Source organism: Pleurodeles waltl, chromosome 8, assembly GCF_031143425.1.
Source record: "Pleurodeles waltl isolate 20211129_DDA chromosome 8, aPleWal1.hap1.20221129, whole genome shotgun sequence".
Lineage (NCBI taxonomy): Eukaryota > Metazoa > Chordata > Amphibia > Caudata > Salamandridae > Pleurodeles > Pleurodeles waltl.
In genome coordinates this window covers 438,225,700-438,369,878 of record NC_090447.1, presented here as the reverse complement: position 1 = coordinate 438,369,878, position 144,179 = coordinate 438,225,700, and the positions used below count along the sequence as shown (strand labels likewise).

Below are 144,179 nucleotides of genomic sequence, written 5' to 3'. Positions count from 1 at the left end.
CTACAGACACCCTCAAACTGGTTTGCTTTTAACCTCCACCTTTTTTTCTGGATTTGTTTTTGTTGGCCTTAAGGCCGTGCACCTTACCACTGACAACCAGTGTTAAAGTGTTTCTCTCCTCTAAATAAGGTAGAGTTGGCTTACACCTAATTAGAATATTTAATGTTCTTATAAGTACCTACGAAAGCGGTACTACATGTACCCAGGGCCCATAAATGAAATGCTCCTATGGGCCTGCAACATTGATTGAGCCACTCACTTAAGTAGCCCAGTGTCTCAGGCCGGCCACTGCAGCCTGTGTGTGCAGTTTGTAAACTGCCAGTTCAACTTGGCAAAATAAACATTCTGCAAAGCCCAAACCTTCCTTTTTAATACATATAAGTCACCCCTAGGTTAGGCCTTGGACATCCCAGAGGGCAGGGCACAGTCTATTTTAAAAAAGTAGGACTTGTGGGGGGGTGCCAGAGAGCCTGAGGCAAGATGGCAGCACATTCGTATAGCTCTCTGGCCAGACACAGCAATCCTCTCATAATCCTGAAAAAGGATAGCCATCCACCTGCATCAAGAGTAGAATATTGCTGCTGACACTGCTGGCACTTCAATAAGCTGCAGAAGAGACTCCTGGGGCACTATACACGCTAGGCAACATCTAGGGCATAGAGAATGGGCCCAGGCCTCGGAACTGCAACCTGGAGGCAGGAATTGGGTGGTCCCATCCACCATCAGCCGTGCTGCCTGCTGACCTGTGCTGCCGGGCATAACGGAGAAAAGTGAGGAACTGGGGACCTGTGCCACAACACCATCGCACCATGCCAGGAGGTGAGGGGCACTGGCGTGCGAGCTCCAGCTCCATGTGTGGCCAGAGGAGAGGAGCGGATGCAGGCCTGCATTTGGCCTATTGAGGGGACTGCAGCCGTCACTTGGGCAGCAGCACCTGTGAGCGGCGAAATGCTCCCCTCTGACGGGCTGAAGGCTGCCACCAACCTTGCTGACTAATCTCCGTGGGCGGGCCTGCTGCACGGGTGAAGAGAAAGGCTGCCACTGAGGGGAAATGTGACGCATGGTGCAGCCTGATTTCAGTGCCAAGGTCTACTGCCTTCCATGCGGTGAATAAATGAAGACCTCACAGGCCCCCCCCCCCCCCGAGCTGATTAACAGCTGGCGGAACATTTAAATACGGCAATCTGGATCCCTGGTGAGGGAGTGCTGCTGATGAAAGGCTGTAGCAGGGGAACTGCCTAAGCGTAGACATAGACTTAGAATACATTGATATACGCGACTGCTTGGAACAGTAAATAACACCTCTTACAAATCTTGTGTGGCGAGTGCTTGAGGTGCGTGCCAGGGCTTACAGGACTGGATGATTATGTGCTTCACCTGGACTGTGGGGCTTGTGGGCATCAGGCTACATTGTGGAAATTGCTATGAATGTAAGTTATCTACCTGGTGACTGCAAAGAGATAGACTGCCTCCCTCTAGGACATAAGACATTTTTTATTACTACCCATTTGAGGGCCACAACTAACAGCACCCACACCTGAGTACAGCGGGATACGCAAGAAATAATGGGGAAAAGAGACAAACAGCACTCCCGCCTCATGTTTGACACCAAGCGCATGCCCTGATCTCCACAGTCTACTTTATCTGACTCTGAACAGGAACCCCAATTGTAAAGCAATCCGTCCCTAGAAGTCGCACTACTAGCAATGCAATAAAGTCTCTTGTCAATTGATTGGAAGATAGTTACACTGAGCCTGTATATGGACAATATGGCAGCAAAGCTGGAGAAGCTGGTGCTGAAACTGGCAGAAGCGGAACAGTGCTTATGAACAGCTGAAGATGGTTTGCAATCAGACACAACAAAATGCCTCAACATGGAGAAGGTACTAGCGATTATACAAGCAAAAAATAAAAATGTGTAGGCATTCTCTTGCTGCAATAATCTACGAATCATAGGCATTCCTGAGTCCACCAACATCAGGCAAACTAGCACACTACGTTGAGAAATGCTGCAGGAGATATTTGGGGCAGAGCATATGTCCGATGTAATAATAGTGGAAAGAGCGCACTGATCTCCAATGGGTAGACTGCCCCCAGGTACACCCTGTGCCCCATCATTGCCAAACTACTAAATTACTGAGACTGAGATATGGTCCTTCGGCTCTCCAGAGAGAAACAGAATATATATTATCAAGGAAACACCATTGCCTTCTACCCAGATTTCATGGCAGCAGTACAGGTGGCCTGCAAAGAATTCTTACCTGTCAAGAAAAAACTACAGGCAGCAGGAATTCCATATACCATGCTGTACCCAGCGTGTCTTCACATAGAGCACCGTGGCACACAGAAGATCTTCCCTACTCCTAAAGGGGCTATGGACTATGTTAAAACATTGCAGCGACCGCACCGGAGCCCACTGGGACACGAATCAGACGCCTCTGAAAACTGATTGACAGACAAGAGAGGTAGATGACACAATCTGTGTAATGATACAGGTAGCTCCTGAGGAGGTATGTGATGTGATAGCTATCACAGCAGTCGACCTATGAATCTGTGACACCTTATGACAGTAGCCAAAATAGATCTGGTGGGTTGCATCCTATACACAGAATGGATAGCTGCAACAGTTGTGCATATGTATCGCTATACTTCTGGCAAATCCTGGAGGAACTATGGCAGTGTGTGCTATTGAAAATCACCAGCCTCCCAAAATACCAATTGGTCCTATTTGATCACCAGAAGCTGTTTCTGGCGCCCTCTGTTCACCAGGATAAATTTCTGGCCTCTGGATGCCCCACGGTGGTGCACCCCAGCAACGGCTGGTAATATGTGAAAGTGGTAGGGCGAGTGAAGTGCCCCACCACATCACAAAATACAAACAAAAAGCAAGCATGCAAAATAAAAACATTTGCATGCATTATATTAACATGAAAAATAAAATAAATGTACTTACCCAGGCTGTGCCCTCTGTGTCCTTTGCAAGTCTGTGGCTCCAACCGGCACAAGTGAAAGAGGAAGCTTCTCTAAGCAATCCAGGCACCGCTCTCATGCTGTTAACCAGCATAAGAGCAGCACCAGGATTGGATGCTCTTTCAGGCCCTTTAGGTCTGTGCTTGGTCTCGACCAGCTGTCCAAGAAACCTGGGTGGAGAGCTTCAAAGTGTGCATGTCAGTTTGGCTAGGGCAAGTCTGCCAGACAAATTGACTTGCACACTCTGCAGTGCCTGGCCAGCCACTGCTCTAGTCCTCCATTCTGCAGAGGACACGCTCCTCATTTTTCCTGGCTTTGGGGCAGTCTGACAGCTCGGCACGCCTTGTGAAAAATAAAATAGCAATGACATTATTTAATTGCCATCCACAGTGCATGGATCATGGTCAAGATTAGATTATTGGCTGCTAACATACAGGGTCCATGCGTGGGTAGCGCATGCCAAGGACCCTCTTAGACCATGCTCCTGTGCTGATAGTGGCAACAATCCCCACTCACGCTCCGCCACAGTTCCAGTGGAGACTTCAAGCCACAGCTTTGCTAGACCCAGTCTTTCTGTAAGGTGTTTACACTGCGATTGTAGAATATTTTACGACAAACAAGGGCACAGTAGAAGGTGTAGATACTTTATGGAAGGTGTTTAAAGTCACTATTAGTGGAGCATGCATTGGTCTACAGGCGGGCGTTTTGAAAGCTATATGCTCTCAACTTAAGTCAATAGAGACTGAGCTGTGAGAACTGGAACGAGCCTACGACGTCACCCCAAGCTTGGCTACATTGGCTAAGATCAGGGAATGGATCACTGATCATAATGGAACTGCAGCACAAGACATGCAACACCTTTCCAGGAGTCCGACTGCGAGGGCCTATGGAGAAGGGGATCATCTGGACTGTAGCCTTGCCACCAACCTGAAAGAACCCTGGGCATACTCACCCATAGTGGGCATACCCACGTCAGATGGGGCACTTTCCCATGACACAAACTCTATCCTATGGGCATTTGTGGACTTCTACACAAGCCTGCATGCAGCCTGCGACTCCACGTCGGTTGGGGAGGTGGCAAAATACTTAGGTGACGTGGCACTGCCATGGCTCACTCCAGGACAGAGGGAATATCTGGTGCAACCTATCACTATTGAAAAGATAAAGAAGACAATATACACATTCGCAAATGGGAAAGCTCCTGCATTTATGGTCTGACAAGCGAGTTTTATAAAACAAATGTGGACCTGCTAGCGCCATATCTCTGTGACATGTGTCTATGATAAATGGGTGCTTCCTCCCTGTAGGAAAGTACCATCTTGCCTGGCATGTTACCCTCATTTTCACTGTATGTATGTGTGTTTTAGCCCTTGTGTCACTGGGATCCTGCTAGGCAGGACCCCAGTGCTCATAGTATGTGCCCTGTATGTGTTTCCTGTGTGGTGCCTAACTGTACCACTGATGCTCTGCTAACCAGAACCTCAGTGTTTATGCTCTCTCTCTGCTTTTTAAATTTGTCACTGCAGGCTAGTGTCTAAATTTTCATTGGCACACTAGTACACCCACATAATTCCCCTGTATATGGTACTTAGGTACCCAGGGTATTGGGGTTCCAGGAGATCCCTTTGGGCTGCAGCATTTCTTTTGCCACCCATAGGAAGCTCAGACAATTCTTACACAGGCCTGCCACTGCAGCCTGAGTGAAATAACGTCCACGTTAATTCACAGCCATTTTACACTGCACATAAGTAACTTATAAGTCACCTATATGTCTAAACCTCACTTGGTGAAGGTTGGGTGCCAAGTTACTTAGTGTGTGGGCACCCTGGCACTAGCTAAGGTGCCCCCACATTGTTCAGGGCAAATTCCCCGAACTCTGTGAGTGCGGAGACACCATTATACGTGTGCACTATGCATAGAGCGTTACATTGGTAACTCCGAACATGGCCATGTAACATGTCTAAGATCATGGAATTGTCACCCCAATACCATTCTGGTATTGGGGGGACAATTCCATGATCCCGCGGGTCTCTAGCACAGAACCCGGGTACTGCCAAACTGCCTTTCCGGGGTTTCCACTGCAGCTGCTGCTGCTGCCAACCCCTCAGACAGGGTTCTGCCCTCCTGGGGTCTGGGCAACCCCAGCCCAGGAAGGCAGAACAAAGAATTTCCTCTGAGAGAGGGTGTTACACCCTCTCCCTTTGGAAATAGGTGTGAAGGGCTGGGGAGGAGTAGCCTCCCCCAGCCTCTGGAAATGCTTTGATGGGCGCAGATGGCCCTGCTCTGGCGCGAAACTAGACAAAGGAAAGGAGAGTGACCACTCCCCTGAGCAGTACCTCCCAGGGGAGGCGCCCAGAGCTCCTCCAGTGTGTCCCAGACCTCTGCCATCATAAATTCAGTGGTGTAGGGGGCACACTGGACTGCTCTGAGTGGCCAGTGCCAGCAGGCGACGTCAGAGACCCCCTCTGATAGGCTCTTACCTCTCTTGGTAGCCAATCCTCCTTTCTTGGTAGCCAAAGCTCCTCTTCTGGCTATTTAGGGTCTCTCCTCTGGGGTATTCTTCAGATAACGAATGCAAGAGCTCACCAGAGTTTCTCTGCACTTCCCTCTTCGACTTCTGCCAAGGATCGACCACTGACTGCTCCAGGACGCCTGCAACAAAGTAGCAAGACGAATACCAGCAACATTGTAGAGCCTCATCCTGCCGGCTTTCTTGACTGTTTCCTGGTGGTGCATGCTCTGGGGGCTGTCTGCCTTCACCCTGCACTGAAAGCCAAGAAGAAATCTCCTGTGGGTCGACGGAATCTTCCCCCTGCTAACGCAGGCACCAAAAGACTGCATCACCGGTCCTCTGGGTTCCCTCTCATCCTCACGAGCGTGGTCCGTGGAACACAGGAACTCTATCCAAGTGACCCCCACAGTCCAGTGATCCTTCAGTCCAAGTTTGGTGGAGGTAAGTCCTTGCCTCCCCAAGCTAGACTGCAAACCTGTGTACTGCGTTATTTGCAGCTGCTCCCGCTTCTGTGCACTTCTCCAAGGATTCCTTTGTGCACAGCCTAGCCTGGATCCCCAGCACTCTGTCCTGCAGTGCTCAACCCTCTGAGTTGGACTCTGACGTCGTGGGACCCTCCTTTGTGACTCTGAGTCATCTCTGGTTCACAAATCTTCTAAGTGCCTGCTCTGGTACTTCTGCGGGTGCTGCCTGCTTCTGTGGGGGCTCTCTCAGTTGCTGAGTGCCCCCTCTGTCTCCTCCTCTAAGGGGCGACATTCTGGTCCTTTCTGGTCCCCAGCAGCACCCAAAAACCTCTACCACAACCCTTGCAGCTAGCAAGGCTTGTTTGCAGTATTTCTGCGTGGAAACACTTCTGCAACCTCCAGCACGCTGTGGGACATCTTCCATCCAAAGGAGAAGTTCCTAGCTCTCTTCGTTGTTGCAGAATCCTAGGCTTCTTCCATCCAGAGGCAGCCTTCTTGCACCTTCATCCGGGGTTTCCTGGGCTCCTGCCCCCCCGGACACTATTGTGACTCTTGGACCTGGTCCCCTTGCCTTGCAGGTCCTCAGGTCCAGGAATCCGTCTTCAGTGCTTTGCTGGTGTTTGTGGTTCTTGCAGAATCCCCCTATCACGACTATTGTGTCCTTTTGGGGTAGTAGGGGTACTTTACTCCTACTTTTTAGGGTCTTGGGGTGGGGTATCTTGGACACCCTGACTGTTTCCTTACAGTCCCAGCAACCCTCTACAAGCTCCCATAGGTCTGGGGTCCATTTGTGATTCGCATTCCACTTTTGGAGTATATGGTTTGTGTTGCCCCTAGACCTATGTTCACCTATTGCATCCTATTGTAATTCTACACTGTTTGCATTACTTTTCTTACTGTTACTTACCTGTTTTGGGTTTGTGTACATATGACTTGTGTATATTACTTACCTTCTAACTGAGGGTACTCACTGAGATACTTTTGGCATATTGTCATAAAAATAAAGTACCTTTATTTTTAGTAACTGAGTATTGTGTTTTCTTATGATAGTGTGCTATATGATATAAGTGGTATAGTAGGAGCTTTGCATGTCTCCTAGTTCAGCCTAAGCTGCTTTGACATAGCTACCTTCTATCAGCCTAAGCTGCTAGAAACACCTCTATTCTACTAATAAGGGATAACTGGACCTCGCACAAGGTGTAAGTACCACAAGGTACCCACTATAAGCCAGGCCAGCCTCCTACACTCCCTCTCTCCAAGAAGCCCTCATAGTAGCGCTGATAAAGCCTGATTAGCCACCTCAGCGCTGCGAGTCATACTGGCCATTGTCTCTTATTAACACAGATGTTAGAATTTTAGTCAAAATAATATTGACTAGACTCCAACTGCTGTTGACCGTCCTGGTTTTACCGGATCAACTGGGCTTTATTTCCACTGGTTCCACAGCACAAAAAGTGCGTACACTCTTCACAACTCTGCATCAATTGGACCCATCAGTCCAAGCTGCGGCGGTCATCTTGGACGCCGCTAAGGCATTTGATTCTATACAATGGCGGTATATGTTTACGGTATTTCACCACCTGGGCATGCACCAGGATTTCCTGCATTGGATACGTCTATATTACACTGAGCCAATAGCAAGAGTGCCCATCAATGGCCACACATCCCCCACATTGACTACATTTAGAGGCACAGTACAGGGGTGCCCCTTGTCCCCAATATTGTTTGTGCTAGCATTGGAAGCTCTTGAGTGCGTGGTGGGGCAGAGAAGTGTGAGGGCTGAGCTACAGTTTCACCACAGACCTCTGGTCATGTCTCTATATGCAGATGGCATGATCTTGTACACACGGAACCCAGCTATACAACTAGCACCAATACTGCAAGAGTATGTAAGATAAGAGTGGTATTCAGGCCTGAGTATTAACTGGTCAAAATCAACTATTTTCCCCCTAACCCCGAGCACTGCTCCACCCGCTTTGGAGTTCCCATTGGAACAGTGTACTCATCCATTTAAATATTTGGCATTTGGGTACACAGAGATCCAGAGCTGGTCGTTAGATATAACCAGACCCCATTATTGATCTTTATATACCACTACCTCCATGAAGTGGAAAGGACACTATACCCACAGTTCCGAGGTGAGCCACCGACTTTAGGTGCGCTGCAATCCTTGCTCACTAGTAGCACACGACGCAGGCTTATCACTACATTATACACTGCATGACATAGAGACAGGAATGTCAACTTGAAGCCGATTTGGAAAAGTGGAACTCCCTTCTTACAGAATCCCTGAGACAGGTAAATTGGGAATACTGTTGTAGGTTGACATGCTTATTCACATCTAATTGTAATTTAAGGGTCATTCACTTCAGATACCTGCAACAAATGTACTACACTCCTGCTAAACTGTACAGGTTCGGCCTCCGTGCAGATACTGGATGCACATGCTGTGGGGCTTCTGATGCGGACTTCCTGCACCTGGCTTGGGCATGCGCATCTATCCATCAATTTTGGGAACACATGGTGCAGGCGGTATCAGAAATGGTGATAGAGCAGGTAAACTATGCCCCTCAAGTATGCCTACTTGGACTTCTCAAATCCCTACAACCAGCCAACTGCAACGCATTTCAGCGCAGACCCTCACAACATTCAGCAAACCAAGATTTAAGGTACATTGTTCAGTGGACCTAACTGGGTCCCTGCAGCCGACCCGTGCTCCTTCGTGGTCAGCCTGAACATGTAACTCTGTCCCGGTCTAGAATGACCAGATATCTGCAGTTGGTGCTTTGTGCTTTTTGGCACCATTTATCTGCATATCTCCTGTTCTACTGATTGGATTTTTATCGTTTTGGTTTTTCCTTTATTTATAAAAAATTACTAACCTGGTGTGGGCTTCTTTTGTGATGTGTTTTCACTGTGTTACTGTGTGAGGTGTTGCACAAATACTTTAAACATTGCCTCTGAGTTAAGCCTGACTTGTCTATGTCAAGCTACCCGATGGCTGAGCACAGGTTAATTTAGATTTTGCTTGTGACTTCAACTTGACAGTGGTTCCTGCTTGAGTAGGGTTTCATGCCCTCAACCAGTAACCCAATTCCTTACATACACGAAAAAGAAAAAAAGTAGTTCCCCACATATGAGCAGTGGAATTCAGCCAATCAAAAAGATCATAATGAGGAGGAAATTAAGTCATCAAAAAAGAAGTCATCAAATGAGCAGTGACAATAAAACCAATGTAAAGCAATGGGTGGGCTATAACCCAACGGCAAGTTCACTACAGGTCTTTTGCAAACTACTTTCACTGTCTAGTAAGGGAGACCTAAAAAGGAGCAACTCAAAAGTGCATACTCTAGATGCCTCCGAGGCGTCTCATCATCAATGTGTCCAGTAACTAACTGGTCTAGCTCCAGCTAGCATGTGTTGGCCTCAATCTCTCTAGATCAGTTAGTAATGGCATGATAAACTTTTTCTGAAATAATTCAGAATCACACAACTGTAAGGGTGCCCCAGTACGCACTTGTCCTGCTCAGTAAGGACTGTATGACAGTGTAGCGTCAAAAATATCTATATTTACAGTATAGGATAAAACACTTTGGCCCATATTTATACTTTTTTAGCGCCGCATTTGCGGCATTTTTTGATGCAAAATCGGCACAAACTTACAAAATACAATTGTATTTTGAAAGTTTGCGCCGATTTTGCGTCAAAAAGCGGCGCAAATGCGGCGCTAAAAAAGTATAAATATGGGCCTTTGCATTTTGTTGACCAAAGAACTCTTGCTCTCAGGACCAGTGAGTGCTAACAGGTCTGAGTAATTACTCTCATTTTAGTCCTGAAGAAACTGCTCAAAGTCGCTTGGCAGTGAAACATGGTAGCTTTATAAAAATAGTCTTTACATATATCACTTCCTTTTCATCATTGTACTGATGTACACTTATTAAAGGTTTTTGTGTTTACAGATATCTGTTTTTAACATCTCTTCATATTTTGTTCCCCGATTGCCAGACAAGAATACTGCCCTTTCCCATTCTTTGGATGACCATTAGTGTAGGTGCACACCACTGTTATATCCAGAAAACAGGGAGAGCAATAGGGATAGCACATTGTTTCTTTTCTTCAATTTTCCTGGTTCACCCTTATGGCTGATTACTGGACACATCGATGAGAAGTCTGGGAGCTCCAGCACAACTTGTGCCACTCTGAGGGACCCAGCACTAACCTTATTCAGACTGCCATTGCAGGCTGTGACAAGCTGCTTCCAAAATTGAATACACGACATGACACACAGCCTGTGTGCCATGTCCCCAAACACTGCACGCAATGTATGTAAGTCCCCCCTCCAGCAGGCCTTACAGCCCTGAGACAGGGTGCATTATATTACATGTGAGGGCATATATGCATGAGCAGATATGCTCCAGCTATGTCTCTGTTGATTCTGAGACATAGTAAGTGCACAGGGAAGCCATTTAAAGTGCATGTGCTGGACACTGGTCATTACGAGTTCCTCAGCTACATGATAGCTACTCTGAATCTGGGATGTTTGGTATCAAACATCTCAGAATAATAAACCCTCACTGAACCCAGTGATGGATTTATTAATAAATGCACCCAGAGGGCACCTTAGAGGTGCCCCCTGAAAACCTACCAGCTACTATTCTGTTGACTGATTCTTCCTGACCAATTCAGCCACCACAGATGAGTTTCTGCCCCCCCCCCAACCACCCCAAGGTGAGAGCCAGTGCGCTCTCGGGGCCCAGACACAAAAGCCTACACTGGGCAAAGGTGTTACCTCCTCTCTCAGGCAGGATGGACATTCCAGGGAGGGGAGCTTCAAAGGCCTTGCTACCTTTGAAATGCGACTGAGGTCTCTCCAAATGTAGAGATGACTGACCCCCCGTCCTGACCCAACTTTTGGCAGCAGCACAGGTGGGAAAATTAGGTAGATTAGGGTGTGTGCCCACTTCATGCCAGTTCCACCCTTAAAGTGGACGAGCTAAAGTGGCCACTGCTTTGCACATTCCTCCATCTTGGTTTGGAAGGAATAAGGAATAAGGTCACTAGGGTTGGGGCTATGCCCACTTCCAAGAGGAAGTGGTCATAGAAAGGATGTAGTCACCCTGAAGGTAGTCAGCTCATTGGCTTCCACCTGGCACTCCCTCTAACGGCCCTTAATTGAGTATTTAGGTGCACCCCTGAACCCTAGAACTCAGATTCCTGATGACCTAAGAAGAGCCGGACACTACATAGTTGCATCAGCAGCGAAGACTGCAGACGCCAGATGACTTGGTCCCAGCCCTACTGGCCATTCTGCAGCCCTCAACGATCCTGCACCAGAAGACGACCTGTCCTGCAGCCCAACAACCTCTAAAGCTTTGGGAGGACTGCCTGCCTTCGACAAAGATCAAGATCGCCTGAGAACAGCGGACCTGTTCAAGAAGAAACCAACTATAAAAGAAACAGAGCTCTGCCCTGAGTAACTGCGAAACTGCCTCCAGACCAGCCTCTGTACCCAACGCCCACAACCCGAGTCCAAGTGGCCCACCGGTCCTATGAAGGTTCCCCAGCGATTCTGAGTCCGAGTCCACTGTAGGCTGACCCCTGCCGGACTCGGTCATGAAGCCTGAAGCTTCAATCTGAAGACTCCTCCTGACCTGACCTGACTTCTGCCTTTCCCAGCCAAAGTAATAGAGAAGACCGTCAACAAACAGCTGACCACCTTCCTGGAAGACAACAACCTGCTCGACCACTCACAAACCGGATTCCGAACCAACCACAGCACTGAAACCGCCCTCATCTCAGTCACTGACGACATCAGAACCCTGATGGACAATGGTGAAACAGTCGCCCTCATTCTGCTCGACCTCTCGGCTGCCTTTGACACCGTCTGTCACCGCACCCTAATCACCCGCCTCCGCTCCACTGGGATCCAAGGCCAGGCCCTGGACTGGATCGCCTCCTTCCTCTCAAACCGTTCCCAAAGAGTTTACCTCCCTCCGTTTCGCTCAGAACCCACCGAGATCATCTGCGGCGTACCCCAAGGCTCATCACTCAGCCCGACACTCTTCAATGTCTACATGAGCCCCCTCGCCAACATCGTACGCAAGCACGACATCATCATCACCTCCTACGCCGACGACACCCAACTTATACTCTCCCTCACCAAGGACCCCGCCAGCGCCAAGACCAACCTACAAGAGGGTATGAAGGACGTCGCAGATTGGATGAGGCTCAGCAGCCTAAAGCTGAACTCTGAAAAAACGGAAGTCCTCATCCTCGGCAACACCCCGTCCGCCTGCGACGACTCCTGGTGGCCCACGGCCCTCGGCACCGCACCGACCCCCACAGACCACGCCCGCAACCTCGGCTTCATCTTGGACCCTCTTCTCACCATGACCAAGCAAGTCAACGCCGTGTCCTCCGCCTGCTTCCTCACCCTCCGCATGCTCCGCAAGATCTTCCGCTGGATCCCCGCCGACACCAGAAAAACCGTGACCCACGCCCTCGTCACGAGCCGCCTGGACTACGGCAACACCCTCTACGCCGGGACCACAGCCAAACTCCAAAATCGCCTGCAACGCATTCAAAACGCCTCGGCCCGCCTCATCCTCGACATACCCCGCAGCAGCCACATCTCCGCACACCTGAGACACCTGCATTGGCTCCCTGTCAGCAAAAGGATCACCTTCCGACTTCTCACCCACGCACACAAAGCCCTCTACGACAAGGGACCGGAATACCTCAACAGACGCCTCAGCTTCTACGTCCCCACCCGCCTCCTCCGCTCCTCTGGCCTCGCACTCGCTGCTGTCCCTCGCATCCGCCGCTCCACGGCGGGTGGGAGATCTTTCTCCTTCCTGGCGGCCAAGACATGGAACTACCTCCCCACCAGCCTCAGGACCACCCAGGACCACTCCGCTTTCCGGAGACTCCTAAAGACCTGGCTGTTCGAACAGCGATAACCCCCCCTTTTTCCCCTAGCGCCTTGAGACCCGCACGGGTGAGTAGCGCGCTTTATAAATGTTAATGATTTGATTTGACCACACTCTGCGTAGTAAGCAGTTCCCAATGCGAAAGGACACCCCTGCACCCGAAGCCCCTGGCCCTTGGGGACCCGCACCAACAAGTGTTGATTTTTTGAAACTGCACAGAATTTATGCTTAAAAAATCCACTTACCTTATTATGAAGTTCTTGGTTTGAAACATATAGAAAAATAATTTTTATTTTTCTAAATTGGTCTCAGATTTATTCTTTGAGTGTGGGTTTCATTTATTTCCTCTGTGAGCACAACAAATGCTTAGCACTACCCTCTGATAAGCCTAACTGCTTGCCCACACTACCATAAATAGAGCATCACTCCTATCTACGTTTGCCTCTGCAATACCTATTGGGGATCCACTGGACTCTCTGCAGAGTGTACTTCATTTTAGTGCACTAGATAGAGAGCCAGCTTCCTACATTGGTGGCACAGCGGTGGGGTCTGCGACTTTGCATTTGCTGATACTACTTGGTCTATAAGTGACTACACGAGTAAATCCAAAAATTACTTTTAGTTAAATTGCCTTTTTTGAATTGGGAATTTTTCCAAATTCTTAAATGTACTGTTAGGGCCCTGGTTAGGTCCTTGTAGCTTAACGGTAAAAGTCATCAAAACAGGCAGAGTCGTGGGGAGGGGGTTTGCTAGATTGGCATGCAGCATTGAAGTACTTCTTGGGACAGGAGCCTGTCCCCCATTTCCAAGAGTGAGCTAGACCAGGGACATTTCTGATGTGATGGGATGAGATTTCTGTTTTGCCAGAACCTCCCCCTGGAATCATCTGGGAGTTTGAAACCAACATCTCCTGTTGAGGCATCTCCTCTGGCAGCCTATCAGATGAGATAGTCTGTTGTATTTCTCCCTGGGTCTGAGCCTTATGTCTCTGGTTAACTACAGGCTGATTAAAGGTGCTTTCTACCCTCTAGAGTTTTGCCTGGCACATGTGTTTTCATTGATATATCACGTGAGAGTCACTTCATTTGGTGGCTGTGTATTCTGTTTCCGAAACTTCGGGGCTGACGAGGATGCTGGAGGTTCAGGAGAAGGTCGCAAGCCTCATCTATGCTACATAGACAGCTTCTGCAACATCCCCCAAATCTCCTCCACCCGAGAAGGAACCTAATGAAGCCCCCACAAGCTACTTCTACCCATGCCCCAACTTAAGGCATTATCATATGATAGTTGTAGCACCCTGCCCAAGTGCCACAATACAGTTCCCTGAACAGAATGGCCCTCTTCCTTTAATGCCCCTGCCACCTCACAGTTTTCTGCCCTCAACCCACATGAAAAACGAGTGGCCCCCTTGGCTCCCCTTTCAAAGGTTCCAGCAGTTGCAAATATCAATGTTCCTGGACATATTTGTATTTGTATTTATAAAGCGCATTCCAGCCGAGGCATCGAAGCGCTCAGAAGGTAAAGTGAGGTGCCAACAGAGTACAAGATAATACAGAGGAAAACTAGCGTGGAAAAAGCCACATTTTGACTAGCCTCCTAAACGCCAAGAAATTTGTTCCTTCCTGATAAACAGGGTAAGAGAATTCCAGCATTTGGCCGCAGCTACCGTAAATGCTTTGTCACCCCATTTTGCTTTATAGGTGCGGGGGACCTGAATACTGAAAGCTCCTATTGAGCGGAGTTGCCGATTGGGTTTATACCAACGTAGCCGGGAAGCCAAATATTTAGAACCATTTCCATGTACTGCTTTATAGGTCAGACATACGGTCTTAAGAATAATACTTTGAGTCACTGGAAGCCAGTGCAGTTGTTTTAAACTGCTGCTGGCCTAGGCTGAATGGGAAAAATTTAAGATAGCCCAGGCAGCAGTATTCTGAATCAGCTGAAGCTTCTACAGAGATGTCTTATCCAAATTGAGCATCAAAGAATTGCAATAGTCTAATTTAGATATTACCAATGCTAAAGCCACTGTAACTCTCAAATTCTCTTTGAAGAAAAGGGAAGGTCTTTTTCAGCATTTTCAATGTCCAAAAGCTAGTTTTAATAATATAATTGACATGCGATTTAAAGGAGAGACAGTTGTCAAAAGTGACACCTACATTTTTTGTGGCAGTAATAGGAGCCTGGGAGATCCACAGTCTATCGGCCACCAACAACAGTCCCACAATTCCTTTCCAGATGCAAAGCATAATATTTCAGTTTTGTCACCATTTAATTTAAGCCAATTTAAGTTCATCCATCTGTTGACTTCTCGCATACATTCGGTAAATCGATCTGCCACTTCCTACCAGTTCTTATCGACTGGGATAATCAATTGGGTATCATCAGCAAAGGAAGTCAGCCTAAAGCCAAAGGAGTGAATCAGTCTGGCTAAAGGAGCAACATACAGATTAAATAAAGAGGGACTAAGTGATGATCCATGGGGAACACCACAAGGTAAGTGGTATGCAGGGGACTTATAGTCACCACAGCTCACCGTGGTCAATCTATTTTTCAAGAAGGTTTCCAACGTCTTAAGAGCCTCATCTCTACTCCCTGCTTGACATAGGCAGGATATCATAATCTGAAGAGAAATAGTGTCAAATGCCGAGGATAGGTCCAATAGGACTAATATAGCCCCTTGTCCTTCATTCACCATTCTCCGAATCGAAACAGATGAGACATATGCTCCAAATAGACCTGAAAAGGGATATATATATATATATAAATATATATATATATATAAATTTGCAATTTTAAATTCATGACAATGATAAGTATATCTTCATTCACCCTGCAGCCTTCACCATGTGGAATGTTTATGCATTACCATGTTTGTGACAGGGATATATATATATATATATATCCCTTTTCAGGTCTATTTGGAGCATATGTCTCATCTGTTTCGATTCGGAGAATGGTGAATGAAGGACAAGGGGCTATATTAGTCCTATTGGACCTATCCTCGGCATTTGACACTATTTCTCTTCAGATTATGATATATATATATACTGCAGTGATTTGTTAGCAGGTGCAGCCTCGTACCGGGGTGCGGAGTCCAAAACACCTGATCAAGGGGGAGCCCCAATGTACCACGCCTACTGTGTCCTGCTGCGGCAGCATGCCACGGCATTGCGCACATCTGCTGCCAGCCTGGATATGAGGGTCGAAATCCAGTTACAGGAGGCCGGTCGTGCAACACCAGCTGTTAGACTCCCCCATTCCATGGAGCTGGCACCACGACATTCCGGATCCCCATCACGGGCCGAGAGAAACAGAGTCTTGCACTGCGTCCGTTTGTCAGCCATGTTGCTGCACGCCCTTGTCACTCCGAATGCAGATTCAACCACAGAGCATGACGGGAGATCTACGTAGACCAGCATATTCCTTGTTTACTGTCACTTGCCCAAAGGGACCACTGAGAGATAGAGGGATTGCGGATCTGGCTCAAGGACAAGTGGGGCGTCAGAGTGCAGATTTGGTAGCTAATCTCAATCCTTCCAATACTTTAATTCCTCTGACAGCACTGGGAAATATGAACTTAATGGGGGACTCCACAAATGTACCAGCGTACATCCAGTCTCGGGGAGAATACCTTTGCAAGTTTTGTCACTATCCCCAGCGCAGATACCATCAATCGAAGTGATGCTGAATTGGATTCTACGTGAATTTAGAGTGATGAAAATCTCACACAGAAAGACCAATTATCAATTAGGGAAAGATCAATGTTAGCGTTCAACTGCTTACTTCTCGCATGTCCCAGGTGGATCAAAGGGTTGTGAACCTGGAGAATTTAAAAATAAACATGACACTGTGACCTCCAAAATTCAAGCAGAATTAGAGGAACTCCTATTGAAGCTGGAGGAAGCAGAAAATAGATCTCACTGCTCGAACCCAAGATTCAAAGGAATTTCTGAGGGGCGCAAAGCAAGCCAGACAGTTACTAAGCTAATTTCAGATGTCATTAACAAGATGTGTGCCCTGAGAAGACAATGCAGGGCACGGATTTAACACTTACCCAGTTACACCGCGTTCCCACAGTCCAGGCCGCCTATGTCAAATATCCACAAACTTTTTTGGTAAACTTTGGCAACTTCATGATTAAACAACAGATCTTGTCACATTCCATTAAGAGTAAATCATATTGCACTCCAGGTAATTCTTCCTTTAGAATCTTTTCAGACATATCAATAGAGGTAGCACAACATCCTTGAATTTGTAGGATTAATTGACTATTTTAAGGGGTTAAGAGGTTTCTGCATTAAATAAGGTTGGGGGGAGCAATAAGTAGCAAAAAGCAGAAGTAGCACCTTCTAAGGTATAGTGTTTTTTTCCTTTTTTTCTGAACTGAAGAATTTGATTGTAACCAGTGCAACAACACAAGAGATTATAAGGCACTATAATGCTCTGTTTGGTATCAGACTAGGCAGAGGCAATTCGTATGGATCAGCTTGCCCACTGTAACCCTCAATTGTAGGTTCAGGGAGTGCCATTTCAGGGTACTTATCCGGAGGGAGGGTGTTGGGGGGGGGGCAGATATGTGCACATAAGGGTGGTTGAGTTTCTGCCTTGGAGGGAGCCTAGAATGGTTGGGCTTCAGGGTTGTCAATAGCGGGGTGGGGGATTCGGGCCACTTTGGGTTTGCAAAATACAGGTAGAAGGGACACTTTTTTCGACATTCGTGTTAAATGCATGGTCAGAACACGTCAATGCCATAGAAACATCTAAGTGGCTAGGGGATAAGCTAGGGGACAATTAGTCAAGTAGGGAGAAACAAATGTGTAGGGTGAAGTTGGTTGCATATCCATCACCATGAATGTTAAATCTGTTAGAATAGCTTTCTGTAACATTAATGAAGTAAACACCCAAGTTAAGTTTAGATCCATAGTTTAATGGCTTAAGATGTCGCAAGCGCAGATAATTCCGCTTCAAGAAACCCACCTTAAGGCACAATCCAAACTGCCCAAAATGGCAAACTTTATCTCAAGCATTTTTTTTTATCAGCCACTATGGCTGTTTGAGGTGTGGCAGTTTTGATTTTGCGAAATTTTATGGGTGAAGTGCAACAGGTTATTAGGGATCCCAAAGCCAGGTGGATTTTAGTCAGCCTGAAAGGTCAAACCAATTTTTCCACCTGGTCAGGTCCTACGGCCCTATAGAAGACGATATAACCCCCCCTTAATGAAAATGCAACCTCTTTCGCCCACTCTCAGGCGTTTTTTGCGATGGTGGGATTTTAACATTATACAAGACACCAGGTTAGACACATTTCATAGGAACAAATTACAAAACAAACCAAGAGCCGCTCGCTTTTTAGCCAAAGTAATCAGTGATTTAGCCTCAGTAGATCCTTGGCATCAATATTATCCGCAGGCACAAGAATTTACTTGTTTTTCTAAACGGTTTAATTCTGTTTCTAGGATCAACTATTTTTTCATTTCACATCAATTGTTGAGGAGAAATCCCGGCATATTAGCAAATAAGTTTTCTGATCATTATGTCCCCTTGCTTGATGTATTTGAAAACATCAATCGGGCAGATTGACCGCAATGGCTGCTTGATAAGTCACTTCTCGCAGATACAAGTTATGCGCCCCCCCCTTGAAGATTTCCTTGCCAGGACCAAAGGCTCAGCATATACATTTACTGTTTGGTGGGGCATGCAAAGCTTTTATTACGGGTGAAGCAATTTTGCATAAAGCTCAAATATGCAAGCTGACAAAGGTAAAAACATTAGCTTTGCAGCAGGAACTAGACCAAGCAACACTAGCCCATTCAGCACTTTATTCCAAACCCTCTGGGGCCAGAATTATGAAAACAAGTCGGGGTCTGAGGGAGCATTCTATGTCCCAGGAAATTACAAATCAGAAGACATGCTTCCAACAATACTACAAAGAATGTGAACACTCCAGGTGGCTTCTGGCCTGGTCCATTAAGATAAGACGAAATAATGCACCTTTTAAGTCCATTTACATCGAGACTAGGCATCAGATGGTCAACCAACCCGAATATATAAATAGGGCACTCCTAGAGCATTACACCAACTTGTATGCCGCAACGTCCATTACCATCTCAGAACAAATAGATGAGCATCTCGAGGCAATTGAACTGTCAATAGTTTTTTTTTTTGTATATTTATTTATTGATTTTCACATATTTAGTTTCACATAATACAATGCAATATAATGTTTCGTTGTTTCAGATTGTTGAAGTGTAAGTATGATCTTGATATATAAAGAAAACAGAACAATAACTGCTCATTTTGCCGTCGATTTTTTCTCATCTAGTAGTTCAATTATTGCATATATCAACATATGTGTTGTATATTGTCAATTCCGTTAACTGTGTCAGCGACTTGCAGGGTAATCGTTAACGCATATATGAGAAGTAAAGAAAAGGTGAAAAAAGGGGAAAGAAAAAAGATTAACAAAGTTAACAACATTAACAATCACCTTGCGAACATTTAGTTTTGCAGTTATCGTGGAGTGTCATGGGTACAGTGAGGGCCAGACCGTGTTGTGTAAAACGAGTGCTGAGGGTCAGGCTTAAGTGCACTTTCGTACTGGTGTCTTGTCATGTGTGTGAGCTTGTAGTGACTGTGTGTATTTGTCGATGATGACCGTCTGGTTCATGGTGGATGCAGGTCGTTTTTAGCTTCCACCTTTAGTATTAATGACTCCCAGTACTCCGTTCCTGAGTTTACAATGCCCTGTGTTCGGAGCCATCTTAAATGATGGGCTTCTGCTTTAGACCATAACAAAAGGTCTTTCAACCATTGCGATAAGGATGGAGGGGCTTGGGATTTCCATGCCATGGCTATCCTGCGTTTGAATAGTACCAGTGCTAAGTCTATGAATCTGTGGAGGTATTTGTCTCGTTTTGTTTTGGGTCTAATATTTAACAGGCAAGAAGACGGTGTCTCAGGTAGGGTATAGTCCGTTTTTTCCGTGATTGTTGCAATAATTATGTGCCAGACACTACGTAGGGTTGGGCAATCCCATACCATGTGATAAAATCCTGCTGGGGATATAGCACATCTCGGGCAGGCTGGTACATGTGTGGGATACATAGGGTGGACCCATTTTGGGTCTAGGTACGCTTGGTGTATGTAGTTGAATTGAGTAAATCTGAATCTGGCATTACGGAAGACCTCCTTTACTGAGCGCAATGCTGAGTTCCACTCTGATGTTGTCAGTGATTGTGACAACGTGGTGTTCCATTTTTCATGTGTTGTTTGTAGTGGGGCAATGATGGGTGCACAAAGTGCTGTGTATGTAGTGGTAACGATGCGTTTAGTTGTCGTTGCCGATAAATTAGCATGTAAGGCGTGAGATGTTGGTGGCTCGATATTTCCCGGACCTCATATGTGACGCATGCCTTGTATTAAAGTGTAATAGGTGATGAATTGCCCTGGAGCAATATCATATTCAGTTATCATATCTTGGAAAGATTTAAGTACACCGTCAGAAAAGAGGTGTTCTGTTCGTGTAATGCCCTTGTCTGCCCACAGTACTCTTGTTTGGGCTGGTATAGTCTGTGGTACACCAGGTATATCCCATATTGCTATCGCCGGGGAGTATGGTGGGGGTGAACGTTTGGGGTGTAAGTAACGATGCCATGAAGCGTGTGCCGCTTTCATTAGTGGATTCAGTTGAGGACCTCCCTTCTTAGTGTTGGTCAACCAAGTGTACAGTGCTGTATTACCCAGTTGGGCTAGTACCTCGCATGTTTCTGGGTGGAGCGGAGAGGACAACCATGTGGTTGGCCATTGCAGCTGTGCTGCTGCGTAGTAGGATTCAAAGTGAGGGGCACCAAGGCCTCCTTCGTGGGGCGGTCTCTGGACTATAGAAAGTGCCACTCTACGACGTTTATCTCCCCATATTGAATCCAATAATAGACTTTTCAGCGCTCTGAAAAAAGGGGCGTGGTACTGCAATAGGCAGAACTGAGAAATAATACAGCAACCGAGGTAGAATTAACATCTTAGATACTGCTACTCTGCCCATTGGGGATAAAGGTAGTGATTGCCAGAAAGTGAGGGATGTACGAGAGGACGTCAGTGCTCTAGTTAAGTTGCCATCCATGAGGTTGTTGACGAGTGATAGATATGTATTCCTAGGTATTTGAAAGTGTCATATTGCCACTGCAGTTTTGTGTTATTTGCAAGAAGTCGTCTAGCGGGAGGATATAGTACTAGTGGAAACACGCATGATTTAGGCCAATTGACCTGGAGTCCTGATGCTGTCCCAAAAAGTGAGAGTAGGTACTCAAGTTCAGGGAGCGTGGAGTGCACATCTCTGATATATATAAGGGCATCATCCACATAAAGGGACACCACATGGAATCTTCGAGAATCCCATATTCCCCAGGCTTCGGCTTTGGTGCGTACGTAACATTCTAGAGGTTCCATGGCCAAACCAAATAGCAACGGCGATAGTGGGCAGCCCTGACGTGTGTCTCGTTGTATGTTGAAGCAGTTTGATATTACCCTGCTTGTCTTCACTCTAGCTAATGGATCACCGTATAGGTTCTTAACCCAACGCACTAGGCATTGCCCAAATCCCATTTTTCCCAGGCAAGCAAATAAGAAGTCCCATCCTAATGTGTCAAAGGCCTTCTCTATGTCTAAAGAGACCGCTACACAGTGAATATCCTCCGCTGATGTATTGTGTATTAAGTGTAGAAGGCGTCTGATATTTATGTGTGTGGTGCGGCCTGGTATAAAACCTGATTGATCCTGGTGTACTGAGGAGTTCATTACAGGTAGCAGGCGGTTAGCAAGTATCTTACCTTATATTTTGCAATCTAGGTTGAGTAATGATAAGGGACGGTAGGATCTTACATCAGACGGATCACGCCCTGATTTAGGGAGCACTGCAAGAAGAGCCTCCCGCATTGAGAGCTGTAGGGAGCCCTGTTGGAATGCTTCTTGATAGACCTCTAATAGCCGTGGTAAGAGGGTAGTTGGGTATGTAGCATAGTATTCGGTGGAGTCTTGCTGCGCGCCATCTGTTTGACCGCAGTTGCAATTTCGTTCTAGTTGTATGGGTTCCTCTATGATTTTGCGTTGTGTGTCTGATAATTTAGGAAGGGGCACCTCGTCTAAGAAGCTGCATGCTCTCTCTGCGTTTAAATCCACCGGCTGTTCACAGAGTCGTTGGTAGTAAGTGCGGAAAGCATTGTTTATTGCGAGCTATGACGTGGCCATATGTCCATCTGGCAACAGGATGGACATTGCTGGTGTTTTATGGTTCACTTCTCGGAGGAGCCAAGCAAGCACCTTACCCAAACGATCTCCCTGAGCATGTTGTAAGGCCATGCATGTGCGGTAGTCATAGTGGCTTAGAGTAGATTCTGCCTTGTGTCTACTTCGTCTAAGTTGGCGTAGTTGTGTAGGGGATCCGGAGGGTTCCGTGGCATGAATTTCTTCTTGGTGCAGTTCACGTTCAATCTTTATGATATCAAGTGTTAGTTGCTGTCGTATTCCCCAAGTTGTGGCCATACAATGACCCTGGATAACCACTTTATGTGACTCCCACTCTATTGCGCGAGAAGAAGCGGTGTTAGCGTTTGTTAGGAAATATTGTTGTATAGTGTCTAACAATGACTCGCGAAACGGAGGGTCTAATAAGGCCTCCGTTTGTAAACGCCAAGTGGGTATAGCAGGTCGTGGGGTGCCCCAATACAAAAGTGCTGTTAGTGGGTTGTGATCGGAGTGTGTTTTAGCCAGATATTCTGTGTGATTCAGAAGGGGGCCGTTACTGGTGGTACTAAATAGTATATCTATCCTTGTGTAAAGGTCATGTACCGAGGAGTAATATGAATATTCACGTTCTTGTGGGTGACTCGAACGCCACACATCAACCAACCTCATGTGTGTGCTCCAGGTTCGAAGATGACAGGCGTTGCGTAGTCCGGGGGCCGCCGATATTGGGGGATGAGATCGGTCTAGTTGAGGATCGATAATGCAGTTAAAGTCTCCGCCCCAGATCGTTGGGGCAAGTGGATCATGGAATAGTGCAGGCGTGAGGGAATCTAGGAAGGGGATCTGATTAGCGTTTGGGGCATAGACAGCTGCTAGGTTAATTGGTGTGCCATCTAGCTTACCCTCCAATATCACATATCTACCTTCCTTGTCTATTGTCTGGGATGTGAGGGCAAAGGGAGTACCAGGAGCCAGCCATATTAGAACGCCTTTGGCAAATGCTGACGTAACAGTACCATATATTTGACCTTGCCAGCGAGACCTTACCTTCGTTAACTCTACTTTTGTGAGATGCGTTTCCTGGAGCATTGCGATGTGTACACCATATCGCTTAAGATATGAGTGTATTTTATAACGCTTGGTGTATGTTGCCATGCCTCTCACATTCCAGGTCAAGATTCTATATTGTGGGGGTTGGGCCGGTCGTTGTGTATGAGACATCATTCATAATATTTTACGGAAGGTATCGCCGACAGTATATCACAGTTGCACCCTATGTTTTTAAGGATCTGATTATGCATGGGTAGCTGAGGGGTCTTAGCCCTGTTTCGAGCTACGGTGATTTTCAAGACTGCATATCAATAAGCATGGGGAAACGTAAAAAAACAATAAGAAAAAACCCCAACGGCAAAAACATTCCCTCCCGGGCCGCAGCTATATAGTGTGCCACCCAATATATACTAACTATTAACAGGTAACAAGTTTCTCTGTAACTCTGTGAACAACGCATCCAGAGGTACATTGTGGTGGGGTAGTGATAGTTTTTGGTGAGAGTATGCCCCGCTGCGGGGCCCTGAACGATTAATGTGGTAAAGGAAGAAGGATCAGTTCAGACAATATTCGCGGTGATAATCAAGCTTTCTGTGAGGAGGTATATAAGGAGTGGTGTAGTACAACATTTGAATGACCTGCATTGATTGTTAGATAATATCGTCTGCTGTGCGAGGCGTAATATGTGGGTTTATATTGCTGCCAGTTTCTGAAGCCTCGGAACCAGAGTCCGATCCCGATGTTTGTAAGTGCTCCGAGCGAAGATCATTGAAGGGGTTCTTGCAGCAAAGTGTGGCTGCAGCTACTGCACTATAGCATTCGGCTGCCGCCTGTTCCCAATTGGGGCAGGAGTTAGCTGGTTTTCTGCGACGGCGTCTTGGTTTCGGGGTGATCCATGTAGCCGCTTCTTTCTCTTCCTCAATTGCCTCCACCAGGCCCTTGGCAAGTCCATACATCTTCGGGTGTTTGAAAGATGTGTGTTGTTTCTTGGTCTATGATCTTGAGTTTTGCTGGGTAAAGAAGGGCATATATAATCTGTAAGGTGCGGAGGCGTTGTTTAACTGCCATGAATGACCCCCTTTTCCGTTGCACCTCCATTGTGTAATCCGTATATGCCGCTATTGTTGTGTTTTCGAAGTGCCAAGGACCCTTGGTGCGGAACAACTGTAGGATCAAATCTCGATCCCAAAAATTCAGGAGGCAAGCTATGAGTGGGCGTGGAGGGGCACCTGCCTTTGGTGGTCGGCCCGGAAATCGGTGGGCCCTCTCAATGGAGAACAGAGGTGGGGTGTCTTCCTGGAATATCGTGGATCTGAGCCATTTTTCCAAAAATGATTCTGCATTAGGTAGTTCAGAGCGCTCCGGAAATCCAATGAAACGGATGTTATTTCATCTAGAGCGGCCTTCCGCATCTTCGGCTCTGCGGTGGAGGGCATCGAGTTCCTCTTGCATGAATGTGAATCGCATTTGTATAGATTGAAAGGTTGGTGGCACAATCTGTGTGATTTCCTCCGCCTGGGTAACCCGCTCTGTTAGTTTACGATGATCCGCTCTCAGCAGGTTCACTTCTAGTGAGACTGTGTCAATCTTGTTTTCCAGCGAGGTTTTGGTATCCAGTATTGCATGCAGAATTTTTTCAAACTTTGCAGAGTGACTTTGCAGAGAGTTTTCCAGTTGACGGAACTGTTCAGTTTGTGATAGTGGTTCTGAGGAAGTTTTGTCATTTGTAGCCCCGGTGTCACTTATCGCCTTGTTGGGCTGTGGTTTCCTCATGGTAGCAGTGAGAAGGGGTTGTATATCTGCTCGCTGTAACCGTGATTATTGGACCGCTGCGAATGATATTCTCTTTGCGGCACTGATAAATTTGTGGAGTTCTGAGTAGTAGTTTCGCAATTGTACTCGGCACGGTAGAGTATATTTTAGTAAACACACAGCGATTCACTTGCATAGGGGTATTTAAGCGCTGAGTGCCGGGAGTCCCAGGTTGTAAGTGATGGCAGAGATAGTTGTCAATGTGTCTTATAGGCAGGCCATAGAGCTCCAATCATAGGGCACATGAGGTAGTCCTGAGGTTACTTGCAGTTTTCACACAATGGTGTTGCTGCCCGTTTTGTGGATTACAATGTTCCTGGGCAGCAGTCCGGTCAGTTTCCCCTTACCAAGCACCGGGGTACAGTAGGCCTTCACTCGGCCTTGGGATGCACCGTCGGTGAAATAGCAAAAGGAGGGGTGAGCAACCCCTCTTCTTCGCAGTCTTATAAAGCGGGTTGCTCCGCTGTATGCGCGGCTTCTTCGCTGCCGCCGCAGTGCACCTACTGCCTCATTACCGGTGTGATCTTTGAAGAGGTGCGCACTTTCTCCAGCAACTCGCGGCAACGAGCGCCTCTGACTCGTGTCTCCTCAGCGGGGTGCGCGCACACCAGTGCACCCTCGATCCGCTACCGTCCGACACCATTGGCGAGGAGAGTGACCACAGTGTTGCCAGGATCCCGCTCGCCGATCCGGAACACGGAGGCCCGCAGCTCCACCAGTCAGGTCGCCATTTTGCGGCTACCGGTCACGGACGGCGTGCGGAGGCTAGCACGTCGTAGCACACCCTCACTGACCGCATCCGTTTACACCGCTGCATTCGGGCAATGCCACAGGAGCTCACTGCATGTAGAAAGCTCCTTTAAAGTTAGTTTTTGCAGGATGTTGGTCCGGCCCTGCGCAGAGCTCGTTTAGTAGCGTCCTCTGTGGCCGCCATCTTGGACAAGCCCCCTTGAACTGTCAATAGTTAATAGAGAACTTCAGACTTTTGCAACAGCGTCAATTACACTCGCTGAAGTAAAATACACCATTAAAACATCTCCTAATGGGAAAGCCTTTGGGAACGATGGGCTACCACCCGAAATTTATTAAATGTTTGCATCTCAGATCACTGAATTTTTAGTTGTATTATTTAACAAAATACTTGATGGTTGCGAGGTGCCTAGTTCTTTTACAGAGGCAGTAATTGTTAGTTTTCTAAAAAAGCATAAACCATCGGTTAAGCCGGGTTCATATCGCCCCATTAGTCTCTTGAACAGTGAGTATAAGCTATTCCCAAAATTATAGCATCTAGGTAAACCCATTAGCACAAGCTGTGGGCCATACAGATCAATGTGGATTTCTACCAGGAAGAACCATTCCACCAATACCAATTCCTTTTTGCAGGCTATTGAATATTTTTCAAACAATAAGATTAAGGCTACTATTTTCTCACTTGCACACTTGATGCAGAAAATACTTTCGACTTGGTTCAATGGGAGGTCCTATTTGCTATTCTTTATCAGTTTAATTTCCCCCCAAAATTGGTACGTTTGTTGGAAAATCTATACCGCAAAGCAGAAGACAAAGTCATAGTTAGTCGTATAGGGCTGGAACTCTATTAGTCATTTTACACCCCAGGGCTGCCTATGTCCCCGGTTTTATTTGCCCTATTTATCTAGCCCTTAGCTGCTGCTTTGAGTCAAGATCCCGGATTAAGGCCCCTCTGAAACGTGCACCAAAGATCAAGTGGTTTGTGGAAGACATGATCATGTATTTGACCTCAGAGGAGCAGAATATCGGCAGAGCATTCACCAAAATCAAAGTGCTTACAGGGGGGTACAGAGTAAATCATACAAAATCAGAAGCCCTTCTTTTTAACAGCTACGAGTGAGTCTCACCTACTGATATGCAGCCACTCTTCCTAACTTCTTGGCCTATTAGATATCTGGGCATATTCGTGTCTCATAATTTTTCTGAATTATATCAACTTAACTATCAACAAGGTGCAGAGTCTATTGCGGCAATGGCAGTTCTTTCTCCTAACAATCATCGTTCATATAGCTCTAATTAAAATGATGATTCTCCGGTAGTTTCTTTTTATTTTTTCCAACGTTATGATTAAGGTTCCTCAAAAATATTTTAACGAAATCGTTCAGTTGCTGCACCAGTTTGTGGCAAGGGAAGAAAGCTCCCACTAAGTTGATGATATTACAACTGAATATTGAGCACGAGAGCCTAGCGTTAACCCCACTCCAAGAAATATTATAAAGCTGTCTTTTTTAGATTGGATTATTTGGGCAGCAGCACCATGCAACTCACTTAACTTTTATCTTGAGCAAATGGTTCTAGAAGATAATAATCGGCCCTCCAATTTTCTAAACATTCCCAACCTCCCGAAATGCACGAGATACAAGTCTCCACATATATCGTTTTTCAGACAGACTCAACTTAAAGAAGAGTTTAATTTCCCCCAATACCATCCTTCCATGCCAATAAAGGGAATGTGGCCTGCTGGGCTTACAGGTGGAGACTGGAGCCATTAAAGGCGATTCAGTGACTTTACACTGGCAAGGACTATGAAATCCTGGAACCAGTTGGTAACCAGCAATTCTGCGATCCATTTGACATCGTTGTTTTCCTATCTTCAAATCTATCCTTTAATGCAAATTATTCAGCCATCAATTAGCCAAGCATATTTTATGGATGGCTTAACAGGAGTGGGCAACTGGTATTGAATGCTTCAGCAACAAATTTACACAACAGTAGACCCAGTGGTTCTTACTAAGATTGAAGCCACCACTGGGTGCAAGATCGACCCGTGCACTTGGATTCACTACAATCTAATGGCTCATAAAGCCATTAGAAGGGCAAACTTTAAAATAATGGATTTTTTTCCAAAATGCATTCTTTATTTTACACCGGCTCACATACACAAAATGTTTCCTACTACTTCCGGGGAGTGTTTTAGATGCAGGCATAATATAGGATATTAGTTACATGTATGCTTCACCTGCCCCACTCTAGATCATTTGTGGAGGAAGGTATTTCAGTGGATTAGTGCAAAACCTCAGGTGGCTATGACTCCAATTCCCGTTGAAGCCATTTTTGGAACTTGGATAACACAAAACCTACCAGTAAGGCAACAACAGCCTTTGTTTATAGCATCTCTAGTGGCTACATTTTTAAGTTCCTTCTTACGATTTCTGGGTAAACAAGATGGAACACGTGAAAGAAAAACTCTACGTACAAAGAGTGAGGGTGCTAAAGAAATATTTGGATATCTGGGAGTGTGAGCCAAGCCAATGCCTAGATATGGATTGATATTTATTAGAATTGTATATATGAATTCTTGGCAAAGAAGAATCAATGTCAATCTTCTATATGGAATATTTATTTAATTTAAGCAAACGATTTACAGTATTAAGACAGCATATTATTATTGATATTTATTAGAATCGTATATAGGAACTTAGGGCAAAGAAGAATCATTGTCTATTTTCAATAAGTAATGCTTTCGACCTTTTGTACTTGAAGAACTAAATAAAATATATATTTTTTTAAAGTTTTAATGGTATTGGTTTTCACTTTGGTGTACAGAGATGTGTATTTGGAAGTTGATCTGAATAGTGCGAGTTATGTGTGTGAATATAAAACAAGGTCTTGGTCAGCAAGTGTTTTACCTGTGGGGGCTGGTTGCCATGTTATCATCTGGTTCCATGTGACTTTTTGTAAAATTGTGTTAGTAGGTGTTGTGATGTGCAATTGTGCTTGTAGACATGGTTTTGGAAGGTACTTCCATGTTGAAGAAGGATGCTGGATTCCATAGCCTGGGCTGCCATGGGGTTCTGTATCCGTGGCTACTTTTATTTTGTTTATGAGTGTGACATGTTGCGAACATGAGGTAGTACAAGTCCTTATGTCCAATGTGGCTGCAAGGCTTGCGATTCTTGGGCCCTTGCAATAATCGTGATTCACAATTGTTTGCTGTCTTGAGGTTTATGTTTTGACATGAGCTCTGGGAAGCCTCATTGCCATTGTAGCGTTGCAAGGTTTTCCTTGACCCGTTGCAGAGTTTACAGTGACTGCTTTACTGTACTTGTGGTCTGAACAGTTGTGATCCAGAGTGTTAAGATTTGTTGCTGGGTAACTAATATTTGAAGGTAATGTGATATCCAAGCATTGGTGGCTTTGTTGTCCTCTTTTATCTGTTTGGTGCGCATTCGCATTTCCCTTTTTCATGTGTATGAAAAGAGAGGTGTGTGGCATTCTGTCCCTTGCCCTGGCTGAGTTTTCAGGTGCAGCGAATGTTGTCTATGTATAGAATGCTCCCTGACCCCTATTCCGCTGGTTTCTGTTGGAAGGGTCAGAAAAGGGCCTGGAGGATGAGCTGGTAACATCAATAGTTCCTGGTGAGATTTGGGGCCATATTTATACTTTTTGACGCAAAATTGCGCTAACGCAGTTTTGCGTCAAAAAAATTAGCGCCGGCTAACGCCATTCTGAAGCACCATGCGGGCGCCGTATTTAATCAATGACGTTAGCCGGCGTTAGCCGCCGGCGCTGCCTGGTGTGCGTGGAAAAAAACGACGTACACCAGGCAGCGCCGGCGTAGGGGGATATGGGGCTTGGGCGTCAAGAAATGGGGCAAGTCAGGTTGAGGCAATTTTTTCGCCTCAACCCGATTTGCGCCATTTTTTTTCACTCCCAACCCCCATAGAAATGACTCCTGTCTTATCAAAGACAGGAGTCATGCCCCCTTGCCCAATGGCCATGCCCAGGGGACTTCTGTCCCCTGGGCATGGTCATTGGGCATAGTGGCATGTAGGGGGGCACAAATCAGGCCCCCCTATGCCACAATTTTTTTTTTTTTTTAAACTTACCTGAACTTACCTTAATGTCCCTGGGATGGGTCCCTCCAGCCTTGGGTGTCCTCCTGGGGTGGGCAAGGGTGACAGGGGGTGTCCCTGGGGGCATGGGAGGGCACCTCTGGGCTCCTTCAGAGCCCACAGGTCCCTTAACGCCTGCCTTTTGCAGGCGCTAAAAAACGGCGCAAAAGCGGCCGTACGTCATTTTTTTTGACCCGCCCACTCCCGGGCGTGAATTTTGCCCAGGAGTATAAATCCGACGCACATGCCTCGGAGTCGATTTTTTAGATGTTAACGCCTACCTTGCATCTCATTAACGCAAGGTAGGTGTCCACGCTAAAAAAGGACGCAAACTCCATGGACTTTGGCGCTAGACGCGTCTAACGCCAAAGTATAAATATGGAGTTAGTTTTGCATCGAAATTGCGTCAAAAAAAACGACGCAATTCCGGCGCAAACGGAGTATAAATATGCCCCTTGGTGTGACCGAAGTACTTGAACTTTATATGTAATCTTTAAGTACAGACACACTCACGTCATGTTGTACCTGAACGTGTTAAGACTTTTTGTATACAAATGCAATAGACCCCCCAGTGCACTTATTCGATTAACTGTATCATTTCTATGCACGTTATCTACCCTCACTGAGCCAAGACGAAGCAAACCCATTTTTCTGTGTAACAGTCACCCGTATGAGCTTGAGAGGCATCTATACTTTAATCCGTCAGAATGACTCAGTCATGTCACTGGATACACAGATCCCATGTGCCTACATTGTATCATAACGGTGGCACATCCTATTAGTTTCTGAAGACCGTAAGTGATGGTTTTTCAAGCGACACACTCAAACCAAGAGTGGTGTGCATCATTCACTGATTTTAAGTGTAAGAAGAGTTAATGGGGGGTATGGACAACATGGTAGACTTGCTCCTGGACAGCTCCAGCTACAGTACCTACAATTTGGTGACTGAAGGCAAAAGGAATGAACATCTGATCCCAAGGTTTGTCAGCATGTATGGAGGGGGTAGAGGGGCATGCAATTCTGCTCTCCCCAAAGGGACGGCCATATGAGTCTCTGAAACTGTGCTGGAGGCAGCCTCCGTGTTACATATTATAGCATAGCATATTATAGCAAAGACATAGCCAAGGCATTTAAGTTGCATCTTAGTTGTAGGTGTGACTGGGACATCCGAGGGCCCCTTGGACAAAACAGGAGGAATCTATGAAATGGCACTTCCCTGGCCCCTTAGCAGACCACATATGAGAAACCACAGGCATCACTCTAGACCACATGAGAAGACCGGAGGACTCCATGCTGTGGACCTTCAAAAGCATGAAAGGCCACAAAAAACCCCAGAACAGCTGAAACCTTGACCGGCCATGAAAAGTGACAAACTGACCAAAAAAGGAAGTGCCTGAGAAGAAACAATAGAGAGCTTTGGACTAATGTTGGAGAAAGAGGGCAAGGCAGGGTGATATCATCGAAGGACAGAGAAAGGAATGTTCATTAGCTTGCAACAAAAATGTTGAGAGCCGAGTACTGGAGATGGCCTAGGAGATGGAAGTAGGGAGCATAGTGAGATGCATGGAACTGAAGTAACCTTTTGGTACAATCCATATTGCATCTGATACTAGATCTAGGTGGGCATCTCACAGCATGCAACAAAATGGGAACATTTTAACAGAATGTGGAAATCACTGCACATTCAGGTAGCGAGCTAAGTAGAGTGAAGTTTTCCTTACGGTTGGTCTGAGGTAACCTAGGTGGTGGAGGCTGGCAACTTCAAAGGAGGTCAATCAAGATTATTTGAATGGAACATAAGCATGAAAGCATGAAAAGGGATAAAACTGCATTGGAATTTACGAGGAACAAATATATGCTGCTCATACAGAGATGTGGTGCACATCAACATGAGACCTTGGAAGGGTCAGAAAAACACCCCGCGAAAATCAGATAATGGGCAGATCTACATTGGGATAAAATGCCAAGAGGATCATATTGATTTCAGTGTTAAAGAGATGGTATCATCATGGACAGTACTTCCTAAATGTCATCTTGCTTCCCTCGTGAAAAACAGATTACCAGAGCAATCTTGGACCAAATATATCCACAAGTGGTATTATCTATGAGGGATGAGGACTGAGCTTTAAGAGACAGAGGGGAATACCTAAATGACAGGTCCCCAATATTTTCTTTAATAAGAGCTGCTAATGATTTATGACAATCATTCTAAACTACTAATAGCATTAATGTAGTAATAGTGACCATATAAGACATTACATTATTGTAGGAAAGTACCATCTTGCCTGGCATGTTACCCCCATATTTCACTGTATATATTGTTTTAGTGTATGTGTCACTGGGACCCTGCCAGGCAGGGCCCCAGTGCTCATAAGTATGTGTCCCATATGTGTTCCCTGTGTGATGCCTAACTGTCTCACTGAGGCTCTGCTAACCAGAACCTCAGTGGTTATGCTCTCTCTGCTTTCCAGATTTGTCACTAACAGGCCAGTGACTAAATTTACCAATTCACATTGGCATACTGGTACACCCATATAATTCCCTAGTATATGGTACTGAGGTACCCAGGGTATTGGGGTTCCAGGAGATCCCTATGGGCTGCAGCATTTCTTTTGCCACCCATAGGGAGCTCTGACAATTCTTACACAGGTCTGCCAGTGCAGCCTGAGTGAAATAACATCCACGTTACATATGTACAGCGTCACAATGGTAACTCCGAACATGGCCATGTAACATGTCTAAGATCATGGAATTGTCACCCCAATGCCATTCTGGTTCAATGGTAACTCCGAACAGGGCCATGTAACATGTCTAAGATCATTCTGGCATTGGGGAGACAATTCCATGATCCCCCGGGTGTCTAGCACAGAACCCGGTGTAGGAGGCTGGACTGGCTTGTAGTGAGTACCAAGGGGTACTTGCACCTTGCACCAGGCCAGTTATCCCTTATTAGTGTATAGGGTGTCTAGCAGCTTAGGCTGATAGATAATGGTAGCTTAGCAGAGCAGCTTAGGCTGAACTAGGAGACGTGTGAAGCTACTACAGTACCACAAGTGTCACTTGCACAATATCATAAGAAAACACAATACACAGTTATACTAAAAATAAAGGTACTTTATTTTTATGACAATATGCCAAAGTATCTCAGAGTGTACCCTCAGTGAGAGGATAGGAAATATACACAAGATATATATACACAATACCAAAATATGCAGTAATAGTCTTAGAAAACAGTGCAAACAATGTATAGTTACAATAGGATGCAATGGGGACACATAGGGATAGGGGCAACACAAACCATATACTCCAAAAGTGGAATGCGAACCACGAATGGACCCCAAACCTATGTGACCTTGTAGAGGGTCGCTGGGACTATTAGAAAATAGTGAGGGTTAGAAAAATAGCCCACCCCAAGACCCTGAAAAGTGAGTGCAAAGTGCACCAAAGTTCCCCAAAGGACAAAGAAGTCGTGATAGGGGAATAAGGCAGGAAAGACACAAACCAACAATGCAACAACGCTGGATTTCCAATCTGGGGTACCTGTGGAACAAGGGGACCAAGTCCAAAAGTCACAAGCAAGTCGGAGATGGGCAGATGCCCAGGAAATGCCAGCTGCGGGTGCAAAGAAGCTTCTACTGGACAGAAGAAGCTGCGGTTTCTGCAGGAACGCAAAGGGCTAGAGACTTCCCCTTTGGAGGACGGATCCCTCTCGCCTTGTAGAGTTGTGCAGAAGTATTTTCCCGCCGAAAAAACGCCAACAAGCCTTGCTAGCTGCAAATCATGCGGTTAGCGTTTTTGGATGCTGCTGTGGCCCAGGAGGGACCAGGAGGTCACAAATTGGATCAGGAGGTAGAGGGGACGTCGAGCAAGACAAGGAGCCCTCTTAGCAGCAGGTAGCACCCGGAGAAGTGCCAGAAACAGGCACTACGAGGATGCGTGAAACAGTGCTCACCCGAAGTTACACAAAGGAGTCCCACGTCGCCGGAGACCAACTTAGAAAGTCGTGCAATGCAGGTTAGAGTGCCGTGGACCCAGGCTTGGCTGTGCACAAAGGATTTCCGCCGGAAGTGCACAGGGGCCGGAGTAGCTGCAAAAGTCGCGGTTCCCAGCAATGCAGTCTAGCGAGGTGAGGCAAGGACTTACCTCCACCAAACTTGGACTGAAGAGTCACTGGACTGTGGGGGTCACTTGGACAGAGTTGCTGGATTCGAGGGACCTCGCTCGTCGTGCTGAGAGGAGACCCAAGGGACCGGTAATGCAGCTTTTTGGTGCCTGCGGTTGCAGGGGGAAGATTCCGTCGACCCACAGGAGATTTCTTCGGAGCTTCTAGTGCAGAGAGGAGGCAGACTACCCCCACAGCATGCACCACCAGGAAAACAGTCGAGAAGGTGGCAGGATCAGCGTTACAGAGTTGCAGTAGTCGTCTTTGCTACTATGTTGCAGGTTTGCAGGCTTCCAGCGCGGTCAGCAGTCGATTCCTTGGCAGAAGGTGAAGAGAGAGATGCAGAGGAACTCGGATGAGCTCTTGCATTCGTTATCTAAAGTTTCCCCAGAGACAGAGACCCTAAATAGCCAGAAAAGAGGGTTTGGCTACCTAGGAGAGAGGATAGGCTACTAACACCTGAAGGAGCCTATCAGAAGGAGTCTCTGACGTCACCTGGTGGCACTGGCCACTCAGAGCAGTCCAGTGTGCCAGCAGCACCTCTGTTTCCAAGATGGCAGAGGTCTGGAGCACACTGGAGGCGCTCTGGACACCTCCCAGGGGAGGTGCAGGTCAGGGGAGTGGTCACTCCCCTTTCCTTTGTCCAGTTTCGTCCCAGAGCAGGGCTAAGGGGTCCCCTGAACCGGTGTAGACTGGCTTATGCAGAATTGGGCACATCTGTGCCCAAGAAAGCATTTCCAGAGGCTGGGGGAGGCTACTCCTCCCCTGCCTTCACACCATTTTCCAAAGGGAGAGGGTGTAACACCCTCTCTCAGAGGAAGTCCTTTGTTCTGCCATCCTGGGCCAGGCCTGGCTGGACCCCAGGAGGGCAGCTGCCTGTCTGAGGGGTTGGCAGCAGCAGCAGCTGCAGTGAAACCCCAGGAAGGGCAGTTTGGCAGTACCAGGGTCTGTGCTACAGGCCACTGGGATCATGGGATTGTGCCAACTATGCCAGGATGGTATAGAGGGGGCAATTCCATGATCATAGACATGTTACATGGCCATATTCGGAGTTACCATTGTGAAGCTACATATAGGTAGTGACCTATATGTAGTGCACGCGTGTAATGGTGTCCCCGCACTCACAAAGTCCGGGGAATTGGCCCTGAACAATGTGGGGGCACCTTGGCTAGTGCCAGGGTGCCCTCACACTAAGTAACTTTGCACCTAACCTTTACCAGGTAAAGGTTAGACATATAGGTGACTTATAAGTTACTTAAGTGCAGTGTAAAATGGCTGTGAAATAACGTGGACGTTATTTCACTCAGGCTGCAGTGGCAGGCCTGTGTAAGAATTGTCAGAGCTCCCTATGGGTGGCAAAAGAAATGCTGCAACCCATAGGAATCTCCTGGAACCCCAATACCCTGGGTACCTTAGTGTCAAAGCCCAGCTCACCTGAGTCCTTGTTCAGTTCTGATGGAGGTTGAAGACAATCCGACCCCACCCTGAAACTGCTTGTTCCAGCACAGTAGTTTTTAAAACAGTGCACTAAGAACAGAAGCTCAAGGGAAGGGGGGAAGTGGATAAAATAAAATAAAGAGACAACACCGTTCTTGCGTTTCCACTGTTGAAGTGCTGCACAAATCTGCGGCCCTCTCTGACTTTTGTAGAAACTGGTGCCTAATGAAACATAAACAAAGAACAGATAAGTACAACCTATTCCTAACTGGGTTCCTGACTATCCCTTTATTTATTAGAAATTTTCTTCTAAAAGTACCTCTTGGATCCTGGTCTCTAGTTTCCAGGTTTAGAATGTGTTACTGCTCTGGGATGTGCTTTCTATTACTCTAAAGCTTCTAAAACATTAAACAAATACCGTTATCAGAATTACCAATATCAAACATTCATCTTAATATAACTAAAGCCTAAATTCCCAATAGCAGACTCACTTTTCCCATATTTCCAGAATCTTTTATAAAACAAATACTGTACTTTTACGTCAACATACAGCATGTAATTTGTGCAAGTCCTTGATTTACTGTTTGCCTTGCTGTTAATGGTTTCCACGGTTCGATTCTTAAAAGTTCCATAAAAAAAAAAAAATGTTTGCTTCACAAAGTTCCGCAAAGTATTCTTGTAACAAAGAGTTTGAATCACAATGTTCGTGGAAGGTATCTTGTTTCAAATTGTCTATACACGAATCCAGAAATTGTTGTCAAAGTTCTTTCAGGTAATAAAAGTTTTGCACTTACTTGTTTCTGGCAAGAGATACTGATCAGTCTAACCTTGTCTTCTTTCTCTTTTGCAGGTTGCTTGTAGGAGAGAGGCTAAGGCAAGGAGGAACTGGAAACCGGAAGAAGGAAGAGCCAGCAGCTGCGCCCATTGAAGCCAATGAAAGTCTGTAGAGAGCAGGAGTGCCAGCGCCGAGGGATCTGTCCTCAGGTAAGCGGGAGGTAGACGAGCACAAGCACTGGGTGAGGCTCGGGGGCTGCCTTTTATAGACAGGGCTGGGTGTGGTCCTCACATGCTGCACATGTTCTTGAAAGGTGTGCAGAGCTGGGTGTGGTTTGAAGAGCTGGGTGTGGTCCTCACATGCTGCACATGTTCTTGAAAGGTGTGCAGAGTTTCAGTTATTATGCAAATGAGTTAAATTAACACATGGCCTAGAGAGGAGTGTTTTAAAGAAGCCTTGGTAAAAGCAAGGCCCAATGTGTAAACAAATTAGCACATTAAACAACATACACAGAAACCTAGGGGGGGAGGGGGGGAGAAGGTGAGATAACAAGAAAGGCTTTCAATAGTAAGTTTAAAAGGGAGCTATTACAGAACCCACTAGTGCAGTGAGAGGGGACATGCTCTTTGCTGTGCACAAACCCTAACAGTTGCCCCCCTCAAAGGCCCTCCTACAGGACGGGGTTTATCTGGATTTTTTAAATAAAACCGTCTAATCAGCTGTGGGGCATGTACATATGATGCTGGTTCCCATGAATTCTCAGATTCATCATATCCTTTCCATTCTACTAAATAAAACAGACGTCCACTAATTCTTTTTGAGTCTTTTATGCTTTTCACTTCATATTCTAGATTTCCCTTAATTGGTATGGGTGGAGGTGGTGGTTCAGGTCGGGTTTTTGGATTGTACGACTTAAGCAAGGACACATGGAATGTAGTATGTACTGGATATTCTTTTGGTAAATCTAATTTTACTGTTACCGGGTTTACTATGGCAGTTATACTAAAGGGTCCAATGAAACGTGGTTGCAGCTTTCGGGATCCCTCTATGTTTAGGTTCTTTGTGGAGAGCCATACCTTGTCACCGATTTTATACATTGGGGCCTCAGATCTGTGTTTGTCTGCTTGTCTTTTCATGCTTTCCTTGTACTTTAATAAATGTTTCCTGGCTTTGTCTTGTATGTCACCTAACCTCGTTAGTCTATCCGTTACTGTAGGTAACAGAGAATCTTCTAACAAAATGGGTATAGCTCTTGGATGATACCCCTGCAAGAAATAGAATGGTGAGCAAAGTAGAGCTGAATGCTCAGTATTATTATAAACAAACTCCGCTACAGGGAGAGCTTCCAACCATTCACTAGAATAATCAGCCAATAAACAACGTAGCGTTTGAAGTAAGGTTTGGTTCAGTCGTTCAGTCTGTCCATCTGTATCTGGGTGGAAAGCAGTGGATAATGCCACATCTATTTTCAGTTTTTTACATAATTTTTTCCAAAATTTAGAGTTGAACTGGCTCCCTCGGTCTGACACCACTTTGCTTGGCAAACCATGTAAACGCACAATTTCCCTTATAAAAATATCTGCAAATTCTGCCGCCGTGGGTAATTTCCCTAATGGTACAAAATGTGCCATTTTAGATAAAAATTCACTATAACCAACACTGTTGTGAAAGATTATACAGGTGGTAAACCTACAATAAAGTCTACGCTCACAGTGTGCCAAGGTTGTTTGGGTGTTGGCATTGGTATTAACAAGCCGTCAGGGGCCTTATGAGAAGATTTATGTATTGCACAAATTGGACAGGTAGTGACAAATTGCTTAATGTCCTTTCTTATAGTGTCCCACCAAAAGTGTTTTTGCACATTTTCCAGGGTTTTTACACAACCAGGATGACCTGCCAACGGTGAGGCGTGATGCCAAATTATCACCTGTGTTTGTAATTCAGAGGTGGGCACTAACAGCATGTTGTTGTGATACAATAAACCTCGTTGTATTGTGTTATGGGAATCCTTTAACCAATCCTGAGGTGCTATTTGCATGTGTGCATTATATAGATCTGTGATGAAATCCTTCTGTTGTACTGGTGCCAAAAACTTTTGGGGAGGAATAATGGGTTCTCCTATTTTATCTTGTTTCATGTCTGAGGTATGTCCGTATCTAGATAACACATCAGATTTAATTTGTTGTGCAACTGGTCTATAGGTTATTACAAAGTCAAATGTGCTAAAAAAATTTAACCAGCGCATCTGACGTGGTGTTAGTGCTTTAAGTGATCCAAAAAACTGTAGGTTCCTATGGTCAGAAAAGATTGTAACTGGGTACTTGGCTCCCATTAAATGGTGCCTCCATTCTGAAAAGGCTACTTTGATAGCTAGTAGTTCCTTTTCAGCCACAGTGTAATTTTGTACAGCTGGTAATAACTTTTTGGAATAGAAGGCTATAGGATGTAACTGGCCATCTACTGCATCTCGTTGAGAGAGAACTCCTCCTAAAGCTACTTGTGAAGCATCCGCTTCAACAAAAAAAGGCAAGTCAGGATCAGGATGTTTCAGAATTGGGGCTGAAGTGAACTTTTGTTTTAGGAGTTGAAAGGCGTGTGCTGCCTCATCAGTCCAAAGAAATCGTTGCCCTTTCCGCAACAAGGTAGTTATTGGGGCCGCAATGTCTGCAAAATGTGCAATAAACCTCCTATAAAAATTGGCGAAACCCAGAAATTTCTGAATATCTTTTACAGAGGATGGTTCTGGCCAATCAGCAATAGCACTGATTTTCTTTACATCCATAGTTATTCCTTGAGGTGACAGGCAGTATCCTAAAAAGTCCACCTTGCTGACATTAAAAGTACACTTTTCTAACTTAGCAAAAAGATGATTTTCTTTTAACTTTGATAATACTGCACAAACATGTTGGGTATGTTCTTCTGAGTTCTTAGAGTAAATGAGGATGTCGTCTATGTATACTATGACACAAACGTCCAGGAATTCGTGTAGGACCTCATTTATAAAGAACTGAAAGGCCGCAGGGGCATTACATAACCCAAAGGGCATTACTGTGTACTCAAATAAACCAAACTTTGTCTTGAAAGCTGTCTTCCACTCATCCCCCTCTTTTACTCGGACCAGGTGGTAAGCTCCCCGCAGATCTAGTTTAGTGTATACAGTAGAATGTCTTAATTGATCCAACAACACAGGTATTAGAGGAAGAGGATATTTATTCTTTATTGTAGCCTTATTTAGTCCTCTATAATCGATACACGCGTGCAGGGATTTATCCGGCTTCGGGATAAAAAAGAGTGGAGATGACACCGGAGATGTGGAATGACGGATGAACCCAGACTGTAGTAGGTCATCTAGGTAGGTTCTTAAGTATTTGGTTTCTTCGTCAGTCAAAGCATATACTCTGTTATTAGGTAAAGGGGCCCCTGGGATAAGATCTATACGACAGTCATAAGACCTATGTGGGGGCAGCACACTAGTAGTTTACTGGATCAAAGACGTCTTTAAAGTCAGAATATTCAGGAGGGAGACTTGGTTCATCTTGTGTAACACTAGCACAGTGTAATACTGTGCTCTGTTCTGTACCTGCTTCTTGATAGCAATTGGTTCTACAGAAAGAGGAATCCAAAGTAACAGTTCTATTCACCCAATCAATTTTTGGGTTATGAGTTGTTAACCAGGGTACCCCGAGAATCAAACCAAAATTAGGAGTATCTATCAGATCAAAGCTAATCACCTCTGTGTGCCCGTTCTGACAGACCATAACAAGTGGACTTGTTTGTTTTGTGATTAATCCAGAGGTCAATTCTGACCCATCCACTGCACATACTGCTTCTGGACAAGGCTTTAGGCACATAGGAAGTCCTAAGTTTTCAGCTAACTTATTATCCACAAAATTTCCTGTCGCGCCTGAGTCCAGTAGGACAGGGAGAGAATGCCTCACTTGGGTAGTAACAATTAAAACGACCTGAATTATGAAATGTCTAGGTATGTGCGGTACCATGAAGGCTGCAGCATTAGAGGTTTGATTAAGATGTTTTCTCGAACAAGTAACCTCTCCCCTTGTCGAGCTTAATCGTTTCCCGATTCAGTTGAGGAGGTGGAGGAAACAGCACCCTTTCGTGGATTTTTAGGCTTTACTGGACATTCTCTGGCAAAGTGACCTGCCCTTCCACAATATAAACATAATTGAAGTTTTCTCCTTCTTTCTTTTTCCTCTGATGTGAGTGGACCTCTGAGTGTCCCTATTTGCATAGGCTCAGGTTCAGGGAGTTTATTATCTGGGTCTTTCTTCTCGTGTCTTATAAAAGTTAACCGTGATTCCAGTTTGTATTTATCTCCCTTTCTTTCTCCTAGTCTATGTTCTAATTTCACAACTAAATCTACAAAGTCCGAATAGTCTTCTGGCAAATCAACGATATGAGCCAGCGCGTCTTTTAACTCGTCTCTCAAACCTTTATAGAAAGGGAGACACGCTTTTCTTCTGACCACTGTGTCTCGGTGAGTAAACGATTAAAACTAGTGAGATAGGTCAATAAATCCTTGTTACCTTGTTTAAGATTTAAAAGCTCATTATCACTTGCCTGCATGAAAGTGTGTTTTGCAAAAAGGCTGGTCATGGTACGTTTAAATTGATTCCAATTATGGAGGATGGGATCATCTCTCTCCACGAAAGGAATTGACCAATTGGCTGCTCTGCCACCCAAATAAGACAAGACGAATGCCACTTTCGTAGCATCAGTAGGGAACTGTTGTGGCTTACAAACGAAGTGTACTTGACATTGATTGATAAAAACATGGAATTTGTTACTATCTCCATGAAAACGTCCAGGTGCTGCTAAGGGCACAGCATTAGGAACATTAACAGTGACCTCAACTGGGGGAGGCAAAGTTGTATCTTTTGATGGCGCCCCTGTCTCTGAGGAGGTTTTAAACAAAGGCGTAAAAGCTGTGTTCCACTGAGATACCCTAAATTTATACCTGCTTAAATCCTGTTTTAAAGAGGTATTCTCCATCTTTAATCTCTCTATTTCCTCTTGCATATGTTTCAAGATGCCAGACACTGATTCATTATGAGCCAAGTCCTCATTTAGGGCCTGCGCCATATCCGTGACGTCAATGCCCTCTATTTCTTCCCCGATATTCATCGTCCACCAGAATTGAATTTTTTTTTTTTTTAAGGCTTGTGCTTCTGTCAAAGCCCAGCTCACCTCAGTCCTTGTTCAGTTCTGATGGAGGTTGAAGACAATCCGACCCCACCCTGAAACTGCTTGTTCCAGCACACTAGTTTTTAAAACAGTGCACTAAGAACAGAAGCTCAAGGGAAGGGGGGAAGTGGATAAAATAAAATAAAGAGACAACACCGTTCTTGCGTTTCCACTGTTGAAGTGCTGCACAAATCTGCGGCCCTCTCTGACTTTTGTAGAAACTGGTGCCTAATGAAACATAAACAAAGAACAGATAAGTACAACCTATTCCTAACTGGGTTCCTGACTATCCCTTTATTTATTAGAAATTTTCTTCTAAAAGTACCTCTTGGATCCTGGTCTCTAGTTTCCAGGTTTGGAATGTGTTACTGCTCTGGGATGTGCTTTCTATTACTCTAAAGCTTCTAAAACATTAAACAAATACCGTTATCAGAATTACCAATATCAAACATTCATCTTAATATAACTAAAGCCTAAATTCCCAATAGCAGACTCACTTTTCCCATATTTCCAGAATCTTTTATAAAACAAATACTGTACTTTTACGTCAAAATACAGCATGTAATTTGTGCAAGTCCTTGATTTACTGTTTGCCTTGCTGTTAATGGTTTCCACGGTTCGATTCTTAAAAGTTCCATAAAAAAAAAAAAAGGTTTGCTTCACAAAGTTCCGCAAAGTATTCTTGTAACAAAGAGTTTGAATCACAATGTTCGTGGAAGGTATCTTGTTTCAAATTGTCTATACACGAATCCAGAAATTGTTGTCAAAGTTCTTTCAGGTAATAAAAGTTTTGCACTTACTTGTTGCTGGCAAGAGATACTGATCAGTCTAACCTTGTCTTCTTTCTCTTTTGCAGGTTGCTTGTAGGAGAGAGGCTAAGGCAAGGAGGAACCGGAAACCGGAAGAAGGAAGAGCCAGCAGCTGCGCCCATTGAAGCCAATGAAAGTCTGTAGAGAGCAGGAGTGCCAGCGCCGAGGGATCTGTCCTCAGGTAAGCGGGAGGTAGACGAGCACAAGCACTGGGTGAGGCTCGGGGGCTGCCTTTTATAGACAGGGCTGGGTGTGGTCCTCACATGCTGCACATGTTCTTAAAAGGTGTGCAGAGCTGGGTGTGGTTTGAAGAGCTGGGTGTGGTCCTCACATGCTGCACATGTTCTTGAAAGGTGTGCAGAGTTTCAGTTATTATGCAAATGAGTTAAATTAACACATGGCCTAGAGAGGAGTGTTTTAAAGAAGCCTTGGTAAAAGCAAGGCCCAATGTGTAAACAAAACAGCACATTAAACAACATACACAGAAGCCTAGGGGGGGGGGAGAAGGTGAGATAACAAGAAAGGCTTTCAATAGTAAGTTTAAAAGGGAGCTATTACAGAACCCACTAGTGCAGTGAGAGGGGACATGCTCTTTGCTGTGCACAAACCCTAACACTTAGTACCATATACTAGGGAATTATAAGGGTGTTCAAGTAAGCCAATGTAAATTGGTAAAATTGGTCACTAGCCTGTTAGTGACAATTTGGAAAGAAATGAGAGAGCATAACCACTGAGGTTCTGATTAGCAGAGCCTCAGTGAGACAGTTAGTCACTACACAGGTAACACATTCAGGCACACGCATGAGCACTGGGGCCCTGGGTTACCAGGGTCCCAGTGACACGTACAACTAAAACAACATATATACAGTGAAAAATGGGGGTAACATGCCAGGCAAGATGGTACTTTCCTACACCCGGGTACTGCCAAACTGCCTTTCCGTGGTCTCCACTGCAGCTGCTGCTGCTGCCAACCCCTCAGACAGGTTTCTGCCCTCCTGGGGTTCAGGCAGCCCTGGCCCAGGAAGGCAGAACAAAGGACTTCCTCTGTGAGAGGGTGTAACACCCTCTCCCTTTGGAAATAGGTATGAGGGCTGGGGAGGAGTAGCCTCCCCCAGCCTCTGGAAATGCTTTGATGGGCACAGATGGTGCCCATCTCTGCATAAGCCAGTCTACACCGGTTCAGGGATCCCCCAGCCCTGCTCTGGCGCAAAACTGGACAAAGGAAAGGGGAGTGACCACTCCCCTGACCTGCACCTCCCAGGGGAGGTGCCCAGAGCTCCTCCAGTGTGTCCCAGACCGCTGCCATCTTGGAAACAGAGGTGGATCTCACCAGATAACGAATGCAAGAGCTCACCAGAGTTCCTCTGCATCTCCCTCTTCACCTTCTGCCAAAAGGATCGACCGCTGACTGCTCAGGACGCCTGCATAACCGCAACAAAGTAGCAAGACGACTACTAGCAACCTTGTATTGCTTCATCCTGCCAGCTTTCTCAAATGTTTCCAGGTGCATGCTCTGGGGGTAGCCTGCCTCCTCTCTGCACCAGGAGCTCTGAAGAAATCTCCCGTGGGTCGACGGAATCTTCCCCCTGCAACCGAAGGCAACAAAAGACTGCATCACCAGTCCTCTGGGTCCCCTCTCAGCACGACGAGCGTGGTCCCTGGAACTCAGCAAACCTGTCCAAGTAACTCCCACAGCCCAGTGACTCTTCAGTCCAAGTTTGGTGGAGGTAAGTCCTTGCCTCCCCATGCTAGACTGCATTGCTGGGTACCACGTGATTTGCAGCTGCTCCGGCTCCTGTGCACTCTTCCAGGATTTCCTTTGTGCACAGCCAAGCCTGGATCCCCGACACTCTAACCTGCAGTGCACAACCTTCTGAGTTGTCCTCCGGCGTCGTGGGACTCCCTTTTCTGACTTTGGGTGGACTCCAGTTCACTTTTCTTCTAAGTGCCTGTTCTGGTACTTCTGCAGGTGCTGCCTGCTTCTGTGAGTGCTCCCTGAGTTGCTGGGCGCCCCCTCTGTGTCCCCATCAAGTGGCGACATCCTGGTCCCTCCTGGGCCACAGCAGCATCCAAAAACCCTAACCGCGACCCTTGCAACTAGCAAGGCTTGTTTGTACTCTTTCTGCATGGGAAAACCCCTGCAAGCTTCACAGCGACGTGGGACATCCATCTGCCAAAGGAGAAGGTCCTAGTCCTCTTCTTTCTTGCAGAACTCCAAGCTTCTGCCAACAGGTGGCAGCTTCCTTGCACCCTCAGCTGGCATTTCCTGGGCTCTTGCCCACTCTCGACCCTGTTGCGACTATTGGACTTGGTCCCCTTGTCTTACAGGTACTCAGGTCCGGAAATCCACTGTTGTTGCATTGCTGGTGCTTGTTCCTCCTGCAGAATCCCCCTATCACGACTTCTGTGATCTCTGGGGGTTGTAGGTGCACTTTACACCTACCTTTCAGGGTCTTGGGGTAGGATATTTTTCTAACTCTCACTGTTTTCTTACAGTCCCAGCGACCCTCTACAAGCTCACATAGGTTTGGGGTCCATTCGTGGTTCGCATTCCACTTTTGGAGTTGTGGTTTGTGTTGCCCCTATACCTATGTGCTCCTATTGCAATCTACTGTAATTTTACATTGCTTGCATTACTTCGTTTTGCTATTACCTGCATAATTTTGGTTTGTGTACATATATCTTGTGTATATATCTTATCCTCATACTGAGGGTACTCACTGAGATACTTTTGGCATATTGTCATAAAAATAAAGTACCTTTATTTTTAGTACTTATGTGTATTGTGTTTTCTTATGATATTGTGCATATGACACCAATGGTATAGTAGGAGCTTTACATGTCTCCTAGTTCAGCCTAAGCTGCTTTGCCATAGCTACCTTCTATCAGCCTAAGCTGCTAGAAACACCTCTTCTACACTAATAAGGGATAACTGGACCTGGCACAAGGTGTAAGTACCTCTGGTACCCACTACAAGCCAGGTCAGCCTCCTACACAGTGGTAAATGGCTGTGAAATAACGTGGATGTTATTTCACTCAGGCTGCACTGGCAGGCCTGTGTAAGAATTCTCAGAGCTCCCTATGGGTGGCAAAATAAATGATGCAGCCCATAGGGATCTCCCGGAACCCCAATACCCTGCGTATGGGATGGCAGCGGTCTGGGACACACTGGAGGAGCTCTGTGCACCTCCCCTGGGATCCCTGAACCAGTGTAGACTGGCTTATGCAGAGATGGGCACCATCTGTGCCCATCAAAGCATTTCCAGAGGCTGGGGGAGGCTACTCCTCCCCAGCCCTCACACCTACTTCCAAAGGGAGAGGGCGTTACACCCTCTCTCAGAGGAAGTCCTTTGTTCTGCCTTCCTGGGCCAGGGCTGCCTGGACCCCAGGAGGGCAGAAACCTGTCTGAGGGGTTGGCAGCAGCAGCAGCTGCAGTGGAGACCCCGGAAAAGCAGTTTGGCAGTACCCGGGTTCTGTGCTAAAGACCCGGGGGATGGGATGGCAGCGTTGTCCTCCGTCGTCATGGGACTCCCTTTTGTGACTTCGGGTGGACTCCCGTTCACTTTTCTTCTAAGTGCCTGTTCAGGTACTTCTGCGGGTGCTGCCTGCTTCTGTGAGGGCTCCCACACTTGCTGGGCGCCCCCTCTGTCTCTTCATCCAAGTGGTGACATCCTGGTCCCTCCTGGGCCACAGCAGCATCCAAAATTCCTAACCGCGACCCTTGCAGCTAGCAAGGCTTGTTTGCGGTCTTTCTGCGTGGGAACACCTCTGCAAGCTTCATCGCAACGTGGGACATCCATCCTCCAAAGGAGAAGTTCCTAGTCCCCTACTTCCTTGCAGAACTCCAAGCTTCTTCCAACAGGTGGCAGCTTCCTTGCACCCTCAACTGGCATTTCCTGGGCTCCTGCCCACTCTCGACACTGTCGCGACTATTGGACTTGGTCCCCTTGTCTTACAGGTACTCAGGTCCGGAAATCCACTGTTGTTGCATTGCTGGTGTTTGTTCCTCCTGCAGAATCCCCCTATACCAACTTCTGTTCTCTCTGGGGGTAGTAGGTGCACTTTGCACCTACCTTTCAAGGTCTTGGGGTGGGCTATTTTTCTAACCCTGAATGTTTTCTTACAGTCCCAGCGACCCTCTACAAGCTCACATAGGTTTGGGGTCCATTCATGGTTCGCATTCCACTTTTGGAGTATATGGTTTGTGTTGCCCCTATACCTATGTGCTCCTATTGCAATCTACTGTAATTTTACATTGCTTGCATTACTTCTTTTTGCTATTACCTGCATAATTTTGGGTTGTGTACATATATCTTGTGTATATATCTTATCCTCATACTGAGGGTACTCACTGAGATACTTTTGGCATATTGTCATCAAAATAAAGTACCTTTATTTTTAGTACTTCTGTGTATTGTGTTTTCTTATGATATTGTGCATATGACACCAGTGGTATAGTAGGAGCTTTACATGTCTCCTAGTTCAGCCTAAGCTGCTTTGCCATAGCTACCTTCTATCAGCCTAAGCTGCTAGAAACACCTCTTCTACACTAAGGGATAGCTGGACCTGGCACAAGGTGTGAGTACCTCTGGTACCCACTACAAGCCAGGCCAGCCTCCTACAATTATGAGCCACACCATTAAAGATTACTAGCTTTGATCATCTCAATGCACCAGGCACAGTAGCCGACAGTAATGTTAGTCTTTGTCAGGTTGGAATGCCTATACAAAGGAAATACATGATAGTTACAGCTTGAATGCTCCTGGCACCAAAGTAATACTATTAGTAAGCTTCAAATATATTTTGGGAATTGAGCTATTTTTGTTTTTGGTACGATGGGTCCCAGCATGACATACTCTAACTGAGGGTGTCCTCAAAACGGAAACACTCAAGAAGCAACTAAAAATAAGGTTAAAGAAACAAAATCCAAATTATTGCAGGTACAGTTAATTAATCAGATGTGGGGCGTGTAGGGAACTGGCCCTCTATGTAGCGTGCAAAACTAGGCACACTATGCAGGTGATCAAGGCAACCACACAGTTTCCAGAGGCAAAAATCAGACCACCTAATGTTCCAATTTTTGTGGTAGCTGGTGGAGCAGTTAAGGCTGATCCAAGATACGTGCTAAGTATTTGCTATACCCACAACCTGTTTTTGTTCAAGAGCTCGCCCCCCACGTCCGCAGCACCACCTTGCTGTCTCGTGTCCCTGACCTCCGCCCACGCTGCTGCTAGCGTGTTCGAGGCCCTCCTCCACCCGCAGGCATCCTCCTGCGCCTCATACCTGGTGTCTAGTGGGCTTCTGGTAAGCATCGCTAGACCCGTGTGCACTGTGCCGCTTTCGCCGTATCTGTAAGTGTTTTTGCTTTTCAGCGCCTTGCCTCCTTGCGTTCTTGCCCCCATTTGTGCCCCTTTCTGAATTGCTTTATTCCGCTTGTGCTTTGTGCTGTTTACCATATTTGTGACTGTATTCCATATTTTGTGATTGCCTTCTCTGCCTTGTGCTTTTTTCACTTTTGTACCTTTTTTCCGCCTGTTTTTCGCCCCTTGGGCGCTCCCCCTTGCCGCTTTCCCCTGCCGCTGCCTCCCTGCGGCCCGCCCCCCTCGCGCCCCCATTCGCCGCTCCCTCCCGCTTCCCAGCTGCTCTTCCCTCCTTCCTCCCCCCTCCCCCCTCCCTTCTTAATGGCTGGTGCTGCGCGTCAGCGCCACTGGCGCGCCGGAGGCGCGCCTGAGGCAAGCCCGTCTGCACCCGTCCGCGCCCAGCGCCACCCCCCCGGTCCGACTGCCCCCCACAACTCCAGACGTCGCTACTCGGCCAGCGAAATTCTCGCCCTCAACCCCGGCCCCTCCACAGCCTGATTCCAGGCCACCCTGAAGCTCACCAACGGTCCCTTCTCCTGCCGCACCTGCAACTTCACCTGCAACAGAACAAGGAACCCTGCAAGAACCAACACCAACCACCTCCACTGCATACTCCTCAACACACGCTCCGCACGAAAGCATGCCATCGAGCTCTGGGACCTACTCGACTCCACCGCCCCAGACGTAGCCTTCCTGACCGAAACCTGGTGGAACGACTCCTCAGCCCGACATCGCCATAGCCATCCCTGACGGCTACAAGATCACCAGAAGAGATCGCACCTACGGAATCGGAGGAGGAATAGCCATCGCCCACAAATCCACCCTCAAAATCCACACCCACACGGACGACACCCTCAAGACAGCTGAACACCTACACTTCCGGATCCACACGGACCCCAACACCACCCTCAGGGGAACACTCATCTACCGACCACCAGAACCACGAGCCCCCTTCAGCGACACCATTGCCGACCTCACGAGCACCCACGCCCTCGCCTCTACGGACTACATCCTCCTTGGAGACCTCAATTTCCACCTGGAGAACAACAACGACGCCAACACCACATCGCTGACTGACAACCTCGCCAACCTCGGACTCAGACAACTGGTCAACACACCCACCCACATCGCCGGCCACACGCTCGATCCCATCTTCTCCGCAAGCAACCACGTCTCCTTCAGCCACACCACCGAACTCCACTGGACCGACCACCACTGCGTCCACTTCACATTCAAGAAACACACCGAACACCACCGCACCCCACTACCTCCTCACCGCCGCTGGAGCAAAGTCACCGGAGACCAACTGACCAGCACCCTCGTCCAGGACCCGCCTACCGACACTACCGACCGGGACACTGCCGCCATCAACCTTCAACGGTGGATCCTCGACTGCGCTAACACCCTCGCACCACTCAAGAGGCCCACCGCCAACCAAGAAAAGAAAAAAGCAGCCTGGTTCACCGACGCACTCATCACCTCCAAACGCACCTGCCAGAAACTAAAGAAGAAATGGCTCCTCGAACGCACACCGGACAGCCTGGCAACCCACAAGGAAGCCACCCGCAAGCACCACCAACTAATCCGACTCGCCAAACGTTCCCACTTCACAGAACGCCTAAACAACAACGCACACAACAGCAAAGAACTCTTCTGCATCGTGAAAGAGCTCTCCAACCCCAGCGCCAACGTCAACGACATCCCACCATCCCAAGAACTCTGCGACGCCCTGTCCACCTTCTTCTTCCAGAAGATCGCCGACACCCACGACAGCTTTAACACCACGCCTCCGCCTGACCCCACCCCAGATAACTCCACCTATGCCAACCGCCTTACCGCCTGGACCCATGTAGACGATGCCGAAACTTGCAAGACCATTGTAGGAGGCTGGACTGGCTTGTAGTGAGTACCAAGGGGTACTTACACCTTGCACCAGGCCAAGGTATCCCTTATTAGTGTATAGGGGTGTCTAGCAGCTTAGGCTGATAGATAATGGTAGCTTAGCAGAGCAGCTTAGGCTGAACTAGGAGACGAGTGAAGCTCCTACAGTACCACTAGTGTCACTTGCACAATATTATAAGAAAACACAATACACAGATATACTAAAAATAAAGGTACTCAGTGAGTACCCTCAGTATGAGGATAGCAAATATATACAAGATATATGTACACAATACCAAAAATATGCAGTATAACAATAGAAAACAGTGCAAACAATGTATAGTTACAATAGGATGCAATGGGGACACATAGGGATAGGGGCAACACAAACCATATACTCCAAAAGTGGAATGCGAACCACGAATGGACCCTAAACCTATGTGACCTTGTAGAGGGTCGCTGGGACTGTAAGAAAACAGTGAGGGTTAGAAAAATAGCCCACCCCAAGACCCTGAAAAGTGAGTGCAAAGTGCACTAAAGTTCCCCAAAGAGCACAGAAGTCGTGATAGGGGAATTCTGCAGGAAAGACCAAAACCAGCAATGCAACAACGATGGATTTCCAGGCGAGGGTACCTGTGGAACAAGGGGACCAAGTCCAAAAGTCACGATCAAGTCGAGAGTGGGCAGATGCCCAGGAAATGCCAGCTGTGGGTGCAAAGAAGCTGCCACTGGACAGTAGAAGCTGAGGATTATGCAAGAACGACAAGGGCTAGAAACTTCCCCTTTGGAGGATGGATGTCCCACGTCGTGAAGAGTCGTGCAGAAGTGTTTTCCTGCAGAAAGACTGCAAACAAGCCTTGCTAGCTGCAAAGCTCGCGGTTAGGGTTTTTGGATGCTGCTGTGGCCCAGGAGGGACCAGGATGTCACCAATTGCGTGAGGGGACAGAGGGGGTGTCCAGCAAGACAAGGAGCCCTCTCAGAAGCAGGCAGCTCCTGCAGAAGTGCCGGAACAGGCACTACGAAGTGGAGTGAAACGGTGCTCACCCGAAGTTGCAAAAGAGAGTCCCACGCCGCCGGAGGACAACTCAGGAGGTCGTGCAATGCAGGTTAGAGTGTCGTGGACCCAGGCTTGGCGGTGCACAAAGGAAATCCTGGAAAAGTGCACAGGAGCCGGAGTAGCTGCAAAACACGCGGTTCCCAGCAATGCAGTCTAGCGTGGGGAGGCAAGGACTTACCTCCACCAAACTTGGACTGAAGAGTCACTGGACTGTGGGAGTCACTTGGACAGAGTTGCTGAGTTCAAGGGACCTCGCTCGTCGTGCTGAGAGGAGACCCAGAGGACCAGTGATGCAGTTCTTTGGTGCCTGCGGTTGCAGGGGGACGATTCCGTCGACCCACGGGAGATTTCTTCGGAGCTTCTAGTGCAGACAGGAGGAAGACTACCCCCACAGCATGCACTACCAGGAAAACAGTCGAGAAGGCGGCAGGATCAGCGTTACAGTGTCGCAGTAGTCGTCTTTGCTACTTTGTTGCAGTTTTGCAGGCTTTCAGCGCGGTCAGCAGTCGATTCCTTGGCAGAAGGTGAAGAGAGAGATGCAGAGGAACTCTGATGAGCTCTTGCATTCGTTATCTAAGGAATTCCCCAAAGCAGAGACCCTAAATAGCCAGAAAAGAGGGTTTGGCTACTTAGGAGAGAGGATAGGCTAGCAACACCTGAAGGAGCCTATCAGAAGGAGTCTCTGACATCACCTGCTGGCCCTGGCCACTCAGAGCAGTCCAGTGTGCCAGCAGCACCTCTGTTCCCAAGATGGCAGAGGTCTGGAGCACACTGGAGGAGCTCTGGACACCTCCCAGGGGAGGTGCAGGTCAGGGGAGTGGTCACTCCCCTTTCCTTTGTCCAGTTTCGCGCCAGAGCCGGGCTGAGGGGTCCCTGAACCGGTGTAGACTGGCTTATGCAGAAATGGGCACCATCTGTGCCCATGAAAGCATTTCCAGAGGCTGGAGGAGGCTGCTCCTCCCCTGCCTTAACACCTTTTTCCAAAGGGAGAGGGTGTAACACCCTCTCTCTGAGGAAGTCCTTTGTTCTGCCTTCCTGGGCCAAGCCTGGCTGGATCCCAGGAGGGCAGAAACCTGTCTGAGGGGTTGGCAGCAGCTGCAGTGAAACCCCTGAAAAGGCAGTTTGGCAGTACCCGGGTCTGTGCTAGAGACCCGTGGGATCATGGGATTGTGCCAACAATGCCAGGATGGCATTGAGGGGGCAATTCCATGATCATAGACATGTTACATAGCCATATTCGGAGTTACCATTGTGAAGCTACACATACGTTGTGACCTATGTGTAGTGCACGCATGTAATGGTGTCCCCGCACTCACAAAGTCCGGGGAATTTGCCCTGAACAATGTGGGGGCACCTTGGCTAGTTCCAGGGGGCCCACACACTAAGTAACTTAGCACCCAACCTTTACCAGGTAAAGGTTAGACATATAGGTGACTTATAAGTTACTTAAGTGCAGTGGTAAATGGCTGTGAAATAACGTGGACGTTATTTCACTCAGGCTGCAGTGGCAGGCCTGTGTAAGAATTGTCAGAGCTCCCTATGGGTGGCAAAAGAAATGCTGCAGCCTATAGGGATCTCCTGGAACCCCAATACCCTGGGTACTTCAGTACCATATACTAGGGAATTATAAGGGTGTTCCAGTATGCCAATGTAAATTGGTGAAATTGGTCACTAGCCTGTTAGTGACAATTTGGAAAGAAATGAGAGAGCATAACCACTGAGGTTCTGGATAGCAGAGCCTCAGTGAGACAGTTAGTCATAACACAGGTAACACATTCAGGGCACACTTATGAGCACTGGGGCCCTGGCTGGCAGGGTCCCAGTGACACATACAACTAAAACAACATATATACAGTGAAAAATGGGGGTAACATGCCAGGCAAGATGGTACTTTCCTACAACCATGAACACCATCCACTCAGGATCCCCTTCAGACTCTTGCCCACACCACATCTACAAAAAGCCGACTCCACCATCGCCCCCCAACTTCGAAAGGTGATCAACTTATCCTTCGAAACCGCGACTTTCCCAGACAGCTGGAAGGACGCCGAAATCCACGCCCTCCTCAAGAAACCCAAGGCTGACCCCAACGACCTCAAAAACCTCTGTCCGATCTCCCTCCTCCCCTTCCCGGCGAAGGTCATCGAGAAGATCGTCAACGCTCAGCTCACCCACCACATCGAGGACAACTCCATCCTGGACCCCTCCCAGTCCGGTTTCAGATGCAACCACAGCACCGAGACTGCGCTCCTCGCCGCCACAGATGACATCAGACTACAAATGGACAACGGCGAAACTTCTGCCCTCATCCTCCGGGATCTTTCCGCTGCCTTCGACACGGTCTGTCACTGCACCCTACTAACACGCCTCCACGAAGCCGGAATACAAGAAAAAGCCCTCAAATAGATCTCCTCATTCCTCTCTGGCAGAACCCAGAGAGTCCGACTCTCCCCCTTCCGCTCTGAAGCCACCAACATCATCTGCGGCGTACCCCAAGGCTCCTCTCTGAGCCCAACGCTGTTCAACGTCTACATGCCCCCCCTCGCACAACTGGCCCGTCAGCACAACCTCACCATTCTCTCCTACGCCGACGACACCCAGCTCATCCTCTCCCTCACTAAAGACCCACACACCGCCAAAGCCAACCTCCACGAGGGACTGAAGTCCATTGCCGAGTGGATGAGAAACAGCCGCCTGAAATTGAACTCCGACAAGACGGAGGTCCTCATCCTCGGACGCACCCCCTCGGCCTGGGACGACTCCTGGTGGCCCACCGCGCTGGGACCCCCTCCAACGCCATCCAACCACTCACGCAACCTCGGTTTCGTCCTCGACTCCGCCATCACCATGTCCAAACAGGTCAACGCAGTTTCCTCCTCCTGCTACAACACCCTCCGCATGCTCTGTAGAATCTACAAATGGATCCCAATGGAAACCAGAAAAACAATGACTCAGGCCCTCGTCAGTAGCAGACTAGACTACGGCAACGCACTCTACACAGGCATCCCAGCAAAAGACATCCGACGACTCCAACGCATCCAAAACGCCTCCGCCCGACTGGTCCTCGACATACCCCGCCAATGCCACATCTCCCACCACCTGAAGGACCTCCACTGGCTCCCCGTGGACAAGAGGATCACCTTCAAGCTCCTCACCCACGTTCACAAGGCACTCTACAACGCCGGACCCACCTACCTGAACAACAGACTCAACTTCTACGTCCCCTCCCGCCAACTCCGCTCTGCCAGCCTCTCCCTCGCCATCGTTCCCCGCTTCCAACGCAAGACATCCGGCGGCAGATCCTTCTCTTACCTCGCCGCCAAAACCTGGAACTCCCTCCCGACCCCTCTACTACGACAGACCCAGGACCTTCTCACCTTCAGGAGACTCCTCAAGACCTGGCTCTTCGACCAATAGCAGCAACCCCCCCCCCCCACAGCGCCTTGAAACCCTTACGGGTACGTAGCGCGCTTTATAAATATTGTGATTGATTGATTGATTGAATATCAATCATGCACCACACACTCAATGAATAACTCGAGACCAGATTTTACAAAAATACTTCAGACTTTTATATCATTTTTAAGAGCAAGATGGTTCAGATAGGTGAAGTACTTTTTTAGTTATGAGTTTTAATAAAGTTAGTCTTTCTGTGCATAATTATGCACCATAGGAATTAATGAAAGGCAATCTGTAACAATGCATATAAAATCACAGGATTGTGTTACAAGTCTCTTCTTTTGCAGGATGGTCGGTGTGGATGGTGGGCACACTGTGCCAGATGGAGAGCCTCAGGTGGCTCCCAGTTCCGCCGGGAGCGGTGCTGGAAAGTCTCTTGGCAGAGGCAAAGGGCCACTTGGACGGGCCACCTGGAAAAGGAGCTGGCTTGCAGGTTAAAGGTGGTGCCTTTGGGTCCCCTTGGGTTGTCGAGATCACAACGGGTCAGGGACCCATGACACACAGCAGGTTCTGCGATGCAGGGCTCAGGGCGGCCGGATTCAGGGCGAGTTGGAGGTCTTGGAAGCTGTAAACAATGAAACCCTTTGGAGCTGGAGGTAGGTCTTCTTCTGGGGGTCTTGCAGGTCAACGAGGGAGCTTTGGTGGGAGGTCCAGGGTGTACCTGAACTCCCTCAACTGGAGCTTCCTCCAGGTCCAGTTGCAGCCACGGGTGAGCTGTTTTTGCTATTGTCCGACGTGCACTGATCAGTACTTGAGGTATTGGCACAACTCGGCCATGGGAGGGTGCAGTGCCGCCAAAGTTGGCACACTTGTAGGTCTTGTCTGGGCTGTCGGTGTGTTCTCAGGTCCAGCTGTGACTTCTGGTTGACGAGGTATCGTCGGATCACTGGAGTGACCCTCAACGGTTTGCCCGGATCTTTGCAGTTTTCTTTGGTTTCTTCAGTGGTGCCTCTACTCAGGAGGGAGATCTCGGGCTATTTGCGAAGCCTGGCGGTCGTCTGGGTCTTTTGAGGTCAGTCCAGTGGTCAGCTCCTCTGGAGCAGCGATTGTCGGGGCGCTGGTGCAGCAAGCAGGGTGTTGGAGCCTCTTCTGGTGCAGCAGGTCCTCTGTTCTCGTGCTGTGGTGTTCTTTGGTGCTGTCTTCTTTTCTTCCTGATGAATCTGGTTTCTTGGTCTAGGGCAGCCACTAAATACTGAATTTAGTGGGCGTTTCAGGGGGAACCTGGTAGTGTCCAATGGGACACTTACCCTTGGGTGGCTACACCCATTACAGTGACCACTTCCTGTGGGAAGGGTCGCTTCCCTAAACCTCATTGGTTATTTTCCTGCCATCCAACATGGAGGAAAATAAAATGGAGGGTCCACTTCGCCTGCAAGACCCTTGGGGTGGTGCATGCTCAGTGAGACCACTCCTCCTACCCTTTGGCTGGTTTTCCACCTTTGCTCCCGCCAAAAGTGGGGGTTTGAAAAGGGGGAAGCCATCTGCTGCTAGCAGCAGGCATGGGGGCTTGAGTTTCAGGGGAAGTAGCCCTTTGAAGTTCACCACCAGGGTGTTGCACATTCCTGTGGGAGGGGGTGTTAAGCTCCCTCACCCAGGAAGGGCATTGTTTCACAAACCAAAGAGCCTGGGCTCTCCCCCAAGGTTTGTGTATTGTCTGTCTGGAGGTGGCAGGCTGTAGGGAACCAGTCAGCAACCATGCCAGTTAGGTTAGCTTTTGCAGGGGGCACCTCTAAGGTGAACCCTGGGTACATTTAGAGATAAATCCAATACTGGTACCAGTTTGGATTTATCATTCCGAGTTGTTGGATTCCAAACAACTGAGGGTGCAAAGAAGCCATCATGTAACTGGGGAACTCGTGTATGACCAGTGTCCAGTACATGCATTTAAGATGTCTGCTCTGTTCACTCACTATGTCCCAGGTTTTGCAGGGACACAGTGGGGGCATATTGCTCATGCATTGATGCCCTCACATATACTACAGTGCAACCTGCCTTAGGGCTGAAAGGTCTGCAAAAGGGGTGACTTACCCATAACATATGCAGTGTGGGGTGGACAGGGCACACAGGGACTCTGCCATGTCGACTTTGTCTTTTTAGGTTTGCCCCAGAGCACCCAACCTGCAATAGCAGTGCTGGGTGTATCTGGATGCAGGGCCCTAGAGGGTGGCACAATCAGTGGGCTGCCCTTAGGGCCTTACCCATAGTACCCCAAGCCCTGGGTACCTAAGTACCTTTTACTAGGGACTTATAGTGGTATCTGTAGGAAAGTACCATCTTGCCTGGCATGTTACCCCCATGTTTCACTGTATGTATGTTGTTTTAGTCCTTGTGTCACTGGGACCCTGCCAGGCAGGGCCTCAGTGCTCATAGTATGTGCCCTGTATGTGTTCCCTGTGTGGTGCCTAACTGTATCACTGAGACTCTGCTAACCAGACCCTCAGTGTTTATCTCTCTGCTTTCTAAATTTGTCACTGCAGGCTAGTGACTAAATTTACCAATTCTCATTGGCACACTGGTACACCCATATAATTCCCTTGTATATGGTACTGAGGTACCCAGGGTATTGGGGTTCCAGGAGATCCCTATGGGCTGCAGCATTTCTTTTGCCACCCATAGGGAGCTCAGACAATTCTTACACAGGCCTGCCACTGCAGCCTGGGTGAAATACCGTCCACTTTATTTCACAGCCATTTACCACTGCACATAAGTAACTTATAAGTCACCTATATGTCTAACCTTCACTTAGTGAAGGTTGGGTGCAAAGTTACTTAGTGTGTGGGCACCCTGGCACTAGCCAAGGTGCCCCCACATTGTCCAGGGCAAATTCCCCGGACTTTGTGAGTGCGGGGACACCATTACACGTGTGCACTATACATAGGTCACTACCTATGTATAGCGTCACAATGGTAACTCCGAACATGGCCATGTAACATGTCTAAGATCATGGAATTGTCCCCCCAATACCATTCTGGTATTGGGGGGACAATTCCATGATCCCCCGGGTCTCTAGCACAGAACCCGGGTACTGCCAAACTGACTTTCCGGGGTTTCCACTGCAGCTGCTGCCAACCCCTCAGACAGGTTTCTGCCCTCTTGGGGTCCAAGCAGCCCTGGCCCAGGAAGGCAGAACAAAGGATTTCCTCTGAGAGAGGGTGTTACACCCTCTCCCTTTGGAAATAGGTGTGAAGGGCTGGGGAGGAGTAGCCTACCCCAGCCTCTGGAAATGCTTTGATGGGCACAGATGGTGCCCATCTCTGCATAAGCCAGTCTACACTGGTTCAGGGATCCCCCAGCCCTGCTCTGGCGTGAAACTGGACAAAGGAAAGGGGAGTGACCACTCCCCTGACCAGTACCTCCCAGGGGAGGTGCCCAGAGCTCCTCCAGTGTGTCCCAGACCTCTGCCATCTTGGAAACAGAGGTGTTGGGGGCACACTGGACTGCTCTGAGTGGCCAGTGCCAGCAGGTGACGTCAGAGACTCCTTCTTATAGGCTCTTACCTTTCTTGGTAGCCAATCCTCCTTTCTTGGTAGCCAGAGCTCTTTTTCTGGCTATTTAGGGTCTCTGCTTTGGGGAATTCTTCAGATAACGAATGCAAGAACTCACCAGAGTTCCTCTGCATCTCCCTCTTTGACTTCTACCAAGGATCGACCGCTGAGTGCTCCAGGACGCCTGCAAAACCGCAACAAAGTAGCAAAAACACTGCCAGCAACATTGTAGCGCCTCATCCTGACGGTTTTCTCGACTGTTTCCTGGTGGTGCATGCTTTGGGGGTCGCCTGCCTTCACCCTGCACCAGAAGCTCAGAAGAAATCTCCCATGGGTCGACGGAATCTTCCCCCTGCTAACGCAGGCACCAAAAGACTGCATCACTGGTCCTCTGGGTCCCCTCTCATCCTGACGAGCATGGTCCCTGGAACACAGGAACTCTACCCAAGTGACTCCCACAGTGCAGTGTCCCTTCAGTCCAAGTTTGGTGGAGGTAAGTCCTTGCCTCCCCACGCTAGACTGCAAACCTGTGTACTGCGTGATTTGCAGCTGCTCCGGCTTCTGTGCAGTCTTCCAGGATTTCCTTTGTGCTCAGCCTAGCCTGGGTCCCCAGCACTCCATCCTGCAGTGCTCAAAACACTGAGTTGGGCTCCGACGTTGTGGGACCCTCTTTTGTAACTCTGCATGGACTCTGGTTCACAAATCTTCCAAGTGCCTGTTCAGGTACTTCTGCAGGTGCTGCCTGCTTCTGTGAGGGCTCTCTGGGTTGCTGAGCGCCCCCTCTGTTTCCTCCTCCAAGGGGCAACATCCTGGTCCTTCCTGGTCCTCAGCAGCACCCAAAAACCTCTAACACGACCCTTGCAGCTAGCAAGGCTTGTTTGCGGTATTTCTGCGTGGGAACACTTCTGCAACCTTCATCGCGACATGGGACATCTTCCACCCAAAGGAGAAGTTCCTAGTCCTCTTCGTTCTTGCGGAAATCCAAGCTTCTTCCATCCGGAGGCAGCTTCCTTGCACCTTCATCCGGGGTTTCCTGGGCTCCTGCCCCCCTAGACACTGTCGCGACTATTGGACTTGGTCCCCTTGCTTTGCAGGTCCTCAGGTCCAGGAATCCGTTTTCAGTGCACTGCTGGTGTTTGTTGTTCTTGCAGAATCCCCCTATCACGACTATTGTGCTCTTTTGGGGTAGTAGGTGTACTTTACTCCTACTTTTCAGGGTCTTGGGGTGGGGTATCTTGGACACCCTGACTGTTTTCTTACAGTCCCAGCGACCCTCTACAAGCTCCCATAGGTCTGGGGTCCATTTGTGATTCGCATTCCACTTTCGGAGTATATGGTTTGTGTTGCCCCTAGACCTATGCTTGCCTATTGCAACCTATTGTAATTCTACACTGTTTGCATTACTTTTCTGACTCTTACTTACCTAATTGTGGTTTGTGTACATATAACTTGTGTATATTACTTACCTTCTAACTGAGGGTACTCAATGAGATACTTGTGGCATATTGTCATAAAAATAAAGTACCTTTATTTTTAGTAACTCTGTGTAGTATGTTTTCTTATGATGTTGTGCATATGATATAAGTGGTATAGTAGGAGCTTTGCATGTCTCCTAGTTCAGCCCTAAGCTGCTTTGCCATAGCTACCTTCTATAAGCCTAAGATGCTAGAAACACATCTATTCTACTAATAAGGGATAACTGGCCCTGGCACAATGTGTAAGTACCTTCTGGTACCCACTACAAGCCAGGCAAGCCTCCTACAGTGTCTAAAGGTGTATCCAATTACTTTTACATGTTTTAAGGAAAGAACGCTGGGACTGGGAACCTGGTTAGCAGGATCCCAGGGTACTCCAGTCCAAGTTGCATTCAGAAACCAGGCAAAAAGTGGGGGGGGTGGTTGTGCAACAAGGTGCCAGTTTCTCACAGGGAACTGTTGCTTTTGGGCAGCCTCTTGGTGGAATGGTGGTGTTCATTTGAGTTCTCAGGTTCCGTCAGGTGCAGTTTATATGTGCCCAACACCATTGTGATCAATAGTAGTGTTTTACACACTATGAAAACTATTAAAGATAAAGAAGAGAGACGAGTGAAAGGCCCCAGCTGAGGCAGTGGCAGCCTGCACTCGATTTACGGAACACATGAGTGGGCTCTACCATGATGCACCCCTGAGATTGCAGATGATATGCATGTCAGCACAAGAACCAAGACTTATTAATTAGCAGTAGTGGCCAGACAATACAACCTGCCATTCTGGACCTATGCCAAAGTGCCAAGGACAGCCTGCTCTGCACAGTTAATCATCATGGATTAAGCAGCACCTTGAGCAAAGTTACTAGCCACAGACCCAAATGTGAATCCATATTGGAGGCACTTTTCTGACACTTCACTATGAGTACTTGAGCAACTTCCTCAGCAACTCCAAGTAATTGTTTCTCTTCATATCTTTATGGTTCATGTAGCTCATTGACCCTGATGCTCTACGGCTGCCCTTCATCAGTATCTGACACAGGTAAACAGCCATTACAATGTGGTCATTACCACGCATATGCCTTTACCATGCATGCCTTTACCATGAATATGCCTTTACAACAAATTTCGTTGTAAAGGCATGAATGGTAAAGGCATATGCGTGGTAAAGGTTTTAAAGGTATTATTTTTTTAATCTTGTAAAGGCATGAACGGTGAAGGTGTATGCATGGTAAAGGTTTTGCAAGTTAGAACAGGCAAGTATTAAGGGCCTCATTTACAATAAACTGTTGCATCGATCACAATGCCCCAGCTTGCTTGCGACGCCCCCCTAACAACACCAGGGTAGTGCTGTATTTACAAAACATGGTGCTCGTTAGTACAGCTGCATCAGAATTTCTGAAGCAGTTGTGGCACTTTGCTGGTCTAGAGTAAAAAATGTTGACGCTCGTCCAGCAAAGGTCGTGGAGCCCCATTTAAAACAGCTGTGCATCCCCTTAACTCCTGTCCTTGAAGCTAGAATGACGCAGTGAAATCTTGTAGACTGCGGGCCTTCTAGTGGGGGGGAACGCCTCCCTTGCATACATTATACCTGGTGCAGGTATAATGTGGCACAAGGGTTTACAAACTGGAGCAATGGTCTCACTGCGCCAGTTTGGAAATATGGCGCGGGGTGGGAGACTGTTCTGCGCTGCTGTAGCCTGAAAAAATGGCACTACAGTGGTGCAAGGGGCTCGTAACTGAGCCCCAACGTGATTTAAGTGTTTTGTTTTATATATACATATATATAAGGGTTTTTAGGGTTTAGGGTGTGTATGGGTTTTTGGGTGGTAAGGGCATTTTTAGGTTTCAGGGTGGGTATGGGATTTTTGGTGGTAGGGGCATTTTTAGGTTTTAAGGTGGATATGGGTTTTTTGGGGGGGTAAGGGGTTTTTAGGTTTTAGGTTGGGTATGGGTTTTTGGGTGGTAAGGGCATTTTTAGGTGGGTATGGGTTTTTCCGTGGGAAGGGGTTTTAGGTTTTAGGATGGGTATAGGTTTTTGGGCAGTAAAGAAATTTTTAGGTTTTAGGGTGGGTATGGCTTTTGGGCTGGTAAGGGCATTTTTAGGTTTTAGGGAAGATATGGGTTTTTGGGTGGTAAGGGCATGTTTAGGTTTTAGGTTGGAGGGTGGTGTTTTTGGGTGGTAAGCACATTTTTAGGTTTTAGGGTGGGTATGGGTTTTCAGTGATGAGGGCATTTTTAGGTTTCAGGGTGGGTATGGGATTTTTGGTGGTAAGGGTATTTTTAGGTTTTAGGTTGGGTATTGGTTTTTGGGTGGTAAGGGCATTTTTAGGTTTTAGGTGGGTATGGGTTTTTGCGTGGGAAGGGGTTTTAGGGTTTAGGATGGGTATAGGTTTTTGGGAAGTAAAGGCATTTTTAGGTTTTAGGGTGGGTATGGTTTTTGGGGCGGTAAGGGCATTTTTAGGTTTTAGGAAGGATATGGGTTTTTGGGTGGTAAGGGAATATTTAGGTTTTAGGGTGTGTATGAGTTTTTGGGTAGTAAGGGCATACTTAGGTTTTAGGGTGGGTATGAGTTTTTGGGTGGTAAGTGCATTCTTAGGTTTTAGGGTGGGTATGTTTTTTTCAGAGAAAAGGGCATTTTTAGTTTTTAGGTGGGTATGGGTTTTTGGGTGGTAAGGGTTTTTGGGGTTTAGGGTGGGTATGGGTGTAAGGGGCGGTAAGGGTATTTTTAGGGTATGTATGGGTTTTTGGGTGATAAGGGCATTTTTAGGTTTTAAGGTGGGTATGGGTTTTTGGGTGGTAAGGGCATTTTTATTTTTAAGGGTTTGTATGGGTTTTGGGGTGGTAGCAGCATTTCTAGGTTTTAGGGTGGCTATGCATTTTTGGTTGGTAAGGGTTCTTTAGGTTTCAGGGTGGGCACAGGTTTTTGGTGGTAAGGGTTTTAGGTTGGGTATGGACTTTTGGGTGATAAGGGAACTTTTAGGTTTTAGGTGGGTATGGGTTTTTGGGTGGAAAGCGGTTTTTAGGTTTTAGGGTGAGTATGGTTTCTGGGTGGTAGGGACATTTTTAGGTTTTAGGGTGTGTATGGGTTTTTGAGTGCTAAGGGGATTTTTTATTTTTAAGGGTGGGTATGGTTTTTAGGGTGGTAAGAGGTTTTAGGTTGGATACAGGTTTTTGGTGGTAAGAGAGTTTTAGGGTTTAGAGTGGGTATGGGTTTTTGGGTGGTAAGGGTATTTTTAGGGTGGGTATGGGTTTTAGGGTGGTAAGGGCATTTTTAGGTTTTACGGTGGGTATGGGTTTATGGATGGTAAGGGCATTTTTAGGTTTTAGGGTGGGTATGGGTTTTGGGGTGGTAAGGTTTTTTAGGGTTTAGGGTGTGTATGGGTTTTTGGGTGGTCAGGGTATTTTTAAGTTTTAGGGTGGATATGTTTTTTTGGGTGGTATGGGGTGTTTAGGGTGGGTATTTATTTTTTAAGAGTACGCAGTAGTCCATGGGACCACTGCCTGCTAATAAAAATTATATTTTTTCATGCATTCACAAAGGTGAAGGGGTCCCTTAGGGACCTCTTTCCATTTGCGAATTGGTTAAAACCAACTTGAAGTAAGTGATAAATTGCAAATGTCTTCTGACCACATTTCGGTCACAAAACATTCCTACATACCACTGCGATTCAGTATCAAGAAAGGACGCCCTTGAAACGCCCCTTCCTAATACCGAATCGGTATGTAGTCGCAATTCCAATTTGCGATTCAGTAATAAGCTACCTAATCGCAAATTGGGATCAATACATACCAAAATGCATTTTTGCGATCACAAACGGCGATCGCAAAAATGCATGATGCATCTGGCCCTATGTTCCTACCTATGTAGCACTCATGTCAATGCCAAATTGTTCTGCGACCTGCAGTTGATGGTTGCATGCCGAGATGTCAGATTATGAGACAGCCTGGGGTTCAAACATGAGCAGGTGCAGGCTTTCTTAAGAAATTCGAAAAAATTTGGGGTCCCTGGATGAAGTGCAGCATTATGTTATAGAAAGGGTTTAAAATGCTGTGTCCATGAGGAGGTGGTATGAAAAGTCACCCAACTAACACAGTAGTACTTATTGGAGGCAAATAACTTATAAATCAAGAAGTTTTCTGGACATGTAGTGTAATACAGACTTCGTCCTTAGAAATGCAGGTGGTATTGCTGCTATCGGGCCTCAGGCTTGTCTTGTTTTCTTTCTGCTTGTTGAAGCTTTCCGAAAAAATATTAAGCCAAGATTACAATAAAAGCAACTAAATTCCTCTATTCATCTACAATACTGAGCGCTGCCAATCTTGTACTAAAGTGGCTTAACACTGGGAAATACGCTGAGGACACCCATCCCTGAGGGTGTAATCCGTAGAGGTTGTCCGTCCCTGTGGAACTGACTCGCTGCTATAGAAAATTCAGCACATTCAACCTTTGTTAAAGCTGCTCCACGCTGGATGCTTTTTCACATTCGGGGGTCGACCACTGTAACAGACAAATAGGCGAAAGTTGTTTTACACTCGAATAATGGCATTTATGCTAGCAATTTAAGAATTAAAGAGATGTCACCAGTACTGTAAGAAATATAGAAATATAAATAAATACAAAGCTTTGGTGCGAATGTCAAAATAGATACTTCATATTTAAAATGGCATTCCCAAAGTACACCATGGGAACTGATAGAATTGTAGGAAATCCTTTACCACGTGCTTCTGCTATTAATCTAGGTCTTGCCAGTACTACCTGCCAGGCATTTCTTCCTCTAAAGTTTACTCCCGTTATTACATGTTGCTTTTGTTTCAAGCGGGACACTTGACTACTACACATACTACAAGACTGATGTTACTACTTGTTGTAATACTAGATAGAATGTAGATAGAATGTAGAATGTAGAATTCTGTGTGGGAGATCGGTGTCAGTTGGGAGAGGAGGCTTTGCCGATCGGACGCTGTCGGTGAGCCTTTATTATTGATGCATCTTGAAATAAAAGAAACACATAGAAGTACATCTGCAAGTGTGTAGATCTTTACTTACAACAATTTGGGACGAGCGTTGTTTGGGCTCATCGACTTTTCTGTATTGTGGATCCAGTGGAGGAAAGTTTTGGCAACCGTTAACACGGCGTTCTTATCTTCAAAGTACTCACCGCTGTTCAAAAAGGTACTGTAGCGGTGTGATTTTGAATTTTTTCTTTCCTTATTAATTTATTGCTGCTCCTCGCGCTCTTTATTTATCGCCGCTCCATGCACTCATTAAAGAAGTGTACTAGTTTCCTAGCAACGGTTGCTAGTCACGCTGGAGTGCTGCTCATGCTATTTTTATTGTGCCCAATTTCCAACGAAAACAGATATAACGCGGAGACATAAACGACGGCCATTTTGGATTGGGCAAATTGAGCGAAACAAGGGCAAATCCCTACTAAAAGTACTTATCAACGGCGGCCATTTTGTATGTCGATTTGGATTGCCTTCAATTGACCAAGGAGTATACAGTAGCCATTTTAATTTTGCCGGAGAGTTTCAGATATTTGAAGAACATTTTGGAAACTGTGGAATACGTATAAAAAAATATATATAAATAAATAATTAAAGAAATAAATAAACTATGGCTCATAATAATTTTATTAATTTTATAAATCAACCTGCGTTGTTTTTTAAATAATCCTGGCAAACCTGCAATGAAATGGAGAAATTGGCATAGAGCATTGAAAATTACTGGGTGGCTATTGACGGTAAAAAATTTGATCCAGAACGGAAAAAAGCATTGATGTTTGGCCTATTAGGCAATACATGTCAAGAAATCTTTGATAATCTACCGACGTATGAATCGCCTCATTGAATGAGTATGAGGAAGCAGTTAAACATATGGAAAAACAATTCACGGAGGAACCCAATGTAATGGTGGAGAGGCACAGTTTCTTCAAACAGAAGCAATTGGAGAATTAAACCGTTTTGGAGTTCATCGCTTCTTTGAGAGTCTTAGCTTCTTCATGCAAATTTAATGAGATGAGAGATACCTATATTCGAGATCAATTTGTATTTCAATGTTATTAAAAAAAAAATACAAGAAAGGTTGTTGGCATGCAGAAATCCAACATTACAAGAGGTTGTTGACATAGCCAAAGGAACTGAGAGATCGTTACTGTCTACTAAAGCTTTAACATCTGTAGATGTTTCTAATACAGATGTATATATGGTACAGGATCAAAAGACTAAAGACATTAAAGACAAGGATAGCAAGTACTATGGAAGGAAAAGTGTACAATGTTACAGATGTGGGTCAAAATCACATTTGGGTAATAATCCCAAATGTCCTGCGTTTGGAAAAAAATGTATTAAATGTAAAAAAAAGTCAGTCATTTTGCTGTTGTATGTAGAAGTACAAAAGAGGGCAACCAAATTAGAATTAATACAGTTGATAATTTTGATGAAGAAATGTGTGCAAATATTGTGCTAACTGTAGAAGATAATGGCTGGAGAAAGATGATGAACAGATATAAAGCACCACTTAGTTGTGTTAGTATTGGAGGAAAAGAATTGGAGGTCAGGCAGATTCAGGTTCTCCCTTTACTATATTAGATAAGGACAAATTTGAGAAAGTTTGGAAAAACATGAAATTAAAAAAGAGTGATGTAAACCCAAAGGCGTTTGGAGAGTTTGATATTAACATGGTGGGATATTTTTGTGACACTTTGCAATTTAAAAGTCGCAGCATCAATACTAAGATATATGTTGCTGAAAATCGCAGGAACATTGTTGGTTGGCAGGATTTGGGTAGACTGGGAATAATTTTGAAACCAGGATCAACTAATCCAATCATTTTAGGTGATATACCATGTTCAGATGTCAATAGCGTTGAGGATACTGATATGTATTTGACTCTTGAAAAGGTGTTGACTGATAATCAGGATGTATTTGCGAATCATATTGGATGTGTGAAGGGGTTTGAACACGAAATTAAGTTGAAAGCAACAGCTACACCTGTCATTCATAAAGTGCGTCCTGTTCCACTGTCAGTTAGAAGGGAGTTAAAAGATTTATTAAAGAAATTGTGTGATGAGGGTGTGATTGAACGCACAGATTCTTCTGAGTGGGTCTCGGCTATTGTAGTTACAAAAAAGAAAACTGGTGATATACGGTTATGTGCCGACAGGAGATCCTTGAACAGGAATATTGTAGTAGATTGTCACCCATTGCCCAGGATACAACAAATTCTAGCAGCTAGTAATGGTTCAAGATATTTTTCGTTGATTGACCTTAAGTCAGCATATCATCAAGTCAAATGGTGTGAATCATCAAAAGATTATACCACTTTTGTAACACCATTTGGAGCGTACAGATATGTACGCTTACCTTTTGGACTTGCATCAGCGGCTAGTGTATTTCAAAAGCTGATGGATTTCCTTTTTAAAGATATGGATGGTATTGAGAAATTTCAGGATGATATTTTGGTGAATGCGAAAACTTCTTCTGAACACAATGTCATTTTGAATAAAGTGTTAAGTAATTTAAAAGAAAGAGGGATGACAGTGAGTAGAACAAAATGTTAGTTCTTATGTACAGAAATAGGGTATTTGGGACACACTTTATCGGCTGATGGTATAAAACTAAAGGAGGATTTACTTAAAGCGATTCGTGAAGTGCCCAGACCTAAGGATAAGGATACTCTTAAATCTTTTCTTGGGTTAAGTTAGTACTATTCTAGGTTCATTATGGATTATGCTGGCATAGTTGAACCTCTTAGAAAACTTCTAAGAAAGAAAGTGAAATTTGAATGGTCACATGAGCAAGAAACTGCATTTATAAATGTAACAAATGCCATATTGAAAGCACCAGCTTTGCAACCTTATGATACTAAAGGTCGCAACAGAATCACGGTTGATGCTAGTGCAACAGGTATAGGTGCTGTGTTCACTCAAATAGTGTCTGGAAAGGAAGTTACAGTAGCTTTTGTTTCTATAATGCTTTGGAAATCGGAATGTTTTTACAGTACCATCGAAAGAGAGGCATTGGCTTGCGTTTGGGCTGTGGAGAAATTGAAGACATATCTTTGGGGCAATGAGTTTGAGTTAGTAACTGATCATAAACCATTGAAATACATGATGGATGGGAGGAGTAATACGAAGGCATCTTCTAGGTTGATCAGATTATTATCTAAGTTACAAGAATATAACTTTGTGATAAAACACATTTCTGGTGGTTTGAATAGACGTGCGGATTGTCTATCCAGGTTACCTTTGGAAGATGATGATCACAGAAAGATTTTGGATGATGAATGTGTAGTGGCTTATATGGATGTTGTAGAACATTGTGATGGTGCGATTTCTGCTGAGGAGTGGTGCAAAGCTTCTGAAAGTGATTCAGTATTACAACAAGTAATGAAATATGTCACTGAAAGGTGGCCTCCTAGCAGAAATGTAGGTAATGTATTGAAGAATTTTTCACAAGTAGCTGATGAATTGAGTATTGAATGTGGAATTTTAATGAGACATGATTTGTCTGTTCCACCACAAACTTTAAAGAAAAGGTTGATTGATTTGGCCCATATAGGACATCCTGGTACTAGTCTCACAAAGAAAGCTCTAAGATCATATTATTGGTAGCCTGGGCTTGACAATGATGTTAATATGTATCTTGATAACTGTGTGGAGTGTATTAGATCTGACAAACATTGGAAACTGAGCAAAAAGGAGTTACAACCCGTTTTGATACCTGATGCACCATGGGAGAAAATAGCTATAGATATTTCAGGACCATTTACTTTACTTGAATCAGATATGCGTTACTTAATTGTCATCACAGATTATTATTCTAAATGGATTCACTGGGAATTTTTAAGAAATGTTAGTACTGAAACGGTTAATGAATTTTTAAGAAAAATATTTGCAATTGAAGGTTTAACCAGAATTTTGGTATCTGACAATGGTACACAATTAATGTGAGAAAGTAGCCTCTTTCTAGCCTTGTTACCCCCACTTTTTGCCTGTTTGTGAGTGTATGTCAGGGTGTTTTCACTGTCTCACTGGGATCCTGTTAGCCAGGGCCCAGTGCTCATAGTGAAAACACTATGTTTTCAGTATGTTTGTTATGTGTCACTGGGACCCTGCTAGCCAGGACCCCAATGCTCATACGTTTGTGACCTATATGTATGTGTTCCCTGTGTGATGCCTAACTGTCTCACTGAGGCTCTGCTAACCAGAACCTCAGTGGTTATGCTCTCTCTGTACAAATTGTCACTAACAGGCTAGTGACCAATTTCACCAATTCCTTTTGGCATACTGGAACACCCTTATAATTCCCTAGTATATGGTACTGAGGTACCCAGGGTATTGGGGTTCCAGGAGATCCCTATGGCCTGCAGCATTTCTTTTGCCACCCATAGGGAGCTCTGACAATTCTTACACAGGCCTGCCATTGCAGCCTGAGTGAAATAACGTCTACGTTATTTCACAGCCATTTACCACTGCACTTAGGTAACTTATAAGTCACCTATATGTCTAACCTTTACCTGGTAAAGGTTGGGTGCTAAGTTACTTAGTGTGTGGGCACCCTGGCACTAGCCAAGGTGCCCCCACATTGTTCAGGGCAAATTCCCCGGACTGTGTGATTGCGGGGACACCATTACACGCGTGCACTATACATAGTTCACGACATATGTATAGCGTCACAATGGTAACTCCGAACATGGCCATGTAACATGTCTAAGATCATGGAATTGTCACCCCAATGCCATTCTGGCATTGGGGAGACAATTCCATGATCCCTCGAGTCTCAAGCTCAGACCCCGGTACCTTTGGAAAAAGGGGTCAGGGCTGGGGAGGAGTAGCCTCCCCCAGCCTCTGGAAATGCTTTGATGGGCACAGATGGTGCCCATCTCTGCATAAGCCAGTCTACACTGGTTCAGGGATCCCCCAGCCCTGCTCTGGCGCGAAACTGGACAAAGGAAAGGGGAGTGACCACTCCCCTGACCTGCACCTCCCCTGGGAGGTGCCCAGAGCTCCTCCAGTGTGCTCCAGACCTCTGCCATCTTGGAAACAGAGGTGCTGCTGGCACACTGGACTGCTCTGAGTGGCCAGGGCCAGCAGGTGACGTCAGAGACTCCTTCTGATAGGCTCTTACCTGTGTTGCTAGCCTATCCTCCTTCCTAAGTAGCCAAACCTCCTTTTATGGCTATTTAGGGACTCTGCTTTGGGGAATTCTTTAGATAACGAATGCAAGAGCTCATCAGAGTTGCTCTGCATCTCTCTCTTCACCTTCTGCCAAGGAATCGACCGCTGACTGCTCTGGAAGCCTGCAAAACTGCAACAAAGTAGCGAAGACGACTACTGCGACCTTGTAACACTGATCCGGCCGCCTTCTCAACTGTTTTCCTGGTGGTGCATGCTGTGGGGGTAGTCTGCCTCCTCTCTGCACTAGAAGCTCCGAAGTAATCTCCCGTGGGTCGACGGAATCTTCCCCCTGCAACCGCAGGCACCAAAAGACTGCATCACTGGTCCTCTGGGGCCCTCTCAGCACGACGACATGGTCCCTGGAACTCAGCAACTCTGTCCAAGTGACTCCCACAGTCCAGTGACTCTTCAGTCCAAGTTTGGTGGAGGTAAGTCCTTGCCTCCCCACGCTTGACTGCATTGCTGGGTACCGCATGATTTGCAGCTGCTCCGGCTCCTGTACACTCTTCCAGGATTTCCTTTGTGCACAGCCAAGCCTGGGTCCCCGACACTCTAACCTGCAGTGCACGACCTCCTGAGTTGTCCTCCGGCGTCGTGGGACCTTCCTTTGTGACTTCGGGTGAGCTCCGGTTCACTCTTCTTCGTAGTGCCTGTTCCGGCACTTCTGCGGGTGCTGCTTGCTTCTGAGTGGGCTCTTTGTCTTGCTGGACACCCCCTCTGTCTCCTCACGCAATTGGCGACATCCTGGTCCCTACTGGGCCACAGCAGCATCCAAAAACCCTAACAGCGCCCATGCAGCTAGCAAGACTTGTTTGCGGTCTTTCTGCGTGGGAACACCTCTGCAAGCTTCTTCACGACGTGGGACATCCATCCTCCAAAGGGAAAGTTCCTAGTCCTCTTCGTTCTTGCAAAACACCAAGCTTCTTCCATCCGGTGGCAGCTCCTTTGCACCCTCAGCTGGCATTTCCTGGGCATCTGCCCACTCTCGACACTGTTGTGACTCTTGGACTTGGTCCCCTTGTTTCACAGGTACTCAGGTCCGGAAATCCACTGTTGTTGCTTTGCTGATGTTGGTTTTCCTTGCGGAATCCCCCTATCACGACTTCTGTGCTCTCTGGGCGTTGTAGGTTGTAGGTGCACTTTACACATACCTTACAAGGTCTTGGGGTGGGCTATTTTGCTAACCCTCACTGTTTTCTTACAGTCCCAGCGACCCTCTACAAGGTCACATAGGTTTGGGGTCCATTCGCGGTTCGCATTCCACTTCTAGAGTATATGGTTTGTGTTGACCCTATCCCTGTGTGCTCTCATTGCAATTTATTGTGACTGTACATTGTTTACATTGCTTTCTATTGCTATTACTGCATATTTTTGGTATTGTGTACATATATCTTGTGTATATTTGCTATCCTCCTACTGAGGGTACTCACTGAGATACTTTTGGCATATTGTCATAAAAATAAAGTACCTTTATTTTTAGTATATCTGTGTATTGTGTTTTCTTATGATATTGTGCATATGACACCAGTGGTATAGTAGGAGCTTTACACGCCTCCTAGTTCAGCCTAAGCTGCTCTGCTAAGCTACCTTTTCTATCAGCCTATGCTGCTAGACACCTCTTCTACACTAATAAGGGGTAACTGGACCTGGTGCAGAGTGTAAGTACCCCTTGGTACCACTACAAACCAGGCCAGCCTCCTACATTGGTTGTGCAGCGGTGGGATAAGTACTTGCAACTACTTACCACTTTGTCATTTTGTACTTTTCATAAGAGAAAAATATACAAAACAAGTTCAGTGTATGTACACCTAACCAAAAAGTTTTGCTTTTCTTCTCTTACTCTTTTGCTAAGTGCTGAAAAGTACCTCTAAAAGTTTCAAAACGTTCTTAAAAAGTTGTAAAAGTTTTTTTTCTGTTCCTTAAAAAGTTCTGAAACATTTTCTTTCTTTTTCTGTCCCTTAAACCTTTTCTATCATGTCTGGTACAGGTCAAACTCTGGATCTGTCCAGAACTGCTTATGACCACCTTAGCTGGAAAGGAGCAAGGAGTCTCTGCATTGAAAGAGGTTTAGGGGTAGGGAAGAATCCCTCAAGAGAACTGTTAGTTAATATGCTCATTGAACAAGATAAGACCATAGTTGGCACATCTGGTGAGAGATTAGCTGATGGTTCACACTCTGATTCTGGGGTAGCCCCAGTAAAAGGATTAGAAGGGAACCTTCCCAACCTGCCCCTTAGCAGGCCACCTAGCAGGGCTGGCACTGATGTGAGTTCTCATCATAGCATAGAGGTTACTCCTTTAGGCCAGGTTGTTAGAGTGCCATCTGTTAGGGACAGTTCTCCCTCTGTTCATTCACACCATTCTTCTGTGTCAAAGCATGCCCAACCCACCCTCCCTGAAGACAGAATGTTAGAAAGGGAACTCAATAGATTGAGAGTGGAAGAATCCAGACTGAAGCTCAAGAAGCAACAGCTGGATCTAGACAGACAAGCATTTGACTTAGAAAAAGAAAGACAGAGGTTGGGGTTTGGACCCCATGGTGGCAGCAGCAGTATTACAGATAGTAATCTTGTAAAATAGAATGATTCTAGGAATCTGCACAAGATAGTTCCCCCTTACAAGGAGGGGGATGACATTAACAAGTGGTTTGCTGCACTTGAGAGGGCCTGTGTTGTACAGGTGGTCCCTCAAAGGCAATGGGCTGCTATCCTATGGCTATCTTTCAGTGGAAAGGGCAGGGATAGGCTCCTTACTGTTAAAGAAAGTGAAGCCAATGATTTTACAGTTCTTAAGAATGCACTCCTAGATGGTTATGGCTTAACCACTGAACAGTACAGGATCAAGTTCAGAGAAACCAAAAAGGAGTCTTCACAAGACTGGGTAGACTTTGTTGACCATTCAGTGAAGGCCTTGGAGGGGTGGTTACATGGCAGTAAAGTTTCTGACTATGAAAGCCTGTATAACTTAATCCTGGGAGAGCATATTCTTAATAATTGTGTGTCTGATTTGTTGCACCAGTATCTAGTGGACTCAGATCTGACCTCTCCCCAAGAACTGGGAAAGAAGGCAGACAAATGGGTCAGAACAAGAGTGAACAGAAAAGTTCATACAGGTGGTGACAATGATGGCAAGAAGAAAGATGGTGAGAAATCTCAGGATAAGCATGGGGATAAGGGTAAAACCAAAGATCCTTCTTCAAATCCTAAACACTCTTCAGGGGGTGGGGATACAACAAATTCTTCCTCTTCTTCTCAACCCACACACATTAAAAAGCCTTGGTGCTTTGTGTGTAAAAACAGAGGCCATAGGTCAGGGGATAAGGCCTGTCCAGGTAAACCCCCTGAGCCTACCACCACTAATACATCAAGCTCTAGTGCCCCTAGCAGTAGTGGTACTAGTGGTGGAACTGCTGGCAACAGTCAAGTTAAGGGTGTAGTTGGGTTCACTTATGGGTCCATCATAGAAACTGGGGTAGTCAGTCCCAAGACAGTTTCTGTCACACCTAGTGGAATTGGCCTTGCCACACTGGCTGCTTGTCCCCTTACAATGGATAAGTACAGGCAGACAGTTTCAATAAATGGTGTTGAGGCCCAGGCCTACAGGGACACAGGTGCCAGTATCACTTTTGTGACTGAAAACCTTGTGGCTCCTGAACAACACATCATTGGACAACAGTATAAGATTATTGATGTCCATAACTCCACTAAGTTTCTTCCCTTAGCTATAGTTCAGCTTAGTTGGGGTGGAGTTACTGGCCTTAAGCAGGTAGTAGTATCACCTAGCTTACCTGTAGATTGTCTCTTAGGTTATGACCTAGAGGCCTCAGGTTGGGCTGATGTAGAGTTTTATACCCATGCAGCCATGCTGGGTATCCCTGAGGAATTGTTCCCTCTCATTTCTACTGAAATGAAAAAGCAAAGGAGAGAAGGCCTGAAAACTCAGGATCCCTCTCCAACAACAGGTAAAAAGGGTATCACAGTATCCCCTAACCACCCTGCCATTCAGGATACCATTCCTGTGGTGGGAGAAACCTCTCCTGGGGTGGCACCTGTTCCAAGGGAATCATCAGCTAGCATAGCTGTACTCCCTGAGGTGGAAGTACCTCTCTGTGGGATAACTAACATTGGTGAGAAAAAGAGCACCATTTTAGTTAACATGGAGCATCCCTCCAACCCTCCCAGAGAAACTTTAGTGCAGAAACCCTGCACTGCCTCACAACACTTAGGACAGCATCCCTGCCCTAGTGTGGAGCTCATAGGACAGCATCCCTGCCCTGCTCCAACTCAAGAGAAACAGCATCCCTGTGATCTCTTCCAGCCATATGGACAAAGTTTTTGCCCAATTATGGCTTTACTGAGACAGCATCCCTGTCTGGCATTTTCATCACTACAAATAGGTTCAGTGGACAATTCCCACTGCTCTAAACTAAAACTTACTGATAGAAACTCTGAAAATATATCTTCACATTGTTGCTTAGCTAAAAAACTTCAAACAGGGTGGTTTACATCCCCACAGGGAAGTAACCATATAGTGGATGATAAAGGGAGTAACCAGTCTATTGCAGAGCTACTCTCTACTTATCACCACTTAGACAATAAAGTCTCAACTGGCCAAGGTTAGCCTTATTGTCCTTCGTTGGGGGGGGGGGGTTGTGTGAGAAAGTAGCCTCTTTCTAGCCTTGTTACCCCCACTTTTAGCCTGTTTGTGAGTGTATGTCAGGGTGTTTTCACTGTCTCACTGGGATCCTGCTAGCCAGGGCCCAGTGCTCATAGTGAAAACACTATGTTTTCAGTATGTTTGTTATGTGTCACTGGGACCCTGCTAGCCAGGACCCCAATGCTCATGAGTTTGTGACCTATATGTATGTGTTCCCTGTGTGATGCCTAACTGTCTCACTGAGGCTCTGCTAACCAGAACCTCAGTGGTTATGCTCTCTCTGTACAAATTGTCACTAACAGGCTAGTGACCAATTTCACCAATTCATTTTGGCATACTGGAACACCCTTATAATTCCCTAGTATATGGTACTGAGGTACCCAGGGTATTGGGGTTTCAGGAGATCCCTATGGGCTGCAGCATTTCTTTTGCCACCCATAGGGAGCTCTGACAATTCTTACACAGGCCTGCCATTGCAGCCTGAGTGAAATAACGTCCACGTTATTTCACAGCCATTTACCACTGCACTTAGGTAACTTATAAGTCACCTATATGTCTAACCTTTACCTGGTGAAGGTTGGGTGCTAAGTTACTTAGTGTGTGGGCACCCTGGCACTAGCCAAGGTGCCCCCACATTGTTCAGGGCAAATTCCCCGGACTGTGTGTGTGCGGGGACACCATTACACGTGTGCACTATACATAGGTCACAACATATGTATAGCGTCACAATGGTAACTCCGAACATGGCCATGTAACATGTCTAAGATCATGGAATTGTCACCCCAATGCCATTCTGGCATTAGGGAGACAATTCCATGATCCCCCGAGTCTCTAGCTCAGACCCGGGTACTGCCAAACTACCTTTCCCGGGGTTTCACTGCAGCTGCTGCCAACCCCTCAGACAGGTTTCTGCCCTCCTGGGGTCCAGCCAGGCTTGGCCCAGGAAGGCAGAACAAAGGACTTCGTCAAAGAGAGGGTGTTACACCCTCTCCCTTTGGAAAAAGGTGTCAGGGCTGGGGAGGAGTAGCCTCCCCCAGCCTCTGGAAATGCTTTGATGGGCACAGATGGTGCCCATCTCTGCATAAGCCAGTCTACACCGGTTCAGGGATCCCCGAGCCCTGCTCTGGTGTGAAACTGGACAAAGGAAAGGGGAGTGACCACTCCCCTGACCTGCACCTCCCCTGGGAGGTGCCCAGAGCTCCTCCAGTGTGCTCCAGACCTCTGCCATCTTGGAAACAGAGGTGCTGCTGGCACACTGGACTGCTCTGAATGGCCAGGACCAGCAGGTGACGTCAGAGACTCCTTCTGATAGGCTCTTACCTGTGTTGCTAGCCTATCCTCCTTCCTAAGTAGCCAAACCTCCTTTTCTGGCTATTTAGGGACTCTGCTTTGGGGAATACTTTAGATAACGAATGCAAGAGCTCATCAGAGTTCCTCTGCATCTCTCTCTTCACCTTCTGCCAAGGAATCGACCGCTGACTGCTCCGGAAGCCTGCAAAACTGCAACAAAGTAGCGAAGACGACTACTGCGACCTTGTAACGCTGATCCGGCCGCCTTCTCGACTGTTTTCCTGGTGGTGCATGCTGTGGGGGTAGTCTGCCTCCTCTCTGCACTAGAAGCTCCGAAGAAATCTCCCGTGGGTCGACGGAATCTTCTCCCTGCAACCACAGGCACCAAAAGACTGCATCACCGGTCCTCTGGGTCCCCTCTCAGCACGACGAGCGTGGTCTTTGGAACTCAGCAACTCTGTCCAAGTGACTCCCACAGTCCAGTGACTCTTCAGTCCAAGTTTGGTGGAGGTAAGTCCTTGCCTCCCCACACTAGACTGCATTGCTGGGTACCGCGTGATTTGCAGCTGCTCCGGCTCCTGTGCACTCTTCCAGGATTTCCTTTGTGCACAGCCAAGCCTGGGTCCCCGACACTCTAACCTGCAGTGCACGACCTCCTGAGTTGTCCTCCGGCGTCGTGGGACCTTCCTTTGTGACTTCGGGTGAGCTCAGGTTCACTCTTCTTCGTAGTGCCTGTTCTGGCACTTCTGCGGGTGCTGGTTGCTTGTGAGTGGGCTCTTTGTCTTGCTGGACGCCCCCTCTGTCTCCTCACGCAATTGGCGACATCCTGGTCCCTCCTGGGCCACAGCAGCATCCAAAAACCCTAACCGCGACCCTTGCAGCTAGCAAGGCTTGTTTGCGGTCTTTCTGCACGGAAACACCTCTGCAAGCTTCTTCACGACGTGGGACATCCATCCTCCAAAGGGGAAGTTCCTAGTCCTCTCCGTTCTTGCAGAATCCACAGCTTCTACCATCCGGTGGCAGCTTCTTTGCACCCACAGCTGGCATTTCCTGGGCATCTGCCCACTCCCGACTTGATCGTGACTCTTGGACTTGGTCCCCTTGTTCCACAGGTACTCTCGTCCGGAAATCCATTGTTGTTGCATTGCTTGTGTTGGTCTTCCTTGCAGAATTCCCCTATCACGACTTCTGTGCTCTCTGGGGAACTTAGGTGCACTTTGCACCCACTTTTCAGGGTCTTGGGATGGGCTATTTTTCTAACCCTCACTGTTTTCTTACAGTCCCAGCGACCCTCTACAAGGTCACATAGGTTTGGGGTCCTTTCGCGGTTCGCATTCCAGTTCTAGAGTATATGATTTGTGTTTCCCCTATCCCTATGTGCTCTCATTGCAACCTATTGTGACTGTACATTGCTTGCATTGCTTTCTATTGCTATTACTGCATATTTTTGGTATTGTGTACATATATCTTGTGTATATTTGCTATCCTCCTACTGAGGGTACTCACTGAGATACTTTTGGCATATTGTCATAAAAATAAAGTACCTTTATTTTTAGTATGTCTGTGTATTGTGTTTTCTTATGATATTGTGCATATGACACCAGTGGTATAGTAGGAGCTTTACACGCCTCCTAGTTCAGCCTAAGCTGCTCTGCTAAGCTACCTTTTCTATCAGCCTAAGCTGCTAGACACCTCTTCTACACTAATAAGGGATAACTGGACCTGGTGCAGAGTGTAAGTACCCCTTGGTACCACTACAAACCAGGCCAGCCTCCTACAATTAACTTCACAGAAAATGTGTGAATTTTTGGAATGTCATGGTATTCGACAAGAAAAAAGTCCTCTTTACAATCCTTCATCAAATGGTCAAATGGAACGCATGAATAGGTTTATGAAAGAAGGTATTCAATTGGCATTAGCATCAAAATTAGATGTATATGAATTTTTACGGGAGAAAGTGTATGGGTATAATTGTACTACAAATTCTACAACTGGATTTTCACCTTTCCTCTTGATGAGAGGCAGGAAGGAGAAAATGTTACTCACTCCTAAATTTGGCAAGGTGGTGAATAATGGTAATATGGTCAAAATTGTGGATGATAATGAACTTCAAGTTAAACAACAAATTGTCGACAAACAAGTAAAAACTAAACATTATTATGACAAAATAAATAGAGTGAGATCTGGAGTATTCAATGTAGGTGATTGGGTACTTGTAAGAAAACCCTGTAAAGTACTTAAAGGGGAGTCGGTATACACTTCTCCAACGCAAGTTTTGAAAGTGTCTAATGGTTCTGTTCTTTTGAAAGATAAGGGGTGGTGGAGTAAAAATGCTGTGATCTTGTTAAAACCACATCAAGAGGGCATTTTGAAAAATGTAGGAAACAGAGATGATGTTCATTTGGAAACTATAGATTATTATGATTGTGGAGATTTAACTAGTGATGGAATGGAGGGAAAATCAAATTGCAGAATTGATGGAAACAGTAGCAGGTGTAATAGTAGTATTTGTGACAATGAAATGCATAATTTAGAAATGGCACAGAGTTACAGAGAATGAATTAACTGATGTAACTGATGTTAATTTGAGGACTAGAAGGAAAAGACAAGTTCCAAATAAGTATTCTGAATTTGTAATGTATTAATGTTTATGTGATGTAGTAATTTATTATTATTATTATTATTATTTTTTATGTTTTTTTAGGGGGAAAAAAAGAGATGTTGTAATACTAGATAGAATGTAGAATGTAGAATTCTGTGTGGGAGATCGGTGTCAGTTGGGAGAGGAGGCTTTGCCGATCAGACCCTGTCGGTGAGCCTTTATTATTGATGCATTTTGAAATAAAAGAAACACGAAGTACATCTGCAAGTGTGTACATCTTTACTTACATCTTTACTTACAACACTACTGGTGCTTTAAAAAAAATCTTTAGTATCAACTTGCCCTGCCTTTCCAAATGTTTGCAAAATGCAGTAATTTATCAATAACAAACTCATTTACTATGGCATCTGTTTCCATTGGGTAACTGTGGTTGCACAAATCTGTGTTTGTACCTGTGTGCTGATGTAATGTCATGTTACTTTGTTGAGTCCCCAAGATCTGGTCTAGTTCAACGTTCAGATGACTTACTTCTTTTGACCTAGACTTTTTGTAGCCTGTGGCTTATATGTGGCCAATATCCCCCCTTCCCCCCCGCCCACTCCCTTGCAGCATTAAAATCGGCTATTCTGTATCTGTACTTAAAAGAGCAGAACTGACTGCAAGTGGAAGACAGATAGGACTGCTGCACCTCTAACTTTAGGCGGTGTCCAGCTCTCATATCCATGCTAAGGTACTTGGGATTTCAGAATGACAGGGCATGGCATTCATCCTAAAAGTAAACAATCAGTAAGACTTGTTAGTTTTTCCCTATTTTTGTGTGTTTTAACCAATGAAAACAACTCATACAGTCAACTTTTTAAAATATAGATTATTTTTTCAAAATCACATGACAGACATTATTTTTTCACATAAAACATTCCAATTACTGTGCAGGTCAGAATCTTGAGGACACGTCCTTAGGAGAGCACTTGTTAGCAACGTGGTTTCATTTGGGCAAAATCTACTACCAATGAGATTGTTCTGCAGAACAAAACACACATCAGCAGGTAGAAAATACTCTGGCACATCAATGCCGCAGGCTTCGATTCTACCACTTTTTACATCCAGGTTTAGTTTCACTTCCAGAGAAGTTTGCTTATGAACTACATCAAAATTGGTGCTAACACTAAATCTCGGTGTTTTCCCATAAATCCAATCCCATGTCTGAAGCTCCTTAGTTTTTTTACTAATTCCAGGGAACAACTCCTCATCTTTTGGATCTATTAGTTTAACATCAAGGTTGGTATGATGATGCACAGCATATTCTCCAGCCACGGAATCCATGATCTCTTGGCAGGATAAAGTTGGATCCACTTCCCAGAGACATTTTACCATAGCAGGAACACTAGGAGTAGCATTACTATGTATACCCTGAAAAGGACTTTTCAGGATAATGGGTATCAGATGTCTGTCTGCATTGCAAAGAAGTGTGCAATGATGATAAGCCACAGTCCTTCCAAGTTTTGCTGCAGTTCCGGATATTTTAAATTTTCCTTCTAGCAGAAGATCGTATCTTTTAGTGGCCTCCACATTTAGGTGGGGTCTTGACCTTTTCAATGCTCTAATAATTAGTTTAAGGTTTTCTATTCGATCATATTGCCTCTTAGATGTGAAAAACGTAAAGTTAATATTGCCTTGGTCATGATAAACGGTTCCACCTCCACTTCTCCTTCTGGCTAGACAAACCCCTTTTTCTCTCAACAGGTTGAGATTACACTCTTTCCATGGATTTTGGTGCCGGCCAATTACAACAGCTGGGTTATTTATCCACAAGAAAAGGATGTGTCTGTCCTCTAAATTCATGTTATCATGAATCCAATCTTCCACTGCCAGGTTTCTATACACGTCATTGGATACAGACTGCAGAACAAGACCACTTTTAGTGGTGCTCCAGAAAGAAGACGCTGGAACTCTGTGTGCCGAAAGGAATTGGAAGCAATTCATCAATGATGATCGGCGGAACATCCTGTAGAGACAAATAAGAAAAAAAGAAACAATCCGTCTAATGTCAATTTACCAACAAGAAATCAACATTTTTTTCATAATTTCTAGATTTCAGCATGAGCTCCAAACAAGTGGCAAAAATACTTGAAATTAATGCGTGTCTATAGCAAAGAACTAAGCACAGTGATCAGTTCAAATTGCGTCAAAGAGCAGCTAAGTTTAAATAATGTACAACTGAAAAAATAAATGTCCTTTTCATATTTCCGATTTACAGTCCTGTTTAGCAACAGATTGTTTACAGCATCGAACGGGTCATCTAATCCCCTTTAAAAAATGTATATGACTTCTCTATTAAGAGGAATTGCTGCTCACTTGTGTGACTGACCAAGTTCATAGCAACAAAAAAGGCAATTTTCAGACTGACAGTTTATGTCACTAATCACTATTGGTTCAAACAAGTTTTTGTTAACAAAAACAAAATATAAAATGCCAAACTGCAGGGTTTGAGCACATTCTGGTCTTAAGATAAAGTTAGAATACTCTATACCAAATATTCTGACAAATGGGGTATAGACTGTAACCTCAACAAATCCAGACATACCAGAAAGGTATAATAAAATTGCTTTCCCTCTTCGACACTGGCCCTTGCTTGGTAGGGTAATGGGAGGGATATTGTGAAAGATAAAGCTTGACAGAAAAGAACACATCTCTGCTGGAGGGGAGATTTGCCAGTTCTCGGCTCCGACTCAAAGGTAGTAGAACAAGAGTGTGCTTGAAGTGGGCGGTCAAATGAAAACTGTCAGAGTATGACTGTGTCTAAGATCGGTCACCATTGCAGAGGGCAGGAGAGCAACTACAGAGGAATATTTTGAAAATAGATACACCAGAGTTTATGGCATGCGCACAAGCCATCAACTATATGAAAAGCAGAGGAATCCTCCTCACAATCTATAACAATGAAAAGTACAACAGCTTACCAAGCCTTCTCTTGCCTGGCATCTAGACTTTGGTCTAGGAGTGTGTCTAATCATCCATCACTGCTGATATGATAAACAGCCCCCGTGCATTCTGTTCTCATCCTGAGTTCGGCTTCCCTCACCGAGTCCCTTGTTAACTAAGACTTGTTATCTGTAATTCCACCTTGCTACATGTAAAAGGCTCCCTTTGCCTTGAACTTTGGTTTCGGTTAAAAAAATACCTAAAATAAGTAAGTAAAAAATAACCCATTCCTTGGAGGAAATGAGCTCCACTGACTTTAGAAAAAGGTAAAATATCAGATGACAAGACAGGGCATCAATATTGAAAAGGAGGACCGGATGGATGGTAAGAAACAATGCAGAGTGCAAATGCATGTGGATTGCCACAATGAAATTAGAGAGTATGGTACTAATCCAATTTCTTTGCAATCAGTTTGATGTAAAAGAACAGTTAGAAACTAAGTACTTAAAGATTTGGTCAGGATTGAAACAATCCCTGGCAAAGCCAATAGGTATCCTCTTTTGGCTGCCAATGCAGACCTACTGGCTTTGACAACGCTATTCAGCAATAGCAAGAACTAAAAGAACGTTTTGCCATTGTTATGCATGTATCAGAATGTGCACGAGCATATCATGATGTTATGGCAGCCCTACGTTATGACCTATACACTCACAGGCATCACGATCCATGAGTGCGCATATGGCATGGCACAGCTGCTATTTCTTTTCCAATTTATTATTTTAGAGAACCCTGTAATCACAGTTGATCTTTCCAATGGGATGTTGCCTTTAGCTAAGATGCTCTCCCACTCCCGAGTGGCACCATTAATGTCTGTGTCTATTTGTGAACTGCCCCTAAGTAGATCCACTGACTAGAACCTTCAACCATGTCACTGCAACTCAAGACAAGGCTTTCCAATTCTTTCACGTGTGTTCTGTCTTCTGAAAAGCCAGTTATGCAGGATTTAGACAAATAAGAGGCAGATAGGCAATCTTTGTAATAACTATTAATGCGGATCCTGGAAATGCCGATAACAGACAATACTGCAACCTCACTGACATGCTAAAAGCCTTCTTTTTAGGCTTTGACGTTCAGGGTGCGGGGGGAGGGGGGGGAAGCAGTCAAGGATTACTCCTGGAGGGCAGTAGAATAGAACAGACTGCACCTGTATTACTCAAATCAAACAGATTTTCCAAGCAGTGTTATTCTTTTTTAAAAAGATAAGACTTATTGCACTGCGTTGGCTTGCAAATGTTTCATTATCTAACAGTCTTTGACCTTTGCAGAGGGTGGGGGTGATTGCACTCTAGGACCACGATATAATCCTTGATCCTACAATCCTTAGACCACATTTGTCTCTGTCTCTGGGTGGGCTACAGAGGGACAGGAGGCAGCTATATGAGACCAGTCTGTACAGTTGGCTTTTTGTTGGGAGTAGCATCGGCTGCAGCGTAGTGAGATGTAAAAGTCGCACAAGTTTATACGTTGCTTGAAGCAGGGAATTGATAGAGAAAGGTAAGGCATATGAGTCACACGTGTGATCAATCACTTTAAGAAATCATGTGGCAAGGCAGGATTCAGGGGCATTGACTCAAAATCACTGGGCACAGGATATAATGTATCAATGCAGAGTACAGGCACCCAGGTCCTCTCATCACCATCATGTGTAGAATTGGGTACGTTGATGTAGGATTCTGGCACATGGACCTCTCTTGAAGACTGGGTACTGAATAGAACAAAGTAAACTGACTTCGGAGACTGCAAGCAAGCAAAGCAGGCGTCAGCTGTGCAGCAATTAAAAATTCCTGGACCTGTATGGCCTTGTGGGGCAAGATGGTGGCCATGCCATGCCATTGTAAACCTCTAGGCAATATCCCCATACAGACCTATCAAATATCCTGAAACATGTACCTAATGTTGACTAAATACACCTGAAGGGCTAGATCTGCTTGGCCCACGCCTATTTACAAAAACAGAATGGGAGAAGGCAAGTACAGGAGTGATGAAGGCAGACTGGTGAAGACGAGTCCTGACGCCTTGGATTGGGGCCTACAAAGACCCAAATGGTTGGCCCAGGCAGGCAGCCACAGTGAAGGAGGACAAGTTGCAATCCTGAGAACAAAGTAGGAAGGAGGAGGTGGGGCTAGGAAGGCCTACCCTTACCCCCAAAAGTCACATTTCAGAATTGGAAGACAGTACAAAACTTTACACAAGAGTCAATCAACTTATTACAACATGCCACTGTAGGGAAATGCCTCTTTTGTATGGTCACCCCCAAGTTTTTCGACTGATGCTGCTGGTTTTCCAACTCTGAGGGTGCACTGAGGCCTGCTAACCAGACCTCAGTTCTAGTGAGGCTGAACCTAAAGTGTATGTTGAATTGGCTCTATCCAACTGGAAATGGCAAACTTACCTGTAGGTCACTAGTATATAGTACCCAGGGCATGTACATTAGAGGGCCAGGGCTGCAGCACTGCTTGTGTCACCCTAGCGGCAGGAAGAAAAACAAGTCTCCCCAGTCTGCCACTGCAGACTGGTAGAGCAGTTCAGCACTGTTAGTCTGATTCTGCCATTGAAAGAAATGGCAAAGAGACCACTTCCCTGCACATCTGTCTAAGTCACCCCTCTGGCGGGCCTACTAAGTCCTAAAGGCAGGGTGCAACATATTACACAGACAGGACATGTACTTTACATGTCCTGAAAGTAAACACTCGAAAACACTATTTTTACTGTGGAAAGACTTGGTCACCCAATTGTGTTGTACAGAGTTACATGCTGACCCTTTACCTGTGCTAACTCCTGAACGGTGCAACCAAAGCAGGCACTCCAAGGTATGAAACAATTTGTTACATTAAGCCCGACTTGCATCGCAAGTCAACATCTATGTAACTTGTTGCAGTGTGCAGCTCTGGCAAGGCTACCACGTTGCTGCCTTTAAAACTCCTGTGCCCTTCTGGGCACACATGGGGCCTGTTCCAAGAGACAGCTTTCTGCCCTCCTGGAGAGATGTGTCAACAGCTCTCAAGAAGGAGAACAATGGAGGATTGCCGGCAAGGAAGGTGTCACCTCCCTCCCGCAGGAAGCCAATTAGGTGTTAGCCTCAAAAGGCAGGCTTCAAAGGGAAAACCGCCTTCGAAGGGCAGATATATCACATTAGGGAGGAGGGTTGCCCCATTGTTTAGGCTGACAGACCTGCACTGGGAACAGAAAGGGGAAATGAGTTTCCACAGGGGCGTGTAGCCCTGAGGTAGCCACACCCTGGGGGTGGGCTAGTGAGGTCTGAACACCAAGAGAAGGGTCTCACCATCTTGGGAGTTGGCAGAATAGTGCATCTTGGGATAGCTAGATGCCACACTTCACAGTAAGTGGTCACCAGGGGGAAGGGAACCTGGTAGCCGAATGGCTACCATCTGCATCCAGACCGAAGGGCACTTTCCAAGAAGAAAGGGGGTACCCTGGCACGTAGACCTTGGATCTTGACTGACTAGGAAGAAGGTCAGAAGAACTGTCCTGCTGCACCGAGGGAAAAACAAAGAGGGGTGCATTAACAAAGTCTGCACTTGTTGCACCTGGTGGGTAGCAAAAAAAACAGACTGTGCCTGCTGTGTCCTGCTCATGGAGATGGTGTCTAAAGAGCCCAATCAAGGCAAGAGAACTCCAAGGGCCAGCTGACTGGCCTCCTTTTCGCAGACCAGGGACACAGCAGCTAAAGAAGACTGCAGGGGAACGTTGGTAGCCTAAAGTCTGTGAGTCTCTATCATCGCCACCGTGAAGCACCAAGGACCAAGACCCGATGTACAGAGTTGCATCCGAGATCTCTGAGCCCAGGTGTGCTGTCAGAGTTGCTGGGACCCTCCAAGGGCAAGTTATTGACCCAGGAAGGATTCAGCTGTGACCACAACACTGGACAACTGGTAGTTCAGTTGTGACTGCACTTTGGCTGGAGTGAACCTCGTAGAACATCGACCCTTCAATCAGGACCCCCTTACCATCTTTGTTGACCCAGGAATCCCTGCAGGAGGACCTCCTTTGACTGCACTGCATCCACAGCATCCTTAAACCATCTTCAGCATCTTTCATCCCTTGCATCAGGGCAACTCCATAGAAATCCACTGCAGTGCCTGGAACTGCTGGAGGAATGCTTCTTCTGTGAAGGCAACTATTTTTGAGGACCTTGCTGTCCCCAACTAGCTCCCTGCCGGAGTTGGTCACCCCAAGTACTTCTAACCAACTGCATTTTCCTTGAAAACGTTTAAAAATTTTCAATTTGTTTACTTTGCCAAGGTTTGTTCACAGTTGAGTGAAACTGCTTTGATTTATTATTGCTTGTAAAATCTTTATCTCTGAACCCTCAGTGGATCTTTTTCATTTTAGTGTCTAAATTCTTCTTAAAATACAGTCTGTTTTTATAAATCGGAGTCGGATTTGTTGAGTGTTGTGTTGATTTCTTGTTCAATTGATTTGGCACTGTTTAAATGCTTTACACTTGTTCCTATGTTTAAGCCTTGTTGCTCAGTGCCACAGCTACCCCCACTTGAGCTGACGGTTTGACTGACTATAGGAAAGTACCATCTTGCCTGGCATGTTACCCCCATTTTTACATGTATGTCAGTTTGTTTTTGTCTGGCTCACTGGGATCCTGCTAGCCAGTGTAGGAGGCTGGTCTGGCTTATAGTGGGTACCTTGTGGTACTTACACCTTGTGCCGGTCCAGTTATCCCTTATTAGTAGAATAGAGGTGTTTCTAGCAGCTTAGGCTGTTAGAGGTAGCTATGGCACAGCAGCTTAGGCTGAACTAGGAGACATGCAAAGCTCCTACTATACCACTTATATCATATAGCACAATATCACAAGAAAACACAATAATCAGAGTTACTAAAAATAAAGGTACTTTATTTTAGTGACAATATGCCAAAAGTATCTCAGAGGATACCCTCACTTAGGAGGTAAGTAATATACGCAAATTATATGTACACAAACCCAAAACAGGTAACAGTAAGAAAAGTAGTGCAAACAATGTAAAATTACAATAGGATGCAATAGGTAGAAATAGGCCTAGGGGCAACACAAACCATAAACTCCAAAAGTGGAATGCAAATCACGAATGGACCACAGGCCTATGGGGAGTTGTAGACCGTCGCTGGGACTGTGAGAAAACAGTAAGGGTGTCCAAAATACCCCACCCCAAGACCCTGAAAAGTAGGAGTAAAGTTACCCTACTACCCCAGAAAGACAGTATAGTCATGATAGGGGATTCTGCAAGAACCACAACTGCTACCAAAGCACTGAAGATGGATTCCTGGACCTGAGGACCTGTAAAAGAAGGGGACCAATTCCAAGAGTCAAGCAAGTGTCCGGGGGGGCAGGAGCCCACTAAACCCCGGACGAAGGCGCAAAAGGGCTGCCTCCAGGTGGAAGAAGCCAAAGATTCTGCAACAACAGATGGTGCCAGGAACTTCCCTTTTGGTGAGAAGATGTCCCACGGCATGCTGGAGGTTGCAGAATTTTGCATTTTGCACAACTCCCTAGTATATGGTACCTAGGTACCCAGGGTATTGGGGTTCCAGGAGATCCCTATAGGCTGCAGCATTTATTTAGCCACCCATAGGGAGCTCAGACAAACCTTTACACAGGACTGCCACTGCAGCCTGAGTGAAATAACGCACACGTTATTTCACAGCCATTTGCTCTGCACATAAGTTATTTATAAGTCACCTATATGTCCAACCTTCACTTGTTGAAGGTTAGGTGCAAAGTTACAAAGTGTGAGGGCACCCTTGCACTAGCAAAGGTGCCCCCACATAGTTCAGGGCCATTTCCCCAGACTTTGTGAGTGCAGGGACACCATTACACCTGTGCACTACATATAGGTCAATACCTATATGTAGCTTCACAATGGTAACTCCGAACATGGCCATGTAACATGTCTAAGATCATAGAATTGTCCCCCCATGCCAAATCTGGTATTTAGGGAGCCAATTCTAAGCATCCCCGGGGCTTCACTATGGACCCCGGGTACTGCCAAACCAGCTCTCTGGGGTTTTCTCTGTAGCTACTGCTGCACCCCACAGACAGGGTTCTGCCCTCCTGGGGTGTGGGCAGCCCAGTCCCAGTAAGGCAGAACAAAGGATCTCCACTGAGAGAGGGTGTTACACCCTCTCCCTTTGGAAATAGGTGTTAAAGGCTGGGGAGGGGTAGCCTCTCCCAGCCTCTGGAAATGATGTGTAGGGCACAGATGGTGCCCTCCTTGCATAAGCCAGTCTACACTGGTTTAGGGAACTCCCAGTCCCTGCTCTGGCACAAAACTGGGCAAAGGAAAGGGGAGTGACCACTCCCCTGTCCATCACCACCCCAGGGGTGGTGCACAGAGCTCCTCCAGTGTGTCTCAGACCTCTGCCATCTTCTTTCCAGAGGTGTGACGGCACTCTGGAGTCCTCTGAGTGGCCAGTGCCAGCAGGTGACGTCAGAGACCCATCCTGATAGGTGCTTACCTGACTAGGTAGCCAATCCTCCTCTGAGGGCTATTTAGGGTGCCTCCAGTGGGCTTTTCCTCAAATAACGACTTGCAAGAATTTACCAGAGTTCCTTGGTGTCTCTCTCTTCGACTTCTGCCAAGGGTCGACCGGTGACTGCTCCAGGACGCCTGCAAAACTGCAACAAAGTAGCAATCAGACTACCAGCGACATTGTAGCGCCTAATCCTGCCGGCTTTCTCGACTGTTTCCTAGTGGTGCATGCTCTGGGGGCTGCCTGCCATCACTCTGCACTGGAAGCCACAAAGAAATCCCCTGTGGGTCGACGGAATCTTCTCCCTGCTTCAGCAGGCAGCAAACTTCAGCTTCACAATACTCTGAGACCCCTCTCCTCCTGACGAGCATGGCCCCTGGAACACAGGTGGTGGAACCACGTGACGCAGACTGTCCAGTGGTCTAACTGTCCAAATTTGGAGGAGGTAAGTCCTTGCCTCCCCTCTCCAGACAGTAATTCTGAGCACCACGTGAACTGCAGCTGTAAGGGCTTCTGTGCACATTTCCAAGAAATCCTGCATGCAAAGCCGAGCCTAGGTCCTCAGCACTCTGTCCTGCGGTGCTCAGCTCCCTGAGTTGATCGCCGGTGTTGTGGGACCTCCTTTTGCTGTGTTGAGATGCCGCTGTGTTCAGACTTCTTGAACCCGTGTTCAAGGACTTCTGCTGGTGCCATCTTCTTGTGCGTGGGCTCTCTACATTGCTGAGGGCCTCCTCTGACTCCTCTCCCAAGTGGCGACATTCTGGTCCTTCCTGGGCCCGGGCAGCACCCTTTTTCTCCAACTGTGACTCTTGCAGCTAGCAATGCTTGTTTGCAGTATTTTGCTAAGGAAACAACTCTGCATCCTCCAGCATGCCGTGGGACATCTTCGGCAAAAGAAGAAGTTCCTAGCTCCTTCCGTTGTTGCAGAATCTTCAGCTTCTTCCATCCGGAGGCAGCCATTTTGCACCTTCATCCGGGGTTTAGTGGGCTCCTGCACACGGACACTTGCATGACTCTTGGACTTGGTTCCCTTCCTTTGCAGGTCCTCAGGTCCAGGAATCTGTCTTCAGTGCTTTGTAGTCTGTTGTGGTCTTTGCAAAATCCTATATCACGACTTTAATGTGTTTCTGGGGAAATAGTAGTACTTTACTCCAACTTTCCAGGGTCTTGGGGCGGGGTATCTTGGACACCCTTAGTGTTTTCTTACACTCCCAGCGACCCTCTACACACTACACTAGCCCAGGGGTCCATTTGTGGTTCGGATTCCACTTTCTTAGTCCTAGGGGCAACACAAACCATATACTATTGCATCATATTGTGTTCTACAGTGTTTGCACTACTTTCTGACTGTTTTACTTACCTGATTTGGTTTTCTGTGTATATTTTGTGTATTTTACTTACCTCCTAAGGGAGTATATCCTCTGAGATATTTTTGGCACATTGTCACTAAAATAAAGTACCTTTATTTTTAGTAACGCTGAGTATTGTCTTTCTTTTGATATAGTACCAATATGATTCAAGTGGTATTGCATGAGCTTTGCATGTCTCATAGTTCAGCCTTGGCTGCTCTGCTATTGCTACCTCTGGGGTGGGGTAATTTACTTACCTTTGCTGTATTCTTACTCTCCCAGCGATTCTCTACACACTACACTTGTTTAGGGGGGAATTTGTGATGCGCATTGCGCTTTCTTAGGATATGGTTTGTGTTTTTTTCTCCAATTGCATTCTATAGCATTTCCTATTGTTTGCACTATCCTATGTCTAATTACTTACCTTATTTTGGTGTCTAGTGTATATATTGTGTATAATACTTAGCTCCAGAAGGAGTATTGCCTCTAAGATGTTTTTGGCCTTGTGTCACCCAAATAAACTACCTTTATTTTTAGTAACACTGAGTATTGTCTTTCTTATGATATAGTACCTATATGAGATAAGTGGTATTGCATGACCTTTGCATGTCTCCTAGTTCCGCCTTGGCTGCTCTGCTATAGCTACCTCTATCAGCCTAAGCTGCTAGAACACTACTACTCTACTAATAAGGGATAACTGGACCTGACACAAGGTGTAAGTACCATTGATACCCACTATAACCCATGCCAGCCTCCTACACTGACGAATCCCAAGGGACATAAAGGGTTTGGCAACTGTATTACATGGTGAGGTTGCACAACCACACCATATAATACACCCCATTTCCTCGCAACCACCTACTGGGATAAAGGGTGGGAGATGCAGAAGGTTGGTCACAGAGCAACAACTTCCAAATTGTGGGTATGCCAGAGGAGGCAGAGGGCCGACAACCAGAAGAATTCTTGAAGAAATGGATGTGTACCATAACACCAGTGAATGAACTGTAAACATGCTTTGTGACTGAAAAGATCCATAAGGTGCTGGTAAACAGCCCTCCATCCAAAGCACTGCCACAGCCAAAATTAACTAACTTCTCAATTATAAAGAGAGAGACACCACAGTGAAGATGCTCACAAGGACAGGACATGTAATATACAAGGTATTGCATATCATGTTTTTCTGATGGACACATTTACATGCAAATTCCTCACCTTTTGAATATCACATGTGCCAGACTGGATCCAGAAACTTTTCTCCAGCAGCTCTCCCATGCCTATGGAGGTCACTGGCTCAAAAGCCAATGGAGCCATAAAGTGCCCCTGTCACAGTGCTGACGACAGATCCCTCTTTTTTCCAAGCCATCAATGTATTCCGAACTAACTCTCCACAGGAAAAGTGAATTGTTATTCAACAATTTTTCTGTCTTTTTTCACATTTAGGTGCAGTTCTTTTTGAAATGTCTTAACAGAAAAGATCTGGTTTCAAACCATGCAGAGATTGTGAGGGCCAAATGTCTGTCAGAGACCTTCATGAAATCTGCTCCTGGTGCCTGGGTTCAGACTATAATGTCAAAAATTGTGGATCCTGTCAAAAAATACACCCAAAGGCCCTTAACGAAAGAAAGGCCAAGATGTTTATGGCCAGGACTGAGGAAGACAGAGTTGCAGGAAGCCACGCCATAGGTCAAGATGTCCATCTCCTCTATCGTCAAAGTCATCTCGGAGGAAACACAAGAAGAAGAAAAGACATGTGCCCTGACAATGATCTTCTAAAAGCAGATCAGCATCTCCTAGAACTGCAACTTCACCTCATCCAGAATCGGACGTTGAACAACAACAGCAAGAATAACATAGATTAGTGCCAAATCGGACAGACCTGGCTCCTGCGGTTCCATTGGACACAAAGCTAGCGTTGAATTCAGATTCACCTATGGCACCATCTCCAAGCCTCCAGCCAGGAGCTCAATACCCCAAATTCCTGGCTCGGGGAACAGATCTGTCAGCCTTTATGAGCACTATGTTTAATAGGGCCATAATCCCTACTGGTGCCTGTTGGCCACATGGTTACTCTGACCTATAACATAGGAGGAATTCTGATGTAATTTCAACCCACACCATTCACAGTTTTTTACCCACTGTCACAGGTATCTGGGGGAATATCCTCTCCCGGCGTCAGAATCTACAGGATTGGTGACCTCTCTTGGCATCAAGCCTGACTCCATCGGCGCCCGAGCCTAACATCCCTCTGGCATCACAATCAACACCTTTATCGCCGCAAGGCATTCAACCGCCATTGAGGGCAGTAGATCCACAACCTATGTCTCTCCCACCTCAACCTTTCTCGCTACCTCCTTTAAAGTCTGTGAGGAAATGGGTCAAATTCACCCAGATTTTGTGCTTTTTGACCACCTGTTTTTTTACCTTTTTACTGTGGGTGAGCCTCACAACCGGTAACTCACCCACAGTAAACTCATGGTAAATGGATTGCACATGTTTACCACCAGTGTTCGCCTTTTAAGATAAGGCCACTGCGACGCTGCAAGGATAAGGGGCACTTGGCTGGTTACACGTGAACACGTGTACACGTGTGAGTGCTGGACTTGGGAGACTCCTGTCATATGCAGTCCAGTAACTGCGCACAGGTAGCCTGGAGAAGAGGGGACTCTGCATTATACAATCATGGGGAAGGCTGCCTTGGAGTACAACTTTGTTTCCCTTTGACTTGAGACAACTGACATATTGAACTGGGGCGTAAGTTGTGCAGAAAACCAATTCTGAAAGTTACAGCTTATGGGTCAACCAGGTTTGTCATAGATCTCTGGCCCAGTTCGGGATCAGAGCCCAGGCCTTTTGGCCCCTGCTGTGCCAAGTTAATTGCATTTCTCTCTAGCAGAAGGAACAAAGGCCTCCCCACTCAAAGGGAGCAATTAACAGTGCTTCACTCAGCTCCTGAAAAGGAAAGGGGTGGGGCGGAATGGTCTGCATCAACCAATCGACTGTCATACAGGATTGGGCCTGCCCAAACCCACTAAACAAAGGAAGGAGCCCAGACTTCTGGAGCCAACACAGTAGGGAGCTGCTTTTGAAGATTTAGTGGGAAAAGGCCCTAACAGTGATGTCAGTGACGAGCATAGCTGAGGCCCCCAGAGCAGATGTGAGTAGTGATTCCTGAGTGACAAAATTTTGAAATGTCCAAGCAGGCTGTGCAAGAAAGTTGGGGCAGGAGCAGAGAGGTGATGTGGCACCTCAGGGAAGGACAGAGGTGCTTGCTTATGGAACCTTCTGCCCCACTTAAAAGATATTTTGCAAGGAGGATAGCTCTAACTTGGTTGGGTATTTCTGGTGGACACTGGGACTGGAGGCAGCAGCCATGGACAACTGGAAGGAGGAACCCCTGATGCCATCTTGACTAAGGAGTCTAACTTCAGTTGATGACAGGAACGGTGGGGCTCTCCCCAGGACCAGGGAAACTGGCCCCTTTTCACCCCCTGAGTACTAGTTGGGGGAAAGATTGGGCTTCTGCACCGAGGAGGACAGAAGCTCCAGCGGTATAACAGGAGAAAGCTTGACGCAGGAAGACAGTGGAACCAGTTCCCTGCAAAGACTAAAACTGGTCTGCACTAACGAGTATGCACAGCGAGATTTGGAGATGTGGGGAGATATGTTGGATGGCTTGGAAAGGGGAGAGCCACAAATCGCTACCCCTCCCTAGAGACCCATGGGCTTTGAGTGTTGGCACACCCTCAGTCCCTGCCAGAGGAGTCGACCCAGCCCTCTAAAACTGTACATGTGAGGGGAGGTGGGCGAGGTCACATGTGAGAGCGCATGGCTAGATATATATGTATGAATGCCAGAATGGGAGAGCTGGTGAGAGGACGTGAGATACACAACTTGCTGGCAGCCCCGTGTCATGCCCATGCAATCCTCTGAGAGCATTTCTGGGCCACACAAATGGAACCAGAGCCTCCATGCTGCCAAGGATCATTGAGGAGATATTTATACTAAACGAATGAGACCTCAATATTCTGACTACATATACAGTACTCCAGCAGGGACCCCCCATTTACAAAGGAGAGGGTTGATTGCTGGTAGATTTTACCTCCCTGATCCCACACATTCCCCCAACATCCATATATGATACATGGGATTGAATACACACTAACCTGCTGCTGCCACAATTGTTAATTTTTACCTGTTCAGTAGTATTTGAAATGTTTGAATATTTCCTTAAAAACCCTGATGATCATTTGTTTGATGGTATTATATAGCTACATTCCAGTGGGTGCGACATGTGGGAAAACAATGACGGAGGCCAATGAGCCCCCCTATAGACTCGTACTAATGAAATAAGACGCTGTATACTTGACATGACTGGATGCTTTCAAAGAGCTCTGCTATTCTAATTCCGATGCAATTCCACTGTAACCACTGAATTGGCTGTAATGTAATGTACGATCACTGAATAAAAACAAGTTAAAAAATGAATTTTCCATTTGAGAACCTCCATAATCTTCCTTCAAGATTACTGTCCTTCAAGATGATTTTCCTGATTGCCATTACATCAGCAAGATGAGTTGGTGAACTACAGACCCCGAGTGTAAAGCCAGCCTTCACTACTTTCTTTCTAGATAAGCTAGCATTACCAATCAGGACTGCCTTCCCTTGTAAAGTTGTTACTCCCTTCCAGTTGGGTCAGTCCATCACTCTTTCCACCTTCTATTCTATTTAAGCTTTACCTACCAGAGCCAAATCCTCTACTTCTGTTCTAGCTAAAGGGGTTCCTATAGCAGATAAATGCAAAACAACCACTTGGTCCTCCCTTCACACTTTTGCAAAGAACTACTGTTTAGATTCAGAAGTGAGATGGGATGGGATGGTCACTTTGCCGGGTCAGTTTGGTCAGGACTTATTGGTCTAGTAAGCCATGCTCCCACCTTTGGGTGTGGTAGTTCTTAAGGAATATATTCAAAAGGTGAGGATGTATCCATTAGAAGAACAAGTTACCTACCTTCGGTAATGCTTTTTCTGGTGGATACATCTCCTGGCATATTCCTCACCGACCCACCCTTGTCCCTGTCACATGATTTTTATATACCAAGGGTTCTCTTTTATTTTGTGCTTAGAACAGTTTATATTTATTTAGCTATGTATGTGTGTATATGTATGTATATGTATATATATATATATATATATATATATATACATATATATATATATATATATTCACTAAAAAACAAAGGTTACTGGGACGCTATACTTAGGAAATAGAATTAAAAACATCTTAAAGATACACTAAAAAGCTAAAGGTTTGTGATGTTAAAGTTAGGTTCATATATTACACATACAAAATCTTAGAACTTCAGCAGTTATAGTTATACTTACAAGCCATTGTAACTCGTGCTCTAAGGTAACTATAACTCGCGCCCTTGCCATGCACAGTTTTCTCATCAATAATTTTGATGCAAATGTTGCAGTGATATTATCAATGATGTCATAGAAGATGTCATTACTGATGTAATATGTGGGTTAAGTAGCAGTGCATGCGAAGGCATGAGTTATAGTTACCTAAGAGCATGAGTTATAGAGTCTTGAGAAAAGTATAACTATTGAATTTCAATGGTTTTGTACATGGCAAATCTGAACCCAAGTAAAACTTTCCTCTAACCTTTTGTTTTTTTAGTGAATATCTAAGGTTTTTTGTTCAATTCTACTTCCTAACTGTTACGTCCCTATAATCTTTGTTTTTTAAGAGAATTTCTAAGCTTTCTTCATGTTAAGTAATAATAAATTACCATATGTTAATCCAACCCTTGCCGTGCATGGCCAAATGCCGAAGGGCCTGGTCTACAGTCAACTCCTGTAGACACCCAACCCTGGGACACGCAAGGCCTTAGGCAGGGCCTGCGCTCACACCCCTGTAGGCAACCAACCCCACACAAAGCACAGCCTTCGGCTCTCTGGGGTGAGGGCTGGCTGCAGGGCCAACCCCAATTGGCACCCAACTCTGTGCCATGCAAGGCCGTTCACCTTGAGTGGCCGGGGTTGGCTGCAGGCATTGTTCACCATGGAATTCCACAAAAAACACCCTTTGTTTGGCTTGGCTAGGTTCAATAGATTGGGAGGGTTTGTCATTTACAAAAGCAGAAAATCAACTGGGGCACCTGCTATGTTTTTATTTGTAAGTGCCTCCCGCTGAGGTTTAATTTCTGCCAAATGAGCATCAGTGCCAGAATGGATCATCACCTGCTTATTTATCCAAGAAAAGTCCACAGTTTTGCACAAAATGTCTAACTAACTGGAAGACTTTCTACTGCCTAATTAGTAAGTGCTACTTCTTTGAATAAATGTATAGTGCATATTCTACTCTACCACTGCGTAAAGGACCACAAGGTAATGCCTTGGCAATGTGACTGTTCCTCATGTGTCTTCCTACTAAAATATGGGCTAACATGAATCCTCTTATACAGAATATGGTGAGATTACAAGGAGCTGAATCTCCACCAAACAAGCATAAATGCTCTTAGTTATATTAAGTAAGTTCTTCGTTGTTTGTTGGCGATGTGCTCAAATTCCTCTGCATCAGGAATGCTAAGGGGCTTTTTGCTAAGCTGTCCATCAAGTTGGAAAAAGGCAGGAAGACCGATGTATACCACTAACCTATAGAGGCAGGGCCAAATGGCTGGAGCTTTGAGGCCATTTTGTCATTTGCATACTTGCAGTAATTGTAGGAAGGTAGCCTCTTTCTAGCCTTGTTACCCCCACTTTTGGCCTGTTTGTGAGTATATGTCAGGGTGTTTTTACTGTCTCACTGGGATCCTGCTAGCCAGGGCCCAGTGCTCATAGTGAAGACCCTATGTTGTCAGTATGTTTGATATGTGTCACTGGGATCCTGCTAGCCAGGACCCCAGTGCTCATACGTTTGTGGCCTATATGTGTTCCCTGTGTGGTGCCTAACTGTATCACTGAGGCTCTGCTAACCAGAATCTCAGTGTTTATGCTCTCTCTGGCTTTTAAAATTGTCACTACAGGCTAGTGACTAATTTTACCAATTCTGATTGGCACACTGGAACACCCTTATAATCCCCAAGTATATGGTACCTAGGTACCATATAATATGGTACCTAGGTACCCAGGGTATTGGGGTTCCAGGAGATCCCTATGGGCTGCAGCATTTCTTTTGCCACCCATAGGGAGCTCAGACAATTCTTACACAGGACTGCCACTGCAGCCTGAGTGAAATAACGTCCATGTTATTTCACAGCCATTTTACACTGCACTTAAGTAACTTATAAGTCACCTATATTGTCTAACCCTCAGTTGGTGAAGGTTAGGTGCAAAGTTACTTAGTGTGAGGGCACCCTGGCAGTAGCCATGGTGCCCCCACATCGTTCAGGGCAATTTCCCCGGACTTTTGTGAGTGAGGGGACACCATTACACGCGTGCACTACATATAGGTCAATACCTATATGTAGCGTCACCATGGTAACTCCGACATGGCCATGTCACATGTCTAGGATCATGGAATTGTCACCCCAATACCATTCTGGTAGGGGGGCGACAATTCCATGCATCCCCGGGGCTCCAGCATAAAGCCCGGGTACTGCCAAACTAACTCTCTGGGGTTTTCTCTGCAGCTACCGCTGCTGCCAACCCTCAGACAGGTTTCTGTCCCCCTGGGGCCTGGGCAGCCCAGTCACAGGAAGGCAGAACAAAGGATTTTCACTGAGAGAGGGTGTTACACCCTCTCCCTTTGGAAATAGGTGTGAAGGGCCTAGGAGGAGTAGCCTCTCCTGGCCTCTGGAAATGCTTTGAAGGGCAAAGATGATGCCCTCCTTGCATAAGCCAGTCTACACCGGTTCAGGGATTCCCCCCAGCCCTGCTCTGGCGCGAAACTGGACAAAGGAAAGGGGAGTGACCACTCCCCTGACCAGCACCTCCCGGGGAGGTGCCCAGAGCTCCTCCAGTGTGTCCCAGACCTCTGCCATTTTGGATGCAGAGGTGTGCAGGCACAATGGACAGCTCTGATTGGCCAGTGCCAGCAGGTGATGTCAGAGACCCCTCCTGATAGGTGCTTACCTTTCTCTGTAGCCAATCCTGCTCTGTGGGCTATTTAGGGTCTCTCCTGTGGGCATCTCACCAGATAACGAATGCAAGAACTCACCAGAGTTCCTCTGCACTACCCTCTTCAACTTCTGCCAAGGATCGACCGCTGACTGCGCCAGGACGCCTGCATAACCGCAACAAAGTAGCAAGAAGACCACCAGGAACATTGTAGCGCCTCATCCTGCCGGCTTTCTCAACTGGTTCCTGGTGGTGCATGCTGTCTGCCTTCACCCTGCACTGGAAGCCAAGAAGAAATCTCCTGTGGGTCGACGAAATCTTCCCCCTGCCAACGCAGGCACCAAACTTCTGCATCACCGGTCCTCTGGGTCCCCTCTCATCCTGATGAGCGTGGTCCCTGGAACACAGGAGCTGGGTCCAAGTGTCTTCGACAGCCCAGTGGCCCTTCTGTTCAAATTTGGTGGAGGTAAGTCCTTGCCTCCCCAGCCAGACAGTAATCCTGTGTACTGCGTGAATTGCAGCTGCTCGGGCTTCTGTGCACTTTTGCAAGATTTTCTTTGTGCACAGCCTAGACCAGGTCCCCAGCACTCTGTCCTGCATTGCCCAACTCGCTGAGTTGGGCTCCGACGCCGTGGGACCCTCCTTTGTGACTCTGAGTCGACGGCTGTCCTCAGATCTTCCAAGTGCCTGTTTAGGTACTTCTGCGGGTGCTGCCTGCTTCTGCGTGGGCTCTCTGTGTTGCTGAGCACCCCCTCTGTCTCCTCCTCCAAGGGGTGACCTCCTGGTGCTTCCTGGGCCCTGGCAGCAGCCAAAATCCCCAACTGTAACTCTTGCAGCTAGCAAGGCTTGTTTGTGGTCTTTCTGCGTGGAAACAACTCTGCATCCTCCAGCATGGCATGGGACATCTTCTGACCAAAAGGGAAGTTCCTGGCACCTTCCGTTGTTGCAGAATCTTCGGCTTCTTCCACCCAGAGGCAGCCCTTTTGCACCTTCATCCAGGTTTAGTGGGCTCCTGCCCCCCCGGACACTTGCGTGACTCTTGGACTTGGTCCCCTTCTTTTACAGGTCCTCAGGTCCAGGAATCCGTCTTCAGTGTTTTGCAGTCAGTTGTTGTCCTTCCAGAATCCCTTATCTCGACTTTACTGTCTTTCTGGGGTAGTAGGGTAACTTTACTCCTACTTTTCAGGGTCTTGGGGTGGGGTATCTTGGACACACTTAGTGTTTTCTTAAACTCCCAGCAACCCTCTACACACTACACTAGACCTGGGGTCCCTTTGTGGTTCGCATTCCACTTTTGGAGTATATGGTTTGTGTTGCCCCTAGGCATGTTTCTCCCTATTGCATTCTATTGTGATTCTACATTGTTTGCACTACTTTTCTATCTGTTACTTACTTGATTTTGGTTTGTGTGCAATAATTTGTGTATGTTACTTACCTCCTAAGGGAGTATATCCTCTGAGATACTTTTGGCATATTGTCACTAAAATAAAGTTCCTTTATTTTTAGTAACTCTGAGTATTGTGTTTTGTTATGATATAGTGCTATATGATATAAGTGGTATAGTAGGAGCTTTGCATGTCTCCTAGTTCAGCCTTAGCTGCTCTGCTATAGCTACCTCTATCAGCCTAAGCTGCTAGAACACCTATATTCTACTAATAAGGGATAACTGGATCTGGCACAAGGTGTATGTACCACAAGGTACCCACTATAAGCCAGACCAGCCTCCTACAGTAATTACTAGGATGAAGGATGGGCTTCACTCTTACCTGGAGAGCACTTGGAAGATTCAGCTCGTCACAGTCACCACAGAAAAGTTCGTGCTCCAATTCCGAACTGATGCAGAAGCACTGGTACCAGACTGGATCTAGACCGTGGGGAAGCCTCAATTCCTCTGTGGTCCCATTGCCCCTGCATGCAGGGAGCAGCAAGAAATGTTTTTTTCTGAGTGTGGGAGCACATGTACCCCCCACCCATATCATACATTTAATTATGCCCCCAGGACCTGGCCCACCGGGAGCTATAATACAAACAAGCGTAGGAGACTGTGCTTGTTTTTTTATTTTTATTTTTTTGCATATTTGCGATTCCTCCACAAATTTCACCTCAAATTCTTTTTACAAAAATGCTTTTTTGGGGTCCCTAGGGGACCCCAGCACCAGGCCCAGGGGGTTAGGATATTCCTACCCTGCCCCCTTTTCTTTATGTTTAACTTTAATTTTGTGACTCAGCTAAGTCTGACACCCAAAATGGCTGCCAACACTTCCAGGTCGAAGTGTTAGCAGCCAATCATATATCAGCACGAGGACTGTCGGATCTGCAGAGGATCCGCGTCTCTAGATATCTATATTTTTTTTAACTTTAAATATCTTAGAAACTACGAAACAGATTTACACCAAATCACAAAAAGCAGGCTTTCTGAAGCAAGAGCTAGCTTTCTGACAAATTTGGTTTTATTCCATCAAGTGGTTTGGGCTGCAGTCGTGTCTAAAAATCCCTACGGAAATTGCATGCAGAAAAAGAAAAGAAAAAGCATTTTGGGACCCTCCCCACTTTTTCTCACCCCAAGTTTAGGCGGAGAGCAGCTCCAGTATGGAGCACCCTGCAACACCAGCAACACTAGATTTGCTCACCTCAAATATCTCTGTTTCTAGCAACGTTTTTAAGCATAGGATTGGTACAGTGCCATCCACACAGAGCTACAAAGCGACAAAGTCTTTTGCCATTTGTACAGCAAAATCTTTAAGCACAGGATTGGCCCAGTGCCAACCTTGCAGAGATGTAAAATCACAAAATCTTTTCACCACTCCAGGTACAGTATTACAGCTTTGGACTGGTAAAATACCATCCAAGCCAACATGGAATGAGAAATATCAACCCCTGATATGTGTTTCGATATCATTACATCTTAGCTTTGTCCAGACACAAAGAAGCACCCAGTATAAGTCAAAACAAACCTCTTTCAGAGTTAGAGTGACACATAAGTTATGCAAAACAGAAGCGAGAATGCTGGGTAATTCCAGAGTTTAGGTGGAGAGCAGCTCCAGGAAGGAGCTCTCTGCAACACCAGTGACACTCTAGATTTGTTCACCTCAAATGTCTGTTTTTGTAGCACACTTTTTAAACATAGGATTGGCACAGTGCCTTCCAAGCCGAGCTAGAAAGCGACAGTCCTTTGCCATTTGTACAACAAAATCTTTAAGCATAGATTGTCCCAGTGCTATCCTTCCCAATCTGTAAAAATGACGAAGGCCTTTCACCACTCCAGGAACAGTATTACAGCTTTGGACTGGAAAAATACCATCCAAGCCAACCTGGAATGAGCAAAAACCCCTGACACATGCTTCACTGTCATTACATCTCTCCAGAGAGTTTTAGCTTTGTTCGGACACAAGGGAGCACCCAGTTCTCTCTTCTGATTCACTGAAAAAAACAAAGGTTACAGAGACATAATAGATAGGAAATAGAATATAAAAAAAACACATAGGAATTCTCTTAAAAAAATAAATGTATAAATTGTGCCCTAAGGTAACCATAACACGTTCCCTCGCCATGCACTGCTAATTACACCAGATATTACAGCACTCATGAAATCTTTTATAACATCATTGATATCATTGTAAGATTTTCTGTAAAGTTATTCCTGAGAAAACTGTGCATGGCAGGGGCGTGAGTTATAGTTATCTTTAGTGCACGAGTTATAGTTAGTTAAAGTAACTCTAACATCTGAATTTCTACGATTTTGTGTGTTTAAGTATGAGCCTAACTATAACGTCACTGCAGTCTTTGCTTTTTTAAGTGAATATATATATGTATGGCAGAAAATAGCGTGAAATAAGATCACAATTTGACTGAAGGTGTGGTCTATGCCTGGATTCTTTATTGACAGCTCGACAGGAGTAGTGACTTTTATATATGTATATATTTAAATTCACTGAAAAAACAAAGGTTACAGAGATGTGATAGTTAGGCTCACATTTTAAACATACAAGACCATAGAAATTCACCTGTTATAATTAGAGTTATCTCAAGTAACTATAACTCATGCCCTAAGGCAACTATAACTCACGCACCCCAGCACCAGAGCTAAGGGGTCAGGGTGACTTAACCCTGGACTCTTGTCTTTTTTTTTTTAATTTATTTGTTTGTTTTTTTTACTTTTTTGAGGGACTCGGTTGAAGCAGAGTCCCAAGATAGTTGCCAACACTTCCTGGTTTGACGTGTTGGCAGCCAATCAGAGCTGTGCATTCTCCGGCACAAGCTCGTCATTATTTGCAAAGTCCACGCGGCCAGAGATAAACAAATGTACTTACCCTTTAATATCTCCAAAACTACTGGATAGATTTACACCAAATAAGTGTAAGCACAATCTGCTTACCAAAAGCTAGCTTCCTGCCAAATTTGGTGTAATTCCGTCCAGTGGTTCGGACTGTAGTCGTGTTCATAGGTCCAAAGGGAATTAACAAGGGATCCAAAATTTTCCGGGCACAACAAGAATCACTGGGGCACTTTTTTTTCTAAAAGTTTGTGAATAGTCATCAAACGGCGCCAAAGATATAGCAAGTCAAAAAACACTTTTTCGAAGGAAACATGGTCCTAACTACCTAGTGGCGACTATATATATACGCCAAGGTTAACGATAAGTTATAGTTAGAAAGACTATTTTTTTTTATACAAACACACATGCGGGCAATTACTAATGTGGACCAGACATATCCAGTGGTTAGGCACTGTGCAGAATATCATAGTAGTATTGTGATGCAGATGAGCTATTTTGTGATTGAGTCTGTTCCACCAAATGGATTGGGGTGGCGATCATGAGACTGCATTGAGGAGGCTTGAGACCAGGTATATCCTGAATCTCGATTCTAAGTCCCCAAATGAGCTCAACACAGTATATGGTTTAGTTATGATCATCTTATTTGCATTCTTACTTCAGTATGAAATCATGGTATCAAATCATGGGAACATGTAATATCTGAATCATGTCAGCTGCAGGATGCCTACTTGGGCTTAAGTGAGCAGTGTAATCATGCATACATTACATAATTATTTTGCTCATGAGTGCAAAACATTTTTTGAAAAAAAGATAATGTTTTATCATCTGATTTATTCAGTTTAGTATGCAGATCATATTTGCCTTATGCGTATGATTACAGAAATAATAATTGCCTACTTGGGCTCAATTGTGTGAGTAATTGTGTTCAGTAATGAATGTCGGGGGACGTGGCCGGCAAGATGGCAAAGTGAGCGTGTTCGAGCTGAGCTCCAGTGTGGCCTATCTAAATCCTTTTTAAATCCTGCACTATGATGCTACAGTTTCCTGCTTCCCTACTAGGGCGACAAGTGGCAAGGGCACAAATCAACCCCATGGCGAGTGAATTCAACCCTCTGAGGCAATCAGAGGGACAGCGGTGAACCAATGAGACAAGCGGCCTTCTGACCTTAGAAATGGCAGCGGCTGTGACCAACTCCCAGCACGGCAAAAAACATGGGGAGCCGACGGCAGGGCAACAGGGTGGCGCAACGGGCAGTGGTGGAGGGTGCTTTCTTCCCCCTCCGTGCTCCCGTAATCAAGTCCCCTCCTGCAGACCAATGGGACAATAAGAGGAGGAATGGCAGATGCCAACGGGGACCTGAGGTGGTGTCCAAGCCCAGGAGATGTGGAGATCAGGACCCATGTGACGCTTCTGCCTGAGGAGTGGCGATGCTCAGTGGGAGCCTGGAACATCCAGGTGGCACCGGAGGACGGAGCAGCCCATGAGCCTTCAGTGAATTAGACAGTGCGGGAGCCCAGCCCGCGTGCCCTGGGTGCACACTAATGGCGGGGGACCACAATAGGACTGGGTCAGAAACACTATAAACACGACTGCGTGGATGCTGGAGACATAAAGGAATGCACCCCCCAAGACCGCGGTAAGCCTAAGACATGGCCAGGGGGTGAACGGAGAGGCATGGAGGGCCTGGGAAGAGGGGCCAGGTGCCTGCAGGCAGAAGGCGCAACAGTAAAGGCTGCATAGTTGCTGACGTGAGACGCCGGCTGCTTCCCCATGCGGCCCTGACGCATCGTGAAGCTGTTGTCCCACAGGGGTGGGCCTAGGCCCTAGCACCTCCACTGGCTGTCTCGCAGGCCTTGACACCTGTGAATACATAACAGTGGAGTGAAAAAGATGGTGCGTAGCCATTGGGAATGCTGCCCTCACAGGGCCCAGAAGCCGCCAGTAATACACCTGAAACAGTCCCAGGGCCTGCTGAGAGAGAGGGGTCCTCTGGTGGAGGTGGGGGTCTGGTAAGTGGTGGTGCCTGTGGACCTGAGACACACCCGAGACCTTTCAGTGGGGACATCGAGATGGAGCCCCAAAGGTGCTTAAAGGCCTCAAGCCAACGCGCCACACAGTAACAACTACCCACACTTGTAGGAGGCTGGCCTGGCTTGTAGTGGGTACCAAGGGGTACTTACACTCTGTACCAGGTCCAGTTATCCCTTATTAGTGTAGAAGAGGTGTTTCTAGCAGCTTAGGCTGATAGAAGGTAGCTATAGCAGAGCAGCTTAGGCTGAACTAGGAGACATGCAAAGCTCCTACTATACCACTGGTGTCATATGCACAATATCATAAGAAAACACAATACACTAAAAATAAAGGTACTTTATTTTTATGACAATATGCCAAAAGTATCTCCGTGAGTACCCTCAGTATGAGAATGCCAAATAGACACAAGATATATGTACACAATACCACAAATATGCAGTAATAGCAAAAGGAAGTAATGCAAGCAATGTAAAGTTACAGTAGATTGCAATAGGAGCACATAGGTATAGGGGCAACACAAACCATATACTCCAAAAGTGGAATGCGAACCACGAATGGACCCCAAACCTATGTGAGCTTGTAGAGGGTTGCTGGGACTGTAAGAAAACAGTGAGGGTTAGAAAAATAGCCCACCCCAAGACCCTGAAAAGTAGGTGTAAAGTGCACCTATAACCCCCCAGAGAGCACAAAAGTCGTGATAGGGGGATTCTGCAAGGAAGACCAACACCAGCAATGCAACAACAGTGGATTTCCAGACTTGAGTACCTGTGAAACAAGGGGACCAAGTCCAAGAGTCGAGACAAAGTCAAGAGTGGGCAGATGCCCAGGAAATGCCAGCTGAGGGTGCAAAGAAGCTACCACCGGATGGTAGAAGCTGTGGATTCTACAAGAACGAAGAGGGCTAGAAACTTCCCCTTTGGAGAATGGATGTCCCACGTCGTGAAGAAGCTTGCAGAGGTGTTCCCACGCAGAACGACTGCAAACAAGCCTTGCTAGCTGCAAGGGTCGCGGTTAGGGTTTTTGGATGCTGCTGTGGCCCAGGAGGGACCAGGATGTCGCCACTTGAGTGAGGAGACAGAGGGGCACCCAGCAAGTCAGGGAGCCCTCACAGAAGCAGGCAGCACCCGCAGAAGTACCGGAACAGGCACTTAGAAGAGGAGTGAACCGGAGTCCACCCAAAGTCACAAAAGGGAGTCCCACGACGCCGGAGGACAACTCAGAAGGTTGTGCACTGCAGGTTAGAGTGTCGGGCACCCAGGCTTGGCTGTGCACAAAGGAAATCCTGGAAGAGTGCACAGGAGCCGGAGCAGCTACAAATCATGCGGTACCCAGCAATGCAGTCTAGCGTGGGGAGGCAAGGACTTACCTCCACCAAACTTGGACTGAAGAGTCACTGGACTGTGGGAGTCACTTGGACAGAGTTGCTGAGTTCCAGGGACCACGCTTGTCGTGCTGAGAGGGGACCCAGAGGACCGGTGATGCAGTCTTTTGTTGCCTGCGGTTGCAGGGGGAAGATTCCGTCGTCCCATGGGAGATTTCTTCAGAGCTCCTGGTGCAAGAAGGAGGCAGCCTACCCCCAGAGCATGCACCACCAGGAAACAGGCGAGAAAGCCAGCAGGATGAAGCGATACAAGGTTGCAGTAGTCGTCTTTGCTACTTTGTTGTGGTTTTGCAGGTGTCCTGAGCAGTCAGCAGTCAACCCTTTGGCAGAAGGTGAAGAGAGAAGTGCAGAGGAACTGTGGTGAGCTCTTGCATTCGGTATCTGAAGAATTCCACAAAGGAGAGACCCTAAATAGCCAGAAAAGGAGGTTTGGCTACCTAGGAAGGAGGATAGGCTAGTAAGAAAGGTAAGAGCCTATAAGAAGGAGTCTCTGATGTCACCTGATGGCACTGGCCACTCAGAGCAGTCCAGTGTGCCAGCAACACCTCTGTTTACAAGATGGCAGAGGTCTGGGGCACACTGGAGGAGCTCTGGGCACCTCCCCTGAGAGGTGCAGGTCAGGGGAGTGGTCACTCCCCTTTCCTTTGTCCAGTTTCGCGCCAGAGCAGGGCTGGGTGATCCCTAAACCGGTGTAGACTGGCTTATGCAGAAATGGGCAGCATCTGTGCCCATCAAAGCATTTCCAGAGGCTGGGGGAGGCTACTCCTCCCCAGCCTTCACACCTATTTCCAAAGGGAGAGGGTGTCACACCCTCTCTCAGAGGAAATCCTGTGTTCTGCCTTCCTGGGCCAGGGCTGCCTGGACCCCAGGGGGCCTGAAACCTGTCTGAGGGGTTGGCAGCAGCAGCAGCTGCAGTGCAAACCCTGAAAAGGCAGTTTGGCGGTACCCGGGTTCTGTGCTAGAGACCCGGGGGATCATGGAATTGTCTCCCCAATGCCAGAATGGCATTGGGGTGACAATTCCATGATCTTAGACATGTTACATGGCCATGTTCGGAGTTACCATTGTGACGCTATACATAGGTGACCTATGTATAGTGCACGTGTGTAATGGTGTCCCCGCACTCACAAAGTCCGGGGAATTTGCCCTGAACGATGTGGGGGCACCTTGGCTAGTGCCAGGGTGCCCATACACTAAGTAACTTTGCACCCAACCTTCACCAGGTGAAGGTTAGACATATAGGTGACTTATAAGTTACTTAAGTGCAGTGGTAAATGGCTGTGAAGTAACGTGGACGTTATTTCACTCAGGCTGTAGTGGCAGGCCTGTGTAAGAATTGTCAGATCTCCCTATGGGTGGCAAAAGAAATGCTGCAGCCCATAGGGATCTCCTGGAACCCCAAAACCCTGGGTACCTCAGTACCATATACTAGGGAATTATATGGGTGTACCAGTATGCCAATGTGAATTGGTGAAATTGGTCACTAGCCTGTTAGTGACAATTTGGAAAGCAGAGAGAGCATAACCACTGAGGTTCTGGTTAGCAGAGCCTCAGTGAGACAGTCAGGCATCACACAGGGAACACATACATATAGGCCACAAACTTATGAGCACTGGGGTCCTGGCTAGCAGGGTCCCAGTGACACATAACAAACATACTGACAACATAGGGTTTTCACTATGAGCACTGGGCCCTGGCTAGCAGGATCCCAGTGAGACAGTGAAAACACCCTGACATACACTCACAAACAGGCCAAAAGTGGGGGTAACAAGGCTAGAAAGAGGCTACTTTCTCACAGCACTGTACCGGCAAACTCATACAGCAGAGCGCACCAATACAAGGACAGCAAGAGACCATATACCAACAGCCACAGTGTGTCCTAATCCCAGCACGGGGGAATATGAGGGGCTGGGGTGGAGGTGGGGATCTCCTTTGCTGTGACCCCCCCCACTCTTGGGACTCACCTAAGGCCCCCTACCTCCTCTTATCACTCACCTGCCAGGCCGGATCCAGTTATGATTGCAAACCTACTGAAAGGAAGACACAGACTGCCTCTTCAGGGGACCCTATTGACATATGAAACATCAGACCCATGGGCGACGACTGGAGGGCGGAGAAGAGGACAATTAATTGTGAGAACGTAGCACATACCCCTACCTCCACATCAGTTGCAATAGTGAAGGTGTTGGCTCCCTCCCGGACACCTATAAGCAGAACGGGTAGTGAGTTTCAACGTTGTGGCTGGAACACACGGCCTTTATATGGTCAAAGTAATAAGGGGAGAACACCAATGAGCCGGCGAGAGAACCCCCTGCTCATGACATCTGTTCAGATGGCAAAAGAAAAGGAACAGAAAGAAGCCCATCAGGAAAAGATCAATACATACACTAGACAGGAGCATCAGTAGGAAGGGCAGATGATACACACCCAGACAACGTGGAACTGCTGGTAGCAATCCACCAGTCTAGATCAATGTTGGAGACTAAGATTAAGTAGGTGGGCACAGAAGTCTCCCTTCTGAGACAGAACCTCAAGAAGGTCGCAGACAGTTACAGCAGCAGAAGGAAGAATATCAGAAGTAGAAGATGCGATAGACTGCCATGGGAAAGACATAGCCCCATTGAAAGCACTCACCAAAGACCTATTATGGAGGGTGGACGATGCTGAGAATCTTGCAAGGTGGAACAATCTTAGGTTTGTAGGATTTCTGGAAAGAGAGGAGGGTAAAAACAGACTGGCCTTTCTTGAACAATGGCTCTGAGACACTTTTACAGCCAGTAATTTCTCATACTTTTTTGTGATTAAACGCACTCAGAGGGCCTTAGCAGCAAGGCTGATGCCGGGCACCCCTCCAATGGGCAATTTTTTTGCGGTTCCTAAACTTTCATGGCCCCGATGTGATCCTAAGAGAGGCAAGACAACTTGGAACTCTTAAATACGATTCCTCCACTGTGATGCGGTTTCCAGATTACTCCAGGGAAGTGCAAAAACAGCAGCGCTCTTTTGATGCGGTCAAGGCCAAACTCAAATCGATGAAGTCCCAATACATGCTACTTTTCCCTGCTACACTTAAAGTAATCTTTCTCGACAAGACGTACTAGACTGAAGGAGAGAGAAGATGGGAGTGGATCACCGGAAGATCGATTTTCAAATCCTGAGTTGATGGACATTTGTCACCACAAACAACAGCAAGATAGAGCGAGGCTGGAGGGTTCACCACTATTGTCACTGGATGAAGACCCGGAAGACATCTTGGATGACCAAATACCAAACAATGGGACTGAACTGTGCTAACTACCTGACTTCCTTAAGTATGGCCCAGTACTAGAAACAGATCACTTCATATGGGATAGACATGGAACTTGGATGGCAGGGGAAAGAGTGGGGCCCACTGGTGGACTGGGCTGGGCCACATAGGCATTTTGTTGATTAGCCTTTATCGACACCAGTTTCCGTTTCTTGCTCTTATTCATTTTATAATTTGTTTATACTGGGGTTTGGAGTGCCTGTACAAATGAGTGAGTGAGAAGGAGAGATGATATTTGAGGTAAGGGTGACGAGTGCGTTGAGAGACTGACTATTGTGAGGAGGATGACGGATGTGAGGGACGAATCGGGTGCCTTGCCTCAACCCTTGCCCAAATAGCGAGTGGGTGTGTCCATGTGGGTTTAGAATGATTGGTTGAATCCATAATTTATGGGATCCAAGGAGGTGGGCTACAGACCTCTCAAAAGTCCTGAGGTGCGCTGACCTATGGGTGAGGAATGACTGTACATGTGTTGGGGTGGGAGGCTGGGAGGGGCAAGGGGAATTAATTATTCGGACTATAGGGGAAGACCTAGACCTAATGTTGTTGTTGTTCTTTTTTAACACATTGCAGGTTAACCCTTAACATTGAGACAGTGTTTGCTACATGGAGGGGACACACAAATATTTCTGCAGGGAAGGACATGGGTCAGGTTCCCTTCCCTAAACAAACCGATTATTCCGTACTTACCTGGAAGGTCAATGGGTAGTGAAACAAGATGGTCACCACCTACATAAAATGCCACAGACCGGACATTGGCATGTTAAAAGAGACTCACTTGAGAGGAACCCAATGTCGGTGGCCGGCTCAAGGTGCATACAGTACATGCTCATGCGGGCTTCACCAATGGGTCGCGGGGTGTGGCGATTTTAATCCAGAAATCCCCCCCTTCAGTGTACAAAGATCACGATTAGATCCCAACGGGACATATGTAGCACTGCAAGGTATATCGGGTTAGCGGTGGGCGTAGTGATAAAGACACACAAGACAACTCAGGGTTTTAGGTCCGTGAAAGTTGTGTATTTTATTGGTAATTCACAAGTCCTCTCTATCAGTCCACGAGTCTCTCTCTCTCTCTCTCTCTCTCTCTCTCTCAGTGTAATAATCTTTCATTTCTTCTCTCTTTCAGGTCTTCTGGAGTCCCACCGAAGGTCTCGTGGTGGAATGGCATCGTCGGGGAAGCCGGGAAAAGAAGAAGGTAATGTAAGTCGTAACTCTGGGTTTTGTTACTTGGACTGTTTTAGTATGGTGAGAGGGTTTGGAGAGAGTGTGCTGTGAAACAGTAAGAAAAAGGGTGTATTGGGGGAAAGGGGGGGGTGAACCAAGTAGTGCAACCACCTTAGTGAGCTAGATCCCAATGGAGGACACATCAAACTCACATCCCCCGCACCGTGTCTTAAAGGTAAGTGTGGGTATTAGTGAAAGGAAAAGTAAAAAAAAAAAAAAGACACGCTTAGCAAATAGGTCTCTTATTCTTCAAACAGCCAGCTGTTCCCTTTCAGTCCCTTCCTCCCTCTTCCTCCTTCACCCTTCTTCCTCTCTCTCTCTCCCTCAACAAGACTTCTGTGACATCCACAGTGACTCTGTGGGAGGCTTATAAAATAGTGCTCTATGACTATGACTGGACACAAAAGATTATTTCAAATAAACAAAAAAAAGAATGTGCAAGAAGTTGAGACGCTAGAAGCTCAGCTTAAGCATATGGAAACGACAGCCTCAGTCCCCTTTGATCCCCTCCAATGGAGACAGGTAGAAAATATGCAAGCCAAATATAAGGCATTGCTCCACAATGAAGCACACATTAAATTTATAGCTGTCCAGCACAGACTACATGATGCGGGTGACAAAACCGGGAAACTCTTGGCTTGGTTAGCCCGCCAAGAGATTAAGACAAGATGGGTGCACTCTATAGAAGGGATGGATGGTCACACATACACCAACAATAAGAACATAGCGGAGGCTTTTGCTGCCTTCTACTTGACCCTATACTCTATACATGCCCAAACAATGGAGTCGGAAATAGAGATGTACCTGCAAGAGATGCCGCTTCCAACCTTGATATGCGAAGACCACAATGCCCTAGAGGAGGACCTCTCCCTTGCTGAGAATCATCTGGCCATTGCTAAATTGAAATTGGGGAAAACTCTGGGACCCATTGGTATCCCGGTGTAGTTCTTCAGGAATAATGCCACTATACTTGCCCCCCCACCTACTCTAAATGTACTTGAGGACCCGACGTGACGGAATTCTACCACTAGATCTGCTTAATGCAACAATTGTGGCTATACCTAAAGTTGGGAAACCAGCCTCACAATGTGGCTCCTATCGTCCAATTTCATTATTAAATATACAAGCTGAAATTTTGGCCACGGTACTGGTCACTGGGCTAATTAATATTACAACCACCCCTTATTCATAGAGACCAATCCGGCTTTATGCCAGGAAGATCTATGTAGACTCCATAACTGGTTGAAAGAAACCCAACTGTACCCGGACTCATAAGCAGTCATCTCTCTCAATGCTGAAAAAGCATTTAACTCCATCCACTGGCCCTTGTTAACCCAAACTCTTCGGAAAATGGGGTTTGGTCCCAACTTTTTAAACTGGGTAAGGCTCTTATACCACGGTGCCATGTCAGCGGTGCGCATGAACAGATCCATGTCGACAGAGTTCCCCATACAGAGAAGAAACTAGACAGGGATGCTTCTGCTGTTTGCCCTGATGGTGGAACCTCTAGCATGCCTTGTTCAAGCAAATCAGAATAATAGAGGATTTCGAGCGACAGGATCACCGATAGCAGAAGAGAAGATTTTGCTATACGCAGACGACATCCTCCTATATATTTCCAACCTGGAAGAGTCAATTCCAGCGGCATTCCAGGCATTCAATAGATATGGCTGTCATTCAGGCTACCACATAAACTGGGATAAGTCAGTCCTCTTCCCCACAGGTGACCACATCAAACCCTTACTACTCCCCTGTAGTCTATGCATAGACCAAGAGGGTTTCAAATACCTGGGAATATATGTGACTCTAAACCGTGAGAAAGCTTTAGAATGTAACCTTCTCAAGATACAGGCGACATTAATGGTAGATGCGGTACACTGGGAGAAACTCCCTCTAATGCTGCTGGTAGGTGCAGCTATGTTTAAGATGTTTACACTCCCAAAATATTTGTATACACTACAAAATATGTACTACACAATACCAGAGGAGCTCTTTGTCAGAATTGACAAAGAACTCCGGAAACTATTATGGGACGAAGGTAACCTAGGACAGCACTTCAGACACTACAAAGGAATTGTTACAATGGAGGAATTGCTTTACCTGACATATTACTGGGCCTAACACCTCCAGGTTGTGAACGACTGGTGCCATGCCCTGAGAGATCACCCAACTTATGCACTGGAGCGACTATAATTTCATGAGCATCCTTCCATCGCTACCTTTAAAGTGGGGGGGGGGGGTCAAGAGACCTTCTCCCCACAACTTGGGTGGTTCTTGAGTCCTGGACCAAGACAAACAGATATATTGGAAGGGATCGTAGAATCACTCAGATGACTCTGCTGTGGATGGGAACATATCCTGAAGAACTGAGGAAGCTACTGGTGTTCTGGACCTGGGACCTAATCAGCATTTTCACAGTAGGAGACCTCATTGACAATAGGGTCTTTGTCTCCTTTCAAATGCTCCAGAGAGACTATCAACTTCGCAACGCACAATATTACCAATATTACCGATATGTACAGCTCTGTCATGCATGGAGCAAGGAGGGCATTGACCTGGACATGCCTGAATATGCCCCCCTAGAAGGTAGACGCCTAACTCGTGAGTTTGGGGAAAAAGCAGTCTCTTGGATACATAAAAACATCAATAACAATGCCTCATGTATATATATAAAAGCAAAGATTAAAGCTAAAGATAAGTTATATTTAGGAAATCTTTATTTCTTTTTTTTTGTATATAACCCCAACTTAAATTACACAAACATTAGGAATTCAAAAGTTAGTTATCTCTTTAATTTATGATTTACGTACCACTTTCACATTACTATAAGTGATAGTAAAAACTCACATTTATAGTTATATACCACCTTTAAATTATTATAACCTGCACACCTCCGTACACAGTCTTGTCACCTCACTTGCTACACTATAGAAACTATAATTTGCCACTGTACCATACAGTGTGTTGTGGCAAATCATGTGATTTGAGATGTCATTAGTGTTGTTATTAAAGCAATAATTGTAATTGTATTTCTATATCGCTTACTACCCCTGACAAGGCTTTGAAGCGCTGTTCAGCGAGTAGCGCGCTACTCTGGAACTTAAAAGGATTAGTGGTGAATTAGTATAGTACAGTGGCAAATTATAGTTCTTTTGCTCAGCATGCCACCCCAACTTGGACCCAACCATATGCAAATCAGTCTTGACCCAGTTCCCAATGGGAACAGTCCAGTCTGAACTGCCATATCAGGTCCATCCTGGACTGGAAACAAGCATTCTGGGACTGGTTTGAGGGTATCACCCTTCATCAGCCAGGCTAGGTTGAATCCAGTGGCACAGTGAGCACGGGACCCACGTCTGGGCATACCCTTCCCACTTAGGGCAACTTTAGCAACAAAAAAGGATGATGGGTGGAGTGCTGAAACTTTTCAAACACTCACCCCTAGTCACAGATCTGGGTTTAATACATTGTTCTTTTGCTCACCATGCCACCCCAGTTTGGACCCAACCATATGCAACTCAGTCTTGAACCAGTTCCCCATGGGAACAGTCCAGCCCGAGTTGGATGTGGGTGATACAAAGTAGCTTGAAGTTGGATCTTCTGACAACCGGTAACCAATGTAGGGACCTCAAGGCAGGGGAGATTATTGGCTAGTGGCTTTACATGTAGGAGTAGTCTGTCAGCGGAGTTCTGAATGTGTTGTCGTGTTTCATATTGTATACAGAGATGATCCATGGTACAGGCCATTGGTGTAATCCAGTTTAGATAGTACAAGAAAGATAGTAGCGTGCACCTTGTGTGGAAATCTGAGGTGGGAGAAGATGCATCACAGAGTTTCCATGGTGATGAAGCTTGATCTTGCTAATTTGTCCACTTGAGCATTCATTGTTTATGCGGAGTCCATTGTAATTCCAAGGTTTCTTACTTCCTTAAATAGTTTAGGAGGTGGCCCCATCATTATGTAATAGGCAAGGGTATAGCTACAATGAAGGGGTGAGTTATAGTTCATGTAGGGTGGCGAGTGAGGGAATGACTGTGTATGGAGGCACACGAGTTATCATCATTTGACGGTGGTGCCAACTATAAATGCGAGTTATAACAATCTCTTATAGTAATATGAAAGTGGTGCCTAAGTCATAAATTATAGACTGTTGAATTTCTAATGTTCATGTAGTTTAAGTTTCTATACAAAAAAGAAAACGTTTCCCTAACAAAAACGTATCTTTAACCGTTGCTTTTTTCTTGGAGTTTCAATGGTTTGTATATTTTCAATAATTGGACAGATGTGACGGGACATGTAGCCACAGGTTCCTTACTTTAGAATATTCCCCAGACGCGAGCCTGTATCCGGAAACTTTTTTCCCATAGCACGTCTGTGCGTCTGAAGAGGGCATTCTGTGACTCCTTCTCAGCGTCGTTCACTGGATGTGACATAGTGGAGTCCATATAACCTCCTCGTTGACGTCAATTCCTTCTTTTCCGTGCTTGCAGCATGGATCCAGTGATGGTTAGTCAGGTAGTTTTTGGCCTACTTCGACGTTTTTGATGCTGGAACAGTGTGCTTTTTCCTGTCCATGTCCCGGGGTTCATACCCTGTGGATGACACATGTTAGCTATGAACCCCCACTCGATTTGCATGTGGTGCCTTGGTGAGCACCATGACTCCAAAGAGTGTGACTCCTGTCATCAACTTTGGCCAAAAGCTCTGCTAGAGTGTCATTTGAAGCTTGTGGAGGCACAGATGTTGGAGCTGTCCCGAATTTCCCATCGACCAAGGTCTCCTTTTATCACTGATGTCCGTTCGCGGGTCCATTCAAGGAGTCGTTCTCGCAAGTGCCATTCTCCATCGACGTTAGGAGATAGTCTTGATGAAAGCAGTAAAAGTCATAGAAGTTGATGACTTCACTGCATACAGCGTCCCACCATTCTTCAGTTGAGGAGTCAAGGTCAGAGTCTACTGCGTGTCTCCCTCCTTTTCCAGGGCCCGGGGCAACTCTAAACCAGATGTGTGACTATTAAATTTCCCTTCACGCTCTCCTTGGTGAATCACCTCCCTCTGGAGCACCTGTGGGTCCCAAGGTAGTGCAAAGTGCCTTGATTGTGTCCACACCGGCAGGTTTGGCCTCAGCTTCAGTTAGGCCGTCAGAATCAGTTGACGAAGCTGAAATGGCCCAGTGCACAGTTCTTCGGGGTTTCCACCTTCAGAGTCTGTATCCGATCAGCCAGCTCCATTAGTGGCACCAATTAAAGTTGAATCCCGTCAAGGAATTGCCGTCTTTATGCTGGCTCTCCCTGATCTTCCTCCACATTCTGGAGAGTACCCTTGTGTGTATTCTTCTGAGGAACATGTTGGAGAGGCGGTAGAGGAGTTGGATATTCATCAACCAAATATCGAGGACTGCTGGCTAGCTGACTTAGCTGCAGCTAGTGGCTTGGATTCTTCCCCAGCCTCAGGACTACTTTCCCATCCTGTACTTGCTACGGAGGCGAGTACCTCCTCTGCCTGCGGAGAGTATAGGTCTATTTTCAAATCTTCTCACCACATACATAGTAAGAAGGAGGGCACTTCTCCTTCTGCTTGTTTGGCAGCTGATATCATCTCACCACTTGTCTCTGATACTTGGTCTCTCTTGTCCACTTATCATCAATCTCGGTGTGTGTCACGGTTTACACCATAATCCAGTCTGTCAACAATCCATTTACATTTTCTGTTATTCATACGTCTTACTTTGTATGTTTTTACAGCCTTGAGGAAGTCCAGTTGGACGAAACATGTGTCGGCTGTTTTCTTTCAACCACCAGAAAATTGTATTGGCTTACTATTTACTTACCTAGTGTACCTTTGTTGGACCTAGGTCACCTACTTTTTGGTAACAATACCAAGGAAGAAATGAACATTAATCGCTCATTATAAGCAGACACTTTGGAAGTGCGCACCATTTGGACACAGCCACAATTGTTGCATTTTTGTAACAGTAGGGGTGGAAAAGTAAAGTAGCTTGGTTCCTCTCTACCCTTTCGTCTAGTTGATAATTTCTGTATTGGCTGGTAGTGGATTATTTGTCTTTACTTTTTCACGGATGAGCCATGCTTCAGCAGGGTCGTGAGCCTTTTTCATTTCTATGTCTCTTCCACCTAATGGTGGGTGTTTCTGCTTTTGGCAGGTGTTATTTTTCCTTAAATTGTTATTGGGACTATAGTGCCCTGGAACCGTATGGTACTTTTAATGCCTGATGTTTTGAGCCTACTTTCACTATTGTCATCACTTGGTGTAGAGTGATGGCTTTCCACTTCAAGTCTGTCAATAACATCCTCTTAGAGGGTTATCACTTTTTAATACACCTGATATAAAGGTGATATTGTTTGCTTTACTAGGAAGAAGAGTTGTTACCTTCATGGTATATACCATACTCTAAGTGGAGTATTCGCTTGTATGATGGTGGACATTCATATTTATGGCACAGTCAGGATTTCTTAACTTGTGGGCTTTTACACCTTCATTTGGAGGAACGGAGTTGCTCCCTCTGCAGTGAGTTAGTTTTCTAACTTGTGAGATTATGGAATTATACTAGTATCCCTCATAGGGAACTTGTAATATTAACAGCTCATTGGGAGTGTCAGTAGTGTCAGTATATATTGTTTAATCTCTGTTTAAAGAGGTGTCTTTATGTAAGGATTCTACCGCACTAAAGGTGTCTGTTTACTAACTCCTTCTTGTACTGTCAAACAAGTAGCTGTTGATCTATACTAATTGTGGTGTACGTTCTACTTTTATCTATGAGATGGTAGTGTCAGTTTTTCTACTTTTGGTAGATTGGAAAATTTAGAAGCCTGAAAGATTCACCTAGGGGACATCAAAGTTTGATAGATTTTCTACACTTTGGTGTAGACATTTGTATGGTGTCGACATGTTCTTTGAACATTATTCTTTTCTTGGCTTATGTCAGTTTATCATAGGTCTTCAGTGAGATGTCTCTCTCTCTGTATATTCTGTTCTGTCTCTTGTATAGAATAGTTAATATTATTGACTCTTTAGGAGTTGTTTTGCGCTTTTGTGTTTGCAATCAACACTTACTTCCTTTCAGAAGGATTTTACCATCTTCAGGGGTATTTTTTCTTCTCTATGAAGATATTTGTATTTATTTTTTATTTTATTTTATTTTTAAGAGTTTTCTATAGCGCTGGCAAGACCGAGAGGGTATCAGAGCTCTTAACAACAGAATAGAAAATAAACATAAGAAACACACATGAGTCAAGAGTCACATTACAGAACGAAAATACAGAGGGGCTCTCATGAATAGAAGGGTGGCGATCCGAGGATGGAGGGGTGGGGAGTGAGAGACCCTTATTGATGAGAGGGTTGGTTTAGTTGGTATTCTTTCAGTAGCTTCTTGAAGGTCAGATGGGAAGGGTTAGATCTGATGTGAATGGGTGAGGAGTTCCTTGTTCTCGTAGCGTTGTTTGAGAAGGAGCATGACTGAGTTTTTTGCTTGTTTTCGGTAGGAGGAGGAGTGAGTTTGTGCTTCTCAGAGATCTGGTTTGACCAACTTTCACTAGCTTGTTAGCGAGGTATTCAGGTTTCCCAGTGTGAAGGGCTTTGTGTGTTAGGCAAGCAGTGCGGAACAGGCAACGGGCCTCAATCGGGAGCCATTTCAGACTCCTCAAGGCTCGGGAGATGTGGTCAAATTTTTTAATTCCTGTCACTAGTCTGGCAGCTGCATGAAGAGTGGACCTCATAGGGGCGAGTCGGGTTTTGGCCGTGCCAGTGAGGATGGAGATCCCATAGTCTAGTCTTGAGAGTGCCAGTGCTTGAGTGGCCTGTTTAAGGTCATCCTGGGGAATGAAGGATTTGATTTTGTGAAGAAGTTTAAGGCTGAGGAAGGCATTATTAGCGTTTGTCTTGATGTGGTCCTGCATGGTCAGGTTGGAGTCCAGAGAAATTCCCCGGGATTTGACCGTGGTAGACGGTGAGAGAGTACATTTGAGTGCGTCGATAGATTTTAACCATTCTTGCAGTTGAGGAAGCTGGTTAGATTTTGAGAGGAGGAGTATTTCTGTCTTGTCGTGATTGAGTTTGAGATGGTTATGAAAGAGCCAACATAGGGCTTCTTTAAGGGTATTGTTCAGACAGTGGATGTCTTCTAAGGAGGATAGTTCAATATAGAGTTGCGTGTCATCTGCATATAGATGGAAGGGGATATTGGCTCGAGTTAGGATAGTGGTAAGAGGTTCCATGTAGATGTTGAAGAGAGTTGGAGAAAGGACAGAACCTTGGGGGACCCCTCTGGTAATTAGGGAGGTGGGTGAGGTCGAGTTGAGATGATTTACTTGTTGCGTTCGGTTTTGTAAGAAGGAGGAAAACCAGCGGAGGACAGTACCTTCAATGCCTACTCTCTTTTGGAGGGAGTCGAGAAGGAGTTTGTGGTCGACAGTGTCAAAGGCCGCTGTAAGATCAAGGAGAATCAATAGGCAGGGTCGGTCAGAGTCAAGAGAGTTGTGGAGGTCATCCACTATGTTAAGGATGGCTGACTCAGTGCTGCAGCCTTTCTGGAAGCCTGATTGAAGAGGATTGAGGAGGTTGTTGGTATCGATATGTTGGGCTAGTTGTTGGAGAGCACATTTTTCAAGAACTTTGGCCAGGAAGGGAAGGTTGGAGACGGGTCTGTAGTTGTGGAGGTTGTTCGGGTCTGCTCCTGGTTTCTTTAAAATTGGCATGATTTGGCCTAGTTTTAGGCAGTCCGGGAACACGCCAGTCTGAAGGGAGCTATTGATGATTATAGTCCATGTAGGGGAGAGGGACTGGTGGAGTTTTTTGCCAGGGAGGAAGGGAGGGGGTCGGATAGGTGGGAGGAGGTTTTGGAAGAGGACATAAGTTTGGAGATGTCAGATACCAGGAGGGGTTGGAAAGAACTCCAGCTAGCGGGGGCCGGCAGCTGCGTCTGGATGGGGAGAGTGATTTCAGTTTTGGGGGGCGGGTTGTCAGAGAGGTATGGAGCAGGGATAAAATTGTTAGTGGAAGGAAGGCGGGACACAATTTTGGGGGGGGGGGTGTCCAGTGCTGGGTAAAGTTCAATCTCAGTGATTTTATCGTTGAAGAATTTGGCAAAGTTAACGCAAGTGACCGTGGTAGTGGGTAAGGGGTTGGGAGCAGGTTTGGTAGTTTGTTGTTTAATGATGTTAAAGAGTTCCTTCGGGCGGTTTATGGCTCTGTCAAGGGTATTCTGGAAAAAGGATCTTTTTTCATTATATATGTGTTTTTTGTAACTTCTCCGTGCACTTTTGAGCTGCTCCAAGTGGGTGGAGGAGGGGTCGGATCTCCAAAGTCTTTCAGTAGCTCTGAGTTGTCTTCTCTCTGAATTGAGGTAATTGTTGAACCAAGCCCTAGATGGGATGTTTCGCAGTCTTTTCAGTTTTAGAGGGGCAAGCTGATCAAGTATGGTAGCTATAGTCGGTTGTTTATTACACTCCTGTGTCAGTAGGTATATATACTGAGAATATCTTGAAGATGTTTTTAGCATCTTAAGCTACTTTTCATGAGGAAAAATAAAGAGTTATATGCCAAATGGTTGCTATTTTCATGTTCAACTTCTTTGGAATAAATAAATAAATTGTATGTTTTTTCTGCAAGAGATAAACATTCTATGAATGTCTTATAGTGTAGCTCTGGTTAGGATACCCCTTTACATTGTTCAAGGTACTGTTCAATGGCATGTTATGTTGCTCTGTGTTCCAATAGGGTAGAACATGCAGTTTCGGTCTACGTATATGGACAAATAGATTTATCTTCATTATCCCATTTGGCAATACTGTCTTACGGTCATGGGTAGGGTTTCTTACCCATGTTTCGTCTATATGACTTTCATTGCGGTGATCCTTTCCACAGTACTTTTGGGGTACCCATGCATGGGTTCTGATCACATTAAGGGAGAAAGTAGTTTTATATTCATTTTGTTAGTTTGTCTGTAACACCGATTGGTCATATTAACATGGATTTTCTTTATTCAGTTTTTCAAATGCTTATGACTCTTTATCTAGGGTTCCTCCCACACGTTTTACACCGTGATATATGTTAGGGCTCACCTACATTCTTATTAATGCCCAGTCTTTTTTAAATATTCTAGACAAGTTTTGTTCTAAGGACATATTTTTAATGGTCTCAATCATAGGTGATGCTATCTCCATGCTCTTAACGTTTTTATAACTTTTTCTTGCTGTGGTCCTTTACACAGTTCTGTTCGTAAAGAGGATCTGTTTCCTCATAGGTATTATTAGGAATACAATGTCTTGTTCTCTTGTACTGAAGCAGTTTTCTTCTGATTAAGAGACTCTCAATATTGACATGCTAACATGGATGAATTTATTGCCATGTTTTTCATGTCTTATGGTTTTATTTACCTGTGGTTCCTTCCACAGGCTTTGATGTTGTAGACTGTATTATTACTCACCTTGCTTATTATCATTGTCCGGTCTTTTTCCCTTGTTCTACACTGGTTTTGTTATACTTGGAGACGTTTTTTTTTTTAAAGGTCTCAGTTTGCATTCCCTCCTCCATGTTACTAAGACTATGGTATCTGATTTTAAAAGTAAGTAATCTGTGGCTAGATGTCTCTTCAGTAACACATTATCTGGTAGAGACAGGATCCATCCGCAGATTCCTTAACAACCCTCCAATCCTCCTTGCTTTGTGAACTGAGCCCTCTTTGGTCTCAGAAGATTTTGTTAAGGAAATCTACAATTTGAATTAAGAATTCAGTGATTATTTGACAAAGGGGTGCCTTTTGTGCTAGCACACTGTTTCAATGGGCAGTTTTTATATGTGGCTCCACGTTTTGAGCGCGGAAAATAGCCAAGAAAGAAACTGATTTCGGCGAGGGGGTTATATGGACTCTGCTGAAAACACATCCAGTGGATGGCATCCAGATGCAGTTGCGCGATGCGCAGACATGCCATGGGGAAAGATTCTAAAAAGGGTGCAAAGTTATTAAGGAACAAATATCCGAGAAATCCCTATCTCTTGTGACCATAACTATAACTACAGAGAGGCTACCACAACTCTGTTATATAATATGTAATGTATTCTTCTGTAGAAAATATTGAGAACTGCACCTATCTTATTAAGTCAGGATCATCTGTTAGCTTAGAAGGTGCAATAAAAATGGAAGGCAACTGACGTCAGTAAACCGATGGGGAACTTTTAAGGCTCCAGTGACCACACAATGTGCCACATGTGAAGCTGACTTGGAGGCAGCACTCCCTAGTGGTGTGAGAGATCTACTGGAAAATGTTTCTTGGTTCAATTTATCGCCTGGACTATTCAAAAGGTGAGGAGTGTGTAGGTAGATATTGCATCCATTAGGAAAAGTTTTACCGAAGTTAGGTCCCTTGTTCCTTGTTCCTTCCACATTACATAAGAACGGTGCAGAAACAGTAAATCATCTAATGAAATTAAAAAGAAAATACTGATAATGGGCCTGGAACACAAGCTACTGTACCCAGCTAGGCTAAAGGCCATAGACAGCTCTAAGTTTCACTTCTTTGAAACATCAGCGGAAGCATGGGATTGAGTGGCTGAACAGAGGGAATTGGAGAGACCAACAGCAGCAGAAAAGTATGCTACGAGTGGACTACAGATCAGATCTCAGCAAAGAGGCATGGAAGAAGACAAATGAGGAAAACTCTCAGCCTGGCACTCAAGCTTACGACAACTGGATTCAAAGGAGAGGAGGAAACAGTAAGCAGCACAGACTTAGAAACTGAACTGGAACAGGAAGCAGCTCAAATCAAAGACCTTTCCGCAGATTACTGACTTTGTCAACAACAGGTATTGGAAGACACAGGTGAAGGAATGAGGTGTTTGCAGAGTAGTTACATATACAGAGAAACACCATACATGTTTTTTTGACAGGAGCTAAAAAGATCACAAGAAGAAGGCAATATTAATATGGTTGTAGGACTGTACAGGCTCTTTGGGTAAGCAACAGACCCTTACACATTTGGGGTGGCAAGATGTTTGCAGCCTTTGGTGTGGTGGAGCTGGGGGGAAGGGGAGGTCCTGTTCAAATTTAGCAGTAAAGGTTATTTGACACAATGTGTGAGGTTTTTTTAGTATTATAAACCAGGATGCAGTCACACTAATAGGTGTAACAAGAGTAATACAAAGGGACAGATGTTGAAGCCCTTGAGCCCTTCACCATGGACTCGGGGTAGGGGGGAAGAATAGGCAACACACTCAGATGGTGCTGACATGTAACGTAAGTCTAATTTCAGAAGGGATAGGTGCTCTCAGGACATCGACTTGGACTATTAATGCAATGGGAATACAATAAAGATTGGGAAGATAGCACAATCCTTTAAGAGACAGGGCCCCGACCTGATCCTCCTGCAAGAGACACACCTCATGGGATCAAACTTCACAGTCCGTGGGCAAAACAGATATGTCTCGCTAGCACATGTGGATTTCACCCAGGGGGTAACAGGAATGGCAATTCTGGTTAAGACCATTTCAAGTGATCAAGACATGGTCGGATCTAAATGGAGTAAATGGGAAACAGGGTGGATTAACATACTCTATATTTAGTATGTGATTTTAAAGAGGTGATATCTGCAATGATGGATGGTTCCTCTAACACACACCTACTGAGTGAATATACACCCACAAACTAGGCACATTTCACAATAACTCTAAGGATACACGGTGCACTAAACATTGGACTGATGGGCCCTATTATTACTTGTCGGGCCACACAGGTCATTTTCTGGAATAGATTACATCTTCAGTACTGCACTAGAGGAATATGAGACCAGTGCTATTGATTATATGGTTGGGGGAAAGGCACGAGAGGGCTAGCTGGAGAATAAATACTTAAGTGCAGCTAAATCATGAACCATATTTACACTGGTAGAATCCATCAAAATTACTTCCAGGACAAAACAGAGCCAGTACATTTTCACATTACAAATTGAAGTAGACAAGACAGTGATGAGAAGGAGGATTCAGGCCACTGCTCAGGGGAAAAGAAAAGAAGAGGGAAGAGGACAGGGAAGTTGGAAGACTTTTGTCTTGGGAAGAAGCAAAATAGGGGGAAGCCTACAATGCATACAAAAGTCAGACTGCTTGATCGGGCCCAGACAGAATTTAAAGATGAACTGAAAGAAGTGTTAAACTCTATTATATTACTATTATTGCTATACTAGTACCCACATGAGGCTGAATGAGGTGGGAGACAAGTCAAGGAGACAGTTAGCATGGCTTAGTCAAAGGCAGGAGCAGGTGGGAGGAAAATATAGTGGATGAAGAAGGGAGGTCCGTGACCACAGATAGGGAGATTTTACAGGTATCTACAGAATGCTTTTTAGATTTTAACCAGGGTACAGTATGCAAGACAGCAAGAGATGTTTCAATACATGTCTGCAGTGGATGTCCCAAGACTGACAGAGGAAGCGGGCAAGGGCCTTGAAGAAGAGATATTCCTGGGGGAATTTGCAGGGGCAATCATACTTTTTCAGCGGGAGACCCAGACCAAACGGCATCCAAGGAGGACTCTTTAAATGCTTTGTGGCACACACAGGGCCATGTTGCCTAGTATACAGCATGCAATAATAAAGGTGATACCTAAGGAAGGAAAGTCAGCTTTGAAATGCTCATATTACTAATGGATCTTGCTGCTGAACACTAAGGCCAAAATATTATCAGAAGTGCTGTTGATTCATAGCCTCGCTGATTTCACACAACTGAACATATGGTGGCTGCATGGCCAGATTCATGTAACCAAAGAGATAGAGGACCTATTGGCAATCCTTTTCTTTGATGCCGAGAAGGTATGCAGCTCCATGGATTGGAGATTTAGGTCCCAGCCCTTTGGACTTAGACCAAAGTTTTAGGTCTGTGTAAAATTAATATACACGAGACCCACCACTGTAGTTCAAGTCAATGTGGCAATGTCAGAATAGCCTAAAATGGGGAGGGGTATGAGGCAAGGATACACCCATTCCTCTAATCGATAATGCATTTTCCATCTTCTACTATGTGGTCCATTAGTGCCAGCACTGTTTCTGTAAGGAACAAAAATGCTTTTAAATGTATCACTGGGTTAAAAAAAAAAAATTGCTTAATACAAGCAAATATATTTGTGCATGCCTGTGTTTGCATGTGCTAACAAATAAAACCCAGGCCGATTGGATTTTCCAATGTTTTATTTTAATTTGTTTTAACTGTCTTCAGTATGTATAAGTGGCTGATTCCTATGGTTGGTTTTAAGTCCTGCCATTCTTGCCCAGTATACATATTCAGATCATGTTGGTATTTGGAGGGAATACACTGTACTGCAGTTGGTCACAAACTAGTGCCTCAATGGCACATCTCAACATCATTCTTTTTCTTGTACTGCATATTGTTCACAATTGAAGGAAGTAATGCTTAAACAAGACATTATTCACATAGTCATTTGTAGAAGAAACTGTGTTTGTTTCCAAATTCAGTGCATTTGATCCAAATATCTTGGGAGGTGACAAGCTTCGGCAAGTGACAGTGGACATTGAAATTCTCAAAGAAAACATGTCCTGGGAGACCTGGGTGAAAGTAGATTACGAGATTCCTACAAAGAGTTTAATGCAGTACTGGTGGATCCCTCACCGAAACAAGCCACAGTGGACAAGAAACAATTATACTAAAGCTAGCAGATCTAATGCTCCTAAAAGCAGTGCGTAATTTGAGTTGTTGGTTCCCAGTGAGGACTACTGGCACTCATTTTTGGGGACTAGCAATTATTTGTCTGCATCTGACTCGAATTCAGGCTCGAACTGCCCAAACATGGAGCAGAATGCTTTGAGGGAGCGGTCCCTAAGGCTGCTTGCAACTCAGCAGTCAACGCCACATAGTGCGACTCCCAGAAGGTCTCAGTCCAGATCGAGTAGAAGGTCGGGAGACTGTTCCAGAAGCCCCAAGTCCTCTTCATCCCACTCGAGGTCCTTGGAACACTTGGGGAAGAGGCTCAAGAGGATGAAAGTCTAAACAGACTTTGACTTCACCTCGTCCAGTGGTTGAGGAGACAAGTGAGGAACATCAGCATTCCAAGCAGGGTTCAGCTGAGCTGCTGCCAGGAACAAATCTGCGCCTCCCTTCATTTCCAGGAGAAGGTGAAACCCCCACTCAGATGAAAGAATTTTACGAGGCCATGCGCCGCGTAGCCTTTTGGGCCAACCCCTCCTGAGTGCCCATTAGGTTCTGACATTACCAGAGCAAGAGATGGAAAACAAACAAAGCAGAAAGACAAAGGAAAAAAAGAAGGAAAGTGGTCATAAAGGGAGAAAGTAGGAACTTGCAAGAGTGAGATAAAGGGTCAACATGTATATGCTAATAGAATGAAAGAGGCATGAGGTAGATTCAAGACCACACAGTCTTGGTAATGAGCAAGTCGACATGTAATTACAAGGGATACAGGCTTTCAGAGCAGAGTTTTGGGCACCAGCACTCATTATTTTACAAACTGAGCACAGCACAAAAGTGGTGGAGGGCCATTATCTGATCACTGCTGACATTTCATTTTTTGTCAAAACAACAAAATTCAACTTGAATCATTTTAAAAATGAAAAAGGGCTCTGATAGTATGCAAAGAAAGTGTCACTCATATTTCAAAAAGTGAGCTCCAATGATGAAAAAATATTCACACAAAAAAAGCTTGATTTTTAGGATGGTGAGGGCGAAGATGAATTGCTCCTATTTTAGGGCTAGTTCTGGTGGTATTCACACTAGGAGATAAAGCGGTCAAACTACATTACATATGGATCCAATAAATGGACCAATTTTGTTGGCCTGTGACCAGTCTCAGGGAGCACTTGGTAAGACGTCACAAACATAGGGGGCATTTGACAAGTTGAAATAAAGTCCCTACAACTCTGGATAAAAGTGGTACACCACAAGAAGCATCGAAGTCCAACTGCCACTGCCCTTAAAAATATGTTCTCAGAGGTGGTATTACTTGCCAGTGATGACAAGCATTGGAAAGGCCAATGGGTCTGGCCTTTGCCACAGAGAGCTTGACTTTGCCAATACTTGTTTCCTTTGCAATGGTTTAATATTAGTTTACTGTTCCAAAAAACACACAACGTCTATATTTGACTGGTAAAGTAATAATAAATTATAAAAAGCATTCCAGGATAACACCTGTGAATGCATAAGTCCAAATGTGTGCAGCTGTCCAGGCAGCCACCTTGGAATGTTTTGTGTTATGTTTCATGGTGAAGGAAAACAAACAAGCGTTGCCAAACCCAACCGCTCTGTGACAAGGCCCAACCTGTGACTTTTGTCTGTGCTGGGTTCTACATGTTATCGTAATATGTTCTCAACATTTTTAACATATGCCCCTTTGTTCCACAGTGGCTACATCACTGTGAAAGGTGTCTCTTATATCTACCTCTTTGTAGTCCCAGAACCTCATAAACAGAAATAGGAGGCCTGGTTTTTAAGGAAACCGGCTGCAGACCCAATTTCTGCCCCCGTTTTTGACTCCTGGGTACTAGCGTAATGTCTCTGAAATGCACAGCACTGCTAACCAGGACTCAGTGCATGTGTTCTAACCCTTGCTACGTTATGTTATGCTATGTACCCTTAACATGAATTATGTTTAATTGACTTATAGCCAGTTGGCATAGCCTAACTTACTTGTAAGTCTCTAGTATATGTTGCCAGGGGTACCCGGGGCCTTGTACGTTAGAGTGTCTACATGGGGGCTCCAACACTCGTTTTGCCATCCTGACTGAGACAAGGTAAACATGTCTCACTGCAGATTGGAAGGCCAGTTTTAAACTGCTAACTCAACTTTGCCATTTAAAATAATGACAAAGCACACATGGAAGATGAAGCTGTATTGTGTAGGCAGGCAGGGCAACACTGGGGACAGAGATGAGAAAACAGCTGCCAAATCGGTTTTTCAGGGACATGTAGCCCCCTGGGGAGCCAAACCTCTGGTTTGGGTTAGGTGAGCTTCTTACATGCACAAGATGGGTCCTGCCATCTTGAGAGTGAGCATAATTTTGCATCTTGGGAAACCAAGATACCATATTTCACAGAAAGTAGTCATGAGGAGGGAGGAAACCTAACCTACTGGCCACCAACCACATCCAACCCAGAGGGAATTTTCTGAGCATAAAAGTGCAGCCCTGGCACCCAGAGCTCAGATCTCACTGGACCAGAGAGGAAGGACTGCCTTGCTACACCAAGGACCCAGAGACGATAGCCTGCAGCAACAAAGACTGCACCAGCTGAACTTGCTGGCTAGTAAAGGAGAAGGGACAGTGCCTGTTCTGTTCTGCTCAAGGATAAGTCATTTCCTGAGTCAAGCCAAAGCAAGAGATTCCAAGGTTAATTGGATGACCTCCTGCTCACAGAATGGAGTCACAACAGCTGAAGAAGCTTACAGGGGCAATCTGGTAGCCCAGATCTTCAAATTGTCACCACTCATCGCGATGCAGCACCAAAGTCCAGGGCCCAATGCTCAAAGTTGCACCCGAGTCTGCTGGATCCTGAAGAGTCGTCTGAGTGGAGTTTGGTCACCCAGAGGGCAATTTCTTGCCCAGGAGAGGATATGGCTATAACTATGATACCAGGTGACTGATAGCCCAGTGGCCACTGGACTTCTAACAGGATCAAGAGGACTACAATGGACATCGACCCCTGGCCGGGACCGCCTCATGCTTCTGTGGACCGAGGAGTATCCAAAGAAAGACATATGTTGACTGCGTCACATCCACAGCATCTTTGAGCATATTCAAAACCCTGTATCCCTTGCATATTCATTATACCTAGTAGAATCTAGCTCTCCAAGACCCTCCAGTAGATCTTTTTAATTTTGGAGTCTAAAGATATATAACAGGCATTTGCAACGCAATAGGTCTTGTATTTACTTGAGATGGAGCTATTGGCATTGTAAATTTATAACTGGACTTCTTTCACCACATTAACTGGTCGAAACCGGCTGCATAGTTTGGTCCAATCTGCCACAGAATTCCAGTATGGTCACGTAACCATAGAGAGCATAACCACATGAAAACAGAATGACAGAAAATAATGCAGTGCTACCATATATTTTGCCCCTAAAGTGTGTAATGCATTACACATTTTCAAGGCTAGAAGGCCTACTATTATCATATTACGAAGAAGTCCCTTAAAACACAAACTACTCTCAGCTGTAAAACAAAAGTTCCAGCCCTGAGAGAGCTTAGAAAGACACTGAATGGTGTGAGAGGTTACTATTTTGGAGGCCCCACTAACCTAGTGTGGGGACTCAAAGTTGACCTAGACTGAAAGAGTGTGTCGTGATGCAGGTGTTGGTGGTGGTCCTATTGTCCTAGAACCACCACAGGCTGAGTTATGGGCAAAAGCGTTTTGAAAAAAGAATGCCCTACAAAGCATTATGGGGTGAGTTTACGAGTGCTGCAAATATTGTAGCATGTTGACTGTAATGCTCAGAACAGCTCCTTGAGGAAACCACAATAGAAATAGCATATATAAGAAACATGGTCGCATAACCATATAGTTAGCCCCTAGAAGGCATAACCACATGAAAACAGAATGACAGAAAATAATGCAGTGCTAGCATATATTTAGCCTCTAGAGGGCATAGTACATTACACATTTTCAGTGCTGGGAGACCTACTGCAACAATATTATCAACAAGGGTCTTAAAACATTAACTACTCTCAGCTGTAAAACAAAAGTTCCAGCCATGAGAGAGATAAAAAAGACACTCAATGGTGGGAGGGATTATTATTTTGGGGTCCCCACTAACCTAGTGTGGAGACCCAGAGATGACCTAGACAGAAAGCGTGTGTCATGCTGAACGTTTTGGTGGTGGTCCCATTGTCCTAGGACCACCAGTGAGTTATGGGCAAAAATGTTTTGTAAAAGGAATGCCCAGCAAAGCATTATGGGGTGAGATTCCTGGGTTCAGTGAATATTGTAGTATTGGCTCTCCCACTGTGAACGGGAGAGCAGCTTTGAGGATTTCTGTGTTTTTTACATAAACCATTTACCAATTACAAGTGCTTTTGTAAAAGCTATGGAGAGTGAAGGGGAGAACCAAAAGAAGTGACTGTGATTAGTTAACAGTGTGAACAATGTGACCAGCACTTCAATACTGTCAATGAAGTTCATGCTGTTCTCTGCTGTGAGCGCCACGGAGCATGAAGGGGACAGACATCAGAAAAAATAGTTCACACATGCTGAAGTATATCGACAATCGTGTTATAAATCATGTAACAGGATCAGTCTGCAAAGCAGTAACAAAACCACCCAAAGGCAGGACAAACATTTACCAATGACATCAAGAGATTTTTGAAAGGCAAGCCCACGAAGGAGTGAAAGTGATGGGTGTGAGATGAGCAATGTTAAAAGCCCACAGAATATTTACAACAGATTGAAATGTGCTTGCACTAGACTTAAAAATACGGTTTATTTTTATTAAATGGTGTTGGATTTCTTCAGTGTCTCATTTATTTCTTCTTCAATTGTTTTGGTGCTGTTTAAACGCTGAACACATGTTCCTTCGAATAAGCCTGACTTCACAGAGACACAGGTACACAGAGTCGATCTAAAGATTTGACAAACAAAACCTACTTGTCCTAAAGGGGTTGGGTAAGCCCATTACACATTAGGCCACACAACCACACCACATAATACACCTAATTTCCCTACAATGCTCGGAAACAGATTCAATATTGCTAGACATCTCATTCTTTCTGTATCAACACCTATGTTTGCACATGGTATACAGAATTAACTATCTCATTCAGGTTTCATTCAAGTCTGCAGAACAACTATCCTTTTAGTTTCTTCACACACAAATATTTATTCAAGCACCACATGATTTCAACCTTGCAAAATTAAACAGGATATTTCTGCACAATAGAAAGCTCCTGGTAGTGGAACAATGTGCAAACATGAGCTTTTTACGTGGCACTGTAAAACCCTCTCAAGCCTCAAAAAATCATAAAAATGTTACTAGACCTGCAGGTCAAGTAACTTTTCTTCACTCACACATATGATTGCACTTTCAAATATGTGAGCTCAGCATTTCTGCATTACAAAAAAACTTGTTTGCTTGATTAAGTAAACTAAAGTTTGCTCCATGTATCTCAAGCATCTGGCTCACATACACGGGATACATGATCAATGACTTGCTTATAGTTTACTAATAGCATTGCCATCAGGGCAGGAGTGTTTCTCAGTTTGTTTAAACACTCACTTTTAATACATAGATTACTAAACCATGATGTGGTGGCATACTGTAATCTAGACACAGTAAATTTCCAAGCAATGTCAAAAAAACCTTTCCAATAATTTGCAGCTTTATTCATAAAACTATATAGTGTATTAACAATCTGTGAAAATTGGGTTTCAGAAAACATATCCTTTGCACATCAACACATTCTATTCTGATTTGTTTTCATCCTATTCAAATATTTTTTAGTCACAAAAGTACCAAAAATGGTTTTCACAACTACTGAAATAGATTTTGAAATGTGTGTAAAGTTGGCTTAGGGGGTTATTACAACCTTGGAGGAAGTGTTAATCCGTCCCAAAAGTGACGGTAAAGTGACGGATATACCACCAGCCGTATTACGAGTCCATTATATCCTATGGAACTCGTAATACGGCTGGTGGTATATCCGTCACGTTTGGGACGGATTAACACCTCCTCCAAAGTTGTAATAACCCCCTTAGTCCTTTAAATGTTATGTGTTAGGAAAAACACGACACCCTATAGCCTTTTATTTCACACGTTAAACAGCAGGCCGGATACTTCACCTTACAAAATACTGGAACTCTGGAGTCAGAAGGAAAATTAATTGTAAGACAAACTGACTTTTGACCTCTGACAAAGAGCAAATGTGACATACAAAAACAATATTTAAAAGCATATTTTATTGCTTCTCCACTTTCTGACTGAACAGAACACCTGTTCTTTGTCAACTAGCCAGAAGGGGCAAGTAAGTACTAAAAATAGCTAGACATGATAAAAAATGACTCTCCATACCAAGTGGTTGAGTAGATTTTTTGAGCCCTGCATCTCACCAACTGGTGTAACCTACGGCTAAAGTATAGTTTGCCACAGCATATATAAGGAAAGTGCCTAAGCTCTTAGATACAGAGGCTTCTTTTACCCCACTGCTGAGCCCTTTTTTGATATTTGGGGCACTTTGCCCAAAAGCCTTCATAATATTTTTCCACAAAACGTACTATAGCCAAATCTGTGCCCTTTTCCCCACACATATTGGGGATCCTAAAGATTACACAGGGTCTGTGGATTCCCCTGAAAAACATAAAAAAATATGTATTTTGGGGCAAACAAGTGCTGTGCAAAGAAGCATATGTGTTTCCCTAAAGTAGCATTGACAATAGTTTTGCTAAGATCACCATGTTCCCAACTTTCAGAAACAAGGATAATTGTGAAAATAGAATTGCATTTTTCCAAGTGATAGTCTGTTTTTCCTATTTTTTTATTGTTTCAACCTACTTGGCATTTGTGGTGGAAGAAAGTGTGAAACCCATGGAAAATCCAGGAAAATCATACATTTCTGAAAACTAGACAAACTGCTAAAATCATACATATATCACTCAGGGTTTACCCAAAGAATATAACAGTTGAATTAAAAAATAATGTAAAATTTTTAAACCTCTCTCCTGTTGGGTCAGTCACTCGTTGACTGTATAGTATGTCTTTGGGGGTGACCATCCACAGGGCCTTTCAGTTCTGGGCGGAGACTGGAACGATGTCATGGACATTTGGTTGAACAGGTGTCACATGCGGGGGGCACTTATGCACACTATATCTAAGCTTTCTGTCTTGACGACTGCAATGGGGTTAGGCGACGTCTGGAGGTACCACAATCCATCTGAGATAGGCTACACTTATCTCTTCACAACACATAACTCCCTCTCCAGCTTGTATTACTTCTTTGTACCAGTAGTATACTAGCATAGAATTTCACATATTGAAGTGCTGGCCAGAGGCTTATCAGACCATTCCCCAGTGGACGTGGGACTAAGCACAGGACCTGAGAAACCTCCCTTCAGATGGCGCGTATCGCCATAGAAGTTACACCTACCCACATACAGAACACTCCCCACTCGACACCTTAATGAATACTTCACTCTCAACACGGGCTCTGTAACATTGGCCACAACACTATGGCAGGCATTAAATACATTCCTTCGGGTCATTGACATTAGTTATTGCTCAAGTAAAAAACACAGCTTAAGTTACAAGACATAGCCGATCTTGAGTCACAAATTTATGAGCTGGAAGAGTGTGGCAGCCACTCGCTCAGACAACTGGGAATGACCCAGCAGCAATATCATCAGTTGTTAATGGATGAGGCCAAACATGTTGCATTTATCAACAGGGAGATAATATGAGTAAAGTACTCCACAGGCTCTGTCAGGGCACAGATCAGACACCTCCTCTGCCATTAATTCAGGATGCACTCAGGATGCACAGGGAGCTCTGATCTCTAAGAGGTTGTGCATAACTTTGCAACATATTTTCAGACGTTATATGCTCGATGGGAAATACTGACATTAGACCAAATTTTAGAATTTGTTGACGATCTGCCCCTCCGGATGCTCTCCGATGATGCCCGGGCTCCCTTAGATGAGGAGCTCACAGAGGCCGAAATAGCCCGGGAACTCCAGCCCAGGAAGGCCACTGGCTCAAATGGACTCCCAGCTGAATTCTTTCAAATCTTCACTCCCCAACTAGGGAAACAACATGCAAGTGATTCAGACCAACAACAACACCGTGCTTCTCCCAATGGAGTAGTGTCACACCGAGATAGTGGTCTTCCCCGCACCGGGACGCCCTCTCAATGTCCTATTATCTTATCGCCTGATCTCCCTTCTAAATATCGAAGCCAAACTTCTAGCTAAAGCTCTTTCCAGCAGACTACTCCTGTACCTTGCTGACCTGATCCATCCGGACAAGGCTAGTTTCATGTCTGACCATGTGACGCACCACAACATTCGCTGAGTCTCCAATGCCCTCTCGCGCTGGCCGGCCGTCTGGAGCAGCCAGCAGCGATACTCCTGGCCGATATGGACAAAGTGTTTGACTCATGTGGTAGGATTTTCTGTTTGCTCTACTTCACGGACTAAACTTTGGCCCTAGATTCATCTTGTACATCTATGTATGTCTATATGATACAGATCTGAAGGCCACCATGAAGGTAGCAGGCTACTCATCTGAAGAATTCACTATACAGAGGGTAACTCGTAAGGGCTGTCCGCCTTCTCCGTCGCTGTAGTGGTTGAACCGCTGGCAGTCTGGGTCTGGATGGACACTCAAATGCAAGGGTTTGAATGGAGCCTGTGTTGTTCAGATCGTATTGCGCTTAACGCTGACAACATCCTATCCTTCCTGATTGAACCTGACACGTCTGGCCCACACATCCTTCAAATCATGTGCATATTTGGCAAAAAACATCTGGTTTCGGTAGGAACACTTCCAAGTCAGTGAACTTTCCACGCAATGGATGCAGTGGGCCTATGTTCTGGGGATCGGACGTGATCACCCTGATCCTGGTTCAAGAAGATAAACTCCCTCTTGTCAGGATTTCTCTGGAAAAGTGGCACCTCTCGCATTGCATTAGCCACATGCTTTCAATCCACAAATCTAGGGGGGTATAGCGGCAGCAGACGTATAGTCCCACTATTCAGCCTCACACATATGGGTTGGTGGGGTAGATTAACGGCGAGGACACCACTATGGCAGGGCTTAGCGCTATTTCAGGTAGCCCGTCTGGAGGGCTTAGGATGACAAACCGACTGGCGAGCATCCTTTGGTAAGTAGAGTTATGAGTAGCATTCGCTTAGTCCTGCTCTCCTGAAATACTCCAAACTATCGGATGTCAGCATCATTCTAAAATTCCTCTAAAGGTGGCCTCCCAATTCAGACTTGTCTAGGAAATAACTGTTAGCCAAACTGATTATTTTACTGTGTTTAGTGTCATGTAGGGGGGTGTCAGATGTCAAAGCCCTAGATATTTCAGGCATTGTGTTTACTCCTGATGGCGTCACTTTTTCCATATCTAGAAAAACTAAGACCCTTTCTAGGCAAATTACTTATAATTGTTTAAAAGAATATGAACATCAAACCAGGAAACTCCGCCATTCTATTGGGGGTCAGCTTCTGATTGCTCTCCAGAAACCGTTTCACCCAGTGCTCATCTGCCACTGTGTGAAATGGATTTTCTCAGGGACTGGCATAGACACCTCTAAGTTCAAAGCCCATTCAGTGAGAGATGCCATGGCATCAAGTCCTTTAGTCTAAGGTCCCATCTGAGTGCAGCAGATTGGTCCCCAGATTCTACCTTTAAACCCTTTTATTACAAAGTGATTCTAGTAGTTGCTTCTATAGTGCTACAAAAACTTTTAACAAGCATAACCCAAAGCTTCCAGTCCTGACACAGAATAAAAAATGTTCTATTTTACTCATCAAGGATTTTCAATTCTGTTAAGGACACGGGGTGAGGATTATCTCACCTATCACTTCACTACATACAAATCCTATATGATTATACTTTATATGATTATATGTTGATGTTACCATATCCCCTTTTTCTCTATCTTTTTTCAGACTCTGATCAGAAGAATGGATAACTGATGCATGAGCCTTTTCACATCTTCCAGTTCTTGACTCAGTAGGTCCTTTGATGTTTTCAAGTTCAAGTTTCGCCTGGTTCTGCAGTGGTTTCTACAGAAGGCATTGGTTGATCGTTTCAACAAGGATTCCAAAGTTGCTCACAGGTGGGCAAAGAAAGAGGACGCATTATGGTGCTAAGTTTATATACATGGCTATGTGTCATGATGCAGGGCATTCTGTGTAGAAAATATAGTGGGATCCTTGCAGGTCATATCACCCCGGACTCCTCTTAGGTCTGCTTTCCAAAAATGTCTGGGTTTAGAAGATTTCCCTGGATTGTGGCTGAGCCACATACTGCTGTTACCCAGATTGCCCAAATAAGTGGAATTTGCTGAAGAACACTTGGTGTCTCCACATTGCGCTGTGTTGCCTTTCCTAGGCAAGCACTAGACCCAGCCACACAATTGTGGTACAGTTTATATTGGGATGTATGAGAACGTTGGGTAGTATGAATGTTGTAGATCCCTGAAGTTTCCAGAACCTTTCCTCACAGAAATGAGGAAAATACATATTTTTATCCAAAGTTTAAGGGTTTTCAGGGAATTCTCTGCAAGATAGTGTAGTAGGATCTGTGCAGGTCACATGGCCCTGGACTCCTGTGGCTGTCTAGTTTTCAGAGATCTTTGGGTTTAGTCATTTTTTGTGGGTGACCGTTGAGCCCAGGCCCAAATACAGCTGCTATCTGCAATAAGAGGATAGGACAGGCCAGCTAGATCTATAAGGAGATCTGGGATTGGAGGAATTTGAACCAGAAAGCCTTGAGACATCTCCAACAGAACTGGGAACCAGGGCTAAGCTCTCCACAGGGGAATAATCAGGATGAGTTCTGCTTGTTGACACAGGCTGAGAGGCAACCCTTGGAATCATCAGGAAAGGAGGAAAGGCATAATGCAGAGGACCCCTCCAATGTTGGAGAAAATCATCTGTGGTGAGACACTGGATCCAGTCTCCAAGAGAAAAAAAACTTCAGCTGGTAAGACAAACTTGGCGCAAAAATATCTGTTTGACATCGGCCCCTCCGATTCTGAAGAGCTTGAAAGACTGCATGATGGAGCTTCCACTCCCTGGCATCCCTGCGATACCTCGAGTTCCAATCGGCGACTACATTGCATTGGCCCTGCGGGTATTCCGCTGTCACTGAAATGTGGCTTTGGAGGCAATAGTGCCAAAAGGTCTTTGCGATCTTTATTAGAACATGGAACTTTGTTCCCTTTAACTTGTTTATAGCGAAAACTGCCAAATGTTGTCCATTTGCAGCAGTATGCAACAACTGGATTGGGGGTGGGCTAGGGTTCTTATTGTGAAAGAACCTGCTAAGAGGTCTAAGCAGTTTATGTGTAATCGAGCTTCTTCTTGTGACCATCGATCTCCATTGGAAATTGCACCCCTTCTCAACTGACTGGCGTCGGATTCTAACACCACATCCAGATGACAGCCACCACTGAAGTCCTTTCTTGGTCTCTGGAGTGAGAGCGACTGACTGAGTATGCTACACCCTTGTGGAGCTGGTGGATTTTTGGCGCTGAAGGGCTCTGTAGTATAAGGGACCCAGAAAGATTGCCTAAATACAGGAAGGCAACAGGCCCACTATCCTGGCGAGAACGCTCAACAATTGCATTTTCTTGAGAAAAGTAGACTGGATCATTTTCAGGATTGAGCATCATTTCTGGGCAGGAAGGGACAGGAGAGAAGTAGTAGAGTTGATCTGGAATCTTAGAAATTCCATACCATGGGAGGGAGAAAGTGCAGATTTCTTCATATTGATGAGGAAGCCTAGGTCTTGTAGGAGATGGATGGTCCAGTACAGACGTTGAGGGAGGCTTTGTACGTCTTGGGCCAAGAGAAGAATGTTGCCTAGGTAGATGATCAGACATACTCCTCTGGAGTGGAGATTCTCCACTACCAGGTGCTTGACTTTGGTGAAGCGCCATGGGCCAGAGAAGAGTCTGAAGGGGCGTCCTTTGAAATGGAACCATTGGTTGTTCCAAAAAAACTGAAGAAATTTCCGATGGGATAGGAAATATCAGGCTAGAAAGATAAGCATCTTTCAAGTCGAGGTGAACCATTCAGTCACCTTCTCAAAGGATGTCTCGGAGGAGGTGAACCCTCTCCATGCTGAAATGCTGCTAAATGATCCAGTTGTTGAATTCCTTCAGATTGATTACTAAGCAGAAACCATCCTATCTTTAGGTTACCACAAAGATGTTGCTGCAGAAACTCGAAGGATCTGGTCGACAAGGACTGATTTAATTCTTGGCCAGGAGTTGGACTATTTCTTATTGAATAAAAGACCAGTCGAGTTGGGGAAAATGGACCGAAGGAAGAGGAAGGGTTTTCCAATACCCAATGATCGGAAGTCAAGGAGGACCAATCAGTCAGAAAAAATTAAGTCCTACCCCACGGAGCACAACCGAGGAAGGTTGAATCATTCTTACCTTGTGCATTAGGTTCTGAGGTGTAAGTACTCTGGGAGCAGAAAAATCCTCTGCCGTCCCGGCCTCGGCCACCATGTGCCCTGGCTGGGTAGAAGGTGTCCCTGGTTTGCGAGGAATATCCTGTGCTCCTGGCAGCTGAAGTGGACTGGGGACTGCGGGAAGAGATTCTTCCGGATGAGCACCCTCGATACCAGCAGGCCCTGGAAAAATGCACTGATGAAAGACCTTGTTGAGAGAGGATTGGGCCTTGTCTGTGGCCATAAATGTGTGAACGAATTTTCCTAGGTCTTTTACAACTTTATCCTCAAAAAGTAAGCCATTTGCCAAGGGACCTGGTTCTGCAGATGCCAACTCAGTAAGTTTAGGAACAATGAGTAACAGAATTGAACGCCGTCTTTCTACTAAAGCTATCCAAATGGCATTGTCCAGTAAGCATAAGGCATGTTGTGCCCATCGTGCTAGTGTGTCAGGATCAATGGGATTTTCACTCTTTGGTAAAACCCACCATGCCCAGTATTTTACAGAGTGGACCGGCCAGGCTGAGGACTTAATCCTGACAGGACTTTCAGGAACTGTCAATCCTTTTTTTGGGTTCTTTAGACAACTGTTTTAGGAAGGTAGCCAGGTTTGGATCAAGTTGGGGGTGGGCACTGCCACTCTGTCCGGGACGTCAGGTCAGAGGTATTCAGAGCAAAGGCGATTCCGGACATCTTTATTGAAGCTCTTCCTGAGCCTGTCATGAGCGTAGTCTGAAACTGCTGGAAGAGGGGTCCAGTCTGAAGAACATGGATGGACAATTGTGTTGGGGTCGAAGGTCAATGTAGAGAGCGGGTCAAGGGAATCACTGTGGGTGCAGAAGGGACCTAGTCGTGACCGTCAGAGCTATGACATTTGGAGTGGGGAGTAGAGTTGCCGTCTGAGTGGGAGGAGTGATCGCCAGAGACGTCGTCTGGGAGGGAGATGGGATTGAGGGTGCTTGTGGATGGTTGTGCTGCAGAGTAATCATGGTAAGCAGACAAGGCATGGGATAAGCGGGCCATAATGGATGAGTGGGGCCAGACAGGAGACTGGGAGGGATCATCCTCTCGTCGTGGGGGTAGAGACATGGGGGGACTAGGGCCATAGAGTGGGACAGACAGGGCATATCTTTTTAACCGTCTGGCAATAGGTTGCCTAGGGCTCTGTTCACAGACTGTGTGACCGAGACATCCAAGGCATGGACGCTATCGCCTGCTAAGAGGAGGTCTTCTTGGTTCTGGTCATAGGATGCATTGAAAGGATCAGGAATATCTGGCATAATGAAGAACCTGAATATACAGAGAACCAACTAAGTTCGGTTGTAGCTGGGGGTGGGGGAGGGCAGCCCAGGGAGGCACAAAGAAAATCAGAGGACCACCTTACAGAGAAACTGACACGAGTGAAGGCCCTGAGCCCCTCAGTTAAAACCTGTACGGCTAGATCCTTGCCCAGGCAGAAGGGCGTGGGGGAGACGCTCAGTGCTCTACTGCTGAGTTGAAGCGGACCTGATACTAACTTGCCGAGTCTCGGCAAGCTCGCAACTCCGATATAGTTTGGGGAAAAAGGACCCGTTGCAAGTAGGATGTCTGCGCGGGTTAGCGAGCTAGAAAGAGGACTGGAAACCCTTCCGCTACTGCACTCTGTCTCCCTGCCTCCTGGTGCCCCTGTTGGAAGCCAAAACTGAAGTATAGCCGCACAGTGTGAAATTTGCTTCCCTTAAACAATAAGGCGCAGTTTAAATAAACAAAGTGCACCGTAAAATGAGTAAGAACAATGCGACAGAAAAAAATACAAGGAGGCACTTATCTGATGCGTAAAACAGAAAAGAAAGAGTACGTATTATGGCACTAACAGTTTATATACATGGCTAGGTGTTGTGATTGGTGCAAATGACATGATGTCACACTAGATATATGGGAAATGTAGTTTTATAATAAAATTAAAAAAAGTTGACATTTTCATTGGTTGCTGTGATTTAAGGTGTAATAAGCAGCAAAGAAGGAGAAGCATAATCCAAAGCCTCCGGTCCTGACATAGAATCGTAATGTGCGCTCTGCAATCTTAGAATCTAGTGGGCATTTCTCTCAACCGCATTAAGTACAAGGAGTACTTCCACTGTATTTCAGCTGAGTATGAATACGGAAATCTGAGACCTAACGTTTAAAGCAGCCCACATGATTATTTTGCAGTAAATAAGCAATGAGAGCCTACTGTCACACTGAAAAGTCAGTTCTCAAGCACACTTTATTGAAAATGTTCCTTTATTCGGTTTGACTCAAAAGTAGCCACCTGAAGTGTGGATGCTGTCCGAAGGAGGGTGAAAAAGCACTCACCTTCTCTGAGGAATCTAGACAGCCAGAGAGTGGCCCCACAGTGTGATGGTGACATCACGACCGACTTTTAAGTGCATCCCTGGCCTTGATAAGAACATTAGAGAAGGGCAGCCCCAGTTCTCTGGCACATTACTGCAATCACTGACCAGACCCGTAGTTGGGGAGCAAGACCATGGCTTCCTGTTGCCAGTCAGCATGTATAGGACCCAAGAAGGCAGAGTGGTTACTCCCTTCCTAACAGAGGTCCTAACCCTAGGGCACAAGTCAGGGGTGGCTGCGAGTAAACCGAGTCCTCTCACTATTTTTAGAGAGTGGTATCCATTCCCCTGACTCTGAGAGAGGGTAGGAGGTGTTGGCGGTGTCACCTTGTGCCCCAGTGCTGCTGACATTTGCATCTGCAAACATTATACGGCATCCCATTCTTAGGTAATCTGTCTTGAATGTGCTTTAACATTCCCTCCCTCTGGCAGCTGCCTCTTTAACAGTGAGCATGGACCAGGAGTGGGTTATTTTGAGATTTCTTAAATATGAGAGACCAGTAAACCTTGGAACCCTTTACAAGGCAGGAATGGGAGGGACTTTGTAGCTGGTGAAAGAACACCAGCAAAGAACAAAGGCATAACACCAAATTATAAACTCTTAATTAACAAGTATAGTGTATGTTTATGAATCTGTGACTACTGAATACCACCCGTGTTTAAAAAGTTTGTCATTTTGAGTAAGTTATGTGGTATATGACATATTGATATGTGAAAACATAGTGTTATTTTTAAAAAGGAACACAAAAAACAAAAATGCACTGTTGCCCACTCTGTGTGTTTAGATTTGTGTGTAAAGTGCCCATGCAGACAGAAGGCAGCGTCAAAGCACTGATGATACGTACAAGGTGGTCACAAACTTAATGCACTGTGGGACATCATTAGTACCTCACATATAACTGCCTTTGATTGCATAAGTCACCCGTGATAACAACCTGATAAGTTACAAATATAAAACGTTAAGAGTGCATATTTTCTAAAACAGTATCTGCTTCCATTTATTTATGTGCAAGAGCATATAATCATTTCATACAATGGAAGTGATTAAATGATTATTTGTCAACATTAAGCTTAAAAGGTATGCTTGCTTACTGTCTAAGATAATCACAATTTAGCATTAACAGAAAACAAGACGATGTACGTGCACATTTCTAAATAATAATTTTGTTGTATGGTTTAGCTGCGAATAACGAACTACAGACGTGTTTATTTCCATATGTTCTAAACGGCAAATGCCTATCTCAGCTTTAGGTGTACGACAGGCCTGTTCCCTATAATAAGGCTCAGCTAACGTACTAACCTTACTTCCAGTGACGTCACTCGATGGGAGCTGTCATAAAGACATGCCTTTTCTGATGTATCCCTGTCCCCTGGTGCTCTTTAGGCCACGTGCACACCCTCGCACACAAAGTACTTGATACACATGTATCGTTTACGAAACTAGCTCCACTCCTCACTGAACTACTTTGGAGATCGGCGCTCTGAAGCAGACGGGACAGATCCTGGGTATTAGCCTTCCGCGGGCGAGAGCCACCCGACCTGTACTACTCTGGGTCGCGCGTCGTTTCCTGTGATCGTGTCCAGCACTTCCTGTATATATCAGCACTGGTTGAAAAAATTAGTCCGTCGAACTCTTGGCAGTTTAATCGCTTCGTGGGAATTTCCTGTGGAATTATGGGGCATTACACCTAGGTTGTGCATCAAGTCTGTAAATTTCACGGACTATCCGTAATTTCGCCCTGCCGTTCGATGTCGTGATGAAAGGCTTAAAGGACGGAATTTGTGTAATTTTATCCTTCACCAAAAGAGCAACAGACGGCAGGGCGAAATTACAGGCAGGTTAGTTTCCCCAGCTGGATTGAAAGGCAGGGGGTCTCCTGTGCTGAGAGCCAGGGAGGGGCAGGCAGATAAGAAACAGATCTTCTTACCAGGGTGTCTCCTTCCCTAAAGAAATGCAAATGTGTGCAACTGGTAAATCTGCAAATGCAAAGGGGCTTGAAAACCTGCATTGCCTTTAACCAAAGGAGTCACTTGAAGCTTTCTGATGGCAAAGATATTTTCTCTTAGAGAGATACTGTACCAGTGTTCCAAGCTGAGTTGTGGTGTGTGTGGTTTTAATGGAGTGTTATAAAAAATGTTAGTACTAGGTATAAACTGTATATTGTGCAAATCTGTATTTGAGTAGCACTTTTTTTATTTAACCAAAATGTATTTGCGCATTTTGTAACAGCCTATACTATGATGTAATTGTATTTCTATAGCACTTACTACCCCTGATGAGGCATTGATCGCATGTTTAAAATAAGGACACATATTCACAGTTATTTCAGGGACCTCTGTACCTCATAGTACTAACAGACATTGGCATAGCCAATAGGTCACGTTTGTGCAAGAGTTATTGGCTTTCCCAATGTGTTTTAGCCATGTTATACACCAGAGTGGCTGCTGTTCAGCATGGCTAAAAGTTAGTGGCATAGTGGAGTAGAGTGGCATAGGAGGAGTGGCGTAGAGCCCAGTGGTGCATGAGTATAGTGCAGTGGGGGTACAGTGCAGTTGTTTAGAGTGCATTGGCGTAGAGTACAGTGGTGTAGAGTGCAGTGGCATGGAGTGGCGTGGGACAAAGTAGAGTGGCGGAGAGTGCGGCAGTGTAGAGTGGTGCAGTGGCATAGAGTGCAGAGTAGACGCATGGCACAGAGTGCAGTGGTGTAGTCTAGAGTGGTGCAGAGTAGCGTATGGGGCTGTAGAGTGCAGTCATGTAGAGTGATGCAGAGTAAAGTGGCTTAGAGTGCAGTGGCGTAGAGTGCAGTGGCATAGAATGCAGTAGTACATAGTAGATTGGTGTACAGTACAGTGGCGGGGAATGCAATGTTGCAGAGTAAAGTGTCAGTGCAGTGATGTGGAGTAGAGTGGCACAGAGTAGAGGGCAGTGGCGTACAGTGCCGTTGTTTGGAGTGCATTGGCGCAGAGTGCAGTGGCATGGAGTAGAGTAGCATAGAGTGCAGTATAGTGGCATACAATAGAGTGTCAGTGAGTGCAGTAATGCAGAGTGGTGCAGTGTCAGAGTGCAGAGTAGACTCACGTGGCATAGAGTGGTGCAGAGTAGAGTATAGTGCCTAGAGTGCAGTGGCGTAGAGTGCAGTGATGCACAGTGCAGTGGCATAGAATGCAGTAGTACAGAGTAGAGTGCAGTGTTGTAGGGTAGAGTGATACAGAGAACAGTGGCATACAGTACAGTGGTGCAGAGTAAAGGGCAGTGGCATACAGTGTAGTTGTTTAGAGTGCACTTGTGTAGTGCAGTGGCATAGAGTGGGATGGGGCAGAGTAGAGTGGCATGGAGTGCAGTAGAATAGAGTGTAATGGTGGTGAATGTAGTAGTACAGAGTGGAGTGGTGTAGAGTATAGTGGCGGCCGGTGCAGTGTTGCAGAGAAGAGTGTAAGTGTGCAGTGGTGTAGAGTGCAGTGGTCAGAGTGGCATAGACTGCAGTGGCGTAGAATAGATTGTTTCGGAGTACAGTGCACTTGCACAGAGCGGAGAGGTGCAGGTTAGAGTGCAGTGGCATAGAATGCAGTGGCAGAGTGCAGCAACATAAAGTAGATTGTTTCACAGTAGAGTGAAGTGGCTTAGAGCAGAGAGGTGCAGGGTAGAGTGGAGTTGCATAGATTGGCATAGAGTGTGATGGTATAGAGTAAAGTGGTGTAGAGTGCCATGGCACAGAGTGCAGAGGTGCAGTGTAGATTAGAGTCACGTACAGTGTATTGATGTAGCGTGCAGGGGCATAGAGTTGAGTGTTACAGAGTAAAGTGCACTAGCATATAGTGTATTAGCTTAGAGTGTAGTTGCGTATAGTGCAGTGTTGCAGAGTGGCATAGAGAGGAGTTGTGCGGACTAGATTGGTATTGCCTAGCCTGGAGTCGTATAGTGTGAAGAGGAGCAGAGGGCAGTGGTGTAGAGATGCGTAAAGTTAATTGGCATAGAGGAGAGTGATACAGAGTAGAGTGGCATAGCGTGAAGTAGCATAGAGTGCAGTGGCATAATGTGGAGTGGTTCAGAATGGAGAAGAGTGCAGTGGCATAGAGTGGCGTAAAGTGGAGTGATACAGAGTAGGGTGCAGTGGTGTGGAGTGGTGCAGAGCAGAGTGGAGTATGCATGGTGTGGTAACACACTGCCATTACAGACAACACATTTTTGATTGAAATGACCATTCCATTTGCACAGATATACAGTTTTTCAAATCAAACTATACTGTGCACAGACAATGATGTGTGGAAAAGGCATCACCTAATGAAATTATTTGTTTTAATCATATAAAGGTATTTGTTTCCAGCACAGTTCAGAATTAACAAAAATTTGCTTCATTTGTACTCCTAATGCTGATATATTCTGAAGTTTATTTAAATGTTGTCATGTGATAGAAAAACCTCTTTCCTAACCCCAGTATCCAGCAAGATTGTCGCATAAATTATCTCACTTTGAAGTCAGAGAAAGAAAAGTAAACACTAAGTTCCCACCGAAGACGGAGCCTGACATTTGACTTTGTACTTTGAATGCACAGCAAATGTGATGAGATAAGAACAACATTTACAGGCCTATTTACAGAAAGAGAGCACTCAGAAGGATACTGTGAATAAGGTTTTGGCAAGGGAAGGGACGAACCCAAGCTGCATAGCCTAAAACAAATAAAGCCACCAAATTGAAAGCAACAAAATGTGAGTTACAAACCGCAAGGCCAAAGGCGCACAACGGGCGGAATGCATTCACAAGGAAGCACTATGAATGTACTTAAAGTGACAGCCATGGGATACTTTGTGGGGAAAGACTAGTATTTTAGTCCAGTCCATATCTTGCAGAGGTTTGGCCACATCAGTCATTCAAGTAGTATGACAAGAAGACCAGGAGTGGTTTCCATGTTGCAAGAAAGGTCTGTACACCCAATCTATCAGTTTGCCACCAGTTCCTATGGTGCAGAGCTTCTGGCACACCTCTTGTAGGGTTAGTGCTAGGTGACAGACATGAAATAGGGCATTTAATGATTATTTAAGGTGGTTGTAAGTAAGGAGTTGACTAGGATGAAGATGGTAGTGTGCCACAAGGGTTTGGAAATTTAGTAGCTCGCCACCCAGAAACAAATCCCCCAATTTTAAGATACCTGCAGTATGCCACTGATGGAGTTGCTCTGAGCACTGCCGTCCTGTGTGAGTGGGAAGGCTTAGCAAAGGTAGTGCAGGAGCATAGGGTTTCTTTGTGTCAGTGAGTTAACAGGTTCTAGCAAGGCAAGAGAAAGCTGTGCATGATAACCCCGGATGGTGAGCCGTAGAATGGTCAGTAGGAAACAATGAGCAGTGCATTTAGCCTTCCTTGAAAGTCTTTACTGGTAAACCGTATCTCATGCAGGGAGGTGGGCAGGAACCAGCTAACCACCCATTGGACCTGTGCAGCTGAATAATAGCATTCTAAGTCCAGAAGACCTAATCCACCTGCAGTCACTGGTATCTTTAGAATGGAAAGGGCTCCCCGACGGGGCCACAGCGACCAAATCAGATGTGTGGCATGTCTGAAGAAGGAATGAAGGACGGCAGGGGAAGGTTTGCAAAATAATACTATCATTGGGGTAGCACACCATCTTCACTAGTGCCACGTGGCCCACTACAGAAAGCAAAAGAGAAGACCAAAAAGCAAACTGGGCTTGGAGGGACCGTGACACTCTGACGAGATTTCCATCCTGCAAATCGGTGGGAAAATGGTAGATACTAATCACTTGGTATCAAAAGGTAACTGGTTCCCAGTTCAATCGGAGATCTAATTGTATATAAAGGGGAAAACAGTGCCATATGTTAAAGAAACACTAATTACATTTTAAAATTCTTACATTTTGTATGTGCAATTTACATCCC

The 144,179-nt window shown here is 45.7% G+C and overlaps 1 protein-coding gene across 2 annotated transcripts; it reads right to left on the bottom strand.

Moving 5' to 3' along the window:
- Nucleotides 1-77,931: 77,931 nt before the first annotated feature.
- Nucleotides 77,932-139,858, bottom strand: LIPT1 (lipoyltransferase 1). 2 transcript variants are annotated; one of them, XM_069204377.1, is made up of 2 exons: nucleotides 139,593-139,858; nucleotides 77,932-79,674 (listed from the first exon to the last, which is right to left on the bottom strand). In XM_069204377.1, the coding sequence occupies exon 2, from the start codon at nucleotides 79,671-79,673 to the stop codon at nucleotides 78,552-78,554; it is 1,122 nt and encodes a 373-aa protein (XP_069060478.1). In that variant the 5' UTR covers nucleotide 79,674; nucleotides 139,593-139,858; the 3' UTR covers nucleotides 77,932-78,551. The 2 variants fall into 2 exon arrangements, with proteins under 2 accessions (XP_069060478.1, XP_069060477.1); XM_069204376.1 differs by having other exon boundaries at nucleotides 139,588-139,856.
- Nucleotides 139,859-144,179: the final 4,321 nt, after the last annotated feature.

Coding starts and splice junctions, on each gene's coding strand:
- LIPT1 (XM_069204377.1), bottom strand. CDS start 79,673: ATGTTCCGCCGATCATCATTGATGAATTGCTTCCAATTCCTTTCGGCA.